General features: G+C 40.8%; 7 protein-coding genes across 22 annotated transcripts in view; 6 read left to right on the top strand and 1 right to left on the bottom strand.

The window, feature by feature from the left end:
- Window positions 1–8699: 8699 nt before the first annotated feature.
- plppr2b (phospholipid phosphatase related 2b) lies at window positions 8700–47654 on the top strand. Of its 2 annotated transcripts, none has more exons than XM_026303716.1 (7): window positions 8700–8810; window positions 23152–23340; window positions 43459–43579; window positions 44004–44254; window positions 44938–45114; window positions 45984–46114; window positions 46501–47654. In XM_026303716.1, the coding sequence occupies exons 1-7, from the start codon at window positions 8700–8702 to the stop codon at window positions 46607–46609; spliced, it is 1089 nt and encodes a 362-aa protein (XP_026159501.1). In that variant the 3' UTR covers window positions 46610–47654. The 2 variants fall into 2 exon arrangements, with proteins under 2 accessions (XP_026159501.1, XP_026159502.1); XM_026303717.1 differs by having other exon boundaries at window positions 8716–8810; window positions 45984–46130.
- Window positions 47655–59114: 11460 nt separating this feature from the next.
- On the bottom strand, window positions 59115–62531 carry LOC113127986 (transcription elongation factor 1 homolog). Its single transcript, XM_026302974.2, has 4 exons — window positions 62440–62531; window positions 61986–62122; window positions 61812–61882; window positions 59115–60925 (listed from the first exon to the last, which is right to left on the bottom strand). The coding sequence occupies exons 2-4, from the start codon at window positions 62099–62101 to the stop codon at window positions 60861–60863; spliced, it is 252 nt and encodes an 83-aa protein (XP_026158759.1). The 5' UTR covers window positions 62102–62122; window positions 62440–62531; the 3' UTR covers window positions 59115–60860.
- Window positions 62063–67787, top strand: pld6 (phospholipase D family, member 6). 2 transcript variants are annotated; one of them, XM_026302972.2, is made up of 4 exons: window positions 62063–62207; window positions 63622–63797; window positions 64105–64334; window positions 66706–67787. In XM_026302972.2, exons 2-4 carry the CDS (start codon window positions 63622–63624, stop codon window positions 66987–66989), a joined length of 690 nt encoding a protein of 229 aa, XP_026158757.1. In that variant the 5' UTR covers window positions 62063–62207; the 3' UTR covers window positions 66990–67787. The 2 variants fall into 2 exon arrangements, with proteins under 2 accessions (XP_026158757.1, XP_026158758.1); XM_026302973.1 differs by lacking the exon at window positions 62063–62207 and adding an exon at window positions 62634–62648.
- Window positions 67354–76547, top strand: rab3da (RAB3D, member RAS oncogene family, a). Of its 2 annotated transcripts, none has more exons than XM_026302970.1 (6): window positions 67354–67579; window positions 68755–68937; window positions 71416–71649; window positions 74730–74848; window positions 75414–75538; window positions 75658–76547. In XM_026302970.1, the coding sequence occupies exons 1-6, from the start codon at window positions 67520–67522 to the stop codon at window positions 75843–75845; spliced, it is 909 nt and encodes a 302-aa protein (XP_026158755.1). In that variant the 5' UTR covers window positions 67354–67519; the 3' UTR covers window positions 75846–76547. The 2 variants fall into 2 exon arrangements, with proteins under 2 accessions (XP_026158755.1, XP_026158756.1); XM_026302971.1 differs by lacking the exon at window positions 67354–67579 and adding an exon at window positions 70832–70856 and having other exon boundaries at window positions 68800–68937.
- Window positions 76548–76833: 286 nt separating this feature from the next.
- LOC113128335 (tetraspanin-1-like) lies at window positions 76834–84890 on the top strand. Its single transcript, XM_026303591.1, has 8 exons — window positions 76834–76936; window positions 78314–78391; window positions 79138–79353; window positions 81429–81503; window positions 81616–81723; window positions 83529–83672; window positions 83788–83880; window positions 84421–84890. Exons 2-8 carry the CDS (start codon window positions 78335–78337, stop codon window positions 84475–84477), a joined length of 750 nt encoding a protein of 249 aa, XP_026159376.1. The 5' UTR covers window positions 76834–76936; window positions 78314–78334; the 3' UTR covers window positions 84478–84890.
- Window positions 84891–90243: 5353 nt separating this feature from the next.
- On the top strand, window positions 90244–91434 carry dand5 (DAN domain family, member 5). Its single transcript, XM_026304089.1, has 2 exons — window positions 90244–90729; window positions 91022–91434. The coding sequence occupies exons 1-2, from the start codon at window positions 90244–90246 to the stop codon at window positions 91304–91306; spliced, it is 771 nt and encodes a 256-aa protein (XP_026159874.1). The 3' UTR covers window positions 91307–91434.
- Window positions 91435–128646: 37212 nt separating this feature from the next.
- nfixa (nuclear factor I/Xa) overlaps window positions 128647–144179 on the top strand; it is a 108425-nt gene continuing 92892 nt past the window's right edge. For 2 of the 13 annotated variants that reach the window (XM_026302571.2, XM_026302570.2), the window contains exons 1-2: window positions 128673–129442; window positions 135959–136042. In XM_026302571.2, coding sequence (XP_026158356.1) covers window positions 129440–129442; window positions 135959–136042 — 87 coding nt within the window. In that variant the 5' untranslated portion in view covers window positions 128673–129439. Of the gene's footprint in view, window positions 129443–135958; window positions 136043–140066; window positions 140234–144179 lie in introns of those variants that run through there. The other 11 variants (XM_033325321.1, XM_026302568.2, XM_026302566.2 and 8 more) reach the window with 11 other exon arrangements.

Raw genomic sequence — 144179 nt, forward strand, 5'->3', positions numbered from 1 at the left:
GATTACTGTAACTCATTACTATCTGGATGTCCCAATATCTCCATAAAAAGCCTCCAGTTAATCCAGAATGCCGCAGCCAGAGTCCTGACAGGAACTAGCAAGAGAGATCATATTTCTCCTGTATTAGCTTCTCTTCATTGGCTCCCTGTAAAATACAGAATAGAATTTAAAATCCTTCTTCTTACATACAAATCCCTCCATGATCAAGCTCCTTCATACCTTAAAGACCTCATAGTACCATATTATCCCAATAGACCACTTCGCTCTCAGAGTGCAGGTCTACTTGTGGTTCCCAGAGTTTCCAGAAGCAGAATGGGAGGCAGAGCCTTTAGTTATCAAGCTCCTCTCCTGTGGAACCAGCTCCCAGTCTGGGTTCAGGAGGCAGACACTCTCTGTACTTTTAAGGCTAGACTTAGCCTTAGCCCCCCCCCCCTTCCCCTTCCCTTCCCCCTCCTCTCTCCCACCAACCTTCAGTGTCTATTTGTTGTTTATTGTTTCTGTTCTTTTCTCTCTGCTCTATCCATTCACCCCAACCGGTCGAGGCAGATGGCCGCCCAAACTGAGCCTGATTCTGCTGGAGGTTTTTTCTTCCATTAAAGGGAGTTTTTCCTCTCCACTGTCGCCAAGTGCTTGCTCATAAGGGATTTGTTGGGTTTTTAGTTTTAGTTTTTGTAAAGTGCCTTGAGATGATTTGTATTGTGATTTGGCGCTATACAAATAAAATTGAATTGAATTGAATTGAATTTGTATGTTATGGTGCAGCATTTATGTTTCAGTCATATTTCAGTATGCTCAAAAGACTTAGAATTTTCTTGTCTGAAACAATGTTTGATTACATTTTCCTGTGCCATGCACTAACGTGGCCAACCAGACTAACTCTTTTTCTATTCTATACAAACAACGGCTGTGATAGGCCTGACTAATTTGAAGCCACAGGAGGAGACTCCCTAAGGCGGGGGCTCCTGACCCACATTCTTTCGCTAAGAAAATCACCTTCTCAGGTGATTTCACAGTATTTATTCAGATGTACTTCATTGCTAACATTATATGTCTACACCTATTACATTAATATTATTAAAAAAGACATTTCTTTTAAATTTCCTATATTCCCACAAGTCGCATGTTGAACCTGGGAACAGCAGGAGTGACAGTAAGGACAGACCAAAGGTACAATACCATTTAACTCCTCCATAGCTCCATGAAACAAAACTAGGCTAGGCTATTTTTATGTATGTTTAATTATAAGTCTCCCATAGTTAATTTATATGACAATATACTTCAAGCTCATTTCTCTTGATTAATTGCTTATTTAACTTGCCCAAATCTAGGCTATGGACCCCTGAAGTGTAACCATGTCTTTAGAGATGGTCAATATTTTAGCCACATAAATTACAGCTCAGCTGACCTGTGCTGTATCTTCTTTATAATCCCATTTTGCTAAAAATCTGATTAATTCTTTATGGTTGAAATTCCCCAGCATGGCAATTTGAAGTGAGAATGTCCTTGGCTGTGATCCACAGTGATAGTGTATGAAATGAGCACATGCAATGACTCGGCCTACTTCTTATTCCCCAAGACAAGAAATAGTCTTCACACAAGCATCCAGATACTGAGAGCTCATGGGCTCACACCACTTTCTCCTAACAATATGGCAATGTGTGTGTGTGTGTGTGTGTGTGTGTGTGTGTGTGTGTGTGTGTGTGTGAGGGGATGTATTTGTTAGTATAGCAGCTTTTCATTAACAATACTGAGTGTGTTCTTGTATTTGTGTTTATGTGTAGAGGGACCACTGCTTTGTATGTGTGTGTGCACGTTTGTGTGCTTGTATGTAGCGTACTATAGAAAGAGCACCATTTATTTTTGTGGGCTTGTGTGCATGTGAGGGAAGAGATCTGTGGTTTCTGGGTGTGGTGTTTCATTAAGAGATAGAGTTATCTCTGTCAGATTAATCTGGACTGCATATATAACATTTTTCAACAACTCTGAGAGCAAAAATGTCTGGGAGCCATTAGCAGATGCCTGTTGACAAAAAACCATGAGCTTGTGTTGACAAGCTGAAAGGCAGCCTACCTAACTACTCACCTGCTCTAGTGCCGTATAAATGAGTATGAATGTATTTCACATGAATGCTTGCATGTATGTAGTTTTATACATTATCATCAGTGCCATGAATTATACCATCACATGTCATGCATTTCCAAGTTTTCTGGCATTTTTGTATTATCTTATCTTAAATGTCTGCACATGGTTTGTTTAAATATAGGGGAAAAAATAAGGTTACAGCAGATAAAATATCCATCTGTCCACATAAACTATAGTTTGGTTATTATGTTAACTGGAACACTGGATTTTTTACTACGAGGGGCAGCAGAAATAGTCAACACAACACTGACTTATCATGACCTTTAAGAACCTACTGTGCATTAGCCTATAGCTAAGTTTGTTATTTGATGCTGAGCAGGTAAGGTAGAATAAATTTTTAGAGCTTTTTGAGACCGATGTATGGTGAATAAAAACAGTGAAGCATATGAGACAGTACAAAGCTCTGCACAGCTGGGGGGAGCCTCAGAGCTGCTGGTGACTCTCGGAGGGTTTGTTACCCTTACATTATATTGACGATTCAAAACATTTCCAACATTAATTGCCGATCTCCTGCATGAAAGTGCACAATTTGCCCGTTGACAAGCCTACTCTTCTCATCATGAGATTCCACACAGACAGGGAGCACAACTTGCTGTATTAGGGTTTGGATGTAGATTATGAGTTGTGGATTTATCCAACACCCATGTAATTACGAGGGCTGGAAGATATGAGTAAAAACAAAACCCAAGAGAGGATGGAGAAGTGTGAGTGTGTGTGTGTGTGTGTGTGTGCTCTATTTACTGAGTGTCTAACCCTTCACTGGTATATCTGATTATTTGCTTTCTTCTAATGTATGAGTTACATTATCACATATATCACTATGTAAGACCAGACATAAAGGCATAGACTGATGGAAGAAGTACTACAGAAAATGTGCAGACAGAGTTAAAGCACTGAAATATACCGCAGTATACACAAAAATCATGTATTTGTGAACAAAGTGTCAGTAATTAAATGTCATTAATATTTAATATTTATCAGACAGTAGTTAGTGAGGCTACTCAGTAAATTATGTGTCTTTTTATATGGGTATTTGTGAGAGGGTTGTCACACAGGTAAATCAATGGATTGTGACCAAGGCCATTTTTAAGTGGCACTTGTTTCATTTATGTACATTGCATGTGTGCTTTGAAGGTGTAAGTGTGGGTTTATTTTGGCTTATGCACATGTCCTCGCTTGTCCTCTCATCGAGTACACTACACGAATGCAGCAAGTTTCCATGGGAACTATGACATCTCTGACACCACAGGATTTTATTTATTATTCTCAGAAGAGTTGCCCTCCAGCTGTGATTTGTTTGAGAGCAGCAAAAGGCTAGATATCCTTTATAAAAAAATTGGTAGGCAATTAGGATGCCCTGCCCTTTTTTAACCCCTTTATTATATTGCAATTTAATTTTTTGTAACAGCACACTCTGAATATATATTTTAGCTGCCCCGCTCAAACTTGAAAACACAAGTTATCAAGGAAGGGAAGTCACAGCTCTTGTTCATTTGTTATGCATTTCTGAGCAAATTATGCCATATCATGTCATTTATTTATATCAATCTGTTCATCTTTCAACAAGAACATTAATAAGTGCATTTCCACAAATGTGGGAAATATTTGTTGAAAAGCCAAAAATTCATACACACGGTGCAAAGACCAAGGCGTCAATACCTGTTAGAAGTTTCCCAGTGTCCAGCAGTTCCCTGGTACTGCAGCAACCCTAAACATGTACCAACACACAGAAACACATGCTGTCTTTGTTGTCACTCTGAAGGAGGCAGAGAATTTAATGGCATAGACCAATGCATGCACACACACACACACACACACACTGACGAAACAGTCAAAATCTGCTGGTGAGTTTGCACCTGAGGGCCTCTGACCCACATAGGACATGTGCTGAATGTGTCCCACTTTTCCACTTGACAATCATTACCCACTGTCTGAAGTCTGAAGTGATTCCTGCTCACCTGAGCTCATACTGTCATCATTTTGAATGTAGAGAAAAACCAAACTATGACACTATATCTTATATTCAGAGCATTTTCTCCTCTCGCTTTGCATTTTCCCATAATTAAACAGACACATCCACACTCAATAGCACAAAACAACACACCTGAGCAGTCACACTCTCACAGAGCTCATGGTGTCTGTCACCAGTGTCAAAGTGGTTTCCTGGGATACTGAAGTGCACAGTGTCTTCCATTTTAGCCTCAGCCTCTGACACACATACAGTACCTCCTTCGCTTTCTCTCTCTCTCTCTACACTGCTCTCATACCCACACTGGCTCTTTTCTGCTCTCAGTCTCCACTCCCACTGTCTCATTCTCTTATTCCTTTCTCCCACTCTCGGTTTTTTCCTCCTCCTCTGCCTCCCATTCTCTCACAACCAGAGACATATTTGCACCCACATCTCTCTCTCTTTTCTTCTTTCCTCTTTTGGTATCCAGAGGCAACCGCGATGAGCAGCCTCCCTCACCAAGCCTGTGGATCCCTTCACTTGACTAATTAGCCTTGAAGTGCTGTTGAAGATCATCATATTTAGCTTAGCGACCTACCGGCAGAGTGCAGACAGATATAGAGTAGGCTGGCTGGAGGCTGGGTGCCTAGTAGTGGGCAAGCTTTCTATCTCTGTATTCATACTCAGTGTCGAGGGCTTTTCAGTGCCGGAGCAGCGGAAGTGAGGGGTGTTTTTCCTTTGAAATAGGCAAGAAGGGAAAAGAAGAGAAAGAAGTGGAGCTGAGACCCTAACGAACACAGAATGGGAGTCCACCGCAGGACCAAATCTTCCTAGAGACGGAGACTCAGAGGTGGCAGTGGTCACTGTGCAGCAGCACCGCTCGCAACATAGAGAGATTTAAGGTAATAGAGTTTTTGCAAACAGTAACTGCCCTGCTTTTTCTTCTGGTTCTTTTTAGAAATGGTTTAATCCTGTGTATATGTGTGTGTGTGTGTGTGTGTGTGTGTGTGTGTGTGCAGAAGAGAGAGTGTGTGATAATGCATCTCTATGACCCACATTGTTGAACCTGAGGTTGCAGCACAGCAGGGTTTCTCTGCAGGATGTTTTATCTCCCTCTCTCTCTCTCTCTCTCTCTCTCTCTCTCTCACACACACACACACACACACACACACACACACACACAGACAGCCATCAGCTGTGAGGCACCACTTGTTGGACTGACATCCAAGTTGACATGTAATGAATACTGGAATAATGGCCTCTTATATGTGTGGTTACGTGTGAATGAGCCTGTACATACAGGTGTCTGAATATAGTGCGTGTGCATGTGTGTGTGTGTGTGTGTGTGTGTGTGTGTGTGTGTGTGTGTGTGTGTGTGTGTGTATGCCTCTGTCAGCTAGATACAGATTTTTTTTTCTTGCTGTAGGGTGCCAGTGTGAGCTTAACGATGCTCATCATAGTGAACGACATAGACAGCAACACAAGAACCAGCCAGTCACAGCAGCCTCATGCCTGACTGCTTCTCACTGCTTTGGAAGATGAGTGCATAAAAGAAGACCCAAATACTGTACATGCAGTAGACAACCTCTTGTGTGTGCATGTATATATGTATACAATCCTTCTAACTTCAGCCACAACTTGTAAAACCTGTTTTCACTTTACTTCACTGAACAACGTTTCACCACTTAAGTGCAGAAAACAGGTATATGAAGCATAACACAGATTATTAACACACAGTGACTGTACACTGTACTGCTCGGTGTGTGTACAAGTCACTCAGCTTAACATTGTACAGTGCATACATAGAAATACATGTCTGTGATTTGTGCAAACACACACTGTCTCAAGATTTCTAAAGGACATTTTGACCATTTGTGACCATAAAAGAGTCTCATGCAAAGCTATAAATAGAGTGCCATGATGATAAATCTATGACGTGGAACAGAAACTGCCAAGAGGGACTTGACAACTGAAGCTCAACTCTATGGATGTTGTGACAGCATCTAGGATGATTTTGCAGAATTAATAATTACTAATCCCCAAATTCTGCATGTTTAAATTAAAAGGGTTCATAATTTGTAGAAGTGCAATACACACAGGTATACATTTTTTTTTAAAAAGGACATCTACAAGAACTTTGAACACAATTTTTTAAATCCCTGCATGTTGCTGCTTCAGAAGTCTGTTGATCTTGGACAATGTGGGTGTGAGTTTTCTGTTAAACAGTTGCAGATAGCAAAAGATGTCAGTGATTTCTGGTTTCTGAGAGAATTACATATTTAATGCTTTATTATTAATATATATGCTGTAATGCTCCTTATAACATGTTCCATCAATATTTAATTGGAATATTTTTCTGTTCTCCCTACTTGCAAATATATACTTGTACTTCCACCACGAATGATAATACATTTTTTTGCGTTTGTGTAAACAACAATGAATCATTCAATGTTTCTCTTCTCGTTTATGTTTTATTATGGATGTGCTTTAAAGGAGTGGATTTGTTTTATTTTAAATTTGTCATTGTTTCTTATTTGAAATGTGATAATTGTGACACTGATATGTATTCAGTGGTACTATGAAGTGGCTCTGTCCTCCTAACGTGAAGACCATTGATTAGGGAAAGGGCTGACAAGGCAGCTGAGTTTCCAAGTCAGCAAGATAATTGTAGTCAAGGAGATGAGAGACTAAGCTCGATATCAGAGAGGGAAACCGACAGGTGGTTGAATGAATAAAATTATACTGAAAGTGCTGAGGGCTTTTGCTTTATGATTGATAAAAATCAAGACTTCAAGGGTCACTGTTCTTAGAAGAGATGTATTTGCTGTTTGATTCAAAGAATACTTTACTTTGAGGCATCCCGAAACTTAAAAGAGCAGAATTTGACATTATTTAGCACTGATGCAGTCATTTGCATGTCAGAAACACCTGACCACCTCATAAGCTGCTTTCCCTGCTCTAACCTTCTCACCATCTCTTCTCCTCTTTCTGCTTATTCCCACTTCAGAGAACTGAGCTGTTTTTATTCAACTCCTACCTGTTACCTCTCTCCACACTTCTGTTATTTCTCACTGCTGAGTGTGCTGGCTTTCACCACACCCTCTCTGCATCTGAAGAGTCTCCAAACGTCTGCATCATGACTTTGTCTCTCTCTTATCTCTTTCTGTCAGGCTTTTGTTTTTGATCATTGCTCCTGTGTTTTCACTCTACTTCTCCTCCTTTCAACCTCATTTCCCCCCCAGTTCGTTTGATTGTCTACCTATGCTGTACATCACTGTGTTTAGATGAGTGAGCGTGTGTGTGTGTGTGTGTGTGTGTGTGTAGGTGTACCTTTCCCTAAAAATAAGGTTATTTTGGTGATAGTTGATAAAAGGATTCATCTTTGTGCTCAGACATGATTATCAGTAAGATTAAATTAAAATTAAACACAGGGGCCATCAGTAGTATCAAGGTTCTTGTTTTGTTAGTGGATGGATGGCATGTTAGGAACTACAACTATGAAGTGTACTCATCATTACTGAAGATCTTAGTTGGACACATGGCGCTTCAGTTATTCACTTTGAAGGTTTGATTTTACACAAGTGGGGCCAAGTCTGTAAATCTCAGAGAAACACATCCTTGAGCAGATCAATTGATGCAGAGTGAAGCTTTGAGGGAGGACACAAAATGATGAAGTCGGATGTTTTCTGCAAAACCTTTGCTGAAATTTAGTTCTGGATGTTCAGTTCATTTAATTGAGGTGGTAGAAATTGAATTCAAGTATTAGGATCAACATATACCAAAAAGTACCAAAAGTAAAAGTACCTATTCTGCATAATGTGCTATTTGGCTAATAATACTGTTGCAATATAAATATTGATCATCTATGTGTTAGGATCACTTTAGCATAACTGTCCTGTCCTCAGTGTAGGATTTTGAGGTCATTGCATTAAAGTTGATTCATCCAATATGAATTTAATTCCCACATACAGAAAAGGAGTATTTCCCTGTATGACCTGAAAGATCAGAGCAAGACGAGGGTTTAAAATTTACACACTGTAGATACTCACCTTTCTGGAGGAAAAGAAATTGTTCATTATCTCCCTTCTTCCTTCCTGTGACTGTACAGACTCTGAAATCCTCTCGCTAAGATTTACTTTATAAGCCAGGCTCTGAATATAAATAGACCACTATTTACACTCATGCATTGCCTGGAACTCAGAAGACTATTTAGTGACTCACTGTAGTCACAAAGCTGAAACTAACAAGGAGGCTAAGTCGAGGTGCTATTGAGGTCTCTTTCTTATTTGTGATTCGCATGTTTGATTTGGCTGAAATTTTACGTCTGATGCCCTTCCTGATATAACCCTCTGCATTTGCCCTGACTTGGGACTGGCACATGAAGACACTGTATTGTGCCCCCCTGTGGTTGCATTTACTGAGGTCTCTTTACTTGCAGAAAGAAATCTATTTATTATTAAATCTAAAAACTATTATTGTTCTCAGGGGACTTAAAGTTCACCCAAACATACAGCTCATCTCCTTATTGCAAAGCAGCTCTACATCAAACACAACCAGATCATTTAAAACAAACTATTAAACTAAATTATTATGACCTTTCACCCCACAGATGATTGACAGTCGGCTGTCGGCCCAGAGGAGGGCGATGAGGACCCTTCCTGGAGACCGAGGCCAGCAGAAAACGAGCACCTACATTGTGCCCTGCTTCCTCTTCGTGGAGGTGAGTGTTTGGACTTGTTTCCCTGAAAAGGGATCAATGTAGAGCAGCACCATCACTTGTTGGGCAGATCTGGGAAAATCTGATCTGACCTGAAGATCAAAAGCGTTCAAGTGGTGTGTCACATCATGAATCTACACCTGCAGGCAATATCTGTTGTGTTTTGTTCAACTGAACCTGAACCCAGAATCAAAAATCTACATCTACAAGGACAGCAATATTCCAACTATTGACTTTATTCAGAGTAAAACAATATTCTGAATAAGGTGTTTACATGAGTTGTTTTGAGAGTATAATTTTCATGTTCCTGTTTCACATGTTATAGACCATAGACCGATTAATGACACACGTCTGTCAGCCATCATGCCGTCTGACGTCATGCCGTCTGACCATTGCCAACATATTTTCATGTTGGCAATGGCTATGATCATACAGTTCGTTATGGAGCCATGTATTGTTCTGGGTCTTTCATTTTTAATTTTACGGAGGCTTCAAGTGCAGTTAGGCCTATTTACTTGTCATGCAATATGTGCACATAGACGACAGCATCTTCGCCAACAACAGGCATATTCTGTACTTTCATGGAGCAAGGACTGATGGGAAAGAGTTGTTCTAATGGAATTTGATGATGCTGAATGGAAGGAAAATTTTAGCATGTCCCGTGTGTGTAGGTATCCTGTCACAAATGAAGCACATCCGTGCACTCTGTACACGTCAGAAAAGTTGGAATCACACAGAGCAAAGTGAGGAACAAATGAAAGCACATTTTACAGTCTCGCTCATCAAAAGTTGCTCTTTTCTTTTCTTCCATTTCCCCCACATTACACCATCATTTCATGTTTCTCATGGCAGATTAACAACAATGAGACTAAATTGGGAAATTGCATGAATTAGCATGCTGTGTGTTCAATTCACTTACTCCCAAAAGAAGTGATTGATTTGATTAAATTATGACAATTAGGTAATTACTCCCAGTCTATGAATAACTTGGTGATAACATTCAGGAGGACAGTGAAGGGATGTATCACTGATTTTTTCTCACAACAGAGGCTCCTCCAAAGATCTTCTTGGTCATAAGCTCTTGGAATCAGTTCCTCTCTCTACTCCACTACTCCTACACTGTTATTTCCCACAACTCTCTACCCTGTATTCCCTAAATGACCTGGTGGAGCACAGCTCTGTTTCCTAATTAATTGGCCTAATTAAGGAACCGAAACCCAATTAGCCTGTGGAACTGCAAATGCACTCCAAGCCTGAAGGTCCTCTGAGCGACACCGAGAGCTGAATGAGCTGAATTAGCTGTTTTTGCTATTACAATAGTCTTTACTTTTGAATTTGATGTTGCACTTTATATAGGTTAAAATGTTAAAAACTATGGTTGGTGCACATTTTTGAGAAAAATGGCGAAAATAAAGTCGTCTGTATAGGTCAGAAGTTCAGATTTTGCAGTAGATATTGCCCAAAGGCAAACAGAACAACTGGGCCTGGATATGGACGTTTTTCCATCCCAGCTGAGACAAACGAGGAAAACGCAGTCGTTGTAGGAAATTGGTCTCATTCAGGGTTTGCACTTTTAAAAAGTAGTTTGTTGTGTGAGCTATCTTTCTTTAGTGCACCTGCAGTTATGACCCAACCTCTAAATCTCAAATGAATCTCTTGCAGGATTTTCTTTAACCATCTTTTTTTTTGTGCTCCTTTGCTCATTCAAAATATCCTCCTGATATCATTCTGTAGCTTTTTCATCTGATCTTTGTGCCACATGAATCCTACACTCTCTCCACAACAATACTCCTAAGCACCCCTCTGTTACCGCTGCGTCTTTATAGCACACATTTTCCATAGTCCCTACAGGTCCTAAGCCCCCTGTTTATTTCCTTTCATTGTGGTTTGGTATTGGCTTTCTCAGCATCCTCAAGAGGATTTTGCTAGAATGATTTCCAGCTTCTGTTTTTTTTATATAATGCGTCCATAGTATCTCTGAGCTCATATCTCCCGGTGGTGCTCCTCCCCTCTTCTACAATTCTCTTTGACGGTCTCTTGAGTACTGCCCAATCACTTTCATTCAGAGCCTCCACATCACTCCTCACCAGCACTTATTCCCTTTTGCACCAATGATCTCTCCATTATTCCCCTTTACTTGCAAAGCTTCATTTCCTCCTCCCACTCAAAGAGCTGGTGCTACTGCAAAACCTTCCACCCTCTTCAGTGCTTCTCTTCAGGTTCATGTTTCCTTACTGGCCTCCATCTCTTCTTCTTCTTGTTTATTTCTCCTCCTTTTTTCTGTTCACCTATTACTCTAATTTGTTCCTTGTCCCTAGTAGACCTTGCCATCATGCTCACCTCATGTGCCGCCCCCCACTGTGTCACCATAATTACCCCCCTCACAAAGAGGTATGATGCTGTGAATCTGGTGAATCTGGTTTGACTCTAGTCACTATAAATGCACCTGAATGAATCAGCGTGCTTTGCAGCACTTTAATAAAAGGCATTTTAAAATTCAGTTCCCCACTCTGCTGTGTTCATGCAGAGGCAGCTTGCTGTAGCATGGCTTCCCCCGGAGGGTCCTCACTCCTTTGTTGTTACATTAGCATCTCATTACCCATTTCTTTTCAGTTCAAATGCCCAGTTTTATCCCTCCTTCTCTTGTGATCTTGTTGCTGATCCACTCAATCTTTCCATCTTTTTCCTCCATCCTAACGCTCCATGTCTCACTGTCTGCTGCTCTCTCTGTTTCTTCTTCCTTAATCTGTGTGACAACGACCTTTTTCCTCTTTCACCATCAGTCCAACTATTGGCTTTCACTCCTTTTTATCTCAGGGCTTGTCTATTATCTTTAACTTTGATTTCTGTGTCTCTCTTTCCCTTCACACTTTCCATGTTTCTTGCAGTAATCATTTTTGTGTTCTACTAGATTAAAATATGAGAGCTGGCTTTATATGTTTCTTAGGTAAACAAAAAAGTTTTCATACAAATTCATATATACAGTAGCATCACAGCATGAAAACAACATAATAAAAAAAGAAGATAAGCCTTTCTCTTTCTCTCCTCCCTTTCTCTGTATCTTTGACTCTTCTCTCGTTTTCTCTCTGCTGCTGCTGCTGCTGCTGTCGTGCTGTGAAGCCACACAAGAGACCGGTTAGGGACCTAACAGAGGCATTGCTTCAAAGCATACTTTTTAAAAAGTCTATTTGATACAACTGATTCCTGACTTGCTTTAGACACTGGTGGGTGGTAGTAGGGTTATGAGTGTAAGCCTACTGCAAAAATCTTTTTCTATTGAAACTGATGTACAAAGTACTGAGAGTGACTAAAAACGGACTCCAAGCGGCTCTCACTGAGCGTACAACCTGAAGCCATGAATAGTTCATGGTATCAGCTTTAACAATACTAAGACGTGATAATAATTACTGTTAAGTGCCAGTGGATGTACTATAGTTACCAATGGGGCGCCATTGGTAACTATAGTACATGTGTATCCAGGCTTTTGGTTTTGTCGTTCAGCCTCGACTGTCAGCTCAGAGTAGCGTCCTCCTCTCTGCTCCTTCCTCATGCCTCATTGGCTGCATCCTCCTGTGGCACAGTGTGTTCTGTAAAGTAAACAGACTGCTGAGCATTAGAACACATAATATTTTCAGTCTGCGGCCTGTGCTGTCGCTGATGACTCTAAGGTGTTGGTCATGTCTGCTCTCGTTTCTCATTTTCTAGATTCTCTGTAGATGCATTTATTTTTGCCTGCTCACTAATTCCTGCCTAGTCAGTAATATTTCTCTCTTTATTTTTTATGTAAAAATGTGACTGTTTCATTGACGTTAAACATACAGTATCTGGGCCCCAAATGCTGACATTAAATGCATCTGCAAAACATTCACTGACTTCCCTTTCGTGATGTTAAAAAACTGCAGGAAACTGTTAACTTTCTTGTTGACATGATACGTGCAGCTGTGTCTGAGCGTGGATGGCCTCTGGCAATATCTGGCATTGGTGTGAATGCAGCACAGTATAGGCTGCTCCAGTAATGAACAGCATCCTAAACGCACATCTTGAAGGCCCACAGTTCCCTACAACAAAGCTTCTTGCTCTCTGCATGTGCTTACTTCATTCGTATTCCCTGCTGGGAACAACACAGCCTCAGTACATTTTCCACCTCAACAACGTTTGTATGTTTTTACTCTTTTCTAAAGAATTTTTGTTCCAAACTTGTGTCAAGACCAAGACCTCCCAAGCAAGACCTCATAAGTTTTCCATATATCAACACAAAAAGAGTTCACTTAGTGCATCTCTTCATGGTACCTCCAGAGTAACTTTACAAAGTTCTTGGCTTAGACCAAATCTTAGCTTAGCTTCTCATACTGCATCCCTTTAAACCATTTCCTAACATGTTTAACTTTTCTTGAACCTCTTTATGGGTAAACTATGCACCATCAGCAGCTCCTATTACCACATATGAGAAGCAGCAACGGTATGTGAGAATATAATTTTAATCACATGTATGACAACATTAACTAATTGATACATGTTCTGGTGTTTTCTTTTATGTGTCCACCTCCTTCTTCAACCCACATATGCAAACAGACACCCCGTCACAAAGGCACAGTAACAACTCGCTCTCACATTATCCTCTCCCTACTTTTTCCCTCATTATCTCTCAGACTCCATGAATAGCACCTGTCTGCTGCGCTGGGATTTCTCAGCACTCAGCATGGATGTTTGAAACACTTGTTAGCCGACTGTTACCCACCTGTTATCACTTAAGTGAGGTAAGGGTGGATGAGAGACCCTGTATATCACAATACACTCCAGGGTTTGTAGTATCTGTAGATGCTGAATATACTAGACACCTATGTAGGTTGCAGAAACAAGGCTGAATTATCTTTAATAGAAATATAAGGTCTTCACTGGAGTCTCTAGAATTACATTTCTTATGTATATGATGAAATCTTGTCTGTCAGGCCTGCTTCTTTCTGAGTTACATGGAATTACAGGATCCTGACTCTCACTCCTGGCCATGTTGCATGTTGAGTGAATGAGATCAAATAAATACATAAACTGTAACAGGGGAGACCAAAAGTCAACACATGAAATGTTTATAAAACTGGCAGGAGGACAGATCATATCAAAGTCTTTAGTGAAATCATTTCTGTTCCACTGTTGCAATAATATTCAAAAATTATAGTCATCTTTAAAAACCTCCATAAAAACAAGAAATAGATATGAGACAATAGTTTATTTTAAAAATTAATATGGTAATAGTAGCTTGTAGGTATATGTGTAAGTAGAGAGCTTTCAAACTTTTAATTGCACCGTAGGGTATTATTTAGAGATCATGTTTGGGAGTGTGAGCCTGCATGTGCTTTTATTCTTCCCTGTTTGTAAGACCCAGGGGGCTTGTGTGCTGGAAGGCCAGGGATTTTGTCGAATTATGTGATTGTTCTTTGGTGTGTGGCAGCAAACATTTAAATGGGCTGTTGGTGGGTGAAGGGAAGGAAGAACAAGTGAAGACTGAAGCAGATACTGTAGATACAGAGAGAAAATGTGTGTATGTGAAAGAGAAGACATACAGCGTTTTGACAGCAATGATGATTGAGGTACGTGGATGGAAATGCAGCAAGAACGGGGAGATGGATAGCATGGGTTGGAAAATCACTGAGGAAAGATGTTTTCTGACAGATTACGGAAGAAAGAAAAAAAACTGATGAGTTTAAGATAAACGAGGCACGGTGATAAAATACACCCAGTAATCAGACAAAACAAAAGAGCTGGAAGAAAAGAGTAGAACAGGGGGGAAGGGCATGTTGGTGCCTGAAAGATGAATGCCTGCTTTGATCCTCTTTCTTCCCATTGTTCCCATTTTGTATTTTACCTCTCTCTCTCTCCACTTCACCCTCTTTCAAAGGCTCATATATCCTCATTTGCTCACTTTTCACCTCCTCTCCACCACAGTTTTCACCTCTCTGCAGCCTCTCTCTGTTTTATTTCCCACTGGCACGCTTTGCTTTGCTCTGCTGCAATCTGTGATATACTAATGTCTCATTAACTGCCTTATATGTCTGTTTATCTTCTTCCACTTTCCCTCAGCTGCTTCTCCCAATGCTCTCCTAAAGGTCCTAACCCTCTGTTCATCCACCGCTCACTGTCAGCTGCTTCATCTATCTCGTGCTGTTCTTGCTCAGTGGGTTGTAATATAATCCAGCGACACCAGGCGGCAGTCAAGCCCACTCATTTGCCTCTTGTCCCTGTAGAGTCTATGATATAGATCACTGAGTACTTTTTACTTTTTTCCTCAGATATTTGCTTTTTATGTAGATTAGTATGTGTGAGAGAAGAGTGGTGTGTGTCTGGTTTGTTCTTTTTTATACAGTGGTTTGTGTCAGTGTAACTGTGTGTGTATGTGTGTGTGTGTTTATGTGTGTGTGTGTGTGTGTGTGTGTGTGTGTAAAGTCAGGCCATGGCTTTTTTAATCATCTGAGGTCAATAAGATATAAAATCTTAGCCATTCACTGGCTCTAGTCATGTGACAGCGATAATGTAAGCTCATCAGTAAAATAAATCACACAACAAGGCGGTCTCACAGACTCAGCTCAGAGTTTAAGGGGATTTCTGGTGTGAACATCAAGAGGGTAATAATATTGTGAGGCCACTTGAACCAAATGAACCTGACACCAAGGAAAAAGGTGTTGCTGCTGATGATGTCAGGTTTTTGATTAGAAAAATTAATTTTACAACTCTGCTGTGAGTATATGCTTTATAATTGTCAGGTGAATGTTAGAAACAGATATCCCATTAAGTAAAATCTGTTAAATGAGAATACAAGAAAATCATCTTATACTGTCAAAGACCACTCTGTTAGGTCGCAGCCCAATCCAGCACAACAGCCCTGTCATGATATCTGTCCTGACAAAACCCCTAATGTTCGGTTTTTCTTGACACTGTTGGAAATGTGTACTCCAAATAGTTATTTTTATTAACTAGAGTTAGGTCAGAGGTCAACACCACCACTGTCTATGACCTCAGTTATAAAATACATAATTTAATTAACCCCTCTATGAAAATGCCAACAAATACCAGACAGTAAATATAGAAAGATGTAGGCTTTAGGGTGGAGTGGGCGAAGACAGTGAACTGGTATCTTCCAGATTCAGCTGTGGGTAGAGCAGAGACATTATTGAGATTTGGTGTTTAAACAGGGCAATTTATCAACCTGTAGGAAGAAAAACACTTTAGTTAAATGTGACATTTAGCTAATGACTTCCACTATGTTTCATTTTTCTTTTTACTTTTTCCTAGCCAGATAAAAACACTGTAAATATGCTGTCCACATATGGAACATCTAAAATGGCCACAAACCTGGAGACTTTCTTCTGCTGGTGTGCAATTTATTTGAAAATGTTATTAAATTAAATTAACATACATATGTTTTTTTTAGAGGTAGCATGGTGGGTTCGCAACCTGGCCTTTCTGTGTGGAGTCTGCATGTTCTCCCTGTGCTTGTGTGGGTTTTCTCCAGGTACTCTGGTTTCCTCCCACAGTCCAAAAACATGTATGTCAGGTTGATTGGTGACTCTAAATTGACCATAGGAGTGAGTGTGAGTGTGTGAGGTTGTTTGTCTCTATGTGGCCCTGTGATGGACTGGTGACCTGTCCAGGGTGTACCCCTGCCTTTCACCCAAAGAGAGCTGGGATAGGCTCCAGCAGGTCCCTGTTACCCTGGTTAGGAATAAGGGGGTATAGAAAATGGATGGATGTTTTTTTTACAGTTTTTAAACTGTATAGAAGTGTTTGCAGCATTAATGTATCTGATTCCATATATGTGTTATATTTTGTGTTAGATAAATCATGATATCTTGCAATCCCATCTACAATAGATTGATAAACTGCTAAGATGTCACAAGGAAATAATAATAATTCACTACTGTATCTAAAGAAATAAATAAAATGTAGTGTGCAGTCACATACTAGAGTCACCAAAGTATAAAACCATGCTTTCTAAATGAAGATGAGTAGATTTGCTCAGGTCCCTGCATGCTCCATTCATACTACAGCCTGTACTCATTCAAAAACACAGCAAACATTACTGAGCAAAACAAAGCAGCAGGTCTCCAGTTCATCCTGATCAGTGTGACATTCGCTTTCTCCCAGCAGGGTGCTGTCATCTCAACACCAGCCTCCGTCCACACATTCTCACCCTCTGTAAACATGTTTGACTTTATCAGTTGACTTTTCTGCCATCTGGCCGCTCGACATAGGCCAAGGGCAGATATGCGCCACTTTTGTGTAAGCTCACAATTAGAGCCCCAGGAGATATAAGTGATGCCCACATCTATTTTGATCAACCCTTCTCTACTCATAGCACAATATTATTTATTTTTCCCCGTTCCAGGATTAACGGCTTTTAAGGCCAGGAGATGTTCCTCTGTTTCTGCCACATCGATGCCACATTAGTCTATGATTTTCTTGCTTTTATCCCCTTTGAAGTGCAGAGGTCTATGCATTAAGCCTTAATTATAGACAGCCTGAAAAGTTCCTTTAGTGTACTGGGTCAGTTTGATTTTATAAACTCTGGTTTCATCCTGTGGCTAAATTTATGCTGAAAGGTTTTAGTTAAATCAAATTGAGCTTCTCTGCATGACAGTATAATTCCTCAGTTGTCATTCATGTGAAATCACTCCAGATACTGAATCAGTGAGCTGGCAACATCAAATCTGTGTGATTCATAAAAAACTACCTAATCATGCCTAAGCTGTGAAATTTCCTGTTAAATGTATTGGCCTGACACCTCAAATATTGTACAGATTGTGTACATTTTTTATTTCTTACATTAAGTTTAACTCACATTTGCCTCCTTTAAATATGTAAGGCCTAATGGTGTTTTCATTTTCTGATTTTAGCTGAATGTTTACTGGGAGGGTTATATTTGAGTGGATCCATACGTAAAAATTCATTTTCTGATGTACCAAATTTATACTGTAGCTTACATCACTGAACTATTCAAAATTATAATTTTCACATTCAGCAAAAAGTGAAACAACAAACATGGTGTCATTTGCACTTGTTTAAACTGCTAACGACTTTCACATCACACAGTCACACTGTCAGATCAACAAAACAATTAATCGGACAAAGTAGTATTGTATTCAGAGACAGCTTGGTCATTCATTCTATATATATTATATATTATAAACCAGTCAGACACTCGTTTGAATATACTGTGTGGAAAATCACCAAAAGTTACACACAACTTCAGACGTTGGTGTTGGTTATTTTTTTGTTTCCAAGCAGTCACGGTCTTTAAAGCACAACAATTCACTGAGACCTGCTATGTGTTTGTAACTGTATAATGTCAGACGTCCCCTAATCCTAATGAGGTCATTTTAAGCCAACCACATTTTTTTCTAAACCATAACCCATCATAATAATCACATTTTACATCATAAAACTTCATTTCTCTTCCATTAGTAATTTGAAAAGGCTGTTGCAAGCCAGACGTCTATAATGCCAGATTTCTCAAAGTATTTGAAATGCAGTACAAATATGTTTGGGTCAGAGATACAGCCACTAACATTAGATTAAAACTTTGGCATTAGCGAAGACAACAAATAATTGCTTTATAAATTATTAGCAGTGACACATTGTGTCTGTGTGAAGTTCAAAATGTGTGTACACAAAGTTAAGACAGATGCCTTGAGAAAACTGACGGTCTGATATTGGCCTGACTTGACCCTCCAGGGCCCAGCAGCAGCTTAAGTCTGTCAGTAGCTTCATACTGTACATGCTCATGACGGCTTAGAAATTATTTTTCATGCAAATCATACCAAGGTGACTTATACAGGATGTGTCTCTGTGCTAATTAGAAGTCATCAACCTGAAGCTGATTTGACCTTTATGAATATTTAGACAAACTGGCTGTGGCTGCAATCCACACAAGAAGTTAGTGATTTGTACATGTGGGAAGGAAGCACGATGAAATGGCATATATGGGCTCTGAGCAGGAAGGCTTTAATGTTTGTATCAATAAGAGGTTCAATGAGCTAATTAATGGAAACTTTATTATGAAAATAATATGATGTTAATATATAGTTATTAACTATAATTCATGTCTTCTTATGTATTATTCTGAACACATGCTTGTTGGATCTCTCAGACTGACAGTACAGTCAATAAGCACAGCCAGTTTTACAAAGGTAGATACAAAATGACACGCATAATCTCCCAGGGAGTCTTCAAATGTCTGGTGAAACTTTGATGGGTGTTCGTAGACCTCTTTTGCTCTCTTCCTCCCACTTTTCTACACATCCTTCCCTCCACCGCCACCTTTGTTGTGCAGAGAGAAGAAAGTAAAGTATAAAGGAGGATGTAAAGAAATGTTCAACACAGGGTGCCTGTGTCAGAGTTCCTCCTCAGACATGGAAATGCACCCACATGCCTACAGATATACTCAAACACACACTGCTCACGGAAACACACACCTACTCGCTCAAACACAAAGCACATGTAGAGGGAACAAAATGGACAAACATGAAGGAACAAACTACTTTGTAGTCTTGGACTATATATAAACTGCAGGCCGGAGGTGTTTGTATGTTTTGGCAGCATGTGCAAATATGTGAGAGCATGTATGATTTTGTAATTAAAGAAAAAGAAGAAAATTTATTTATAGTACCCATTTCATGAAAATGCAACACAGTGTGCTTCACAGTGTATGTCAATACATTAACATTAAATTACATTAAGAATACATTGACATAAACAAGCATACATAAGAGATCAGACATATAAGATCATTCCTGATCTCTTATGTATGCTTGTTTATGTATGTGCATATCTGGGTAAGACAATTGTCCACTGTTAATGTACTGTCCACTGTTAAAATCATAAAATCAGACAGATAGTCCATGTGATGGTCAACAACATCATGGATCCAGACTAAACAGAAATGTTTTTAAGAGCTAATTGTTGGGGCACATTTCATGTCTCTAGGTGTGACGTTCCACCTGAGTGGAACATAGCAACAGAACGCTGCTTCACCTGCTTTTGTCTGAGTGCAAGAAATGACAAGGAGATTACTGGCTAAAGATCTGAGGTTTCTTGTGGGTGAAAGCTGATCCTTAATGTAGTGGGGGGTGAAACTGTTCAGTGCTTTGTAGACAAGCAGTAGTATTTTGAAGTCAATTCTGGCATGTGAGGGTCAGTGTAAATCCTTGAGAACAGAAGTAATGTGAGAGTGTTTGTTGGCCTGTGTAAGAACGCGTGCAGCAGCATTTTGAATAAGTTGTAGCTGTTTGATGAACCTGAGAAAAGACTATTGCAGTAGTCTATAATGTGTTAGTGACAAATGCATGAACCAGTTTTTCAGCATCTGAATTTGATTAAAAGCCTTTTTAGATATTTCTTAGATGGAAGAAAGATGATCTAGTGATTATTAATGTGTTGAGATCAGTGTCAGTGATGACACCAAGGTCTCCAGCATAGTCCTTGGGCATAACTAAGTTTGGGCTGCTACTTGTTGCCTTTTGTCTTTTCCTATATTAATAAATTCAGTTATTTCATTGTTTAATTGAAGGAAGTTATTTTTCATCCAGCTGTTATTTGTGTGTGAACATGTGTGCTGTCACTGAATACATGCGCTCTTCTCTGGGGACCGTCAATGAATAGACTGAAGTAGTTTCAATTTGCACGTTGCCATGGGAATGTGCAGATTAATTATTTGATTTTTCAGCTCATATAGGGAATCATCCACCGAATTTCATTGACTACACAGGAAAGAAGAAAAGGAAACTTGCAGAACAACAGATGTCACAGTAGCAGAGTACATGATGTACTGCAAGGAGTTTCAATTAGGTCATCCCCATCTCATTGTCACGCTTCAGAGCGTAATGAAACTGAAAAGTGTTACGTGTAACAAGTACCTTCCTAAAGCATTAGACTAAGTGGGTAACCTTCTCTGTCACTTGAAGAGGATAAACATGTTGGAGGAGGTTCTCAGTGGCTTGTCACTGCCATCTGCCATCTGCCACGGTGAAACTTCTCCTCTTTAGTGATGTAAAACACAATAGTACTTCAAATATTTTCATTTTAACAAATGACGAAATATTTTTAATTTCATTTATGATGAGGTTGCTGGTCAAACAGCAGAGATGCCCAGTCATTATAGTAACTTTCTTTAATCTCAATTTGAGGAGTAAACTTTTGAGAAGCTGGAAGATAGTTTTTTATTTATTTATGTAGCAGAGTTAGCCAAACTTTTCTCTTTTTTCAGTATTCATGCAATGTTAGGTTAAGCTAACCAAGCAACACCCAGATAGCTCTATGTCCTTAATGGAGCTACAGATATGAAAAGATATTCTCAGTTGACATTTGGCGCAAAAGTGAATAAATGCATTACACAAAACATCAAATATTTTCTTTTATTTCTTTCAAAACAGGGCAGATATCAATTCATTTTACCTGGAACTTTAACATCTGATTGATTGCATTTTATCCCAAACACACCCATTTGGTTCCTATGCTGCTCTGACAATACTCCCATTTTACTAGTTGTGTAATATTTTGTCGCCAGACCTGTCTCCTAAAACACATTTTTTCTTGATGATGGTGATTGGTTGATGAAATTGTCCGCCCTTGGAAATATAATGAAAGTAAAAGTATATAATATATAGTAAAAGAAAGATTTGCCTTAAAAAAAGGAGGCTTTCTTGAGATCCTGACAGTGAAGTCCAAAACATGGTCAGTTTCCTTTAATTGACATTGTCATTGTTTATGAACATTATTTTTATTTATTGTTCCCAACTTGGAGCTTACATGTGCTTTTGCTTTTAGACAAAATGTTGCCACCTAAGGCTTCGACAGAACTGCTGCTGTGAAAGCTCTCCTGTTTCTTTATCTCAGCCAGATAAATCAAAGGCACATTTCACAGCAGACATTTTGTGCTGTTATGGCAGGAAATGCACAGGTGGAACTAATAACAGAACTGATAGATCCTTTCCAGTAATTATTGTAATGCGATGCACCAATTAACAGTGCCATTAGTTACAGCTGCGTTTGAGAAGTCAAAACGTCTGCTGAGAAAAAGGTCGCTCCGTCTTTTGTTTCTGGACCCCCATTGCTTTCACATCCATTCAATCCATTTCAGGCTGACAAACAAGTCTTACTGTATCACTGCTTTTTTGTTTATTTAATAACCATCATTAATATGATAATTTACAATGGTAATGTTTTATTTTTAAGATGCTACACTTAATTTAACCCCATCATTTAAAACAACACATTTCAGCTGACAAACCGCTGTTTCTTTCACCTTCATTGTCCATAAGGCAACAGCTCAGCTAAGCCTGCCGTGTCCTTCACATACAATGGAAGTTCATCTAGAAAACATTCAGGCTGCAGATTATAATGGAGCTAATCAGCAGCTTGCTAATTTTAAACTCACATTTCTTCTAATTTTTGTTTCAGGCCTTTCCTGGAGGGAAAACAAATACTGCACAAACCCCCAGTTTTCAGTTACAGATTTAGAGAGGCTTACTATGCAGTTGTAAATGTCTTTTTCCTGTAGAGAACTGGGAAGAGGAGTTGGTGTGGTGTTTACTGGAGTATAAATGAATAATTAGTACTCTTGCATCTGTCTCATCTGTGCGGAATAGCATGGCTTTTTGTTTTCTGTTTAACACTCACAATATTTCTAATACATCATTATTTAATTTTTTAAGATTGTAAAGGTCACAATTTATGCTTCATGGCTTGTGTTTAACATATCTGGTATTTTAAAATGCAGAATAGTATTTAGTTATGCAGAGTGACACATATGTGATTCCTCTGCTCTTCTCAGTTATGTTTTTTCTTTCCCTCTTGCCACCTCTTGTTTTCTCCATAGCTCTGCTCTTTTTCACTCCATCTGTGTCTCATCCCCCTCTCTCTCCCTTCTCGTTCTTCAGTTCTTCTTCTTTCCCTCCATACCATTTGTCTTTTCTTTTTAACCCTCCCCTCTGCATCTAGCACTGCTGATCTCTCTCTCTCTGGCTCTGCATTGCTCTGTCATTGCTCTCTTTCCCCAGCTCTCTATCTGTCTTTCTCCTTATTTGTCTCCCTGTCTCTATCTCTACCTCCCTCCCTCTCCCTCTCCCTCTCCCTCTCATGCTCTTCCCTCACTATCTCTCCACACACACTTGATTCATTTTACACATTACAGAAGCATCCATCATTTTGCTCTGTGAAGGAAAAATCTATCCTTTTTTTTAAGAAATCTGTGAAAATATTTTCCACTTTTTTCTCTCCGGCTGTCTTTTCTTTCTCAACTCCTACACTCTCCTGTGGATCCAATCCTAAAGCTGGAACCAATATGTTTTATTTCCAGCTGGTCATCATGGCAGGGACCGTTCTGTTGGCGTACTACTTTGAGTACACGGACACGTTCCCCGTGCACATCCAGGGCTTCTTCTGTTTCGACAAAACCTACTCCAAGCCATACCCAGGACCAGAGGACAACAGCAAGGCGCCGCCCGTCCTCGTCTACTCCCTCGTCACCGCCATCCCCACTGTGACAGTGAGTCTGAGTTCAACTTGTAAAAAAAAAACTGCCACAGGTGCTCGTCATGTATGCATGTCTCACATGAGCAAAAATGACAATCACCCACATGCACGCACACACAATCAAATCGACCCAAAACATGTGACACATGCACACATGTATAAGCAGATAGTTCCTCCTCATCTACACGTGGTGTTTGTGGCTAAAAAGAAATGAGAGGTGTGTAGGTGTGTATCCTCGTGGTCTCTGGGCTCTGTTTGTGTGCATGCGTTTTCTGTCATTACCATGGCAACGGGCACTATATTTGTCCTCCACAGTGCAGTCAGAGATAGCTACAGCGTGCAGAGAACTGTCCTTATTTCAAGATTGCATGGCCTTAATGCAGAATGAAACATCCCTTCTGAATGTCTTTCCTTACTCATATACCAGGAGACACAGTTTTGTTATTTGTATCAAACTATCTTCATTACAGACCACGTACTGAAACCTTTTTAATATTTCAACATCTATACAAAATTGCAATTTGTAGGTCATGGATTCTTGGGAGAATACACGCTGAGGCAGTGAATTAAACATCAATACTCAAATACCTTTAACATTCAGCTGTGTAATTTCTGCACTAAATCAACGGAAAAAGAAAATCTGAAAGGACAGTAATTATTATTAGTGTAGAAGATACTGAATTTTGTTACGGCGGCCATGCTTTCTTGTCAGAACAGTGGGATATTATTAATAATGAAACATAGCTTCACATCTTTATCAAAGCTCTGTCTCCATGACCGTCTGTCTTGTCTCCCAGGGCTTATCTCTTTGATGTCCCACAGTTAAGAAGCATTATGACATGGCTACCTCTGAGCCACATAATACGGTCACACACACACACACGCACACACATCACAACCAAAAGCCAAAGCCCATCTGTAGCCCTAAGACTCAATCTAACCTGAGCCTTAAACCAAGTCTTAAACTGCCCTTTAAAATGTGTCAGAAAGTGAGGGCCAGCCAAATTATCCAGACTTTCACAAAATGTAACTGCCAAGGTCTAAAACTCAACCCAATAGATATATAACAACACAAGCGAGTATGTATGTACATGATCATACACTTATACAGGGGCCATCTTGGGTCAGACCTATCTATTACCATCATCTGTCACCCAGTTTATGGCTTCTCTTAGTGAACCACTAATAACAAATCTGTTTTATTTCTCTATTGACACCCAATATTGCAACTACAGGTACAATATTAACGTATTTGTAAGTTAATTCTGGAGTTTTATTCTTGTTTGTGAACTTGAGAGACAGCCGTTTGTGTTTGTACGATGCACATTGTTCTGATTTTAACCATATATGATAGATACACAGTAGCACTTTGTATGTACTTATTGGTGTGTGTGTGTCTGTGTGTGGAGACTGGATGAAGCTGCAGGCACCAGGGATTGTGAGCAGTGCAGAGTGGGAGCAGAGTGGCATGATTTTGCCTGGAGTGTGAAGCGGCTTTTTTGAAAGTCAGAGCATCTGTGTTCTCTCTCGCTCCAAGATACCGCTCCATCCCACCAGCCTCTGTTCAGAGACAATTTTTAAAAACCCATAATCATCTCACTTGTTTCTCAAATTTGACTCAGACTTTTAGCCATAAACACGAAATGGTCCTTCGGCTGACAGTACAGTACAGACATTTGCAGTAACACTGTGTACCAGCTTTATGTGTCCATATGGATTGTCTGTGTGTGACAGCTCAAACTTACCAGAACCTCCACTGGGTTCTCTTATTTTTTTTCTCCAGGCCCTCTTTCTTTTGCTGATATCTCCTTGAATGATGACAGGCAGGTAATAATATAACTATAGCTTCTTGTTAAAGTTAAAACATTTAAAACAGTATTCCAGATATTTAGCTTTTGCACTTAGAATGATGGCAGGGAATAAAAATTATGGTCAAAATCATTATAGCAGAGACGCAGTTATCCTGACTAGTCCCTAATGTGAGTCAAGCCCCAAAAATGCTGCTCATCCCATAATGCATCGCAAAAAGGTCTTTTATTAGACATATTCTCTTGAGTATTATGGAATTCATCTTTAAACCTTGTGCGGTTTTGGACATGTAGTAGCGATTTGGAGCAGTTTTTCTATGAGTGGGTCCCCATTTTGTTTGTTTCGTTCACGTGGGTGACATGGTATACAATCCTGCCAATGATTTCACACCATTACAAGGATCTAAAAGTGGTAGTAATGTGCCAAGATATGCAATGATACGCCAACAAATACAGAGAAGAGGACTGCTGGCGATAAAACATGTATGTAAAACAATAATCTAAAATACTTTAAAACTTGGCCTTGCAAATGTTATGATTAAGGAAATATATTCAACACATATGGATGAATTAAGTCACTTTTTTTAGATCTTCTAATCTACATTAAGGTTATATGCCCACCTGTTTTCACATTCTGTAATTAAGTCCTATAGAAGATCGTGGAATACAGTTAAAAGCTTGTGCAAACCTCAGTAAGTGTGTTTAGAATATTTGACATTACCTTTTCAGTTAGTGTTTTGGTGTATCAAGTCCTCCATATATTTTGGGGGAAACAACTATGGTGTTATTGTCTTCATTAGTAAGCTACGGCTAAGTCAGCAACAATTTGTGACACTCAGGCCATGGTAAAAAAAACTTGGGTAAATCCCACAGTGCAGATTTAAAAAAAAAAAGAAAAAGAAGCCACAACATAATGTTGAATAGTAGAAGTGATCTCAGGGCTTTTATGTCAAACTGAACCTATAACATGTAAATTACACATGCCACAAAAGACTACTGATGTAGTCAATGTGTGAGAAGGTACAGAGAGAGAGAGAGGACGTGAGGGGATGAGTGACAGAGACTCTTATGTGGTACTTGGTGAAAATGCTGTAAGTTTCAGTGCAACAGAGAAGGTAAGTGTGTGGGTGAATGATGGCACACATCTCCGTGTGTATGATTAGTGGTGGGATCTGAGTTATAACCAGAGTGTCTACAGGCAATGACTTTCCACAACTCTAACTCCTTTTACACACGAACCACAGACACACATATTGTATACATATATACATACAGTATATATTCTACATACCGTACAGCACCAGATGCAGAGCAGCTGACACTCATACCAACTATGAGCAGATGAAAGAGCAGACTAAAGTGCTATTTGAACCATTTGCTAATTATTTGTTCATACACATGAGAGTGTGCACTACAGTAAATAATGAAGACTCACAGGATCAAATGGTGATTGTGGGCTTAAGATGGATGTGTCACAGTGTGAGTCTTCACAGCATGTGAAAAGTCGCGCTGTGACACATGAACACTTGTAAGTACAAGAAAGAAGATATGAGGCTGTGAATTAATTAAACTTTGAATTGCAGAGGTTTATTTGTCCACCTTTCTTATGTAGGTCAGAGGCATAACACTAGACATTTCTTCTCTGGAGAGCTTTGTACTAATGCAGCTAAATATAAGCCTCTCAAACTGTACGAGAAGGCAAGGTGAAGAGGGAAAATAAGAAATTCCAGAGACAGATGTACTAAAGAGGAAACCCCAAAAAGAAGACAAAAAGCTGCTACAGAACGAAGCTCGTGGAGAAAAGGGGGAAGAAGAGAGTCTTCCAGCGCCATTCAGATGCGGCTCTCTATTCAAAGTTAGCTCGCTGCTGCCTGTTAAATCTTGGAAAGAGTCTGCATGCATAATGCAGCTCCATGAGACAAAGATGGGGATTGGGCAAGCCATTGAGGCAGACTGTATCATCCAGTCATCCCAGAGTTTAAGTCTGAGCTCTTGATGTAAGAAAAAACTGTACTGTGCTGTTGTTGTGGTCTTATCTTGAGAAACAGATGGCGGATGTGGTCAATGCCACTTTTTGTTTGGACATATTATGCACATCGTCACCCTCTTAAAATAATGGCCTAAGCCATATTTTCAAGTATTTCAAAAAACTCAATCAGATATACAGTATATTATATTTATTAATCATTTCACACAAAAAGGTTATGACAACACATGACTATTCACATGCAAATAATGCTGTCATTCAGTTATGTAACATAAGACGATTAGATGACTTAGGCCAATTTATGAACCTGCCTTTGCAACTTACTCAAATTTGAACCTGACTTTGGCCCAATTACTTCTGGAATAAATGACTTCAGTAAAACAGTGCACTTCTTTTTTTTTCCCACTACTGTGACAGACCATGGGGAAGTGTAAGCCACCGCCGTTTATGTATTCTTGTTACTGTTGTTTTAATGCACTCTATGTATATCATGCTGTATGCTTCCTTTTCTATCTGTAAGGTGACCTTGAGACTTTGAAAGGCGCCATGAAATAAAATGTATTATTATTATTATTATTAAACATTTGAAAATACTAGTGGAGCACACAGAAACTCAGCAGTGAGTGAGATTAATTCAGGAAACGCAAACTGAAACAGCAAAACTGTAATCTCTCTTAGATAAACCAAACAAATGGCAGGTAATCTTTTCCTCTGGGATAATGTGAAATTATTGTTCAACTCTGTGCACAATAAAGCACAACTAAACAATTAAACAAAAGGACACGTGCATCTCCTCACTTCTCCCTCCACCTTATCTTTGCTGGGTTTTTGAATCTTATCACTTACCAATGGAGTCTGGGTCCTGTATTATGGCAATAACTTCGCTAGCTAGGAGAAATTTCTTTTTGGAGCACCAGCTTGAAAAGTTTGTGAAGTTGCCTAAGTCACTCTGTCTTGTGACTTGGGCAAATTAAAATTGCCTAAGTTACACAGTTGGCATAGGCAATTATATTATGGGGTTAGAAATGCATGATCTGTTCAACTGAGGATTTAGGCGATTTTACCAGAGGTGGCCAGCATCCTGAAGACAAAATGACTTAGGCCATTATTTTAAGAAAGTGACAATATACAGACTTAAGTAAATGCAGAATGCAAAGGGTAATCACCAGCCTTTTAAAGGACAGAGGTCAGTGTAACCTACACAGCAGCATACCTGGAGATGGAAGGACAGGAAACAAGCCTTAAAGTAATCGGAAGATTTACAAGACCTACTGGACTGGAGTTTGCTGACAGAATCTAAGATGTAAACACCAAATGTACATTTTTTATAGGAAGCAGGATTCTTCATTGTGCCAAACGACCACTGTCACACAGGTAGAAATCCATTGAGGAAGAGGCAGAATTACAAGGCTCTACACAGGCATCAGCATCAGGAAAATGGCCACAAGGTGTTATGTTCTGAGGAACTGAGTTTCAATTTGCTTTTTTACTTTGCTTTTTCAGTACCGTCCCTATTGCTGGTTTTCTTATACAACTCACATAAAACTAATGATGGGTTTGCTGAAAGGTATTTTGGAAGGCATTTTGGAAAAACATAATGTGTTATGTGTTTAACACCAAAAAATATAAACTCCCACCATCAGTTGAGGTTTAATCTATGACAAAATAGGTACAAAAAAAGGATGGTTCTATTACTTCTCATTCAGAAGAGCAAAATTACATAAAATTGAATAGTGTGATATGAATAACAACATGGCTGCCTGGAGAACAACCTCTACATTTCTCTGTGTTGCAGTACATCAAATCAAAGGTAAAGGTAGAGTTACATTTTCAGTCCTTCCTTCTTCCACTGACTGTCACAGTTTAATTGAAACTGCTTAAATTGCTATAAATTTATTGTCACCAAACCCTAAGAAAGGAGGATTGTATGATACACCTTATGTCTAACCACATGTCCTTCTGGGATGACATGCAGTCATATCACAAAATTCAATCTGCTTGATTTGATCTCCGATATAAAATTGAAATTACAAATCTAGCCACAGAACATTTCCCTGTGTTTATCATAAACACTTGGATATAGAAATTGGCATCTTTTTCTATTGGCCTTGCTTAGGTATTACATAGTTTTGAGCTGGTTCCCATCATGAACCCTGACTGCCCCACTGTTATGCTAATGTTTGGCAAATTATGTTGTTCAGAAAATCCAGGCTTTTCCTGTTTTCATTTTTCTCTTTCTCTCATCTATATTTATCTTGTATTGTTATTGTAATCAGTGTTGTCATCTTTGACAAGGACCCCAGAAGAAATCTGCTCACAGCCACACCAATGCACACACAGAAATACAATACTAACACGTACAAGCTGCAAAGTAAAGCTGACATACAGTAAGTATTTCCATAGGTCATAAACTGAAGAACTGAAGAAGTTTTCTTGTACTACCATTCTCTTCTTCTGGCATTTTCAAGTTGATTACAATTGTCATCAGCTATATATTATATTACACATGCAGGTTAAGTGAACGCACACACACACACACACACACACACACACACACATAAGCAGACTCTTACACACACTTCAGCTCAATGCCCATTTACTAATTGGCCAGAGGTTTGCATACTGTTAAGCCTGGGGACAATCCTTCATGAATAATAGAGTCACATATGACAGACAGAGGAGGATTGGGTCGATCCATCAAGCCAGAGAGATTTGAGTGCCACCATGAAGCTGCTCAATCGTTCTCTGCTCCAAACAATGGATTGTGAAGGGATCAGTCCCCCAGATCATTTCCTCTTCAGGAAGGGTGTGGGTGAGAGGAAGGAGCCGCAAATGTGGCTAAAGTGATTTTTGGTGCTGATGTGAAATGAGGTTGGCAACGTGAATAGTCAATAAATGTAGATGCAATTATTGAAACTGCATCTAAGCACATATTCTGTACCTGTTTACATGTGTATGCAAATTGTCAGGCAGTGAGCAGAGTGGCTTGCCACAAAGATAAAATCATAATCTGGCACAAAACAAGAAAAGTATCTGGTGGCCTAAACTTGTTGGAGCTGATTAGAGGGATGAGGGATAGGCATGCAAGTGGGCAGGTGGAGATAAGGGGCTGTGTTCTACAAGTGTCTCAGAGTAGGAAAATATTCTCAGGGTGATAGATTTGGATTAGAAATAAGAGCATTTTATCAGCATTCTTAACTTAGGAAATCAAAAAAAAATTAAAGGGAGTTTTTTCCTCTCCACTGTCGCCAAGTGCTTGCTCATAAGGGAATTGTTGGGTTTTTAGTTTTAGTTTTTGTAAAGTGCCTTGAGATGATTTGTATTGTGATTTGGCGCTATACAAATAAAATTGAATTGAATTGAATTGAATTGAAAACTGGTTAAGAGCTACAAGGAGGCTGGTCAGAGACAACTGTGCAAAGTCTGGCAGGATAGATTATAACACCTAATTATACTACACTCAAAAGATCTGGAACACTATTTGTGACAGACTAATTGTAATGGAATTGCTCCATGAACAAGAATAATGGATGCTGTCTCCCTCAAATGCAGATCACTGGAACTTCACATTTTTTATGAACAGGGAAGGTGCTTCTATAAACAGCGATGATTTAGATCCGTCACAACTGACTACGCTACGACTTGTTAAGACCCCATGACCCATCCCCAGGTCCGGAAACAGTATTTCCAAAGATCCTCAGCCTAACAAATAAACTCAGACAAACCAAATATCATTTGAAAGCAGAAAACTTGCAATTCAAATCGTAAAACCCAATTTAGGGTTGAATTATCACAGCAACAGTTACTTAATGTTTAACAAGAGTACAAACACAGCAAGACGATAATTCTTACCTTTGCTGATGTGTACAGATACACACACTGAAACTGTAAGTAGTCCAACACGTGTTATCCTTGAGTAAAAGACATAAAACCATCGTCCTTCACTTTTCAGTCCTCATTAAAAAGTGTTAATGCCATTTGTTCTCCAGTTGTTTCACTGTTTATTTACCACAAACAAAACAAACAGACAGTATATTTAAATTCTGCAGACTCCTGTGAACAAAATAAACCCGCAACCAAGCGTGTCTGTCCAGTTTAAGACAGACAAATCAATGACAAAAGCAAAACCCACCCAGAGGGTAGAACAACTTCTAATAGTAAAATCAGCCAATCGTAGTTTGTTAATGATGATTGACATATGTTGTAGCCAATGAAATAACGTCTCCAACAACTAGACACACTACCTTTGCTAAAGGGGGGGAGAAATCACCCGCGTTCTGACAGGACTGTTGCCGTGACAATGTTGGTGACGCACAGAGGACGCATATTTCATACTTCACAGCGTGACGTCACACGTGTGACGATGACTCAGCACAATAAGAAGCTACTGTGTCCAGCTAACAGTTACTGTCCCGGCTCAGTGTTGCCAACTTAGCGACTTTGTCGCTATATTTAGCGAGTATTCAGACCCCTCTAGCGACACATCATGGCGACTTTTCTGGTGTTACTGGAGGCTTTTGGAGACTCTGATGTGTCTGTACTGCACCGTTCTTACACTCCCTCCCCGGTCCCAAAGCCCTCACAGGCGGCCCAGTCTTCTCACAGCAGTCCCTCCCAGCTGCAGTCACAGCAGGAGATGTTCACGCCTCCGCGTCCGGACTGCGCGAAGCCGCCACTGGCTAATCCCGCCCTGGATTTCTATTCTATTCTATTCTATTCTGTTCTATAATGGTACAATTTACTCAGGCTGATGACATTTTTATGACATTAGAATTCTTTTTAGATTGTGTAGATAAATAGGTTAAGCAAGACAAATGTAATTATTTCTGAGAACTTATTAGCTGCAGGTCGTCATCCTACAAATATTTTGAGTGTCCCTCATTCTGTCCCTTATTTATAGAATCACAATTGTCTCTTACTTTCCATTTCTGAAGTTGGCAAAAGCGTCCATCACAATTACAGCATGTGCCATGGACATTATGCAAATTACGCAATGACGTCATTTGATGACTTCTAGCGACTTTTAGGACAGCCAATAGCTACTGTCCTTACTGACGAGTTGGCTGCACTGTCCCGGCTAACGACGCTATTGTGGCAGAATAAGGCAGTTCTGAAAGAGGATTGAAGCTGAGTGACTAACTGAATCTCTATACCTTTATTAATGTCAGCGTGGTTGGATTTTTTTGATAATATTTATATAAAGCTGTGATTTCCACACAACCAAACACATGAAGTGCTGATATTAACGCTAATGTAGCTAACGGCTTCTCTCTGTGCTCCTGTTATTCAGTTGATGGCAAATCCACCTCTGTTCACTGAAATATTCACTCAGACCTCAGGACTATTAGACGACTATATACCTACAAGTATATATGTTTATTTACATGTTTAGTGGTCGGGTTTTCATTCTGTTTTTTTATGTGTTTCTACTGTTCACATCTGCCCAGAGCAGCTGTTAAACAGTCAGTCACCCCTATAGATTAGAGTCAACAGGCAGAGCTGTGGGATTGACAGAACTGGGATCAACCCGAGGAAGGAGTAAGAGAAGTAGAAGGGCCAGGCAGGAGGAAGCTTCTACTAGCAGCACTACAGTTAGATTGGCTGTTTTTATCTGTTTTGCACTTTTGTTTTTACAATAAATACATGTTTTATGAGTAGTTTAACTCGCTTTGTTGATTTATTTAACAACAAATATGGTGTTTTACAGTTCTAAACATCCATGGAGTCATTTGGTTACATTGTACCATTTGGAGACTCCAAAAATGACAAGGTCCGCCTAGACCTAGTCTTATAAAAACAATGCAGAAAGTTCAGCTTTAGCTCCTTTGTGACTAAATTTGGACCTGTATTGGTCCATAACTGGGACTCTCAATCCATTTGTCACTAGATTCACCAGAACAACCTACATTTAGAGCTTTCTAGTCAAAAACACACACACAAAAAAAAAATGAGGTGAGGAAAAGTCTACCAGGTTTGTGTCTGTGTAAGTTTAGTATAGAATGACTTAGCCAGATTCTGACCTTTTCACAACAAACTGGAAAGTGTTTCCTTTTCAATGATACCAAACTTATCAATATAACCATCCATCCATCATCTATACCCCCTTATTCCTAGCCAGGGTCACAGTGATCCTTGTGACTGGAGCTGGAGCCTATCCCAGCTCTCTCTGGGTGAAAGGCAGGGGTACACCCTGGACAGGTCACCAGTCCATCACAGGGCATCAATATAACCCTTAAAATATAAGTACAACAGCTAGTTTAATTTGGTTCCAAGCTTGTGTGCAAAAAAGGGGGTGGTAGCTAATAAGATCTGAACAAAAACTTTACATTATTACAGCACCAGAAATAATCCACAGATTAATTCATTTCTCCACCATTCAGTATAAATCCATGACAAACAAGAAGTACCTACATTTCTTGATGGATTCATCCAGGAGTGATCAATGACAAATATATTTAGAATCATTGTCCCAAACACCAACAAAGGCACATTCATATGTGATTGATTTTGTGGCCAAATGGACCTGATCGTCACACGACTCAATAAACCGCTCCATATTGGGATTGGAAAAATGCAATTGGATAGTTTCACACAAAGCTGAGTCGCATTATGAGGTGGTTGCCAATAAACTTAATAGCTTATTAGAACTGAACTGGCACAAAGCATTTTATTAAAGCTTTTAATAATTGTGTAATCTTCTGTAAGTTAGTATTTTTGCTTAGTTGCATAAATCCTTCAGTTGAAAGGTAATGCTGATTTTAGCATTTTAGTTTTGTGTTGTCTAAGACTGCAATCCTCACTTGCCATAAAAAAAACCTACTGTGTGTCCCTATAATATCTGCTTTGTGACTGAGATGTCACTCCCACATGTAAGGAGGCTTTCAAGTCTTACTCCTATATAGGAGTGGTTTCAGTCCTAGATTAACTTTCAGCCTGTTTCCTTGGAGTGATTCTCTGGTGCTTGATACAGTAAATACATGCACAAGTAGCATATTCACAAAAGGCCCTAAAGCTAAAAGTAGGTCCCAACTGGCCTAGTTACAAGAAACTCCTACAAATAAGGAGTGTGTCAGTCCTAACATTAGAGAGGCAGCCCAGGGAGCAGTCATTCAGCTGCTGTGGGTAATGTGCCTTGTTGTGCCACTGGACCAGTGGGAAGAGCTAAGAACTGTAGTGCTGTAGGGTGAAGGAAAGGAGAGTGAAATGAGTAAAAATAATGAAACTATATTAGGTTTTAAGTCTCTCCTGTTCTTATGTCAATTTGAGAGAAGTTTACATACTAACTTTGAAAATGTGACACTGATGATTGCTGGCATCAGTGCATTATTATTATTACAAGATAATTTAACACCCATCTTCACAAAAACACCATATTTTGTGCTATAATCTGTTTAGCAAGTAAGAGTCACCATCTGTGTCTGTCTGTCCATCCATGGGTATCTGCAAATGAGAAGAGAAAGTCAGACAGAAAGGCAAACAGACAGCTCAGCAGTTGTGCTTATGAGATGAAGCAGTGAAAAAAGGGCAGGGATAATAAGGGATAATCGCAGCTTTATTCTGTCACTGCCAATCACTCTGGATAGAGGATTGAGAGATGAGGACAGCAGGCCATGTAGCCTCCTGTGGATACGCCTGACCAGCTATCTGCTCCCACTACGATAGCCTGTAAGACATGCTCTAACCCATAGACGAGAACCCTAATCCAGCCTAACACTCTCAGTCTAACTGGTAGATTAGCTGCAAGGTCTCTTCCCACACTGATCCAGGATCCTTCTGTTTCTTCCTGAGGGGAAGCAGAGACTACGAACACAACTTAAAAGGAGGAAAAAGACACTATAAGGAGATGGAGATGGAGAGGATAGGGACAAAGAGGGACAGATTCAAGAAAAAACAGGAAAATGCAAAGAGACAAGAAAATAAAAGAGGGGTAAGCTGGGAGTAGAGAAGAGGTCAAACCTCAAACCGTGGTTAAAACCTTCATGAGTGTAAGCAGGATTTAAATTATGAGAGAGGAAGCGAGTAAGAAAAAAGTTTATATTTGTACCAGAAAAGAAAAACAGAATTTAAAGGGAGATGTTTCTGGTAGCCTAGTTTCTCCTCCGCAAAATCCTAGGAAAACTGCCTGGCCATGAACAAAAAACAGAATAAAAGCAGGGTGAGAGAGATGGATGGAGAGAGTGTGGGTGATGAAGCTGAAGCAGCTACATTGTCATGGTTACCATCACCGGTGTGTGAGGAGACAGACTGAGTATGTGTGTGCATTTAAAGTAGAGCACTGGGCTCACAATGTCAACATATCATGTGATATTTGGGGAAGCTTTAAGTAGACACGTAATCCTCAGGTTTTTGGCTTTCTTTTGACAATAAGCACTGAAGAGCTGCTTTCAGTCGGCACTACATTTTTTAGAAGAGGTTTGAGTGTAAAGGAAATCTTCTGAAACACACAATGTCGATACATGAACACACAGATTAGGCATTTAGCACTGAACTAGATATGATTCACTACAAAGCAGTTCATGGTGCTAAAGCACAGCTAAATTTAGCAGTTTTCACATTATCCCCAAGGCGTTAATGATGAATGGAGAAATTACAAACATCTGTATAAAATGCATGTCCACATTAGCATGAATTTTCACACTCCCCCTTCAGCGTAAGTTGCTTTTTATATGTTCTGACGTCAAACGGGCATGTAATGCTGCATCACATGGTTCCTGTTAGTACTCATAGCACACAATGTGTATATTATGTTGTCCTACAGCCAAGTGAAAGTGTGGATTGCTGTTTTGCTTGTTTGTGTGTCTGCTTTCCTCTGTGTTTGATGAACTTGAATCTGTATATTCTTCTACAGACAAGTTCATGTGCTCTTCCCTGTTCCCACAGACTCAGTTTATCTATATTGTTGTCAGGGTTGAGAGCTTGCATTTGAAAAACTCCAGAGCTGCTCCCAGACACACACTTTAAGCCTGATTATATGATCTCTGCTCACTGAGGGAGGAGAAGTCAATCATTCCTCATCTCCATCTTCCTTTTTTCTTTTAAGTCATTTTCATCAACTCCTCGATCTTCCCTTCCTCTGTAGCCTATTCATTTTTCAGTCTCTTCATTCACTGGTGCCACACCTCCCTCTCTTCGGGTGTTTACAGACAAAGGTCTGTGTATATGAACATCATCTTCTCTGACTAGGTATTTATCCCTCTGTCATAGGATAAAGTAAATACTCCCCAATAAAACATAGCATACACCTCTGGAAAACAGCCAAAACCTGCTCTAAAATACATGACTAATCCAGTCTGCCTGATTTCAGCTTCTGTGAGTTTCCATAAAGGTCCACACACATTTGGAAATGATAATCTCAAAAATAACACCGAAACCATTCATACAGCTCATACACCTCTGCATCTAGAAGTTAGAAAAACATTTTCATCTAGTTGCTTTCATGCTACCACAGCACACCAAAGGTACTTAAAGCACAGTATTTGAAGCCCTGGGATAAATGCTTCTGCATAATGTAATGGTTATGTACAGTGCAGTAGGATTATATGAGCTTTTTTGCAGAAAATGGAATAAATGGAAAAATCAATAAATGTACAAAATCAAAAGCAGCTTCCAGTGAAAAACATGATTTAAGAATAGGAAGCACATCCAATACTATTTGGTGGCTTTCTAAACTTTATTCAAATAAATCAGTAGACATATGCATGAACAATATGAATTCAGGGAAAGTTTGTCAGTTCCAGGTGCAGAAAATCTATTCTTCAGTCTGATCATTACTCACTGGCATTTAGTCAATTGCCAAAAGATGGATGCATTTGTGTATTTTTTGCATAAATAGTTGTGCAGAGGCTTCTGAATTATACGCAGCTGGAGAAATCCAAGGTTACTTTTAAAGCCTAGGGCTATCAGCACATCTTGTTTCTTTCTACTACAGACCTTTTAATTTGATTAACACTGAAGCAGCAGGAAGTGACCTTGCAGTTAGATCAGTTTCAAAGTAATTAATATTGAGACTAGATACTTTTGGGTTCATGGCTCTGAAAAATCTTGCATGTAACAGCTCAGTGGGAGCTCATCACCAATGAATGTCAGTGTGAACACATTAGCTTGGCAGTGGTTGGAAAAGGTATTTGGGTTAATGCACAGACATGGCAACCACTTCCCTAATGGAGATGTGGACATTACAGTGAGAAACAGGGAAAGACCAGTGTCTGGTGTTATTAGCTGTAGCTGTCACTTCAGGATAGGGTTTTTTTGTATGTGTTTGAGCTCAAGAAAAAGCTTGACATTGAGTTTTTAGTGTTTATTTTAAAATACACAAGATGATGCCTGAGGTAGAGGGTTTAGGTCAGCCAGATCAAGAATTAACTCAAACAGAAAAGGGTGCACAACAAGGACAGTTAACTCTCCCTTTCTCAAAATAAATATCTTTTCGCTGCACAAACCTCCAATGTGAAAACCAAAATCTACTAACAGTTCATATAGTCCAAGTTAACTATGGGTCTCTTCAAACAGCTTTGCAACACTTGGAGTCATGCTGGGTCTGCAGGAAGCAGCTGTGGTCATCAGGAGTCAGGTTAGACCTTCAGGAATCAGGTGAGACCTTCAGGAATCAGGTTAGACCATCAGGAGTCAGGGTGGGCCTTCAGGAAGCAGGTTTGGTCATCAGGAATCAGGTAATGCCTTCAGAAGTCAGGTGAGGCATTCACAGGTGAGGCAATCAGAAATCAGGTTCAAAAAACAAATTAGAATTCCCAGGAGGTTATTAGAGGTCATTAGAGGTCCCAGGTTGAGCTGAATCAGGATCATGATCCCTATTGAGCATATCACAGTCTGGCAAAGGGTCCATTGTGGCAGATCTGCTGCTTATAAAGTCAGAGACACAGGTGAGGCAGATTTTGGTAATTGCCAGGCATGGAGCAGACACAGATGCATCTAATAAATTCAGTCGGCTGCTTGTATTGAACACATGGCTGTCCAAGGTCTGTGAGATAAGAGGAGTGCAGTTCATTGATAATTTCAACTTATTTTGGCAACGTGACGACCTGTTCAAGGGAAAGGGCCCATATCTGAGCAGGAGTGGAGTGAGACAGCTAACGGATAACCTCCTCCACTCTCTGAGGCACCAGACTCGGTCTGGACGGTTGTCTGAACAGCCAAAGGCTCCTCTGAGAGAAGAGAGGAGTGAAGAAAACACTTAACACCTCACCAGCAACTGACCCCTCATCAGCCAAGGATCCCCCCTCAACAGCACCTTCAATGGTGCCCCCTCCACTGCCCTGGGCCCCGCCAGCTGCATGCACATCCTCTGCAGACTGATCATTGTCCATCCCATCCCTGGCTTCACCAATGGGATTTCCCAGGACCTCTGCTATTCCAAGACTTATAGCCATAATAAACCACTTATCGACCTGAGGCCCAGGGAGAGAACACTCTCCCCTAGTGCTATAGCTCCAGTCAAAACACGTAGAGTGGCTAAAAGAGTGACAGTTAGACTGTCCAATCAGAGAACTCTAATTCAAATCCCTTGCAGACAGATAGTTTCAGGTCCTACTCAAACTAATTTGAAACTTGCAGTGCTCAATGTCAGATCTTTATGTAACAAATCATTTTTAATCAATAATTTTATCTTCTCTTACAATCTTGAATTTATGTTTTTAACAGAAACATGGTTAGATAGCAGGACAACAAATGTAGTTCTTATTGAATCCACCCCACCTAATTTTACATTTTTATCAGAAACACGAGAAAACAAAAAGGGGAGTGGCGTCTGTGCCTTTTTTAGGGATAATATGGTTACTCACAGGCTGTCATTTGGGAAGTTCTTATCATTTGAGTATATATCTTTTAAAATGGAGCAAAAACTATCTCCCTCTGTACTTTTTATAATCATTTACAAACCTCCCCAATGCTGTCAAAATACGCAGCAATAATGTGTCCTACCATAACTATGCAGATGACACTCAGATTTACATTTCATTCACAGCAGGCGAATATGGACCAGTCGATTCACTGTGTCGCTGTATTGACCAGATCACTCTGTGGAGGCATAACAACTCTCTCCAAATAAACAGTGACAAGACTGAAATAATCATCTTTGGACCACAGAAACAAAGAGAAAGTGTCAGCAGTCACCTCGAGTCTCTTTCTCTAAAACTTAAAAATCAAGTTAGAAATCTAGGGGTAATCATGGACTCAGACATGAATTTTAACAGCCACATTAAATCAATAACATTGTCAGCATTTTATCATCTCAAAAACATTGCCAGAATCAAAGGGATCATGTCTAAACCAGACTTGGAAAGACTCATTCATGCATTTATCTCTAGCAGGTTAGATTACTGTAACGGCCTGTTCACGGGGCTCTCATAAAGAGCTGTAAGGCAGCTACAGTACATTCAGAACGCTGCTGCTCGGGTCCTGACTAGAACTAGGAAGTACAACCACATTACTCCTGTTCTCAGATCTCTGCACTGGCTTCCTGTCCCTCAGAGAATAGACTTTAAAACAGCCCTGCTTATGTATAAGTCTCTTCATGGCTCAGCATCACATTACATCTCTGACATGTTGATGCCATATGAACCATCTCGAACTCTGAGAACATCAGGGACAGGCCTTCTGCTCGTGCCCAGAGTCAGGACTAAACAGGGAGAAGCAGCGTTTCAGTTCTATGCAGCTAAAACCTGGAATAGTCTTCTTGATGATGTTAGACAGGCGTCATCTCTGACAATGTTTAAGTCCAAGCTAAAAACCTTTCTTTTTAGTGTGGCATATATCCTATGACAACTGACTGTGTTTTATCCAAAGTGATTTATCTGCACTCAGTTTCCTCCAATATTAATTTCACTATTTGCTGTTTCTTATTTTGATTCTTGCTTATGTATTTTTAACTTGTCTTTTATTTCTGTAAAGCACTTTGAATTACTCTGTGTATGAATTGTGCTATATATAATCTATGTGCTATATATATATATATATATATATATATATATATATATATATACATAAAAAAACTTACCTTGCCTTGCCTAATCACATAAATGAAGACCAAGTTACGAAAACTAACTGAGGGGAATACAGGAAATGAGTTTCAAAATAAAAGCAAGGAAAACAAATACCAGGAAGTCTGAAATACCAGGATCCTGACACTTCTTACAACACAACATGAGCTGCAAAGAGTGTAAACTTTCAGCTACATGTTTCAGCAAGTTTTCTTCAACATCAGGAGCTTAGCTGGTATTAACTGGCACGTGCAGACATGCACAGCCCAAACAAGTCTCCCTCCCTGTTCCTATTGCCCTTAAGTCTGTCTGTCTGGTTGGCTCGTTCTTGAGAAATTGTTATGGTAACCTGAGAGAACAAGAGCTTATTGTGAAAACCGAAGTAAACATAAAGTTTCACTTTAATTATAATTCATCCAACAGTTACATCTAATTTGTCAAAACAGGATTAAATCAAGTCTTGACAGATTAGGGGTTTTTTTTATGGCATTTTATTGGATGCAACTGTGTAACTTTAAACTTTAGTTGGTTCAGGATTTCAGTTTTACCGAGACAAACTGATCTCACAACAATATCCAGATATTATTATTTATTTATTGTAAAACTTCCTGTTTTCAGCAGTGCTATATTTATGTTTTGGCCACTGTGTTGGCTACACATCCTGGTGCCCTGCAGAGATGTCTTCCTTTCTGAGGTTATGCAAGCATCATTGTAAATATCTTCCTGTTGTAATGCACACCAGTAAAAGTGACTTTGGACTGCAGAGGCAGCTACTGAAACTAATTTGGCAAGTTCAGAGTGAGCCTTTGATAGTTTTTAATTATTTTGCAATCAGCCTCTTTTCTTTAAACGATAATGTTGTTTTTACGGTGACTGATTTGCAACAACATTTGCAAGTCTCTAATGCATTCTGCCCTGACTGTCACCTGTAGCTGCTGTCTCCTCCACTTCTTTTTTCTCCTTCAAACTCATGACACAAAAGTCACTCCCAGAAAAACATTATGAGAAACATTTATTCAGAGTTTAGACATTAGCCAGGATGTGTCTGTTGTCTGTCAATTACTCTGCATAGTTTTTGTTTGTAGAAACACTGTTACTTTGTTCTGATGAGTATTTTTAGTCTTGAAACCTGCCTTGTGTATATTCACCTCACTACATATGTTACTGTCACCTCACACACTGATGCTCATTTTTATACCACAGTTCAAAGCACTGAGGAGGTTCTGCTGTTATTTCCTATAACCTAAACCTCTGAAGCAGCAGCTCTGAAAATCTAAGAAGAACTCCAAATGTATGTTTAAAGGTAAACCCTTCCTGTAGTCTTCCTTTCTTGGTGGAACACATTGCTCCACGAGCACAGACAAAGCCCCAACAGGCTCAATTGTTTTGATCGGCCAATTGAAATTTCCATATAGTGGAGCAATTAGGACCATTTTTCACTGCATCAGCTGTATATGTAAAGCCATCATGTACAATCTCTGCAGCAGAACAGGAAACTTTCATTTGGAGGCTGATAGGCGTTACTTTACTGATGAATGAACACAAGTGCCTCTGTGAAGCCAACAAAGCATAATCAAATTTCTAATGTGCATGCTTCACTAGGGCAATGTGACAGGTCCCTGCAAATGAGATGTAAGATGAGACTGTGTGACTTTGTACAGATACAGACTTCCTAACCTAGTTCTCCTTTATGTGCTGTTGGGTTTTTTCAAGAATGATCACCAGCTGTCATTACATTATTGTATTGTGTAGCTGCTATATCCTCAATAAGGATAGTACTGAAGCAGAGTCTCACTGTATCCTAATATGACATTTTCTGAAAAACCTCAGGCTAAACCATGATTGTGTACATGCACAACGTCATTGTAATTGTAGTTTTTTCTTATCTGTAATTAATTGTTTGGGCTTCCTGTTTGTTCTGTTACATACATTTTCACCTTGTTGTCCAGTAATAAGCTTTTATGAGACCTGCTCACGGACGTCTAGACAGTTGTTTATAAGACTGGTTAAAATGTTACTCATTATTTCTCCTCTTTACTTATGTGCCAACTCCTGACATAGTATGACATATTGATACAACAAAAATGTCCTGTTGAAAACTTTGCCTGGTTTACAAATCAACAAAGCACCAAATATAAATGAGCATTAAATTTTTTTTCATCATTTTGGCTGGAGTATATTGTTGACATATGACTGCTTCCAGTTAGTCAGCAGGTAAGGTTTAAGACATTAGGATTTCTGGGAAAGAGAATATAAAAAACAAAAGTCTGCTTTCACTGAAAGTGTAGAAAGAACCAAAAAATCTTTCACTTTGATTTGATGCACCTGTCTGAAAGAATTTCTTCTAACCAGTGCTCTGAATTTATGTACAAGCTTGAAGTTGGGTAGACCAGTGGTAAAACCAGCCATCATAAGGAACCCTGAACCTCTTTTTCCCTCGGGGACATGTATATTTGCCGTACTCAGATCCAAAGACATAATTGATGCTGACAATGCCCACAGTTCTCACTGTGGTTCTCAATCCATAGCATAAGTGCTGGAGTAAACCCCAGGTTTCATCCGTTGCTCTGAGCAGTGAGCTCTGCAGCATTAGAAACATCCCACGCTCCTGGATCTGGGCCACGTGTATCGTACACTCATGAAACCTACATTCTGTCAGCAGGGGTGCCAGGTTCAAGATGCAGGGTATAATCCTGATCTGGAATGTGTCAAGTGGTGTTTACTGTAACGTCAACACAGTTCAATGTGCCGATGTGACTTGGTTTTTAAACAGCTCCTTCTCAAATGGCTGGGGTGTGTGCTTGCGCTTAAATTTGTGCTGAAAATGCGTTAAAGCTATAATAGTAAAACTATAATGGAGTTCTTATTGAGGTATGATCAGAGTGGGGTAAAACATTAGCTGATACATTTTTTTAAATTTATGGAAATAGCAAATAGATGTGTTTGATTTATGTTATTTGGCGAACCCAATGCACTGAATGACATTAGAGCTATTAATCAGGTGTAGTGCTGGTTTTATGGAGCTTTAGGAACATCGTACATAATAAAGAGAAATTGAGATGGACGGTCTACAAGACTAAGAGGTCGACAAATTCCCGCTGATGTCTGTAAATGGGAGTTGTTAATGTTTTTGGATTTACAAAAGCAGCATAAAATGATGGGGGAATTTAAAGCAAACTAACCATTGGAGAAAATAAATTTTTTACAAGGCTGAGGGAGGAACACACATGAATAATTTTGCTGTGCACAATATTTAACTGACAGAATAATCAGTGAAGCTATTCAATTCTTAACCACACAGTTTGAGCTTTTTGATTCGTCTTTTTCTTTCTGTGTTCCAGATTCTGATCGGAGAAGTGACCAGTTTCTTTGTGAAGACAGAGGGAGCTCAGGAGAAGACCATTGTAACTGCTGACTGCTGTTATTTCAACCCTCTCCTTCGTAGGATTGTGCGTTTTCTGGGTCAGTCAGTCCTAAAAATCAGAGGTTCGCCAGCGTGGTTTAATAGGGTCTATGTCAATAGGGACCAAGGTTCATTAAGCCAGCCACCGGTACTCCTCTATCATACAGTATGTGGACTGGGTGGAAAGAGCCCTTGTCCTTAGTTTGGGAATCCAATGGTCTAATTTCCTTTCCCTTTCTTCATGTTGATGTTTTGTGATCTTTTTGATATTTTCTGAAGCCTGTATTTATCCAGGTTATAAAACATTTAAAGTTATGAAGCATACAAGCCAAAGCAACGCCTGTCTGACCTTTCACTCCCACATAGATTGCAATCAGCGTAAACATCTGATTTTCATTTATCTGCTGCTTCTGTGTGTTAAAATGATTCACTGATTCACTTTGTTTTGAGTTTACATGTAGACACACTCACTCTCTGTTATAGGTGTCTACTCCTTCGGCCTCTTCACCACCACGATCTTTGCCAACGCTGTCCAAGTGGTGACAGGAAACCAGACACCTCACTTCCTCTCTGCCTGCAAGCCAAACTACACAGCTCTGGGTTGCCAGTCTCCCCTGCAGTACATCACAGAGCACCGAGCCTGCACAGGCAACCCTTACCTGGTGGCGTCCGCCCGCAAATCCTTCCCCTCCAAAGATGCAGCACTCAGCTTCTACTCAGCCATCTACACAGTGGTAGGTAGGGTGGGGGGTTTATGAAGCATTACCAGATAACTATAATGTATTAGTGCACCATTTACTAATAATTAATAACATCAATTTGTTAAATCATTATTTATGGCATGTCTATATTATTCTGATATGATGGACTCCTGGAAAAGCTTTTTGACAAACTGTGCTTTGACCGACTGCTATTTGCTTCAAGCAACAATATAATCCTGGATTCAAGCTGTTGCGAATATATTATTAAGTTCACTTATCAATAAAGACATAAAGCTGATCTATATCTAACTAACAACATTTTTCATTTCTCTTGTCAAATTTGTGTTTAAATATTCTCAAAGTAACACACAGAATAGATTTCATCTGATTTATTCATTCACTTCACTCCACTTGGTTGAGAGCTTTAGTTTTTGTAGTGTTGATAAAAGCTTTTGTAATGCCTTTATTCTCTCAGTAATTGCAGTGCCATGTTCCTGTCATTTTTTTAGAATAAAACCAATCATGTCAGTGTTTCATGGTGCATTCTTCTGTGCCTCATCAGACCACTCAGCTTGTCTGAAACTGCTGCAGCGTGCGGCCTCTTGTGGCTTATTCAGGCTGCTCACTGTTTGAGGGGTCTCAGCTGGCTAACTGTAGTCCTGCTTCAGCTCATCATTAATACATTTTTTCATTTCAATTGTATTTCTGTCTCCCAGATGTATGTGACCCTGGTATTCCGGACCAAAGGGACCCGTCTGACCAAGCCCACCCTGTGTCTGGTGCTCCTGTCTCTAGCTGTGCTGGTGGGGGTGGTGAGGGTGACTGAACACAGAAACCACTGGAACGACGTCCTGGCTGGGTTTGTCACTGGAGGGGCCATCGCAGCCTTCCTGGTGAGAAGGAGAGACAGAAGAGACTGAGACAGATGGGAGGGGAAAGACTAAAGAAAAGGACTGGCATCAAGTTAGGAGAAAAACTGAATAGAGAGAGCAGTGTGGCCTAATGTGGAAGCAGGAAAGTCAGTAGAGGACACACACATGTTTACATGTATGAATGTAAAGGGATGGGCAGCACAGTGAATTAGTGGTCAGCACCGTTGCCTCACAGCACGAAGGTTCCTGGTTTGAAACCCATCAGGGGCCTTTCTGTGTGGAGTTTGCATGTTCTCCCTGTGCTTGTGTGGGTTTTCTCCAGGTACTCTGGTTTCCTCCCACAGTCCAAAAACATGTATGTCAGGTTGATTGGTGACTCTAAATTGCCCATAGGAGTGAGTGTGAGTGTGTGAGGTTGTTTGTCTCTATGTGGCCCTGTGATGGACTGGTGACCTGTCCAGGGTGTACCCCTGCCTTTCACCCAAAGAGAGCTGGGATAGGCTCCAGCTGATCCCTGGGACCCTGGTTAGGAATAAGGGGGTATAGATGATGGATGGGTGCAAATAACAATATGTTCAAATGGTACATTTTGTTTTTGGACCATTTGGCCTTAATCAGTTTTCATGAACAGCATCCAGGAACAGTGCTCATTTTAGAGTGATGCCTGTGGTTTATCCCTACGACTATAGTGTCCTTCCCACACCTCTTCTCATAAGTCATACTTTCTTTCTTTCATCTCTGTGTTGTCCTTTCATGCTCTGTCTTTGTTCGTTTTTTTTGCCCATGTGCTCTCAAAGCCTTTCACACACCAGATAATTGTCCATCTCTGAAGTGCACTGGGGTGAATTGCTTCCCCTTTTCTTTGACCTCTTCTTTCTGTTCTCTATCAGGTTTCATGTGTGATCAACAATTTCAAGCCAACCCAGACAGCATTGCCGGCTCCTCCACCTCCACACTGTCCAGATCCCTCCATCGGGCTCCCTCTCCTCAGCCTGCCCCGTGTGGAGAGTCCACTTGAAAAGTTAAGTGGCCTCCAGGTAAGGGTTGGGGGATAGAAAATTGACAAAACAATCATGAGAAAGCAATAAATGTATATGTGTTTTAACTGAGAGGTTCTGGCAAGAAAATACTTCAATTTAGCTGTGTTTGGTCCTGTTTTTTACTTCTGTCTGTCCTCACTGATGACCTTATGCATCTCACTGCATTTGAATGTTTCTTCAGTGCTTGTTTCTGACTAATATCCTGACAGTGTGCCTTTCTCTTGTCTAGACATCATCATTTTCTGTTCTTGTCTCTTCCTGTCTCCGTTGACTTTATCTGCTCTACCCTCAGGTTTAACTTTCGAGGTGTTTTCAAATGTTTTCTTTTCTTACCAAACGTCTCTCTTACCATTACCCTACTCTCTAGGCTCCAGGGCTACCGTATTCTGAGATCACATGACCATCAGCCAATCCTGTCACCCACCCCTCCCGATGTGCTCCTCCCCTCACGGCGTTGCCTCACCAGCGCAGTCTAGACCTGCCCTCTGAATGCCCCCCACCCTGCCCTGCCCACCCTGAAGGACGCCATCCTCTCCGACGAGTCAAATCCACACAGGTATAAAGGTCAACCAATTGCAGGAGACAGGACAGCGACATGCGCACGTGGAGAGCTTGGCTGAAACCTGTCAATCATCGTACGGACCAAGAGGAGATGGAAGCCTGTCGTTATGTCCAGTTCTGTCCCGTTAGTCCTTAAACATGGCTTCCCTTTTCGTTCGGGTGTAAAAGATCCAATGAAAGACTCACCAAAGCCAGAGCTGTTAAGCAATACTGTGTTCTAGTTCCTTGTCCCTTTTTCCACAAAGTGACTCAACAGTGACTTTAAAGACTGTTGGCTGGTGATGACTCGATTGATTACTTGATCGAAACAAAAATCTGAAGGTTTGGGAGATGGGACAAAATCCCAATCACAAGTGGCTCGTCCTCGAAAGATCATTTCTAACACTCAGGACAATAAAATGAAAAGAAAATAAAAGATGAGAAACAAAGACTTATGCAGGCATCATGAAGGATTATAGTGCAGATTTTTTTCTGTTCTGAACAGAAAAAGTGCTGTCAAAGAGAGAAGCACTTTTGTAAATTATAGCACAGATGAAACAATGCTCAGCAAACTGTGTCATATCTCATTTGTTTTGGAGATCTGGGTTTGACCTCTTGCTGTATATTGTGCGAAGTGATAGAAGAAGGATTTACACACAATAGAGCTGTGACACCACATTTATTTTGGGGCATCAACTAATTCATCCCTGAGTGAACATCTTTTACCTATTTACTATTCCAGCGTATGTGTTATAAATGTCTGTAGGTTATACATCCACTATGTGTGTGAAAGATTTAATCACTTGACTTCATCCCCTTGCTTTGTTTTTTGCCCCTAGTCAAATTAACTCTGTCTAGATTCAGACCAACAATGTGATATTAGTTATATCACACACAGCTGCTGTTTCTGAAATGAACACATCAGTTTATTATTGTTTTTGCATCTGTTGTGTCAGTTTCTCCAGATTTTTTATTCCCTCACCTGACTCTATAAATCCCTTGGCACAGACCAGTGAATAAGCGCTGAGGTTTGTATAGTTTTGTACAGTATGTAGGTTTCATTAGATACTAGAATCTGTACAACATTATCATTTAGTTTAAATTGTGCGAACTGTGTGAAGCAAACTGAAGCTGTCCTGTAGGAACATGAGTAGCAGCCTGATCTGAGCGGCGCAGTGGAGAAGTGTGTGAAATCTCACCGCATTCAGCCGGTGTGTTGGGCTCACAACCTGCTTTGGTGCTGCTCAGTTCAAAAGGACACTTCAGCCAAGTTATACAAGTAGGCAATGGGTTACACAAAGAAGACATTGCTATGTTTTTTATTATGCGTGTGTGTGCGTGCGTGTGTGTGTGTGTGTGTGTGTGTTTATAATGAGCACATCGTATGGCAGAATAACTGTTAATTTGGCAATCTGCTTTCTTAAGTTAAACCGTCAAAAGTAGCTGCTATAATTACACACTTATACTTGTGTGTAACTGCAGGCCTTCAAAGGACCCCAGCCAAGGCTCCCTAACAATGCCTGTTATAGCAGAAGGTGCTCATTATAGCTCTGAGATTATATAGAATAGATTATATAGAGTCTGGATCTTTTGTAAACTGAAGAGGTTGAGAACTCCATAACTGTCTGAATAATATTATTTTCATGTTAAAATGTCTGTTTTGTATTTATTTATCAAAATAAATTGCAATTACCACACGTTGCTGCCTTTTCCTTTTCTTTTATTTAAATTCCTCTCACACATCAATAAGTATTTATCTTTGCTGCAGGAGTTGGATGGCCAGACACACCTTTCCAACAATGGATTGGGTAGCCTGGGACCAAACCATTTCTGTAATATTCTGATTGGTCAGCTCTGTAGCAATGAGCGCGTGTGCAGTTTTTAAACGTTCCTGTCTACAGATATTTCTGTTACTAGTTATGAACAATTGTAACCTGGCCCTTATGCCAAGTTATGCCAATTTATGTCAATTCACTTTGAATTTTATGCTGTTACTTCAAATTATTCACATGTAGTAGCTATAAATGCTGCATATGAAGGTTTTGTGGGATATCTGCCAATTTTTAATAAACCGTGACGGTCTATCTAAGAGCACCAGGTGTTTTTTCACAGCAGACATTTGACCTGTGATGGTATCAGGGTTATTAATGATTTTAGTGATGGTCCTATGACAGTCAAGTCGAGCAATACCAGGACCCTGAAACCAACCAGCTAAATGGAATTCAGCCATCATTCATTTTATTATTGTGCGTTAATTCCCATTGCCAATTAAATTTCACAAAGAGAGATCTGAATGGTTTTCCAGATATTTGTTTTTAGTTTTCTGAGGCACTCCTGGAGCCGTTTCAATTTGTTCTAATGTTTTGCAGCTTGGAATAGCTCCCCAATTTTCTTTTTGCACTGCGTCATTGAACAATAATGTCTGTGAGCTGCAGATTTAGTATACATACTGTTATTTAAGTAGAGTTAATTTGGTCTCTCTTCCAATTTAAACACATTTGAATATGTAATATAAAACTGAGGCATGCTAATGGGACAGTTCTGCCCCCTAGTGGGAAAAGACCATAGATGAAGGAAGGCTATAATGTGATATATTCATAAATAAAATGCTATATTATCAAAGGAACAAAATCACAGTGAATTCAGTAAGGGGGGCTGTGTAAAAATATACTAATGCAACTTTAAACATGACAAGAGATTGTGGATTTATTATTATTATATAAGAGTCGCAGTAGGCAGCTGTGACCACAGGGTGGCAGTGTTTACCATAAGGATAAGAAAAACCAAGAGAGCAGCTTTCAAAATTCATCAGCTTTAATGTTTGTGAAATCAAAAGGCACATTAGGAATGTAAAAATATGCTAAAACAGAAAGAGCATTTTAAAATGTTTTTCACTTGAGACCTCCACTAGCCCACATTAGGCATTAGTCATCAAGCTAATAAATGTAATGGCACAATTACTTTGAAATGTAGACATAGGAAATTTCTCTCTCTCCTTTCCTTTCTCTCTCAATTGCCCCAAACTCTCTCCGCCCCCTCTTTGTGTTCTTTTGAGTTTGTGTTTTTCAGTCTTGTTAATGACAAGACACACACTCACACACTCACACACAAACACAGAACTCTCTGCTCTCTCTCGACAACATTATCTTTTCCGGAAATTGCTTCTCAAGCACAGCCGGAGCCCCATTAGAAAAGAAGAGCTCTACGCTGTAACCTTTTTAAAAAGCCATTAGTGATGCACCTGCTTCTCTCCCTCTCCCTCTCTCTCTCTCTCTCTCTCTCTCTCTCTCTCTCTCTTTCTCTCTCTCTCTCTCTGTTCGTATTTGTGTGTCCTATTTGTCTCTCTTGTTAACACTGACACATACACACACACAGTTTCTCCATCCTGATTGCCAGCCTCCCTGTTCCCAGTCCTACAAACTGACTACGGAGCAACATAAACATCCTTCCACTCCAATTAGAGTATGAATCACTGACATTTTAAAGTTCTGCCTCAGAGTGCAAAACTGCTCAATTTAATAATTTAAGTGTGTTATTCTAATGGCTTGTGACTGTTAAATCAGTGTTTTGGACATGAGTAATTCTCTCTCAAAGCTCCACACTGAGAAAACAAGACATTTTATAATATGTCATGTCACTGCTGTGAACAGGCCCAGTTAACTCGATCGAAGGTGAATGAGGAGCTCATTTTGGTGATTCATATAATGTCTGAGCATACTGTACAAATGAGCTTTTAATTATAAATGCTGTTCCCACTTATAGTAATTTAATGTTTTTGCCAGAGTTATTTGATACCTTAAACATCCAGTGCCATTAGGCTGAGAAAGGAGGGATTTGTATTTGTTGTTGTCATCTCCACATTCCTGTTACTTTAAGGGCCATGAAGCCCAAATGAATGGGAGTGAAATGACATAATGTAATGGAATAAACATCAACATAGCACATAGTTATGTTTTCAGGGAAAAAACATATGTGGAAGAACAAGTAAAAGAGGAACTCCCCTGAAAATCTTTACATGTGTTGTTGAGCACAACTGCATAGGCGTTTTGTGACTCCAGAGGGAGCTGCATGAAATCAAATAAATTACTTTAAGTGATGTCTCTTAACTCAGGCTTGGCTGGGTCTCAAATGCCTGACAATGAAAAATCAAGTGTGGTGGATTTACCTGACCTCCTGCAGTCCACTCTACTTGAGGTTAGCTGCTCAAGACCACTACTACCACTACTTCTACTACTACTTAACTGCTAAAAGCAAAACATACCTGAATCTCTGACCAAAGTGGTGGAGGTCAAGTTGCATTGTGGATAATGTAGGCACCAGGATTTGACAAGAAAGAAGAATATGTGGACTAACCTAATTTTGCAGCATCTTTTATTTTAACTATCCATAAGAATACAGTGGCAAAGTGGTGGAGTAGTCCTTTAATCAATACATGTGAGAAAAATTAGCAAAAATATCTTTGGATCTCATCCCAAAACAAACAGTTGAGAGATATTTTTTTAGTGTTACAGTTATGTGAGCAACTGTGTGTGTGTGTGTATGTGTGTGTGTGTGTGTGTGTGTGTGTGTGTGTGTGTGTGTGTGTGTGTGTGTGTGTGTTTGAGTGCCTCCGTGTGTGTGATTGTGCGTGTAACTGTGATTTCCTGTAATGAGCTGAACTTTGCTCCGACTCAGTGTCTGTCTGTTTGGCGTAATGCTCCTGACCCTCGGGTCACACGCTGTCTGAGGCTAAACCACAGTGTATGTGTGTTTGCGGAGAGAGCAAGGGGGGTTGGTAGAGAAAAAGGAAAAAGAGTGAGTGTAAGTGAGTATGTGAACTGAGAGAAATAAAACGTACGTGGATGAGTATGGTTTATCGCGTCCCAAAACAAACCAGCAGCCCCTGGGTAATAAAAACGTACTATCTGTCATAGTAAATTACAAATATTGGTCTTCGCCTTGCTGCAGTCTCCTGATTATGCTCAATGGTCTGCCTCAGACAATTATGAAGCCATTAACACTGTGTGCGAGTGTGTGTATGTGCACATATGTATGTGTGTGTGTGTCAGAGAGACAGAGAGAGTGAGACTATGGCTGCTTATTTGAGGAAATATGGCTTTTTTATTGCCTTCAAGGCTCCAGTGCCTTACAGCATCAACCTCGTTGGCTCTCAAACATCAAATTTACATGTTTCCTGTGCATCTGCTGTTTTTTTTCTGATGTCTCTGACCAAAAAAAGACAACATGGAGAGAGAGAAGAGAATAGATGGGTGAAATATATTTATTTAGTTTGTAATTGCCGAGCAAAGAGTGTTGACAAAAGCCTTTTTAGCTCTTGTGTGGAGCTTGTGTGGCTCATTATTGAGCATCTAGCACTCACAATAACACATGCACAGACGCACACACACGTTTTGGGTTTCAAGGGGCAGCTCCTTTACAGGCCACCAGATGAGCAGGGGATTATAAAAGGCCTTACCACCAATCCTATCCAGCATGTCTGCTAAGGAAGACCATCAACCGGATACAGAGGTCTCAGGAGACTGGATTAGGACTAGGAACACACACACACACACATGCAAACACTCATCATGGGCCTTGTAGAAACCTCTGTTAACACCCTGCAGGGAACACCATTCAAAACACACAATCTGAATCCCATTTCAGTCTATTATGTTTTCAGCAGTAATGACTGACAGAGTAGTGGCTTTGTCTAACGTGATGTTCTTGTTTCTGCATCTAATACACCTCAGTGTTTTAATACTCTGTCTTACAAAAAAAAAAATGAAACACCCCATAATCTATTTTATATGTATATCAATAAATAAATATAACACATTAAAAAATATGAGCTGTAAAATACAATGCAATCCAATTCAACGGCTCAGCAATAAATCTTTAAAGTTGTACCAGACAGCTGTTTGTTTTTATCACACATGTTGCTCTTTAGGATTTCATTTTATATTGAACTACTAATGTTGTGCCCCCCTCTTGGACAAAACAATAGAAATGTTGTAGTGTGCAAGAAATGCATTACTCTGAGAAAAACATCTAACCTACCTTACCTATGTCAACTGCAAATCAACAGCAGCACAAACTGACCGTGGAGATGAAGCAATGTTTTATAACACTGTAAGCCTCAAAAAGCCACAGGAGCTAGAAAGCTGAGGTTATTTATTGAATGGCTATTTCACAGTATTGCACTGTATTTTATAGGTCTGTCTACCCCCATTATAGAGAATATTAAAGAGAGACTAGGAGTCACAAAACACCACAGAGGCACTGGAAATGTAAGCTAAAGCACCATTATTTTAACACTTTCTGTTATGACACATATTGGGGGTGGGAGGGGGTGGGTCAGTTTATGGAGCTGTAGGAAACAGAAATACAAAATAAAATGACAAAACACCTTTAAATAAACACTGGAAACCTTAGGATTTTGTCTCTAACCCTGCCCCTCTGACAAGTTATTTCCTGTAAGCTTCAGTAGTTTTAAGTGAAGGGTAGGTGGGTGCAGCAATGACGAGAATTAATGGACACCCTGTTTACACTTGCATCTATTATTATCATTATTATTATCATTATAGTTGTTGTTGTTGTTGTTGTTACTGGACTTTGTCATGGACAACTTGAGGTCCATGGACCACAGCTTGAGAACTACTGCACTGTAGGGCATCCTCTTTGGTGGCAGGGCTGGAAGGAGGGATGAGCAAGAGTGGAGAGGAGGGGAGAGCAGAGGAGAGGAGAGGAGAGGAGAGGAGAGGAGGGGAGAGGGGAGGAGGTGAGAGGAGGAGAGAGGAGAAGGGAGAGAGTAGGAGAATAGAGGAGAGGAGAGGAGAGGAGAGGAGAGGAGAGGAGAGGAGAGGAGAGGAGGAGGTGAGAGAAGGAGGAGAGGAGGAGAGAAGAGGAGGAGAGGAGAGGCAGGAAAAGGAGGAGGAGATGAGAGGAAGAGAGAGGAGAGGAGAGGAGAGGAGGTGCAAGAAGAGGAGGAGGAGATGAGAGGAGGAGAGAGGAGAAGGAGGAGAGGAGAGAGGAGGTGAGAGGAGAAGAGAGGAGGAGATGAGAGAAGGAGGAGAGGAGAAGAGGAGAGGTGAAGAGGAGAGGAGGAGAGGGGAGGTGAGAGGTTGTAGCTGAGTTGCATGGGATGCTGATGCTGCTGCAGAGGCTCCATCCCTCCCTCGGAGAGAAAGGAAAAAACAAGGAGTGGTTATGTGACTCCCCACATGCAGGAGGAGAGAAAGGAATGGGGGGGGGGGCGTTTCCCTGCACAGTAAAGCTTATTCTCTGACTTACCATGGATACAATGCGTGGCTTATGGAGCGGCTTCTTCGGGGAGCTGGGGGGAAAAGGTGGACAAAAGCGGTAAGTTAAATATTTTCTCGCTGTTATTTACCGTGAAAAACGACGTGGACACAGTTCACAGCGCGGTGCCGCTCCCGGTCCAGTCACTTCAGACCGTCCTGATATTTGCTGATATCTGTTGATAATCCCTGAAGTGGAGAAAAGAAGACTTGTAGATTTCAGCTTTAGGAGTGGGTCTGTAGCAGTGCGTGGCATGGCATCACCGCCCGATCAGTTTCTCCTTAATACGCTTTAGGATTTAATAACTAAACAGGTTGGTCCCATCAGCATCGCTCCCAAGAGCCTATCACATTACCTGATGAGAATTGCACCTGCACGCAGCTGAATATTTCACCAGCAGCATGTCAGCGTGTTTTCCTCCTTTGTAGAGAAAAGACAAAGATGGGTAACATCTCGTTCACACTCCCTGCAAAGGGTTAAAGATCCGATCCACGCTTGCCCCTCTGAACTGGCTTCTTCTTGTCAGTGGAAGCGGATGTATTTACAAACAAAGAAAGCTTAATATCCAAGCCCGTCACGTAGCGGACAGGTGCTGGTTATCTGCGATTTTACAGTGGTGTGTGTGCTTGTCTGGTTATCTGGGCTAGTAGGCCAACTGGAGCCTCTATGCATTTAAGGCCCATCAAGATTAAGAAAAGCAAAGTGTCAATGTTAAGTTTTGTCGCTGAAAGTTTGGCCACAGGCACTGGGTAGTTTCTTATTCTGCACTGTAGGCTGAATTTGTTGCAATATCCATTGCTGGGTCATTTATTTTTTGTCTGGGTAGTGACTATTAGACTCCACAGTGTAGCCAAAATGACTGGAAAGATTTGCTGTTGCAGGCATAAGCATAAACATCCTCATAACAGCGCCTTTAGTTCCAAGCAATTAAGCAATAATGTGCAAGCAGCAGCCCAGCGTCCGCTCAGTCTCTGTCTCCATCTCAAGTGTCTGTCTTTGCCTCTGGCACAGCCACTTGTGATTCTGCATCCTATCTGAAATACCAGGTACATTAAAGGATTAATAAGTCTATTGCGTCAGACATAAATATGAAACACAGACCGATTTTCTTTCATTAGGCCCTGCAGTTGGAGCCTGTTCACTTTCAATCAAGTCAATTCAGGAAATAGATTTTCTTATAAATGCAAAGCAGATGTCTTTCACCATGAAATAAACTTCTTATTCAGTCTATATAGCAATTATTGGGAATGAAGTTTTGATCAAATATGAACGGAAACGAAAACTGAGGTGACAAAGAAGGCCTGCTGGTCCAAACTGCAGCTGCAGGCACACCCATATATGACATATGTGAGTGTCATGCTATTATAGCTTAGCCCTGTTGTAAAAAAACCACACAGAAGCATGTCTTCAAATTAGACAGAGACATTCCCATGACACAGAGCAGACACAGACCAGGCTTGTGTAGTGAGGAGGGCAGCAGTAGGGTGTATTTTTACACCAGATCTCTGACACCTACGTACATCTCTTCACAGCTCTTGGTGAGAACAGAAGATATGTCCACTTGAGTTGTCATCATCAGCAGCCCAGACATGGACGGTTGGGGAGGAGGAAGAGGCAAGAGGCAAGGCAAGAGAGATATGGTGAGAGGACTAGAGGAGTATAGGTAATGAGGGAGACAAGTGTCAAGATCTTCTCGACGTGAAGGGCCCAGCTGGTTCCCTTGCAAAGATAGTGGGTTAGGAAATAGGCTACCTCAGGGGTTAGTGAGGTGAGAGGATTGTCAACAGCAAATGGGAAGTTTCCGGGAGTGTCAGCTCTGATCGGCAAATGCATACAGGCTCATGTATGTGTCTATATGGATGGTGACGATGGAGAAGGGAAGGGAAAGAGAGGGGTAAGAGGCTAAGCACAGGGCAGGAGCGGTAAAGACGACGGGGGGATCATAATGATTAGAGAGCTGAGGTTAAGAAGGAAAGTGAGAAGAAGAGGAAGAAAACAACAGAAGGAGGGAGACAGTCAAGTCATGTTTGTAAGTTCAGCTGAGTTATACAGGGGGAGCTGTCTGAGGTGCTGATGCAAATCCCCCTCCCCCTCTACCAACCCCCTCTCTTTTCCCAATGACTCGTTCTCTCCTCCTCAGCTACTGATTGACAACTACTGTGTCTCTAATTGGCAAGTGTGGACAGGGAAGAGTCAGGCTTATTCTCCATGGGACAGAGAAAGAGAGAGAGGGGAGGAGATGGGGGACATACCAGGGAGTCTTCCAACAGTGAGGAGGAGGAGGAGGAGGAGAGGAAGACGGAGATAGATGGAGAAAGGGGAGTGAAAAATGGAATGAAAGAAAGCAGGAAGTGAGAAAGAGGGGATGGAGGTGAGAGATGAACATCTGTTTGGTAATCAGTCTCTCCACTTAGTGCAGTGTAACACACAGTGACACCTATTTGATAATTGGTGAGCCTGCCCTCTCCCTCAGCGCTCAGCTAAATGGTTGCTTGATACTGGGGAGAGCAAAGGGACTAGCTGTTGGCAGTATAATCTGTTTACTTGGCGCAGCTTAGGTAAAGATGCATAGCAGGCTGCTGGTGTGTGTCTGTCTATATGAAGGGGCTGTTGCATAAAGCTTACAATCAGGTTATTAGTCTAACTGTGTGCTCAAGGTGCAACTTGAAATGTGTATTATAACCTATGAGCAATGCTTCATTGTTATTCAATGATAAATGTGATCTCTTTTGTCTTCTCCTACCCTAGGTGCTGTCCTTAAAGATTTCCCTCCACACAAACGTCCTCCTTCCATACTGCAATCTCACTCAGAGTGCAGGAGCTGAAGGGATGCACAGAGAAAAGGAGAATGAACGCCAGAGCTGCGAGGAGAGAGAAAGGGATGGAGGGGAGGAGGTGGGCCTCTTTGCTCCGGTCTCGACCACGGGTATTCTTGGGTTGATAATACAGATGTGGATGTTATTGCTTGAGAATACGCGTAGTCGAGTGGAAGCTTTATCATCTACAATGGACCAAAAGCAGAGCACTATTCAGTAGACTACAATGGAAGACACATATAAATGTATAACCAAGCTGAGCAGGTGACACAGACATGGGGTGGTTTTTAATTAACCACCCAGAGGTGACTTTTTATGGGGGAAGGCTTACTTTGTTCAATCAGAAAGGTTTTTAAATAGAGCACAGTCAGAGCTACCCAGGTGCCGAAATCAAATCCAGCCACTGAAAAGGTTTTATCATCATAGGTTTATCAACCATGTCACTCTTTACACCTGGAGGAGGAAATGAGTTTGTGTCGCTGGCCAGATTCAGCCTCTCCTGCAGAGATGCTGGTGGGGAAGACTTGCACCATTCCACCAAGCTAAACCCTCGGGCATTAGTTCAGGGAGCTTAACACAAAAGTCTTCAGACTCAGACGTTAATTCCAAACCTTCTTGATTACATACCCTTATCAGTCAGTCGTGCACACAAGTGAGCCTATAATCTTATCAGTTGATGAGTGTCTTTCACAGTCCTTCACACTTTGCACCAAACATTTCCCTTAATTTCCCTCGGAAATTCAAAGTTTGTGAAATTGGTGCCAAAAATGGTGGTTTCTGTTTCCTCAATTGTAAATGACTGCAAAGTCTTGGGATGGTACATTGTAAGCATGCACAACCATCATCCAGCCACACTACAAAACTACTCTCGCATTCCTATATTTGACTCGCTGGTTCATGCTCAAAATGTAGGAGAGTTTGGTGCCTGTAGCAGCAACAGGAGACAGTAACACATGAGGACACGTCAAAGCTTGCTCCTGTGGCTGACATTTCAACAGCATGCAGATAGATCCCCATATGTATGAATGCACAAACATCGCAGCCAAGTTCAGTGGGTCCACGTGCCAGTGAGGAAATAAGGAACAGATTGATTTTATGGGTAACTATTTTTACTCAGAATGATGGATGTTTATGTCTTTTATTGATCAAGCTGAAGAGTGGGATTGAAGAATTCTTGCACGTCATGGCATGCTGATTAATCGGGTGGCAAAGGTGCTAGAATAAAACATTCTGAATTACATTTTTGGTACATTAGCATTATTGCTAAGTATTATAAAGTAGAAAATCATTTCACTGCAAATTCAGCAATATATTACCATCTGTTTGCAAATGTGCCCATGATAAATTATACTCTTATCATTTTCTATTCCATGATTTTTACTACTGCGTAAGCAAATGTCTTATTTATTAACACAGTATGTAATTATAATTTATTGTGCAAACTTGATTGGGCACAGCCATTTTTGTGGTTTTGTGTGTATTTGTATATGCGTGTGTGTGTGTGTGTGTGCTTCTAAGCAACAAAATGACTATTGTGAGCACAGCTCCAGGTGCCTAGCAACCAAATCGCTCTGTTTCCTTGGCAACAGTTGCCTTGCACTCACTGTGTGGGTGATTGGCAGCCTTGACAACGGAGACGGAGTGACACTTGACCTCGCGTGCTGAATGGGAGAGGAGAAAGAAGGAGTGAGAAATAGAAGAGAGGGGGAGGGAGTGGGAGGGGACATGCAGAGACAGAGGAGAGAATAAGTGATAATCATTCTCCATTGTAATCATCCTCCAGCATGTTTCATAAGGCGTCGTCAATACCTCTCCAGCTGGGGTCCATCATCAAACACAATACACAGTGCGGTGCGCGCATGCACGGACACACTCTTCCTGGGTGGAGAGCCCAGGCAGGCACTCCACATCTCATCTATTATCACTCAGCGCTGCCTGGTGTACAGCCTCACCACACTGTGTCTTCTTTCATTTGTGATCTGCTACATCCTGTGCTCTGTAGGGATGAATGGATACTGGACTCCTAAGAATATGTCACGGTCACAGATGCCGCCGGAGAGTAGATCAGAAGCTGCGCCCAGAGACATTTTACTTTGAAATAAGCACTGCTAGTGTCTTTGACACTTTGGAATTTAAGTGCTGCAATTATGATAATGTGATTTTGTGGTTCTCTATAGATTCACTAGCTGAGAATGCTGTACTAAGGTTTCTTTTAATGAAAAAACATGTTCCGTATAGCTGACATCTGTGTATAGTGATAAATCAAAAATGGGATAGTGGAATAGTGCCACTAACAAAAGCTTTTATTGTTGATGTCATTAAGATGGAGTCAAATAAAAAACACATATGAAAGTGAAGTGTTTATTTCACCTCATTCAACTTTTACAATTAAATCTGTACTACACACACACTGCAAGATATCAATTTAAGCTCATTGTTCCAGTGCCATTCCAGGGCTTGCGAAAGTATCTGCAAATATGAATATTCTGCTTTTGAATATTCTGCTTTTTATTAACATCTTAGTTTGTTTGACAGGCCATTGAAGTCCCAACTATAATATCTTTGTTCTGAGGTTCTTCCATTTGCCACAAGCTGACAGCGATATACACAATGTTTGTGTCATGCAAGACCTAATCACATTTGGTTTAATTTATTTTTTAAAAAAAACAAACAAAAACAAATCAGCTTTATTTTTGAAATATTGTCCAGCTTAACCACCTCAAGATCACACAGCCATCAAAAAAAGAAAGAAAGAAAAAAAACATCCAGTGTCATGTTTTCATCACTGCTTCAACTGGATTTAACACTTAAAAGAAACATGTACTCATAATATCAAAATACATTTACTTCACTATACAATAAAATGAAAACCGATGATTTCTGCTATTACGTTTTATTGCTCTTTTACTTCCAAGACCACACTTGTGAAATCCATTACATTTAACAGCTTTCTTTTATGCCATTTAACATGACTCAGTATTACAGCTTGATACGGGGAGATCATTTTGTGCAATTGTACTTAAAGATTACATTTGTAGCTCTCATTTTCTTAACATGTAAATGAATAGTAAAACCAACTGAAAATAATGCATGGATTACAAACAATTCAGAAATTATGAATGTAGGAGCTAAGCGCAAATCTGTTTGTCCCTTTCTCCGGTGGAATGACCTAAGGCTGAGACTCTGAGGATGAGGACGAGAGTGTGAACAGAACCCCTAACTTCATGCTTCAGCATTAAATAGTTCTGCAAACACTAAAATCGTGATAAAGAAAATATTTAGATCTGTACTCTTCTTCTTTTAGGCGAGATGTTAAAAACAAATTGCTAAGCGTGATGTCATCCTAGCGCTGGCCTGTGTTCACATTCAGGAAGTTTACTCCCACCTACATTTTGTAAAATCTGGCAGAGCAGCCTACCCAGGAAATTCTCCTCCCTAACCAGATCTTGTTGCAGACAGAACATGAGAGGGTGAGCATCTTAATGTTTTCACATTTTAAAATACACCTACTCACCTAACCAGTATCCCAAATGATTCTTTCTCCCCATGTTTACAGCAACATGATTTGACTTTTTACTGATTTTGCATTAGAATGCCAAGATCTGAGTGTATTCTCTTATAAGTCTCATTGTTCCAAGAGCTCCTGTATAAAACATCATCTGCTCAGCTAATAAAATACCAGTTGAAAAAATAAAAAGCAGGGCACATTTTTGCAATCTTCAACATCAACTAAGGGTTTGTCTACACCGCACCTACAGATTAACTGAAGCGTATTCAAAATAATCAAAGACAAACAATACTGAAATCAGAAAGCCCTGCTCAGTTCGAGTGAATTAATCAGGGTAGCTGCAAATAAATTATGCAATGGAACTTTAAAGTAAAGACAGCAATTGTGGACTAAAACCCTATTCAGAAAAAGGAGAACTCAGTAGGAACAATTCAGAGATGGTCCGTTCTGAAGACCTCATACTGCTGTGTAAGTTGCACATTTCAAGAGATAATACAGAACCTTTGAATACGAAAAGTCGAGTTAATGTCCTCCGACCAGCTTGATCCTCAGTCTGTTCCTGAGAGACATCCATTTCTACGAGGACTACTGATTGGCTGCTTCACAGGCATCTATCCAGTCACTGTACACATCAACTGGTTCTGACAGATCTGAAGAGCAATGGATTAAGGATAAAAAGGATTCTGTTGCTTAGTTATAGGAATTTTGATTAATGCTGGATGATGTGAACTTTGAAAATCAATATCTAAACAGAAGAGTCACTATTTCTCAGGAAAGCTGCTGTTTGTTGTTACACTGAGGTTGAGCTATAATCTCCAGTAGTAATCACATTCTGAATCTATATCATTTATCAGATGTATGATCATGTGATTACTGTTAGAGAGCTGAAGTCCAAGCCCGTTTCTGTTACCTATCCTTACGCTACCCTCGGGACAATATTCTTGTGATCCTTCTCAAAATGCTGAACATAAAATTTTTATTTTAATAAAATGGACATTTTAATGTCCCATATGAGTATTAGACAAAGAAGGCATTTCAAAGTCTCATGGGAGCTGCAGCTGGTCAAAGCTGACAAAATAGTTTGACAATATAACCTTATCTCAAGATTCACATACTGGCTGTTTCCTGAAATTTAAGCCACGTCAACAGCAGTGTCCTAACCCGTGCCTCTGTTCATGAGATTGTCAGATGGTCTCTGTGGTCTTTCTTCAAAGCACTGCTGGGTTTCCCAAAGCTGGACACATCAGTTTAACATAAAATAAACTGATTGAATAACCCACAGCACAGACTACCTGTTATCATGTAATCAAACTGATGCCAAATGAGAAAAAGCTGTGAGCTAAACCCTAAGATGATTTAATTTTCAGACTGCTCCCAAGCTCAGAAATGAACTTTCCCCACTCAGACCTAACAAAACAATCCTTCATTAATCAGTTCTAAAGACCAGATGTTCAAATGCATTTTACTGCAGTCATTATTTCATGGCTGTCCTAGAAATACAGATGTTATTGATAACCTATTGGTGGATCAGGATACAGGTAATAGGAGTCTGGAACTCCTCCAGGCAGACTGTGCATGATATTACCCCAGTATTTCTGCTCCTCTCCCTGTGGACAGAACAAACAAACAGCCTTGAAGGCAACGATCAGCTCTGGTGTCAACAAATGATATTTCTAAGTGTACTGGGCTGGATATTATTTGGTAAATTACATTCTGACATCACACGACTTCTCGTGGTTGCAGAAAGGACAGGTGAACTGGGTTTCCAGATCCCCTGTCATCTTCTTCTTAGGAGGAGGCTTTCTTTTGGACTTGCGGCGACCCATTGCACACAAACCGACTCGATCCTGTGCGTTAAAGAGAACAAAACCATCAGGCAGCTACATCGAGAACAACATGTGCCATAGATAAGTGCCGCCAAAGAGCAAATAGGTGAGAATACTTGACTAAAACACACAAGTCCAGTCTGCCAACACCATATTGTTAAGTTAGCACGCTAATGCTAGCATGTCTGTTGCTGCTCTCCAGGCGCTCAAACTATTAAAATAGGCGAGTTAAATGTATTCCGGTAACACGACGGATTAGATTATACCTCAAACGGCCGCGACTATCACACATGTCGCGATTGTTAACTGTTATCTAGTAAAAGTTTAATCTTGTTTACCTTTGCTAGTACAAAGCACACGTTGCGAAAATCAGGAAACGGCTCCACAAAACCCGGCACCGGCAACTTTTTACGCTCAGTGATTGGAGTAGGGTGTGCGATTTGAGCCCTCTCATTGGCTGTCTGACCTGTCAGTCAGGCTGATTGGCAGTGACGTAACAGTGTCTGAAACGGCCTATTCCCGCGTGGTGGCGACAAGAGCTAACCAGGTGAGACACGTTGTTGTTAAAATGTTTGATGTTTGGACGCTGCAAACATAAAAAATGTCCACTCTTCATGCATATTGACCGACGGACATTTATGTCATAGGAGCAAATGTTTGTTGTTGATATTATATTAAAAAAACTTGCAGTTTAGCCGTACTTTGTAATTAAAGGATTTGTAGGACTAACAACGCAAGGTCAACAGAGTTCATTTTTTAAAATTAGGTTTAGGTTCATTTTAAATTAGCTTAGTTAACATGTATTTAAAACATTTAATACCTTCAATCCACAGAACAAAATCAATACCACAGTTTCTTAATTAAATATACATGGTTAAATCCAGTATCCATAATCTTAATATGTGTATAGTTTGTCTGACATTTGTACAGGGTTCATGCAGTTACAGATGTTCTGTTGCACAGTGGCCACATTATTAGGTACATTTTATAATGCACTGCAACTGTATGCAACTCTTATGCCATAAATTCTACTGTTATGATGCCTATAATATCCACAGAGTACTCCAGTACAACAACACTAAAACAGAATTCATCTCAGAGCTGTTATACTGAATAGTATTACAGGCAGTTTTACAGATATAAATAAGAGTGCCCAGGGTGTGTAAATAACCTTGAGGTTTTAAATAATATATAAATATTTTTTTCATTGTTGAAAGAAAATGTCAGGACATGTTGAGAAATGTCCTATATGATTAAAGAAATTGACCTCTTGCAGATTAAAGACCCCAAAATTTACTGTTTATAATATACTGTAAAAGAGGGAAAAAATAAGCTTGTCTAATCAGTTAATTAAACAGGTAGTTTAATTTAATTTTGTCATAATTCTGCATGGAAATTTTGTGGAAAATATCAGTAATAATGGAAGACAGCTCTCAAACATTTTAATGTCATATACAGTGATAATAAAGTCTGCATTGTGCCACATTTGGTGATTAAATGTTGTTTTTGTTATGCGGAAGATGTCAGTGACGTGGACAGTGAAAGTGCTTGGCCTCGGGGCGGTGGCCCTCACTCTCAGTCTGGAGCTGTTTGTCCAGCTCCTCCGTCACCTCAGGCCAAGAACAATCCTCAATGAGGTCCTCTTCTTCCCCTCAGAGGTAGCCTGTGTGGAGCACATCCTCAAGCCTTCACCTTAGTGAGTGAAACATACTGCTACTGTACAGTGTGTTGTAATGGCTTCTAAAGCAAAATATCACACCCCAGTGCATTTATCATTCTTCATCTGTTACCCAAAAACCAAACTTTGATTTAGTGCAAGTAAGTACATGATCATTGGGACTGTTTACATTTCACAACTCACCTCCTGCCAATTTGAGCTATTTCAACCTCTCAGAAACTCTGAGAGATGTAAGTCATAAAGGCAGCATTACTTATAGTTAGTAAGGCCCATGGAAGACCATTTAGATAATACAGTTTCATTTCTTTCTTTTCTCCTTCTCCAGTTCCTGTCTCTGCATGTTGCCTCATGATGTGGAGACGTCTTTTTCACGTCTTCTCCGCCACATCCTGTCTGCGTCCTCCTCATTGGATTTGTGTCTTTTTGCTTTTTCGAACATGGATCTCTGCAGTGCTGTACTGGCGCTGCATAGCAAGGGCATAATCATCCGAGTCCTTGCTGACAGTGACTATGCTGCCATTACTGGCTCCCAAATAGGAGTCCTCCGCAAAGCTGGTAAGGGAAATGGATTGTTTCATTTTTTAAATTATGCACTGTGACTCAGGCTGTCACAAAGCATCTTACGGGAAGAAATTTCCCAAATACACGAGTCATATTTAACCCCTGTAGAGATATTATTTGTTTAAAAAAGTCACAGCAACCTCTGTGGGGTTATTATTATGGACAGACATCAGTTGAAATACGGGATGGATGACTCAGGTCTTAGTCAGAAGAAGGTGCTCACTCTGTGTTCACAGAGTACCAGTGCCATCATCATGAAGTCTCATGGGGTTCCTTAGTGCTGAATAGAGAGATTATAGCAACTGTCTGGGTGAGTGGAGGTTGCTGCTTCAAGCCCCCCTTTGAGTCAGACTAATCATGCTCTGAAAGCACTGAAAGATTTTGTGTCACGTGTCTGACTCACTGTCTCACTTTCTCCCTCAGCCCTCTCTGCATTTAAAAGATTACTGCTACCGTATATTGTGAAGTAAGAATTACGTAAGTAAGGAATTGGCAACCAAGCAACAAATTTCATTAGGCAAAGTGTTTCTTTGTGTGTGTGTGTGTGTGTGTGTGTGTGTGTGTGTGTGCGTGTGCGCGTGCGTGCGTGCGTGTGTGTGTGTGTGCATGTGCATGTTGACTGCAAGCCTCCTCAATGCAAGGGACAGTCAGCTTGTCTTTTCATACTATATCTGTTGTTTTTTCTCTGTGTCCTTTGAGCGTCAAATAGCTGAGTGTGCATGGCAGTAAAGCACAGTGGGTAGTAAGAAGCATTTCCCTCAATAAGGAAGACGTTCACTGATGTGCACAGGCTCTAAAAACAATCTTCTGGACTGGGGTCAAAACCGGAAAGACATTTAACTTTTATTGCCGGTTTCATTTGTTCTCTCCTGTTGTTTCTGACTCTCTTCACTTTGAGCCATCTAATAAAAATATTTATACCATTTGAAGACAAATGGGAAGACAAATACTCTACTGTTTAACATTTCTGGTAATTTAGAGTTTGTGTCATGGTGAATGGACTTGTAGTTTTTAGGTCAAAATGTTTCACTACTCATCCAAGTATCTTCATCAGTCCAAGAGAAAGCTGGTATGGAAACTCCAATTTATCCTTCAGGTTGGTTTCACTACACCTCTAATCCCATAGATTCATTGAGTGAGCCTATGGAGCTGTGCACCTCCATTTAAAGGACACTCATTTGAAGACAGTGATGTTTATATTTTGGACACAGAGGACAGGTGGTTTGAGAGAGGGGTCAGAGAAGCTATATATGTCCAAGTGGGAAAACCCTCCCTTAACAGTGGTGGAGGGCTCAGATATAACCTGTCTTCAATCTACCAGGCTGCCCTTTCATCTGTTCCCAGGAAATTAAGGAACAAATCTAATGTCTTCACTCTTGGTGAATCCGATGGGTCACACGAGTCTACCATTAGATTCTACCGACCTTCACCTGAGCTCACTTCTATTGTTCACATAATGAACCTATTCAGGCCAGGTGTGAAGTGAAACCAATTCACCTGGACAAATGAGAATCTTTACAGACATATTTCTGGTAATATTTGTAATAATAATTTTTTACTTATTGCTTTTTACTTTCATTATAATTATCATTATTACATCAGACATGCACCCTTTCAAAAGACAACTCATATGTCTTGGTCTACATTTCAGTCTAAAAACTGCTGGTCTAGTTTCATGCAAACTGAAAGATGCTTTCCACTTTACAACTGAGAATCTGCTTCTGGACGAAAGATTTTGGACCAAAGTTGTTTTTTGATTTGTCTATGTGATTTATGGAAAGTAGTTATTGTAGTATCCCTGTTCCAGGAGTTACACTGCTCACATTTACATTTTTACATTTGTTTTTTGGGTTTCAGAAGATGAAAACCGTTTCAGTAAAAATCAGACATATTAAATAAATATAATGGCTTTGGTTTTAAATTGTTTGACCTTTTAAGGTTAAATGTTTTCACAATTTTAGTATTTTTCCATCCAAATCATTTTTTCTGCTCAGCCTGAATCAGGGAAGAAAAAACAAGTGTCTTATGATTTTATGGAGAGGATGATAACATTCATGTGACCTTAAATGTTAAATGCTGTGTTTTGTAAGCTTTTGGTGCACTTGGGTTGAACAGTGTATTTGGCAAAAGTGCAGAGGATGAAGTGATTTTTGGTTTGATATACATATATTACACTTCTCTTATTCCCATTCCTAGAAATTCTTGTACTGTAGTCCATTCAGCACACAGTATTGGTATTTAACCTCTTCAGATTCATCTCAGAATTTCACAATAAGTACATAAAGGGCTCAACACTCATGCATAAGGCACTGAAGAATTTGTCATCCTCCTCCGCTCTCCTCACTGCCTGCCCTCTGCTCCCCAGGGATCTGTGTGCGGTGTGACCTGAGCTCTGTGTGCATGCATCACAAGTTTGCAGTGGTGGACGACCGGCTGCTCCTCAACGGCTCCCTCAACTGGACGCTGAAAGCGGTGCAAAGCAACATGGAGAACGTTGTCGTCACTGAGGTGCCAGACCTGGTGCAACCTTTCGTCAAGGAGTTCCACAGGTTATGGGTGCACAGTGATCCAGCCCAGTACAAGTCCAGTGACCAAAACCACTTCATCATCACTAAAACCAGTGATGAGCCTGAGCTCATGAACATTTGACCTAATTGATAAATTTGTAAAATCTGTTCAACAAATTTGGTCAGAAAATACCTCCAGGATTTACATTTCGTTTTTATGAATTGGCTCTGTTGCTTTAAATTTTGGATGGCTAATTCATATTAATGTGAAGATGTTAACTGTACAGAAGTATGGTTGGAGTTTTAAGGCATATCCACATATCCAACCATCCATTGTCTGTACCGCTGACTCCAGTTCAGGGTACAGACTGGACAGACCATCAGACTGTCACAGGGCTGACACACAGAGACTGACAAACACTCACTCTTTCACACTGACGAGCGAATAGGTATGTGGAGAAAACCCACACAGACATAGGGAAAATATGAAAATTCACTCAGAAAGACCCTGAGTTCAAACAGGATTCAAAACCAAACCTTGTTGTGAGGCAATAATGCTAACCACGCGACCATGCTTCCCCTTAAGGCATGTTCAATATTCACAAAAAAAGCTGCACTTGAATAACCAGGTTGAAAAATGTTTGGTTTCATTTCTGCATATCTTGCTTTAATATGTACAAAGCATTGCCTCTGAAGTGCAGCAGTAGCTGCACTGCTTGGCACAGGGATGAGGTAAGAACAACAGGTTATATAAGCTAATATGAACATTGTATTCGGCCAAGAGAGAGAGATCCTTTGTTTTTGCTAAGTGAGAGCATTTGTTGAGGTTTCAAGTCCTAGTTCATGTTGTTTTATATTGTCACAGACCAGATTTGTCATTACAGTTGCTTTTTGGAAAGATTTTCATTGGAGATTAAAATGTTACATTTCTTCATGGTCATTATAATCAATCTGTTACTTGATTTTCACCCTCTGGACTAAGAGGAATATGGGGGTTAGGTAGGAGTTTACTGAAATTACACTGGATATAAACATTGCATTTGTTGGTAAGGGTGTAGGCTACTACTGTGGTTTCAGGAACAGTGTTTGGTCCTGCACTCATTTCTTGCTCCAACATGATTTACTTTGCCTCAAATTCACAGAAAGGCCTCAGCAAAAATCCAGAACTACACCTTAATGCTTAACAATACCATCCTCGGAGGTTTGCAGACGCCAGCAGAGTTGATCTGGTTGGGGCATGATTAATGTGCTTTGGTGCATGACTCCCTGCATTGTTCGCAGTCAGGCCAGTGCTTGTTTGTCTGACTTAACGCGTGGAACATCTTGTCTGCTTACATCTTGAAGTTGAGCGTAGTAAAATGGGAATGTCAGCGGCTCTGTTTTATCCAACCAACCTAAGGGCAAGAGTCTGAATGCGCAACTAGTAGGACTGCGCCATTCAGACTGAACTTTATTATTGAACTGCGTCAAGACACCAGCGTCGGGCGCTGTACGGGCGGAAATACGGTTATTTCTAACTTCAAATTAAAAGATCGCCAGAAAAATCGTTTAGCTAAACTTATGACAGCTTATTGTATTATCTATTTTATTTTAAGTTACATATTTTTGTTTTTTGGATTGTTGACCAGCCATAGTAGGCTACTGTCTTAAAACATACATGGCATTTTACTGATAAACCTAATCGATCGCTGAGTTATGTGGGGAGCAAAATAAAAGTTCACAATTAAACACAAGGCAAATTATCACTAGTTTCCCTACGTGTCGTCCGTAAACTAATATAACTATTAATATAGTGTTAGTAGTATTACTATGAGTGGATAAACAGCGATACACACCATGTGGTACCAAACACCTCTTAAGTCCCGCGTTTGCCTTTAGCAGTTTATTTTGAAAGTCTGTGCCGGTAGTGCTCCGTATATATGTGTCGGGGCTGCTGCGCCGGTTTGACGGTGGATGTGCCAGCACCGGGCGCAGTGTGGAGATCCGGGAGCGCTGCGCCTGAAGAGCAGCTCCTGATACCCAGCGGGTTTGGAGGGGGAAGACTTCAGGAAGGACGGACGGAGGAGAAAGACTCGATAAAAGCAGCCAAGGTGAATAATTATAATAACATTCCCAGTGAGTTTGAGAGTTTTTAAATGCCAGATGGTTTTTTAGAGTTACCGTATGTTTGGTCGGTGTAGTCAAATTAGGAACAGCAAATGAACTTCTGCCTCGCGTTTTAAATAAACCAGACTTTAGGATTAGATTGTTATAACCACGTGTTTTCTTATACACGTTGTATTCAGTCTAAAGTTAGTCTGCGTTAAGTTTAATCTGAGTTACACTTTAAACCAGGCGGTAACATCTGTCAAGTCATTTCTTGTGGGTCTGTTTTTAGGCGCAGGCTTTAATGCAATATTGTTTTCTCTTTTCCTCAAAGTAAATGCATCCACTGTCTTTAAACCTAAACACACGTTTTCATATTTGACATGCAGGCGCATGCGTGGAGTCGGTGTTTGCACAGTGTGTGCAGCAGCCAGCCCTTCTTTATGGTCTTGGAAGTCATAATGCTGAGCTGGTCTTCAGAGAGATCTCAGCAATTAGGGGGAGAGTACAGGACTCAGCTGAGCCTCTCTGAAAGGGGGGGTGGTGGATGGATGGATGGATGGATGGATGGAGAGTTAAGCTGCCTCATGATGCAGAGGGATGGAGGAAGGATACAGTCTGGACAGCGAGATATGGATGATGACAGGGGGGATGCATAGATGGATGAATATGAGAGCAAGAGATGAGTAAGATAAATGAGTGTGTGTTTAAATGGGAATGTCAGTGGGTGGATGAATGATCGGACAGATGATGGATGAAAAATGTAGGAAGAGGAGGGACAATCTATTGCCCCCTCGCCCACATCAGCTCAGCGTCAGCTGATCCTATGAGTTTTGTAGCATGAGTTGTTGTGACAAATGGACAGAGAGCAGCGTGTGACTGATGCAGGGAGCACGCCCCTCGTTTGGTTCACAGCACAAAGATGAGAGATACAAGAACGTGGGAAGAAAGTCAAGCATTTTTTAAAATAATGCTAACATTTACCAGCATCAGCACCTGATGAATTCAGACGTGTGTTGACTTTAATCCTGAAATAACTGAGATTCCTCACACACACACACACACATGCGCTCCTGTCCTACGAAGTTTCTGTCCCAAACCTCAAAACCAGAACGAGACCGAAACCCATCCATCCAATCATCATCTATACCCCTTTATTCCTTTTTAGGGTCACAGAGATGTACTGGAGCCTATCCCAGCTCTCTTTGGACCCTGGACAGGTCACCAGTCCATCACAGGGCCTGAAATCATTCTCATTGTACAAATCAAACACTAACACCAGGATGTTTTTTAGTGGCCTGGTCTCACCAGTGTGAAGTATTTATCTACTAGGCAAATACCTGTTGCTTCAAGCTGTCCTGTAAATGTAAACCTGGTCTTTGTGAGACAGACTGCTGGTCTCACCGACACACTATGCATTTTCTTTTTATCTGATTTTGTTGTAGACATCCATATACACTCTGTATAACTCAGGGTGGTGCACTACAGTTTAGGAGGACCTGAAATTGCAGCCTCCACAATGACCATAAAGTTGAATCAACACCTCTGTAAAACAGTTTCAACACAATCCTGAATATTATCGCCTTCATGAAGGCAGAATTTATCGCAGGTCTGTTGCATTAGAGTCCATTAGTTTTAGTTAGATAGACCCAGTAAACTGGCAAATGAGTGTTTATAAACTAAACACAAGAGCCTCAACTGTCATTTAAAGTTATCTCTAGAAAACAGGTAATACATTAGCAAAAGACCTGATTTCACAGAAGCTTTGTAGTGTTAAATTTCATTGTATTGTTGATATCACTTACGTTTAGTTAACTAGACTGTTTCTATGACTGCATTAACTTTGCTTTCATAACCTGTTAACTGTGTTTTATTACTTGTTTGTCCTGTGCAATCTAGCATCCAACAAAACAGAAGGTAGAAGGTAAAATAGTCATTAATCTTGTATGTGCACAAATTTATTTGTTGGCTCAGTGCAGCAAACTGAAAATGTAGTTACATGTTTGTGTTTAGGGTTGTTGTGTCATAACTGCATTTTTTTTTGTCCAATTATTTTCATTATTAATTGATCTTTTTATTATTTCTTTCACTTAATTGACTAATTATTTAGTCTGTATAATGTTAAAAAAAACACCAGGGTGCAACCAGCAGACCAAAACCAAAAGAGATTTAATTCACAATGATTAAAAAACACAGAGAAGCAGTAAATGCTCATGTTGGAGAAGCTGTAGCCAAAGAATGTTTGGCATTTTTACTATTAAGTTAATTCATCCACTAAGAGATTCAATCAAAACAGCTGCAGATTAATTTTCTACTTATCGATTTACCAAATTACATCTTGCCACTCAGCAATCAACTCATTATTTCAGTCTTAGTTTGCACAATTTGTTTTGTTACACGTTCTATTCAAAACACATCTTTTGTTGGTAGGTTTCACAGTCTGTTAATAAAGTTGGGGCTTTTCCCTCTTTTTAACTGATTAGATGGCATTAGACAGAGATCCAGGCACAGGCCCGGAGCAGAGAGATGCAGCTGATCAGAACTTTGACTACATGTTCAAGCTGCTGATCATCGGCAACAGCAGTGTGGGAAAGACATCCTTCTTGTTCCGCTATGCAGACGACTCCTTCACTTCAGCCTTTGTTAGCACAGTCGGCATCGACTTCAAAGTCAAGACCATCTTCAGGAACAACAAGAAGGTCAAACTGCAGATCTGGGTGAGATGGAAAATGACACTGAAAAGTTCATATTTGAAATATGCTGAGTAGGAACATTAACGTCTGTATGCGGATTACCTAACAAGGACATTATACTGTAATTCTGTTCTTGTACAAACAAGTCTCTCAAAACATACATTTGCATCTAAAACCACAGTGACAGGGACACTGTCGGTGATTAGTGTGATGTTTGTGTTGGGTGTGTAGTTTTTCTATTTAACTTTTCTTTCTCTGGAAAAGTTTAAAGTAGGGAAAAATAACATTTAAAAAGAAAAGCAGAACAGAAACATGTACAGTAGTTTTTAATATTGTCACTAGTTAGAATAGTGTTTAGATATAGAGGTTTTAAGAAGGCATGAGGCCAGCAAACCCTGTAAACTTCCTCTTTTTGATTAATCAATTTTCTTGATTATTCCAAACTAACCTTTTGTGTAATCAGTAGAAAAGACTGTTCTCTGGTTTGGCCATTATAGCTGGGCAAATTTTCTGATATATATAAAAAAGCACTCATACCAGAGCTAAAGAAAATGTGCTTTATTTTCCGTCACCTTCCTGCTTTCAAACTGTTTACATGCACAGCGCCTGGTTTCTCCTCTACAGCAGCGCGAAAGAGGGGAAGTCAGGCAGATAAGGACCAGAACACTCGGCGACTCTCGTTAACTCTGGGGAAAAAGGTTTGCTGAGTGTAGAAGATGAGGACTACAAGATTGCAGACAGTGTTTTACTCGGTTTAACTCTAATTAATCTGGCTCACAAAAGCCTAGGGTACTGAATTTAAAAACCTAATGCATATAGTTTTTTTAACAACTCTGAATTTTGCTTTTTTATGGTGCTTCTTGCTTTGTTTTTTAATTTACATCCCAAATGGCAGACAGCCTTGAAATATTTTCACTTTGTGTGGCCCTCAGTGTACAGTATACTGATACAGACCATTTCCCAGCTAAATCCATAAATGCATCTGTCTCTCTGTACTGTGGCTGTCCATCCAGACAAAACTAACTGTATTTTATTCTTATTTATGACAATTTACCTTCATGCACGTTTGGCAGGGTTTTCTGGACCATAGCTCTATGTGGGTCATTGAAAGTGGCGACAACAAAAGTGGATATTTGCATTAATCTTTAAAATATGTTGATATTTCCATATCTTTACTGTATCTTTGGTTATGTTCTTGTTAAAGAAAAGTCCACAGCCTTAGACTTTTTTGTAACAGCTAATAAGTGCAGAGTCACACACACAAAGCCAAGGAAGGACAAAAAACTATCCTTAAAATCCAGAATCATTTAATAGTTTTGATTAGTTTAGCACTGAATTAGCCTCCCCTCTCTTGGATTATAAGGGGTTTGAATTACATTTAACTAAACGTTTTACAAAAAAGGCCGTTAACAAATGTATTTGTGGGTATTTTCATAGTGTTTCGATACAACTGTATTTAGGAAGGGTAAAATCCTTTGTTGTTTTGATCTAATGGCCAAAATTGCCCCACAACAGCAGAGATGCCATAAACTGTATGTATCACACTTTCCTATACTGAATCATAGAATTATTATTTTATTAAATACTCTGTGGTCAATCAAAAAATCTAGCTGGCATTCAGCACAAATATATTAGAAAGGTCTGAAATGCTTCTAATAATATCTCACTCAGGAGGCTTTTTCCTTCCCTGGGAGATAGAAAATGATACTGTACAGCGGTTTGATAGACCATATATCAGCAAAACTGAGTATCAAACACTGGAGTCCTTTTAATCTCAGAGCTGTAATTTACCTGGAGTAATTAAGGGCATTTACCTGAGTGTGAGAGGTTCTAAAATACAGATCTAACCAAAGTCAGAGTGAACAGTGCTTTAGAAAGCGTTCTTACACAACACAGATTGTTTATCCTCACCCCATTCCCTAGTTTGCTCTCTTACACGCTGCTGCCTGTCATGGATGTGGCGTAAACTAATTTCTCACACTCTGGAGTTAATGACAGTTGATGTTTAACATCGTCCCCAGACGGCAGGGTTCATGAAAAATGCATGGGTTAGTGCTGCTGGAGCTGAATGTGCTTACGTGCAGACTGACACCCAGGACAGATCTATTACTGAATGTTAGTGGAAGGCAAGTTCTCATACACAGTACTCCTGTTAGATGAAAGCACTGCATCTTTCTTTCTTTCTTTTTTTACTTAATGTATTCAGCATAGCATGGTTTCTTAGCTCCTCTTAACAATGATACAGCTGCATACTTTTACACAAGGGAGGTGCCAAGTGAAGTAAAATGTTATTGGCTGCTGAGCTATTTGAATGGGTTTCATGGGGCTGTTAAAACAAGCTCAACTCATTTTGTAACACTCTGCACCAGAAATGGGCATATAAGGATTTGAGACAGTAGTAACATTTTACACTGAGTACCACACTATGGTTCCTTTGCCATATATTGTAGTTCACTCACAAACCCTAAATCTCCATTTTAGACTGCATGATGTTCATATTGTGCATGAAAGCAGCTACCATTACTTTTCATCAGAGGAGAACTTCACACCTCCTTTAGATCAGTCAGTTAAGTTTTATTTCTAGATGCAGCTTTAATGTGTCCACAACAAGATTACCACTGAGTGGTTTTCCCAGGTTTCTCGTCATCAGACAAGAGCTTAAGAAGAAAAATGAAACCTTCAGAATGTGTTTTTATTCCTTAAGGCACTGTCAAAAAGCAGAGAGTGTATGCTGGTGTGTTTACAGGGTGTGGCAACATCAACACATGACGGGAGGGATTAACGTCTCCTCCACGCAGGTTAATGATCCACTTTTCCTTCCCATGGCAGCCAAGTTAACCATTTGTTTTCTCTGTCAGGAATGTTTTTGTGTTTTCATTGTAGAAATGCGTTTCTGCGTGTTTTGATTTCCCATTGAAGTGAAAGAGAAAATGTTTCCAAATCTTTGCTTTTCAACTCATCTTTGCAGTGTCGGTCTCACTTATTTGGTGACAGTGGTGAATCCTCAATTTCTGCGAAGTTGTTTTTAAACAAATAAAAGTTAATGTAACCCCTCCACCCTAAAAAAAGTGCCAGAATCTCTCACATGACCCATATGTTTACAGGACACAGCGGGCCAGGAACGTTACCGGACCATCACCACAGCGTACTACAGAGGAGCCATGGGATTCCTGCTCATGTATGATATCACAAGTGAGGGGTCATTTTCTGCAGTCCAGGACTGGTGGGTATTGCTACAGCCATGACGTCATACTGTTAGTTTCACAGTGTATATTTGTGTGTGTGTGTGTGTGTGTGTGTGTGTGTGTGTGTGATATCAAATAGATGAAGACATTTGGGAAGCGGTATGTTGTGTTGTCGTCGGAAAGAAATTTTTTTTGTTTGTTTTTGCAGCCTGTGAGCTGGAGATACCCCTCCCTCCTGATGTAAAATATTCTATGCATCGGTATTGAAATATTATTACAGATACTTTAATGTCACAGCTGGTTGGGGTGGAGTTTTAACTACTTGATCTTATGGTATACATCGATCAGGTAAAATTAAAATTTGCGGTAATCAGCACATTTACCTTTCAGATAAATGTAGTGGAGTAAAATGTACATTATCAGTACCATTTACTTCAACACAGTATGTGAGTAAATGTAATTTGTCTGCTGGTTTGTTTTCACTGTCAGAAATCCATATATAGAACAATAAAAGAACAGCAGCTTTTCCTTGGTGTGGTGCAGGCGGTTGCTGAAGTACGTGCAGAATAGTGGTTGAGAAAATGTTGTGGTGGTGTTTCCCAGGGCAACCCAGATCAAGACGTACTCATGGGATAACGCTCAGGTAGTGCTGGTAGGAAATAAGCTGGACCTGGAAGAAGACAGGCAGGTTCCCACTGAGGACGCCCAGAGACTGGCTACAGAGCTAGGTCAGCTCACACACCCACTCACACTTTTAGCACATGCTCTGCAACAACACAAAAAGCAAACATTACTTCGTCATTACTTATAACCCATAGTATTCTCTGTCCCTCTACATCGTCTACAGGTTTTTTGTTCTTCGAGGCTAGCGCCAAAGACAACATCAACGTGAAGCAGGTTTTTGAAAAGCTGGTGGACATCATCTGTGAGAAGATGAATGAGAGCGTCAACGGTGATGCCAACGCGTCAGTCAGTCACAAGGGAGATGGTCTGAAGAACACAACCCGCACTGGCCACAGTGGCTGCACATGCTGATAGGTGGACGTGGGGGGTTTCATATCCGCACACACACACACACACACACACATAAAGATTAACCATTGCCAAAGATCTGTCATCGTGAATGTACTTTATCATATGTCACTGCAGCACTGTCATGGACGCTTGGCTCCTCTTGTTTTCATTTCATCTTTTCTCAACCTTGTAACAATATCTCCAGCGCTTCCTCGTTTAATGTGACTGTTACACTGAGACGCCAAAGAGCGACACTGAGCAGCTGTGTCCCTTGTGTGACACTTCTGCTTCATTACATCCTGTTTATGCAGTATAGTGGCACCTGTTGCAGGTGAAGATGTGAATGAAAGGCATGAATCAACTGAGCAGGGCACTGGGGACACTCTTAGCACTGTGATTTCTTTGTGTCATGCTGCCCACTTGTGGGTGTTATATGAAAATGCATCAGTGTGACTCATGATCCTACATGGTGTTTGCTGTGAATGAGCCCTGTGTGTTCCTGCGGAGGAGGCCCTGCTAACGGTTCTGTACAAAGTCAAACATACCTGAAAGGTGCTGTGTCATTCCAGATGTATGTGCATAATCCAGATGTGTTATTATTGATTTGGAGCGTCATTTCATTTTAATTAATATGTTTCTTTCTCTTTTCTTGTACTTCTTAATGCAGTATTTAATTTGCCAGCTTTATTACCAAAAGTTGAGATTAAAAGATATAGCTCAGTACTTTATGACTTTTGGTTTTCATTTGAATTTGATTTTTTTTTTCTATTAAATAAGTCTTCCAGCAAAAATATTTCTAGGTTTCTACAAGGTGTTGACATCAGTTATTAATCACTTGAATATGGAATTGATCATGTCATACATTTTCTCAGGTTTGTAATTGGTTTTTATGTTAAATGTGATAAATCATTCATCAACACATTTTATTTCCACCATGCCAATTGGTTGTAAAGTTTCTGGTCACAAAAGTCTATTTTTGAAGGGACTTTGACCCGAGGAAATGTGTGTGGGTGAAACCTGTGAGAAGATAAAGGGGCATGTGAAAGCCTCTTTGAATAGGCACTCCTGAATGATCAGAGCTCAGTGGACAGACAGACGTCACTGCAGCAAAGGTACGAGCTTCATGTTTTTTCACACGTTCAGATGCCCAGTTACATATTTAAGAGCTAAAAACTTTTTAAATTGAATCTAAACCAACCATAAGAAGTAGACAGATCACTTAAAGGTTTTGTCACTCAAAGCTCTACGTCCTGTAAAGAGTAAAACGACACATGCTTTGTCGTTATTATAGTTATCTACATCAAATCCCTAACTTCCAAATCAATCTAGACGTGTTTTTCTTTGTAATGTCTGAGTATTGTCATTTTGTGGCTCACTTGTAACTGGTAACACTATACCATGCTGTCTGTCTCAGTTACCATTTAACAGTATTTATATTTATATTTACACAAATGAGGAAGCTAGTTAACAGTTATATTTCTGGCAGCAGAACTGATGCAGGAACCTTAAAACCTTCTCTCGTCTTTCAAGACAAATTGAAAACATCCATTTGCCTTGTTTTGCTGCCTCATTGCTGTCATTAAATGAATTCCAAAAAACAACACGTGAGGTTTGGTGTCATAGGAACAGTATAGCTCCTCTTGGAAAAAAGGCAACAGTTGCCAAGCAGGTTCACATTGACTATTCTTGTCAAAGGACGAGAAAAGATCAATTACTGTAAAACTGAGCTCATTTGTCTGATACAGAGAACACACAGCTGTGCAAGGTCGGGGGCTAGTTGGGGTGTGTGTGTTTTATGGTTCTTGTGTGCTACTTGCAGTGTGACTTGTTAATATACCTCATCTTAACAATTAATCTCTGATTTATGACAACACATCCATGAGACTGTACTTATGTACCACTTTAGAACCTTTATTTATTCACTTTATTGACTTCTGTGTTTAAAATTGAGTCCAAAACATTATAAGCAGTGTATATCATATCATATCATATATATATATATATATATATATATATATGAGTTACTGTTTCTAAGATAATATTGATAGAGTAGTGTTATACTGATTATACTATAAAAAGTAAAAGTAAAGAAGGAAGAGAATTTTTCCAGCTCTGCATCACATGTGGATTTGTATGTAAGGTGTAAGGGGGAAACTCAGAAACACAATATGTGGCTCAATTGTGTGGTTGATGATCCTTTCAATTATTTACAGACAAGTCAAATTTGAAATAAGAACGATGAACAAACAGATTATTCCACACTTCAACCGAAACCCTGAACTACATCAGCATGAAAAACCTGCCACATTTAAAGAAAACCGAGTGCCTGCTTATTACTATGGTTAATGTGTAACCAATGCAAATGCCATTTGACCCATGTTGGTGCTTGGTTGTGTTGTAAGCCAGCTCCACACAACCGATTTACCTGTGAGACCTAAAATTCATAGTTGTCCACTACAAACACATTTTTTTGTTCTCTTTTTTAACAGTGTGAATTAAAATCAGCCAAGATGTGTTGCTTTGGATTTCTCAAAATTATGATGTTTATCTTCAATGGTGGCATCTTTGTAAGTTATAAAGATTTAAATTTATTTTATGTTAAATGTCTTTCTTTTTAAATGCTCTTTTCAATGCTTTTAATGTAATTATATGCCTTGTAAAGCACTTTGAATTGCGTAGAGTATGAAAGGTGCTATACAAATAAATTTGCTTTTTGCCTTTTGCCTTTTTAAAGAAGAAATTTTCACCTTCTGTTATGTAGAGCAGGGAGTGTCCCCCAAGAAAAACAAACACAAACAAAACAGGCTTTAAAACTTGTAGCTACACCTCCAAGAGTTTTCCTAGAAGACTGATGCCACACTCATGTTTGTATGCTTTAAAATAAAGGATACAGGCAGGACACAGTTAAAAATAAAGACTGGAAACGGAAACATCTTGCCCATCCAAAGATAAAATTCAGGACGTCTTAGGGTAAGTGGACTCACTAATGGAGTTTCTGCTGGTTGCCTGGCAACTGACAAGACTTGAGCAAATTACTGCAATGAAACAAGAAATAAATCTGGTACATAGACCACAAAATCTATAATTTTTACACCTCAGTTTCTGTACAAATTAAACCCATTAGATAAAACGTTACAGTCCATATACCTTACTGCCTTACTGTAAAAATAAATTGTAATGTTTCTTTTCATCATCACAGGTCTTTTCGATTCTTTCCCATTATTTCTTCATGCTTTAATGCTATTCATTATCCTTGCCTACCCACTTTGTGTATTTATACTTGAGCTTCTTTCCTTCCTCACCTGTTACACAGTTGGCAGGTGCCGCCATCCTGGGTGTGGGAATATGGGTGAAGGTGGACAGTGGTTCTCTACTGGGTTTACTGGAGAATCTGGACAATGCTCCATCTGGGTTATCCCAGCTGGTCAACATCAGCTACCTGCTAATGGCAGTGGGAGGTGTGCTGCTGGTCATTGGCTTCCTGGGCTGCTGTGGGGCGGTCAAAGAAAGCAGGTGTATGCTGATGACAGTGAGTGATGTTTGATAGATTAAAGAGATTAAATTGTCAAAACAATACAAACAACAACAACAATAATACAATTTTTCAAGAAAACATACAGTGGGTACGGAAAGTATTCAGACCCCTTTAAATTTTTCACTCTTTGTGTCATTGCAGCCATTTGCCAAAATCAAAAAAGTTCATTTTATTTCTCATTAATGTACACTCAGCACCCCATCTTGACAGAAAAAAACAGAAATGTAGAAATTTTTGCAAATGTATTAAAAAAGAAAAACTGAAATATCACATGGTCATAAGTATTCAGACCCTTTGCAGTGACACTCATATTTAACTCACATGCTGTCCATTTCTTCTGATCCTCCTTGAGATGGTTCTGCTCCTTCATTGGAGTCCAGCTGTGTTTAATTAAACTGATTGGACTTGATTAGGAAAGGCACACACCTGTCTATATAAGACCTTACAGCTCACAGTGCATGTCAGAGCAAATGAGAATCATGAGGTCGAAGGAAAACTGTCCAAGGAGCTCAGAGACAGAATTGTGGCAAGGCACAGATCTGGCCAAGGTTACAAAAGAATTTCTGCAGCACTCAAGGTTCCTAAGAGCACAGTGGCCTCCATAATCCTCAAATGGAAAAAGTGTGGGACGACCAGAACTCTTCCTAGACCTGGCCGTCCAGCCAAACTGAGCAATCGTGGGAGAAGAGTCTTGGTGAGAGAGGTAAAGAAGATCCCAAAGATCACTGTGGCTGAGCTCCAGAGATGCAGTAGGGAGATGGGAGAAAGTTTCACAAAGTCAACTATCACTGCAGCCCTCCACCAGTCGGGGCTTTATGGCAGAGTGGCCAGATGGAAGCCTCTCCTCAGTGCAAGACCCATGAAAGCCTGCATAGAGGTGGCCAAAAAACACATGAAGGACTCCCAGACCACGAGAAATAAGATTCTCTGGTCTGATGAGACCAAGATTGAACTTTTTGGTGTTAATTCTAAGCGGTATGTGTGGAGAAAACCAGGCACTGCTCATCTTCTGCCCAATACAATCCCTACAGTGAAACATGGTGGTGGGAGCATCATGTTGTGGGGGTGTTTTTCAGCTGCAGGGACAGGACGACTGGTTGCAATTGAAGGAAAGATGAATGCGGCCATGTACAGAGATATCCTGGAAGAAAACCTCTTCCAGAGTGCTCAGGACCTCAGACTGGGCCGAAGGTTCACCTTTCAACAGGACAATGACCCTAAGCACACAGCTAAAATAACAAAGGAGTGGCTTCGGAACAACTCTGTGACCGTTCTTGACTGGCCCAGCCAGAGCCCTGACCTAAACCCAATTGAGCATCTCTGGAGAGACCTGAAAATGGCTGTCCACCAACGTTCACCATCCACCCTGACAGAACTGAAGAGGATCTGCAAGGAAGAATGGCAGAGGATCCCCAAATCCAGGTGTGAAAAACTTGTTGCATCATTCCCAAGAAGACTCATGGCTGTACTAGCTCAAAAGGGTGCTTCTACTCAATACTGAGCACAGGGTCCGAATACTTATGACCATGTGATATTTCAGTTTTTCTTTTTTAATAAATTCTCAAAAATTTCTACATTTCTGTTTTTTTCTGTCAAGATGGGGTGCTGAGTGTACATTAATGAGAAATAAAATGAACTTTTTGATTTTGGCAAATGGCTGCAATGACACAAAGAGTGAAAAATTTAAAGGGTTCTGAATACTTTCTGTACCCACTGTATCTGTGTTTTGTGAATTTTAAATAATGCATTATAATTAAATGAAAACTAATCAAACAAAACATATGAATTTAAAACTGGAGAGCAGGGGAAACTATATTTAGGCCAATCTGGTAAATATAAATATTGTACTATTTGATGGTTCCTTCATTTTATTATGTTTATTATGGGTGCGGTGTCTCTGAGGGGCAGCTGTTAAATATTTTAATATGTAGGCTTTTCATTGGCTTTAACTTATTTTGTCCGTTCATGTTTCCTACTCTGGTGGTAAGGCTTGAGTTTATAGATAATTTCTGTTGTTGCCAATCAAATGTATGATTTTATGGTATCATTTGCCATTTTTTTCTCCTCAGTTCTTCAGCATCATGCTGATCATCTTCCTCATCGAGGTTGCAGGAGCTGTGGTGCTGCTCGTCTTCCAGGGTTTGGTGAATGACTCACAGAAGCAAGACAGGACTATCAATAGACGAATTTAGAAACTTGACCTGACAGGCTTTCCCTGGTCAAAAGTATGATTTACTGTCTATCTGTCATTTTCAGGCTGATCAGCTTTTGCAGAGTCTGGAAGATGAAGTGAGGAAAAGCATTGTAAAGAATTACGGATACAGTGAAAGTGTGACATCTCTCTGGAACGCCACCATGGACAAGGTGCTAGATTTGTGATGTGTTGTTAGTTGTCATTTCTTTGAGCAGTCCACACCTCTGTACACACTATAGTGTATATATAAATATATATATATATATATATTTATATACACACACAGTGGGTACGGAAAGTATTCAGACCCCTTTAAATTTTTCACTCTTTGTGTCATTGCAGCCATTTGCCAAAATCAAAAAAGTTCATTTTATTTCTCATTAATGTACACTCAGCACCCCATCTTGACAGAAAAAAACTGAAATGTAGAAATTTTTGCAAATTTATTAAAAAAGAAAAACTGAAATATCACATGGTCATAAGTATTCAGACCCTTTGCAGTGACACTCATATTTAACTCACATGCTGTCCATTTCTTCTGATCCTCCTTGAGATGGTTCTGCTCCTTCATTGGAGTCCAGCTGTGTTTAATTAAACTGATTGGACTTGATTAGGAAAGGCACACACCTGTCTATATAAGACCTTACAGCTCACAGTGCATGTCAGAGCAAATGAGAATCATGAGGTCGAAGGAACTGCCCAAGGAGCTCAGAGACAGAATTGTGGCAAGGCACAGATCTGGCCAAGGTTACAAAAGAATTTCTGCAGCACTCAAGGTTCCTAAGAGCACAGTGGCCTCCATAATCCTCAAATGGAAAAAGTTTGGGACGACCAGAACTCTTCCTGGACCTGGCTGTCCAGCCAAACTGAGCAATCGTGGGAGAAGAGCCTTGGTGAGAGAGGTAAAGAAGAACCCAAAGATCACTGTGGCTGAGCTCCAGAGATGCAGTAGGGAGATGGGAGAAAGTTCCACAAAGTCAACTATCACTGCAGGCGCTTTATGGCAGAGTGGCCCGACGGAAGCATCTCCTCAGTGCAAGACACATGAAAGCCTGCATAGAGTTTGCCAAAAAACACATGAAGGACTCCCAGACTATGAGAAATAAGATTCTCTGGTCTGATGAGACCAAGATCGAACTTTTTGGCGTTAATTCTAAGCGGTATGTGTGGAGAAAACCAGGCACTGCTCATCACCTGCCCAATACAATCCCTACAGTGAAACATGGTGGTGGGAGCATCATGTTGTGGGGGTGTTTTTCAGCTGCAGGGACAGGACGACTGGTTGCAATTGAAGGAAAGATGAATGCGGCCATGTACAGAGATATCCTGGAAGAAAACCTCTTCCAGAGTGCTCAGGACCTCAGACTGGGCCGAAGGTTCACCTTTCAACAGGACAATGACCCTAAGCACACAGCTAAAATAACAAAGGAGTGGCTTCGGAACAACTCTGTGACCGTTCTTGACTGGCCCAGCCAGAGCCCTGACCTAAACCCAATTGAGCATCTCTGGAGAGACCTGAAAATGGCTGTCCACCAACGTTCACCATCCACCCTGACAGAACTGGAGAGGATCTGCAAGGAAGAATGGCAGAGGATCCCCAAATCCAGGTGTGAAAAACTTGTTGCATCATTCCCAAGAAGACTCATGGCTGTACTAGCTCAAAAGGGTGCTTCTACTCAATACTGAGCACAGGGTCTGAATACTTATGACCATGTGATATTTCAGTTTTTCTTTTTTAATAAATTTGCAAAAATTTCTACATTTCTGTTTTTGTTCTGTCAAGATGGGGTGCTGAGTGTACATTAATGAGAAATAAAATGAACTTTTTTGATTTTGGCAAATGGCTGCAATGACACAAAGAGTGAAAAATTTAAAGGGGTCTGAATACTTTTTGTACCCACTGTATATATATATATAGTATCAAGGTTACTGAATTGTTAAGATTTGGGATTAACACTTCGTGGTTTTCTTACAGTTTCAATGCTGCGGATACAGGAACTACACTGACTTTGATGGCTCTCCTTTTTTTACTGAACATGGAAGAAACGTTTATCCACCCATGTGCTGCAATGCAACCATCACCATGAGTACATGTAATACAAACGAAGCACACAGTTCGGTACGTGAACAGGATGCCTTTGGTTTAACTTCCTGTGTGGTAACAAAAAATCCATAAATTCTGATGAAGTGCTGTTGTCGGCCACGGACTCTACCAAAACTTGTTTTGCTTCCAGATGGTTGACGGCTGTTTTGACAAGCTGCTGCAGCTGATCGAGGACAATGCTGTGATCATTGCAGCTGTGGCTCTGGGAATCGCTGCTCTTGAGGTACAGAAAACAGCTCAGATTATTTACATTAGTCGAGAAGTTACTTTGATAGAGTGCAATTTGACTGAAACATCTTAAAAATTGTGGGAAATACAATCCAACATATGACTGTGATAAATATAAATGATCTGAACATCATTACATTATTGTGAAACATGCTTATTCTTTAATAAACATGTTTCACAATAACACTGCTTTACAGTAAAGCAACACAATTATGTAATACCTGACAAATCCGCAAAGCCAGTGTCATAAAGTGCCATAGCACTTTCCTGGTAATGATGTCACACTCAGGGTATTGGTCTGACACAAATTAACGTTTGCGCCTCTGGAAAACACCGAAAAACACCTAAACCGTTTTGATGTCTGTCTTTAGTTATGTTTAGTTGCTTTAGTTAAGACACCCTTGCATAACCTTCCCTGACATTTCTACTTCTAGAGTATAACCTGCAGAATTTGTAGCTTGTAGTCAATAAGCTGTATCTGAGCTGCATCACACTGTGTTTTGATAAAAAGGTTGATGAATGGTTGTCTTTACAGATTGCTGCCATGGTGGTTTCAATGGTTCTCTACTCGCAGATTGGGAGGAAAAACTAATTAGCTTTCCCATTTGAAATCAATACCAATATTGGTGTTGGTGGATAAATTCTACATGGAAGCAGTTTTTTTGTGTAAGTTTTGTGTTTGTTTTGTTTTTATTTGATGTGGGTATTTAGCACCTTAAAACCAAAAATTGAAAGTACTTGACTAAGTTCTTTGTTTCAGAACTGTATCTGTACCAATTCATACTGTGATTAATTTATGTTTTAAGTAGGGGTGTCGTCAGCAGAGGTTGTACGTGCTGAAACATGTATCTAGTAACATATAATGATGCACGGTGCAGAGAAGGATTTGCTAATGTTGTGCCAGTTGTTTGGGTCCCATTCATTGACTGCAATAATTTGATGACTTTATTTTTGTATGTTTGATCATATATGAATAATAAATATCCACATTGACTTTTACAATTATTAACAAATTGAATGCTTTTTACTTCTATCATCCATGAAAAATGGATTCTCGACTGAGCCAAGCAGGAATATACTTAGCAGGTGTATGAGTTTAAACTCTGGCTCTGTAAGTAGAGCAAGAGTCCAGCAAGAGTTCATTTCAATTTAAAGTCAGGATTTTTCACCACTGCAGTTTATCTGACTCCGGACAGGAGAAGCAATTCAGTTGCTGTTATCATTGAAGATTAGAGCACAACAATCACTACTGGATTGTTTATTAAACCACTGGAAAGTTTCTATCAACATCAAAAAGTAAAGTCCTTTTTCTCTCTAGTCCTATTATACTCATTTAGATACGTTATTCTTATTTATTTATATTAACTTCAAACGATTAACCATTAATAAGAAGAGTCTCTGTTAGTTTTCAGTGGACTGGATCTACTTCCTTCAGGGGCTTATAATAGCACTAGAAATAATATGTATACAAATGATTTTTGTTTTAATAAATGTCATATTATAATTCTGTTAATTAACTGACCAAGGGGACATTGGCTTCATGTTACAGAAATGTCAAGCATGTCATTCTTAAAACATTTTCCCTTGAAGTTGCTATAATCAATACTTTTATATTTTATTAATCCTTTATTTAGACAAAATGGTCCAGTTGAGATATAAGATCTAATCTTCCGGGGCACATTATTAACAACAGGTTAATATTTGTATATAAGCTGTGGCTGGTTGAACACAGATATTATCTCCCTACTCCACCAATCCTTTAGCAGAATATTTTTCTCCAGATGCGGTAAAGTAGAGCTAAAGAGAGAGAGACTTTCTACATGCATGGCCAGAAACACAACTCTCAATGAATATCAGTGTTTCTGTATAACTGCTGGGTTTGGGATTAGCAAACTAACATATTGTTTATTAGTGTTTCATTTACAGCTTGTATCTTCTGCCTAAATAAAAAACAAACATTACATTTAAAGGGAAAGCAAGTGACTTCAAGGGAAATGAAATGTAAATTTCCATTTAAGGGTGATCATGAGTATGTGAAATTTGTTTACAGGACAGTCTTTCTCGATTCTAGCCTCTCAATTGTTGTTTCAAAGGTCCTACTGGCATTATATCTACACATGCTGGGTAAAAGGAGGCAAGTGCTTTTATGGAAAGGATATAAATAAATCTCTGACTCACAGAGTTCATCAGTTTTTCACATAAACACACTGAATCACAAATAGTGTTTCAGTGTTTTTTCCTGTGCTTGTAGTTCATTTTATTTCCATCAAGTCTGAGCAGCTTTCATGTTCTGGTACATTGTTTGCTTCAGATTTGGCTGGTGATGGACCTCAGGAATAAGTAATATGAATGAGCAACTGTTTAATTGCTGGGGCAAATGGAAAGGTGTAAGTAGTGTACCATATGGCCCAGCCTGATGCTCATACCTGCTTTACTTAATGTTATATAGTGTGAATAATTGTAATTTCAACAGGTTAATTGCTGCTGATCCACTACATAAGAGTTTACATTAAACAGGATTGATTAAGTGTGTGTATGTGTGTGTGTGTGTGTGTGTGTGTGCACGCATGCGTGCGTATGTGCGTGCGTGTGTGTGTGTGTGTGTGTGTGCATGCGTGCGTGCGTGTGTGTGTGTGTGTGTGTGCGTGCGTGTGTGTGTGTGTGTGTGAGGGTGTGTGTGTGTGTGTGTGTGTGTGTGTGTGCGTGTGCGTGTGTGTGTGTGTGTGTCTGTGTGTGGACCCAAATCTGACCAACACTTACCTCTGGGAACCTGGCTTTTTTTGTTCGAAATCATAAAATTTTAGAGAGATGATTGGGTTCAAGGTTAGAGTAAGGTAAAGTTTAGGCTAAGATGCTATTGAAAGCATTATGTTTGTATTTTTGTTCAATTTTTACATGTTTCCTTTAGGCCAGTTAATACGCAGCAATAATGTGTCCTACCATAACTATGCAGATGACACTTAGATTTACATTTCACTCACAGTAAGTGAATATGGACCAGTAGATTCATTGTGTCACTGTATTGACCAGATCACTCTGTGGATGCAAAACAACTCTCTCCAAATAAATAGTGACAAGACTGAAATAATCATCTTTGGGCCACAGAAACAAAGAGAAAGTGTCAGCAGTCACCTCAAGTCTCTTTCTCTAAAACTTAAAAATCAAGTTAGAAATCTAGGGGTAAGCATGGACTCAGACTTGAATTTTAACAGCCACATTAAATCAATAACATCGTCAGCATTTTACCGTCTCAAAAACATTGCCAGAATCAAAGGGATCATGTCTAAACCAGACTTGGAAAGACTCATTCATGCATTTATCTCTAGCAGGTTAGATTACTGTAACGGCCTGTTCACGGGGCTCTCAAAACGAGCTGTAAGGCAGCTACAGTACATTCAGAACGCTGCTGCTCGGGTCCTGACTAGAACTAGGAAGTACAACCACATTACTCCTGTTCTCAGATCTCTGCACTGGCTTCCTGTCTCTCAGAGGAAGGACTTTAAAACAGCACTGCTTGTGTATAAGTCTCGTCATGGCTCAACACCACATTACATCTCTGACATGTTGATGCCATATGAACCATCTCGAACTCTGAGAACATCAGGGACAGGCCTTCTGCTCGTGCCCAGAGTCAGGACTAAACAGGGAGAAGCAGCGTTTCAGTTCTATGCAGCTAAAACCTGGAATAGTCTTCTTGATGATGTTAGACAGGCGTCATCTCTGACAATGTTTAAGTCCAAGCTAAAAACCTTTCTTTTTAGTGTGGCATATATCCTATGACAACTGACTGTGTTTTATCCAAAGTGATTTATCTGCACTCAGTTTCCTCCAATATTAATTTCTCATTTTTATTTTTGCTTATGTATTTTTAACTTGTCTGTTATTTCTGTAAAAAAAAACTGTGTATGAATTGTGCTATATAAATAAACTTGCCTTGCCTTGCCTTGCCTTGCCTTATGTTAGTAAGGGTTCCTACAAAGATAGAAAACGAGCATGTGTCTGTGTCGGTGTGTGTGTTTAGTGGGATCCAGTTAGTGAAGTTTGATGTGTGTTTACTGCTGAAGCAGCAGGTTTTCTGTCACATGACACTGATAGCTGGTGACCCTTTGCAATGAGTCATCTGTAAACTTTGTCTTTTTGCCTTGTCACTTTTCCTGTCATCATAAAACAGCATGAGCTGCAGCTCAAAGCAACACATAACCATGTCATGCCTCTCTCAATTATGCAGTGTGTCGTCTGTGTGGGCACCTCTGTGAAGGTGAGTTTGAAGCATAGAGAACATTATGTCAAGTCAAGATAAGATGTGTGTCAACCTTGTGGCACATATTAACCACAGTATATGATAGAAAAATGTTAAATATCTCCAAAGTGCTATGATCACAACTAAAATATGCAGACACTCCCCAACACAGTTTGTGTTTCCAGCCCAGGAGCCAGGACACAGGACAGTAGGCCTACTTCCTTGAGTAGTTAATCATGTACTACTGCATCCCCTTTTATATGGTTTTATTGACTATTATTCTCTTGACTGCAGCATAAGCAGAAGCAAGACATTGTGCAAACCAAAGTGAATAATCCTAATAAAAAGAGATATGTGGTCTGTATTTGGTTTATTGCAGCAGACATGACTGACAAAACTGTTTCTAATCAGTTTCACCTTTCTGAAAATATGATTCTAATTCTAATTTTGGAAGCCCTGCCAGTTGGCACATTAAGCTCTGTTTAGCCCCGGTGAGAGGCAGTGTGATTAGTTTATCCAAATGAGTTACTGATGCTTTGGGATGAATTATTTAAAAAGAACGAGTCAACATTTCATACAGTCTTTTGCTGAGAAACAGTAAACCTGTCTTGTACAGCAAGTGTCTGTGGAAAACAAGGTGGTGATTCACCAACACAAACAGTATTTAAAATGTCATCACTCATTGAGAACAAGCCTTCTGGGTGTGTAAGTAGCGAGGTGGAGGACATAACCATTTGTGAATTCTGCCCTCTTGTGGGAGAACATTTTTCTGCAGCTAATATAATAATAATATTGAGCACAACTCACACATTGCACATACCTATTAATATTGCAATTGCACAAAAAAACTGGTAGCACTATTCTTCACCAAGCAGTGTGTGCATGTTTCCGTTCAGTGTGGGTGAGACGGATTAAATACCACGAGTAGTTTTTCTTTCCATCCTTACATCTGTCTGGACCATAAGGTCAAGTGTTGGATGAGGAACACAGGTGAGGAAGGGGCAGTCTCTTAACACCCAGGTCTCTATGAGAAAGTCAAACAACCTTTCACTGTCTATCAGTCGTCCACCAGTGTGTGATCAGGTCGCGGGTGACAGAGCACACTGACGTCTGATGGTGTAATGATGGGACATCAAGGGAGAAACCTGTGGGAATAAACAGACAGGAGACTCCGTGTTCACGTAAAGGATGTAAATTCATTATTGCTTTATAGCCAGTGGTTACAGGAGCACCTGCTGGATGACAAAGGTTTTATTTTTTATTAATCTGCACTTTAATTATAGCAGTCTCTATCTGTATCCATCTGTATAAGTGTGCTGTCGTTCTATTCCATAATTGTAATACAATGCAAAAGAAATGAAGAACTGTTTGTTGTGGTGTTTAAGGATATATATAAGATAAAAAATCTGAATGGTTTGTATGAAAAGGATGAATCATGTCCTTTCAAGTTGAGATGAGATCTCTACCCAACTGAACGCCTACTGTAGTGAAGACTTTGGGTAGGCGTGTTGGGAAGCGATATTTACCACAATCATTAAAATATCAAATGAAGAAAAATGGTGTTCATACCTCCTGTAGAGTCCAGAGACTTGTAAAAATTTATGGCAAGGCATGCTGTGGCTGTTCAGATGACTGATTCTTATAACTTTTCAACAAACTTTACATGAATCTTATTTATCTATTGAGGTTTTCAAACCTGAAAAAGCAGTTAAATAAAAATAGTTTGTGCCCATGTGATTCAGTAGAAAAAACGATTATTTTGAAACTCAGAGTTCAAACTCTCTCTTCAGATGTTGTTTTTTATGACTGTTTTAATGCTCACCTTGAAACTGAAATCCTCTTAGTCTGGCAACAATCCATGACCTGGAATTTTAAGTTTGGTGTGATATCTGGTCTGGTCTGGGAATTGTGACACCTTCTGTGAGTTAAAATACAGGTGAGAACTGGCAGAGACCTATAAAAAAGACTCCCTCCACTGCACTGACAAAGCTCTGACGGCAAGGTTGCCATTTGGAACCTTGGACCAAACCATCATTTGTTTTGTTTTTTTTTTTTTTGTCTAATTCAGCTGCAGAATTTCAGTTTTTTAGCCAATTTTGAGCATTTTTGTGTCAGATTATGGCTTTCCTCGTCAGCCTTGTGTTGCTTTCAAGTTGTTGGACAGCTGAAGGCTTTGCATTCTCTCACAACACTTTTGGCAACATTTTGAAAGGGTCAGGATTTGAGTTTGAATCATCTGGTGGGGGAGCAGATGAACCTGTCCCGGGAATAGTTAAGGTCGTACAGCTGGACCCTCATGCCATGGCCCAGTCGGGAATCTTCAGAAGGGGACTCACCCTCAGAAAAGCACCCTCCCTCAGCTCCAGATTGTCCTTCCCTGCCTTTCTGTCTCAGGGACATCCAGGTCCGTCCCCAGCTTTCAAGGCCCCTGTGAGTCCACTTCAGCACCTGAATCCTAAAAGCCCCACTGAGACTGAACTGAAGAAGAGACAAGGCCTACAGATGTGGCAGAGAGTCATAGATAAAGGAGAAAAGATGACCATGTCCCTGCCAGTCAACCTGAAGGACACTAAACAGGCATGCACTGCCATACCTTTCACTCAGGTAAGACCAAAAGACTTTGTCATGTTATGCCAAGGTTTCCTTTCCTTTCTCTGCTAAAAAGATTTCTATGCACATATAGAAAAGCCAATGAACAAGCACACTATGATCAACCCCAGCAAGATTTGATTTTACAGTGGCAGAACTTTCATGTAGCAGATTCTGATTCTGTTAAATTAGCTGTGATGGTGTGAACTGTCATAAACACTTAGAGTCAATTACATCCCCAGAGGTAATTTAACATGAACAATATTAATTTTTAGCCTGATCTTGTCCTTCTCTGTCATTCTCTCAGCGTGTGACAGCAGAAGGATGCAACACAGTGACAGTGCGCAATAAACTATGTTTTGGCCAGTGCAGCTCCCTGTTTGTTCCATCCGACAGAGAGGTAGATACTGTGAGAGGGGCCCTTCACCGGCCCTGCTCACGCTGCGCCCCATCCAAAGCCCACACTGTTCCTGTGCCTCTGCGCTGTGGAGCCGAGACCCGGGAGAGGGCAGTAATGGTGGTAGAAGAGTGCAGGTGTGAAGCAGGCCGTGAGGAAAGGAGTGTTGAGGCTGGAGCTCCTGCACACCTGTAACTGTTTTACAGCAATAAGAATAATACATATGTTGCTACTGTTTAGATGAAGGAACAAAGGATGGTTAGGTTTTAGAATTTGTATCCAGGCCTTTACATTCAAATCAATACAAATACCAAATATGTCAAATTAATACCAAGATTTACTTTTCATAAATTGTATGATAATTATTCTGACATTTCTAAATATGAATTTTATGTGTATCTGTTTTTGTACAAAGTCTGAGTAAAATATTCAGGTGGCTTATTCCACTACTGATTGTTGACAAAATGATCTGTATTCTGGTCATGCAGTTTTCTGTTACAGATGAAGCTGTCCACATAGTAGACTTGCGTACATGTTCAAAAATGTGTTTATATTAATATTGTGATCTGCAATATTGTCATTAAAATGTCATATTTGTCCACATTCCTTTTGCCTGGCGTTGCTAATTAGTTTTCCGCCAACATTGTTAAATTTACGAGTGCAATTTCATTTGCATTCAAAGCTGAAGTAAAAACATGAAGAGCATTTGTTGTTTTTCCCACCCACTCTCATAATCAAGCGTTCAAGTGTCAGCTCCTATATTTTATTAAAAAGCTGTGTTCCACCGACTTTTAGCACATAGCACTTACATCTGAAAGCACCAAGCTAGAGAGAAAATGAGCTATTGAGCACGGGTACTTAGCAGTAAGCAAACATAATTGTTTCAGCATGGACCCCTGAATTATGTATAGGAACCACCTATTCTCATGCCCAATGTCTTTTCAGAGTAGTTGTGGGAATTTTAACATCATTCACCACAGATGCCCTTGAACGAGTGGGCATGTGTGATTATGTGTGTATGTGCGTTTTTGTCAGTTAGAGCCCATAAAACCTATTATTCATTTATATCCTGGCACCTGGGCCTGGTAAAGTGAACTCATCCCCCCACGTCCTTACATACATTCCCAGAGGAGCATAAAGAAGGGGGCTCTTTACATTGCCTTGGCATGCTGTCAAAATAACTGCTTAGATGGCCATTTGTATTCACATGGGCTTTCTGAAAAAGTGAAAGCGTTCATTGCACTATGGGGGTGCATTGAGTCCCCTGGATTCCATTAGCATGTGATTAACATCTCGGGTTGATGGCTATATTTTCCAAGATTGATGGAACAAATATTTGCCCAGGTCTTAACTATGAGGAATTAGGGGCCACTTTCAATCAGGCACTTGTTTTTTTCTAAATATGCAGAAGGTGGAGAAATTGGAAGGCTCAGTGCTCTGCTAACAGTGATCAGAGTCTGATATTTCAACTATTATTCCTTAGAGTGAAGAAGCTCATTTGTAAAATGCCAGAATCTGAGTAATATTAAGCTACACCTTGTTTATTCATCCGTCTCTGTCAATATAGAGTGGTGCCCTTGCTGTGTCTAATTACCTACCCACTGCACTGTTGTGTGTGTGATGATGGTGTTAAAGGGAGAGCCATGATCTCACTATCACACTCTCTATTCTTTCCAAACTCTGTACCTCTCTTCTTGCACTCTTTTGTCTTTTTTCTGAAGAAAGAAGATAAAAACAGAAAATGGCCCTAGTGGAGGAAAGGAGGGGCAGTGGTTGTTGATTGAACAAACAAGGTGCACAAGAGAGTGCACCACTTAGCAAGACAGATGTCAGCCCCCTTTGCATTGTGGGATCCGGCAGAGCACTCCTGCGTCATTAAGGATGGCCTGGTTCCCATGGCGAGGGGAAAGGAAGGAGCAAAAGGAGGAGGGCCCGCTGCCAAGTTCAGCGCCTCGGGGATCAGATCAGCGTCACGGGGTGCTAAGTGGCCTAGTTAGCGCTTTAAAACACACAATGAGCTGCCTGCTTTTTCTCTCTGTGTAGGCCTTTTAACTGTCAGACATGGAGATGGTGAGGATATGTGTGTGATGCAAACAATATCACTTCAGTCAAGGTGTATCATGGGGAAGCTGAGTGCAAGTTAAAGAATTTTAGGCCTATTTTTGTACAGAGGTTTTACTGTGGGTAGGTACCATGACTTAAACATGTGAGGTGCACATGGTTTGATGTATAATTGGCTAGAAAACAAATATTCCCAGATTGGACCATTTCAGTGCTTGGGGCCGCTTATCCCTGATTTCCTTTGTGTTCTTCTGTGTCTCTTGCTTGGTAGACCAAACAGTGTTAGAGCTAGCTAGCTGAATGGTTCTGGATGGGAAAGGCCTACCAGATTTTCCTCATCCGCTTGAGGCTCTGCTGGAGCTAAACCGTCACAGTCAATTGGACAAGGCTGGACTGCAAATCAGGTTTCTGGATTTGGCATTAGCTACTAGAATGAACAGGGCTCCATAACGCACTCTGGAAATAAACTAGGATGGTGACAGGGGGACTATCTGTAAATAACATGATGACCAGTTAAGTCATAGGCCAGACAGAGTCTTCTCACATCAATCCCAGTAGTACAGCTTTACTGATAGGTGTCAGGCTATAGGCGTGAGAGTGTCTGGACCACGGCTAATATCCACCTCCCCGCTGATACGCTGGTACATGCTCACTGTGTAGTGTTAGCCTGGACCAGCTGGTCAGAGTTGGCTCTGCTGGAGATGGTGCCCCAGGCTAAGCCAGCCAGCCTACTGCCATCCTGCCTGTCTGCCAGCCCGCCTGCCAGGCTGTCTGTTGGATGCTGACGAGTACAGAGAAAGGTGTAGCCTGCGGATCTGAACAGCATCAAAGTTTGTCCTTGGATAAAATTGTACTGTCACTACTGCTGCTGTTGTTGCTAGAAGTACCTCAGGTTAAGAATAAAATAGCTAAATGTGTTTTTATACCAGCACCTAGATGTTCCTCAGTGTGCTAGTGTGTTACTCACCATTCACATTTTTGTCTATAAAGTCTTCATGTTGTAATTTTTCTATGCTGGTCTGTTATGAATATATGGCACCCATATGATTCCTCTGGTTGTATCAGGAGTTTTTTGTCTTATGTAAATTGAGAGCAAACAGAGGAGAAAGGGGCAGAGGGCCTGGTACACTGTACAGACTGCAGAGCCCAATGAAGGAAAGTTGGGATTTGTGGTAATGGGCAAAAACAAATTGAATTTTCTTTACACTGATTATAACAATAAAATTAAATAAACTCTGTGAAAAAACAATAATAAAATATAGCCGCAAGCGGCAATGAGCGGGCCTCGCCTCGAGCGCACCACCTTCCCCAGCGGACCGCCGCCCTCAGTGAACCGCCGGTGCAAGCGACCCTCGCTCGGCGACAGGTTGAATTGCGCCTCCGACATGAAGTGGCTCACCGTGAGCCCTTCAAATGAGAGCAATTCAAATCAATTCAATTTTATTTGTATAGCGCCAAATCACAATACAAATCATCTCAAGGCACTTTACAAAAACTAAAAACCCAACAAATCCCTTATGAGCAAGAACTTGGTGACAGTGGAGAGGAAAAACTCCCTTTAATGGAAGAAAAAACCTCCAGCAGAACCGGGCTCAGTTTGGGCGGCCATCTGCCTCGACCAGTTGGGGTGAGTGGATAGAGCAGAGAGAAAAGAACAGCAACAATAAACAACAAATAGACACTGCAGGTTGGTGGGACCAGTAACTGCACATCAGCGATATACAGCTCCAGGACCAGGGACACCTGCAGAAGGTACAGAGAGAGAGAGAGAGAGAGGGAGGGAGAGAGCACAAACTAGGGTAGAGAGAGAGCACAAGGTTAGTAACATTCAATGGTGGAATATACATGTGAGGGGGAAGGAGAGGAAGAGAGGGGAAGAGAAGGGAGGGGAGGGTTAGGGTAGGGGAGCTCAGTGCACCGATGGTCCTCGGGCAGTGTAGGCCTATAGCAGCATAACTAAGGGATGGTTCAGGGTTGCCCCGAAGCCAGCCCTAACTATATGCTTTGTCAAAGAGGAAGGTTTTAAGTCTAGCCTTAAAAGTATAGAGAGTGTCTGCCTCCTGAACCCAGACTGGGAGCTGATTCCACAGGAGAGGAGCTTGATAGCTAAAGGCTCTGCCTCCCATTCTGCTTTTGGAAACTCTGGGAACCACAAGTAGACCTGCACTCTGAGAGCGAAGTGGTCTATTGGGATAATATTGTACTATGAGATCTTTATGGTATGAAGGAGCTTGATCATGAAGGGATTTTAAATTCTATTCTATATTTTACAGGGAGCCAATGAAGAGAAGCTAATATAGGAGAAATATGATCTCTCTTGCTAGTTCCTGTCAGGACTCTGGCTGCAGCATTCTGGATTAACTGGAGGCTTTTTATGGAGATATTGGGACATCCAGATAGTAATGAGTTACAGTAATCTAGCCTTGAGGTAACAAATGCATGGACTAGTTTTTCTGCATCATTTTGAGAAAGGATGTTCCGGATTTTGGCAATGTTGCGCAGGTGAAGGCAATTCTAGAGATTTGTTTTATGTGTGAGTTAAAGGACATGTCCTGGTCAAAAATAACTCCAAGGTTTTTCACAGTAGTGCTGGAGGCCATGGCTATGCCATCTAAAGTAGCTATAATTTTATTATTTTATAATTTTCTATAAGTTATTTCTGAGGTTTTTAGGCCTGAATACAATAACTTCTGTTTTCTCTGAATTTAAAAGTAAAAAGTTACTGGTCATCCAGGCCTTTATGTCAGTTAGAGAGGCTTGAAGTCTGGTTAACTGATTTGTGTTAACAGGTTCAATAGATATATACAACTGAGTGTCATCTGCAGAGCAGTGGTAATTAATAGAGTGCTTGCTAATGATATAGCCTAAAGAAAGCATGTACAGGATGAACGGAATCGGTCCTAGCACAGAACTTTGTGGAACTCCATAACTAACTTTTGTGCGTGTGGAAGGTTCATCATGGACGTGAACAAACTGGAATCTGTCCGATAAATAGGATTGGAACCATTTTAACGCTGTTCCTCTGATACCAGTCACATGCTTATTACTAGTCTGTAATAAGATGTTGTGGTCAATAGTGTCGAATGCAGCACTAAGGTCTCGGAGGACAAGTATACAAGTCCATTATCTGAGGCTAAGAGAAGATCGTTGGTGACTTTTAATAGTGCTGTTTGTGTACTATGATGTGCTCTAAATCCTGATTGAAAATCTTCAAATAATTCATTCCTGTGTAAGTGGTCTGATAGCTGCTTAGCAACAGCTTTTTCTAGGATTTTAGAAACAAATGGTAGGTTGGATGTTGGTCTATAATTAGCCAAGACTCCTGGATCAAAACTAGGCTTTTTGAGTAAGGGTTTGATTACTGCAGTCTTAAAGGCCTGTGGTACGTAGCCTGGTACTAGAGATAAATTTACTAAGTCTAATAAAGATGAGTTCATTAATTACTGGCAGGGTGTCTTTAAGCAGCCTAGTCGGGATGGGGACTAAGAGACACGTTGATGATTTCGATGAAGCAACTACTGATGTAAATTCAGAGAGATCTATGGGAGAGAAGCAGTCTAAACATAACTGGGGTCTTACAGATGATTCAAGAGCTACTGCAGTAGAAGATTCATTTATTGCAGGTATAGGAAGCATCAGCTGAATTTTATCTCTAATAGTTGTGATTTTACTTGTAAAGAAACTCTGAAAAAATTCATCACTGCTGAGAGCTAAGGGAACACTGGGCTCCACAGAGCTGTGACCTTTTGTCAGCCTGGCTACAGTGCTGAAAAGAAACCTGAGATTGTTCTTATTTTCCTCTATTAGTGATGAATAGTATGCAGTTCTGGCTTTACGGAGAGCTTTTTTATATGTTAATAAACTGTTTTTCCAGGCTAGAAAAAATTTCCTCTAAATTTGTGGAACTCCACTTCCTTTCCAGCCTTCGTGATGCCTGCTTTAAGGTACGAATATGTAAATTATACCATACCTCTCCTCTGATTCACTAACTTCTTTCTCAGAGGGGCCACAGTATCAAGCGTTTCACGCAGTGAGGCTACAGCACTGTCAACAATATGATCAGTTTGGTAAGGAGTGGGATTGAAGCAGCTGCCCTCCACTGTGTTGGCACATGGCATAGATGTAAATAAAGATGGAATCATTTTCTTAAATTTATTAACAGCATAGTCAGATAAACATCTGCTATAGTGGAATTTTCGTCCAAACGCTGCATGATCCATCATCTTAAATTCAAAAGTTATTAAAGAATGATCTGACAAAATAGGATTTTGGGGAGAAACTATTAAATGTTCAATTTCAACGCCATAGGTCAGAACAAGATCAAGGGTGTGGTTAAAACAGTGGGTGGGTTTATTAACATTTTGAGTGAAACCAATTGAATCTAATATAGAATTAAATGCAGTGCTGAGACTGTTATTTTCAACATCTACATGAATGTTAAAATCTCCCACTATAATGACTTTATCTGATCTAAGCACTAAATCAGACAGGAAGTCTGGAAATTCACGGGCAGTCTAGGCCTATAGCAGCATAACTAAGGGATGGTTCAGGGTTACCTGAAGCCAGCCCTAACTATATGCTTTGTCAAAGAGGAAGGTTTTAAGTCTAGCCTTAAAAGTACAGAGAGTGTCTGCCTCCTGAACCCAGACTGGGAGCTGGTGTCAGGGAGAGTGGTGGGTGGTGTGGTGTGAAGAAGGTGAGGACCCAAATGCAGGACAACAGAAGCGTTTATTCTCTCCTGGAACATCCAGGGCTCAAGACAATGCAAAAACTAGAGAACCGGATCAAACGGTAAAAAACTAAGAGAGACCGGGTGAGACGGTCATCACAAAACGCACTTCTACTAGCGAACACCAACTGAAGGCAACTAATGCTTCTGCGACTAAACAAAGGAACAAGGGAGGTATAAATAGGGAGAACACAAAAGGTGATAGAACACAGGTGAACATAACGGGGACAGGTGAAGCTCATAAACACAAATTACCAACATAAAGCTGCCAGAGACCAGAACAGGGGGAAACAGGAAAGCCACACAAAATAAGAGTCCTCTGGCAGGAAGTCCCCAGAGGGACTCATGACAGCTGGTTCCACAGGAGAGGAGCTTGATAGCCAAAGGCTCTGGCACATTTGTTACAGCACAATCAAAAACTCTGAGTAAGGGACAGGTGGACAGTAAACAATGACAAGTAGAACTGGTTTTTGTGTTTTCCAGTCTGGATTTGAGAGGCTAAGAGTGAGGCTCTCAAATGAGTTATAATTGTACTTAGGATGAAAGTTTAATAATAAGTTTGAGTGGAAGATTGCAGCTACTCCTCCACCTCGACCTGTGCTTCGAGGAACATGACAATTTTTATGACTGAGGGTGGTTGATTCATTCAGCCTGACGTATTCATCCTGCTGTAGCCAGGTTTCAGTAAGACAGAGTCACATACATAAGTCAATTTGGTGATCAGTTATCAAATCATTTACTAACAGAGATTTAGATGAAAGCAACCTGATATTTAATAATCCACATCTGACTGTTCTGTTTTTCTGTTCAATAAGAGGCGTGGTCTTAATTTTTATTAAGTTTTTATGAATAACTCCTCTTCTGTTAACTTCTGATTTATTTGATTTATATGTTCGAGGAGCAGACACAATCTCTATGTAGTTTGAGGGGGGCGGCAGCTCTAAGGAAACTGCAGAGGGGCATTTTAGACTGAGTCTATGCGTCCCGGGCCCCACTCTGGATTGTCAAACTTTAGGTTGGCTAATAAACTTGGCCAAATTTCTAGAGATGTGAGCTGCACCATTCAAAGTGGGATGGATGCCGTCCCTCTCTACCAGACCAGGTTTTCCCCAGAAAGTGGCCCAATTGTCTATGAAGCCCACATTGTTTCCTGGACACCACCTAGACAGCCAGCGACGGAACGACGACATGCGGCTAAACATGTCATCGCTGGTCAGATTGGGGAGGGGTCCAGAGAAAACTACGGAGTCCGACATTAATTTAGCAAAGTTACACACCGTCTGAACATTAATTTTAGTGACCTCCGATTGGCCTAATCGGGTGTCATTGCTGCCGATGTGAATAACAATTTTTCCATATTTACGATTCCTCTGCCTCCTTTAGCGATAATGATACCTGTATTAAGTGTAAGGTTCTGTTAGCCTTGGAGGCGAGGATCACTGATTTGGAAGCGCGGCTCCGCACCTTCGAACAAAAGCCAGCTAGCCTAGCCCCGTTAGCTGGTGTGGAGCCACCGAGCTCAGGGTCTGTTAGCGGTCCAAGGGCAGCTCCGGAGCAGCCCGGAGAATTAGCCTGGGTGACGGTCCGACGGAAACGTACTCCTAAGCAGAAGCCCACGGCTCATCACCTGCCTGTTCACGTTTCTAATAGATTTTCCCCGCTCAGCGACACACCCGCTGAGAAACCGACTCTGATAATTGGCGATTCCATAGTCAGAAACGTGAAGCTAGAGACACCAGCGACCATAGTCAAATGTATTCCTGGGGCCAGAGCGGGCAACATCGAGTCTAATCTGAAGCTGCTGGCTAAGGCTAATCGTAAATATGGGAAAATTGTTATTCACGTCGGCAGCAATGACACCCGATTACGCCAATCGGAGGTCACTAAAATTAATGTTGAGTTGGTGTGTAACTTTGCTAAATTAATGTCGGACTCCGTAGTTTTCTCTGGACCCCTCCCCAATCTGACCAGCGATGACATGTTTAGCCGCATGTCGTCGTTCCGTCGCTGGCTGTCTAGGTGGTGTCCAGCAAACGATGTGGGCTTCATAGACATTTGGGCCACTTTCTGGGGAAAACCTGGTCTGATAGCGAGAGATGGCATCCATCCCACTTTGAATGGTGCAGCTCTCATCTCTAGGAATTTGGCCGAGTTTCTTAGCCGACCTAAAGCCTGACAATCCAGGGTGGGGACCGGGATGCAGAGACTCAGTCTAAAACGCTTCTCTGCAGTTTCCTTAGAGCCGCCGCCCCCTTCAAACCACATAGAGACTGTGTCTGCCCCTCGAACATATAAATCAAATAAATCAGAAGTTAACAGAAGAGGAGTTATTCATAAAAACTTAATAAAAATTAAGACCACTCCTCTTATTGAACAGAAAAACAGAACTGTCAAATGTGGATTATTAAATACCAGGTCCCTTTCTTCTAAATCTCTGTTAGTAAATGATTTGATAACTGATCACCAAATTGACCTACTTTATCTTACTGAAACCTGGTTACAGCAGGATGAATATGTCAGTCTGAATGAATCAACCCCCCTCAGTCATAAAAATTATCATGTTCCTCGAAGCACAGGTCGAGGTGGAGGAGTAGCTGCAATCTTCCACTCAAACTTATTATTAAACTTTCATCCTCAGAACAGTTATAACTCATTTGAGAGCCTCACTCTTAGTCTCTCACATCCAAACTGGAAAACACAAAAACCAGTTCTATTTGTCATTGTGTACCGTCCACCTGTTCCTTACTCAGAGTTCTTAACTGAATTCCCTGACTTCCTGTCTGATTTAGTGCTTAGATCAGATAAAGTCATTATAGTGGGAGATTTTAACATTCATGTAGATGTTGAAAATAACAGCCTCAGCATTGCATTTAATTCTATATTAGATTCAATTGGTTTCATTCAAAACGTTAATAAACCCACCCACTGTTTTAATCACACCCTTGATCTTGTTCTGACCTATGGCATCGAAATTGAACATCTAATAATTTTTCCCCCAAATCCTGTTTTGTCAGATCATTCTTTAATAACTTTCGAATTTAAAATGATGGATCATGCAGCGTCTGGAAGAAAATTCCACTACAGCAGATGTTTATCCGACAACGCTGTTAATAAATTTAAGAAAATGATTCCATCTTTATTTGCATCTATGCCAAGTATAAACATAGTGGAGGGCAGCTGCCTTAATCCTACTCCCTACCAAATTGATCATGTTGTTGACAGCGCTGTAACCTCACTGCGTGAAACGCTTGATTCTGTAGCCCCTCTGAAAAAGAAGTTAGTGATTCAGAGAAGACTAGCCCCATGGTATAATTTACATGTTTGTACCTTAAAGCTGGCATCACGAAGGCTGGAAAGGAAGTGGCGTTCCACAAACTTAGAGGAAATTTTTCTAGCCTGGAAAAACAGTCTACTAACATATAAAAAAGCTCTCCGTAAAGCCAGAACTGCATACTATTCATCACTAATAGAGGAAAATAAGAACAATCCCAGGTTTCTTTTCAGCACTGTAGCCAGGCTGACAAAAAGTCACAGCTCCGTTGAGCCCAGTGTTCCCTTAGCTCTCAGCAGTGATGAATTTATGAGTTTCTTTACAAATAAAATCACAACTATTAGAGATAAAATTCAGCAGATGCTTCCTATACCTGCAATAAATGAATCTTTTACTACAGTAGCTTTTGAATCATCTGTAGGACCTCAGTTATGTTTAGACTGCTTCTCTCCTATAGATCTCTCTGAATTTACATCAGTAGTTGCTTCATCGAAATCATCAACGTGTCTCTTGGACCCCATCCCGACTAGACTGCTTAAAGGCACCCTGCCATTAATGAACTCATCTTTATTGGACTTGGTAAATTTATCTCTAGTATCAGGCTACGTACCACAGTCCTTTAAGACTGCAGTAATCAAACCTTTACTCAAAAAGCCTAGTCTTGATCCAGGTGTCTTGGCTAATCATAGACCAATATCCAACCTGCCATTTATTTCTAAAATCCTAGAAAAAGCTGTTGCTAAGCAGCTATCAGACCACTTACACAGGAATGAACTATTTGAAGATTTCCAATCAGGATTTAGAGCACATCATAGTACAGAAACAGCACTGTTGAAAGTTACCAACGATCTTCTCTTAGCCTCAGATAATGGACTTGTTTCGATACTTGTCCTCCTAGACCTTAGTGCAGCATTCGACACCATTGACCACAACATCTTATTACAGAGACTGGAGCATGTGATTGGTATCAGAGGAACAGCGTTAAAGTGGTTCCAATCCTATTTATCAGACAGATTCCAGTTTGTTCATGTCCATGATGAACCTTCCACACGAACAAAAGTTAGTTATGGAGTTCCACAAGGTTCTGTGCTAGGACCGATTCTGTTCACCCTGTACATGCTTCCTTTAGGATATATCATTAGGAAGCACTCTATTAATTACCACTGCTATGCGGATAACACTCAGTTATATCTATCTATTAAACCTGTTAACACAAACCAGTTAACCAGACTTCAAGCCTGTCTAACTGACATAAAGGCTTGGATGACCAGTAACTTTTTACTTTTAAACTCGGAGAAAACAGAAGTCATTATATTTGGGCCTAAAAATCTCAGAAATAACTTTTCTCAAATTATAGCTACTTTAGATGGCATAGCCCTGGCCTCCAGCACTACTGTAAAAAACCTTGGAGTTATTTTTGACCGGGACATGTCCTTTAACTCACAAACAAATTTCTAGAACTGCATTCTTTCACCTGCGCAACATTGCCAAAATTAGGAACATCCTGTCTCAAAATGATGCAGAAAAACTAGTCCATGCGTTTGTTTCCTCAAGGCTAGATTACTGTAACTCATTACTATCTGGATGTCCTAATATCTTAATAAAAAGCCTCCAATTAATCCAGAATGCCGCAGCCAGAGTCCTGACAGGAACTAGCAAGAGAGATCATATTTCTCCTATATTGGCTTCTCTTCATTGGCTCCCTGTAAAATATAGAATAGAATTTAAAATCCTTCTTCTCACATACAAATCCCTTCATAATCAAGCTCCTTCATACCTTAAAGACCTCATAGTACCATATTATCCCAATAGACCACTTCGCTCTCAGAGTGCAGGCCTACTTGTGGTTCCCAGAGTTCTCAAAAGCAGAATGGGAGGCAGAGCCTTTAGCTATCAAGCTCCTCTCCTGTGGAACCAGCTCTCAGACTGGGTTCAGGAGGCAGACACTCTCTGTACTTTTAAGGCTAGACTTAAAACCTTCCTCTTTGACAATGCATATAGTTAGGGCTGGCTTCAGGCAACCCTGAACCATCCCTTAGTTAGTTATGCTGCTATAGGCCTAGACTGCCCGAGGACCATCGGTGCACTGAGCTCCCCTACCCTAACCCGCCCCCCCTCTTCTCTCCCACCTCATGTATATTCCACCATTGAATGTTACTAACCTTGTGCTCTCTCTCTACCCTAGTTTGTGCTCTCTCCCTCCCTCTCTCTCTCTCTCTCTCTCTGTACCTTCTGCAGGTGTCCCTGGTCCTGGAGCTGTTTATCGCTGATGTGCAGTTACTGGCCCCACCAACTTGCAGTGTCTATTTGTTGTTTATTGTTGCTGTTCTTTTCTCTCTGCTCTATCCACTCACCCCAACCGGTCGAGGCAGATGGCCGCCCAAACTGAGCCCGGTTTTGCTGGAGGTTTTTTTTTCTTCCGTTAAAGGGAGTTTTTTCCTCTCCACTGTCGCCAAGTGCTTGCTCATAAGGGAATTGTTGGGTTTTTAGTTTTAGTTTTTGTAAAGTGCCTTGAGATGATTTGTATTGTGATTTGGCGCTATACAAATAAAATTGAATTGAATTGAATTGGTTAGCCTTAGCCAACAGCTTCAGATTTGACTCAATGTCGCTCTGGCCCCAGGAAACATTTGACTATGGTCGCTGGCGTCTCTAGCTTCACGTTTCTGACTATGGAATCGCCAATCATCAGAGTCGGTTTCTCAGCGGGTGTGTCGCTGAGCGGGGAAACTCTATTAGAAATATGAACAGGCAGGTGATGAGCCGTGGGCTTCCGCTTAGGAGTATGTTTCAGTCGGACCGTCACCCAGGCTAATTCTCCGGGCTACTCCGGAGCTGCCCTTGGACCGCTAACAGACCCTGAGCTCGGTGGCTCCACACCAGCTAACGGGGCTAGGCTAGCTGGCTTTTGTTCAAAGGTGCGGAGCCACGCTTCCAAATCAGTGATCCTTGCCTCCAAACTACCAGAACCTTGCACCTATTACAAGTATCATTATCACTAAAGGAGGCAGAGGAATAACTAAACATATGGTACATCGAGCAGGAAAGAGCGAGAGAGGGCGAGAAGCCATGTTACTAGCTAGCTAAGCTAACTGGTAGGCTAATGAGCGCTAAATCAGGAAATAGCAATAAATACCGGTCAAAATAGAAAGGTACTTGACTAGTACCGGAATGTAGCGATTAATGAATTGTTTAGAGAGTTACAGTTTTTAGGAGTGTTAGACTATAGCTAGTCTGTTGCTAATCTGTAGACGAACTATACAACACACACAGCATGACACGCTTGCAATAGGAAGTGATTCACTTACCCGGCAAGCAGGATTCAGAGCTCCTTTTTTGACCAGGATGCCCTAAAGAATTTTTGTGCCAAATTTGGTAGACCTATGACAAACTCCCTCCCTCTCTCTCTCTCTCTCTCTCTCTCTCTGTACCTTCTGCAGGTGTCCCTGGTCCTGGAGCTGTTTATCGCTGATGTGCAGTTACTGGCCCCACCAACTTGCAGTGTCTATTTGTTGTTTATTGTTGCTGTTCTTTTCTCTCTGCTCTATCCACTCACCCCAACCGGTCGAGGCAGATGGCCGCCCAAACTGAGCCCGGTTCTGCTGGAGGTTTTTTTCTTCCGTTAAAGGGAGTTTTTTCCTCTCCACTGTCGCCAAGTGCTTGCTCATAAGGGAATTGTTGGGTTTTTAGTTTTAGTTTTTGTAAAGTGCCTTGAGATGATTTGTATTGTGATTTGGCGCTATACAAATAAAATTGAATTGAATTGAATTGAATTAAATGTTTGACTCTCCATTCAAATTTTCAAAACGATATACAGGGAGCGCCTACTGTGATTTTGTTCAATCACCTGGATTCAGGCCCTCGGGGTCTAAAATTCATCAACTGGTCAGATTCAAATCCGACAATGCGTGTGCGATCTATCACACCTGGAACGTGCCAAAAACGTACATCAACTTACTGCGTCCAAAGGAAAACCGTAAATATTAATTACTAAATTTGGACAATTTTTGCATCCCCTCTTGTATAGATGAGGCTGACCAGTTCGTTCAAGTTCAAGGTGAGCAAAAACAGTGAACTTAATGACCTCAAGTAAAACTTCACACTGGCGGACTTCCTGTTGGTCCTACGACCTCGACATGATAAGCTTTTTTTTTCTTGGCCCGACATAAAGAGTAAGCATGCCAAGTTTGGTGAGTGTACGATGAAAAAATTTTGGCCGGGCTCCCATTGGCGCAATGTATTTTCACTTTTGTCAGGGGCGCTGAAGAGCCATTCTTTTGAGTTCATTTATGAAACCTATAAGATATCAAATTTTCACGTGATTCTGATTTTGGGGCAAATTTTGGTGAGTTTTCTCCCACATTAAAGAGATTACGTGATGACGTAATTACGTGCTGCGTGTCAATAAAGTGTCAGAAAACCATTTTTGTAAACAAACATGACACTCGGCCTAACCGCGCCTAAAGTCAACAAAACAACTGAAAAATGCGGTTTTTGCGGTGAAATAGTCACAGAAACAGGGAACGTCGTCTTTTATTAAATTATTCATCAACTAAGAACCTGTGTTGTTAACTTGACAAGGACGAGGGTTCGGCCTTAAACCACCCCTTTATTACGTGACCGTCACATTCTGGGACCAGCGGCTCGGTGACAGGCAACGTTAATCGATAGTAGTGGTGGGCAAGTGAAGCCTCATGAAGCACTGAGGCTTTCCTGACAATTGTGCCGAAAAAGATTCAAAGCTTCGAGACTTCAGTGACATCTGGTGGACAACTGAAGCCATAGCAACCTCTAAAGAGCACGACTGAAGCACGGGCACTGTTTCAATCCCATGACAGCAATAAAAGTTCAGACCTCTTGAGATCAAAATTATCCCAAACTTTAGAACGTCGCTTATTGGTGGGACTCGCCATGAAACTTGCCAAAATACTCTCGCTCTCCAAATCCTGAAGCAGAATGATGCGTCTTATATAGCTGGTATGGCACCAAACCACTCACATCTGTCAAACCTGTCAAGCTGTCATTGCCTCAGAATGCATTGAAACGCCATGAGCCAATGACACACACTGAAAGACTATGAGCCAATGACACACACTGAAAGACTATGAGCCAATGACACACACTGAAAGACTATGAGCCAATGAAAAGCTTCGAAACATTTTGAAGCAATGAAGCGCGAAGCGAAACAGTGATGACGCCATCAGTCACGTGACACTGGTGTTTTGATACAAGCCTCGACACAGTGTTTCGAATCACTCCACTTCAGGAAGAGTGACACAAGCTGCAAAGCCTCGGTATCATTTGCCCATTACTAATCGATAGTTTTACTGCCTTTCAGAGAGTAATAAAGTAGAATTAATGTTATTTTTCACTGTGTTACACTGTGTTTCACTGGCTTACACAACAGTTAACATTTGTTTGGTCGCCGTGAAATAAAAATACGTTTCTAAGTGTCGTAGTCAGATTTGTTAGCATCCGGTTCACACTGATGGTGCTTTAGTCTGATGTTCATTCAGCTGCCTGGTCATTTTGGAAAACCACATTTTTGTGGTCATCTTGAATTGTGTTGGGTTATATGAAGAAAGACAGAGGTTTTTATTTTCTTTATTATTTTGTTGATTTAGACTAAAAACCTGTATCATACAGCTGCCTTTATCTGTTTATTATATTTTATAGTGAAATTTCTATGTTTAAGTAAATATAAGCGCTGCTGGACAATGTGAATTTCCCCCAGGGGGGATGAATAAAATATCTTTCCATCTTCCAAAATGAGCAAATAGTTGAATAAACACTTCTCTACAAAATAAAATGTGAACTTTATCCAGTTTAGGAAGGAGGATTTATTGCAGCACTTTTGTATTAGACTGCATTAGTGTTAGGTAGGTGTAAATGTAAACTGACAATTGAGGGTGTATCCTAATGTCAAACATTTTTCTAAAAACAGTTGGACTGTGTAAGAACCAGGGACAATAATAGATGTAAGTCAAAGGCATTATTGTTGTATGAGACATTGTGTTTTTATAAATATAAACCAGACCAAGTAGTAGTAGTGTTGCCAAATAGTCTGCTAAATGCATATATTATAACAGTAAGATTTATTCTTTGTTTTGTGGTTTTATTTTCATATTACCTGAACAGCACCATAAGGATTTTTCCTCTCTTTTCTCTAAATCTGGTCATTCATTTGTGAACACAGTTCAGTTGTGAAATTGTAAATGTATATAGAGTATGATGAAATTTGTGCATCTGTGTATTTGTTTGCATTGTTCCTCTGACTGTACTTGTACTGATTGTAGCCACATTTGTGTGGTTAAGTGCTGCTGTCAGTAAACCCTCTGCTGGAGTGTGATGATGATAGCAATGTCGCTGTGGCAGGTGCGGTCCTGCATGCCATGCAGGTGATGTCTCTCATGCTCACTTAGCTAATGACTCCAATTAAAGTAATTAAGAGCTGGCACAGTGAAACCTGCTCAGCCACCCACTGCCAACCCATCCATTCCCCTTCCTCTTCACCGGCACACAACAGCACCCACCTCGCACCACTACATGCCACTACATGCTTCTACTCCTCTCCTGCCTTCTCTTCATCTTTCTCTCCTGGGCACCTCATGCCTTTTATCTATGCCATGACCATCCTGTGCCTCTGCCTCTTGCTGAGGCCTTTAAAAGAAACATGAAGCCTAAAATCAGCTAAACGATCCACTCCAGAAGCACTTAAGAGACCCACAGCTCAACTTATTGTCACAGAGACTTCTACTGGAGGTTGAGAGAGAAGGTTGGGTCCTGCAGGAGAAAGAGGGGAGAAGGGATGCCAGCCAGGTCCTAACGAGGAGAGAGATAATTGTTTTGTTTTGTTAGGGACCCTTCTTTAGTGTGGAGGGAGCTGAAATGACGCGCCACACATGGTTTTTGGATGAAGTGGGCAAAAGGAGGGTGGAGGGATGCAGGCTTGATGCAAGAGTGATAAAAGTGTAGAGGAGGAGGTTGTAGCACAGAAAACACGGTCAGACGTAGCATGGAAAAAGCCTCCAAAAAAGCTGCACATCGGAATCAGCCAAGTGCAGTTTTTATGCTGAGATTCACAAGCACCCATGAATCATTAATTATGGTCATGCACATTGTTGCCTTCCACTCACAGGACTTCTAGAAGATGTCAATGTCAAAATACACATTAATCATAGAGTAGTTCAATATCACAGTACACAAATTCCAACAGTGGGAAAGCCCAAATTGGGCCAAGCTGGAGATGAAACTTTGGCTACCGGGCCTGGTCAGATTTATCAAAATTTATGAAACTGCAAACATATGAATCTCTGGTGTCTTGGTGTTCTTTCAGTTCTTGGAATCCCAAACTGACAGATGATGTGCCTGGATTTGTAGCTGCTATGGCAGAACAAACGCTTTTCCAGAATCTCGTCTCATTTTCTGTGAGAGAAAGACTTTGAGCTAAACTCTGGGCTTATCCCCCCGTTTCCCTCTTTTTTCAGATAGTGACGCTATAAGAAGCATCAGTGGTGAAATTCAAGGCAGATTTTCACAGTGAGTTTAAAGCAGGATACCTCGTGAAAACCACCATTGTCAAAATTATACCCGAGCACACTTTGGTAATCTGGTGACTAACAGCATCAGGCAAATTATCCTGGTGGGCTGTGTCTTTGAGCCAGGCTGGAAAATCACCTCCAAAAGCCTGTCACCCCTTCCATGAAGATAAATGGTATCATTATACAGTCTCCATCATGCATTAGCTGTCTCTGGAATCTACTTTCTGCTAGAAAGTGGAAATGGCTATGAATTACCATCATCAGATAACACTGACAGAATGTGTGACAAACATTCAACTAACTCATTTTGTTAGGCTGTTCATCAGGATGCTGTGGCGGACAGTTCGTGACCAACCAGTTTGCTAATTTCCTCATCTTGAATTATGGTCATGAAATACTATTTTCTGTTCTGTCTGTTAATAGGACCAATACCAATACAGACACAATTTATCCAACACATTTCGCCAGTGTCATAGATATCTGTCCACAAACAGTCATCCTCACAGTGGGCAGAGGAGGAAGAGTAGCATGCCAGTGTGTGTGTGAGAGAGAAAGAGTGTGTGTGAGAGACAGACATACACATTAGAGGTGGGGGTAGAAAGGGGGGAACAGTGAGCCAGTGTTCATGAGAGATAGGCCAAGTGAGAAAGCGAGGGAGTGTGTGTATGTTTGAGGTTGTGTGGATGGGTACAGAGGAGGGGTGCAGGTGGCATGGAGCTGGCGCAAGCCTGGCCCACTGTCCCCTGGCAGTGCCAGGCTCCATCTGTCATCAGCAGGAACATCTGCAGCCCAAGGTGCCCTTGTCACCCAGCGTTAGAGTAACGAGTTTGGCGTTTCCATTAGTCCAGGGCCCTCGCCCGGCCAGTGCTAGCCAAAACCATGGCATTTTGGGTGTGAGCTGGTGTGTGTTTGCCTGTGAATGAGTGTGGGTCTAGATATGACACGGGGAGCTGGAGAATGAGGGAGCGAGCTTGGGGGTAAGTCGTTTGTAGGTTTGTGCACTTGTGCATGTTTATGTGCGTGTGTGTTTGTTAGAGAAGTGAGCGCCAAGCCAAAACAACATGGCAGTGTAGAGCGTTGACCCAGCTGGGCTGAGCCGGCATGTCGAGTCATGTCCCCTCCTGATGTGAGCGTGCCCAGTGCGCTCACACCACTGCCAGACCCAATCTCTGGTCCTCTCTCCTGCTCGCTCTCTCTCACTCTTTTCTCTCTGTCTCATCTTCCTGTCGTCCATCTGTCTACCTCCCTCTTATCTGCTCTCCCTGCCTTACGTCTCCATACCCCTTGTAGTTTCCGGCCCCCAGCAGGTAGAGTCCATACTAACACTCTGCCTCAGAGTGCCTCTCATATTTTTATCTTCCTGGTCCCTTTAAAAACAGATGGTACTTCTTTTCCAGCTCCCTGTTTTCGTCCCTCTCTCTAAGGTCTCTTCCTCCCTCCCTCTTGTCCTGTGTTTCTTTCCATCCCACTGGTGTATCGCTGATCCTAACTGGCAGTCCATTAGCTTTTTTTATTTCTCCCTTCTCTAATTTAAAATCATTTTTTGCCTCTCTTGGGGAATAAAATGGGTTTATTATTACTTATTATACTTATTACTGTTACATGACGTTTTATTAAGACTAAACATTGTTTACACAGTTTTCAGCTCTGCTTTCAGGCTGATGGTTGCTGTTTGTGTTTGCACCACATGGTGGCTCTAACGAGCAGCAATCTGTCTTAACATTAATGAACCAGGATTTGGCTGTAATTGTGTCAATTACCCACAGAATACTAATCAGAAAAACACGAGCACATCAGAATGAGATAATGAAAAAGAATAATCAATCTTTTCTGTATTACATGTAGGTGTGTGTCATAAATCAGTCCTGACAGCATCTATGAAGCCAGTTTTTCGCCTGAAGGTCTGAGAGAAATAAGACACCACTTAATAAGAGCCCCACATTCAGGCCTGCAGCTAGTTGGACTTTCTGAGAGTCTCTGACACATGAACTTCATATGCTAACACAAACACATGCTCAAATGCAGAAACACTCTTCATACGGCATTTTAAAAGCCTGGTTAAGACTTCTTCTCTCTTTTTTGTTCTTGGCCTGTCCTACAAAGGTTTTCTCATCCCATCAACACTTAAAAAGTGAGTGGAGACAGTGAGTGAGGCTGCAAAGCAGAACTACGATGAGATAAAGAAAAGGGAAGCGACAACTGCTAATCAATAAGATTTCTCCAACCTCGTTTTCTCTCTTTCTCTCTCTCTCTCTCTTCTCCCCCCTCCGAGGCCTGCGGCATTCAAGACGAGCCAAGACAAGCTTGGCATTGTCGAGCACGCCTTAAAAAGAAACACCTGCGAGGTGGAAGACTTAAAAAACCAGCAGAAAAAAAATCCTGCTTTTCGCAGCTCTTAAAAATGTTGGCAAATGTTCCATGGGTTTTCTGGGAACAAAACAGTAAAAAGAAAGAGCTCCCATGCAAGTGAAGACAAAGGGAGATGGTTTTCCATAGAGATGGAGGTGTCATTACACTTGAGACGGTTGCCAAATTTGGACTTATCTTACCCCCTACCCCCGACCCCACACCCGTCCTTGTATCTATACCATTTTAGTTCATTATCAGTGCTTGAGCAGTGTGGAAAACAAATAATGAATGGTAATATTTAGCTGTTGACAAAATATGTATGTGGCTTTAGTGGGTGATGGGAACGGGGGAATGTACAGAGAGACAAAGATAGAAAAAGGCTGGGGAGAGGAGAGAGAGGAAACTGGAAAGGGGATGGGGGGAGGGGGTAACTAAAACAGATGGCACTCTTGGCATCCACGTCTCTCTTAAATCTGTTTCTGCTGTTTTTCTCATGTGCGTGAGGCTTTAACCCTGTGGTAACCTGTGTCCTGGCCTGACCCCGAACCTAACTACTGTATGTAACAAGCCTGTGGTGTGTGTTTGCATGTAGGCTGCTCATCGCTGCTACGTCTCTGGCTACACACTCAGCAGCCTCAGCATTTAGAAGCATCTACCTCGGACCTGAAAGAGATGTTCTTATATTTGGATTGAGGGTGTTTGCTACTCGCTTTCTCAAGTGCACTTTTGAAGTACTTGTACTTAACTTGAGGGTTACAGTTTTATGTTACACTGTGCTTCTACCCAACTACAGTTCAGAGGGAAAGACTGTACTTTTTTCTTTACTTCATTTATTTAAAAGCCGTAGATACTTTACAGATGAAGTTAGTATGCACAAAAGCTTTTAGCTAATCAAATAAAATCCATTGCTTTCGTGTATGTTAATGTACCTAAATGTATGTAGCTCAACCTGAAGCTGAAATAAAAATACTGGTTGCACATTAATAATAAATAAATTACTAGTCTTATTTTTTTCTTTCAACAGAGGTGGAAGTAAATTTGCTAAAGTACTGTAAGTACAATTTTGAAGTGTTTGTAGTTTAGTTGAGTGTTTCAGATTTATGCTTCAACAACACTATACACTATAGGGATCTGACAGCTACTCTTGCTATACTTTTCAGATTACACATTTACAAAACATACAGTCTTTTTATATAATAATGAATAATATGGTGTATTATTAGTTTTATATGAGGTACCTACATTGGCTTTACAATAGATCTTTAATAACACTCAGTAATGTGGCATTGATTGGGGGGCTGTTTTCCTGCACATTATGTACCTTTGTTGCTATGAACCTTTAGAAGTTAAAATTTTGAATGCAAGATTTTTACTTGTTATATTGAAGTATTTTTATATGTGGTATTGCTACCCTTTCTTAAGTTAATGATTTTTGTACTTCCTGCAACACTGAAATTTATAGTCCTTCTAATATGGCACACACTTTTGACTGTATTTGATTTAATTTGTTCCAAGCACCATATTGTAAGTGCTCTTCCATCAGTCCATTCACAGCTGCTAAAGATCAAAATAATCTTTTATTTTCTCAGCCATGAGTCTAGATGTCTGCCTGCAAAATCAGGAGTAAGTATTTTTACTGGTGTAAGCAGAAATTTCCAAACATATTTAATGGAAAAAGATGGAAGATAATTTTAAGCAGAACATGAAAAGAAATATTAAATTGCTAAAGCTCAAGTTGGATAGGAGAAATTAGCTAATGTTGTTAAAACACCTGGGATAAGCTGCTGTGTACTCGGGCCATATCAGTCTCAGTGAGTAGAAACGGCCATGTGCTGACTCCCTTATTGCTCTCATAGCCAGACTATAGATTTCATTCAATGCTCATCACTTATATGTGGGGTGCCGCCATGGTGTGAGCTCATTTGCATAATCTCCCATTTACAGAGGGATGTGCTGGAAGCTGGTGGGCGGTTGATGGTAAGGGCTGGGATGGGGAGGTAGGATGGTGTACAAAGTGCCGATTGTGCGGTCCCAGGATAGGGAAAATGCCCTGTAGGGCCTGGTGTGTGTGTGCGCGTGTGTGTGTGTGCACGCGCGCACGCGCCCGCATGTGAGAGAGTGTGAATGTGTTTGTGAATGTTTATCTATGTGTGTCTGTGTGTGGGAGCCACACCTGTCAGAACAGCCTGAGGGAAGCAATGAGACCACTATAATGAGTGTGTACATGGCCGTGAGTGTGTGTGTATGCGTGAGTGGTGGTGTGTGTGAAGCAGAGGTAGTCATATGGATTTCATTAAGACAGACAAGAGTATTAAAATCTGTGGACCATATCAATCTTTTATGTTCTAATTGTTTCCCTTTATTAACTTGGCTTGTTATCATGCCATTTTATTTCTCTCTCACTGTCAAACACACACACACGGCACACACACAGTCACACATACTCCCACTCACTTTCTCCCACACTCAGCAGTAACCACACTTAGCAGCAGCAGCATGATTTGATTACTTCTCGTCACTGTGCCAAATCATAATCTACCCAAGACGCAGCAGGCCGATCGGATCAGAGTGGAGAAATAATGGTAAAATCAGATTTTTTTTTTTTTTTTGAAGTGCTGAAATAGCTGGTGGCTGTGTCTCTAATGGTAAAACGTAATGCTCAGCAATCTGCTTAATATCCCCGCCGCATTCATTAGATTAGTGAACATTAAGGAGATTGGAAGATTTGCACTCTATTGTTTTACTATGGCGAGACAGGAGCGCAGAGGCTGTACCACTAATATTGAGGAATAATAGAACAGGGAGGATTGAAAAAGACATGGAGGTTGCTGAAAGCTAAAGTTGAAAGTTGGTGTTATTTTAGATATGATTGCTGTGTGAGGAGTGAAGGCACAGCTGAATTAATGCAGACAGAGTAGAGATAACGTTAAGGAAATTCACTTTCTGCTCACGCACACTCTGCACAGTGAGAAAACTTTCTGCACCCCCAAACATCATAAAGGTCATTGTACAATTATATTCATTCCCAGTATGGGAAACAGTAGCCGTCTGAAGTTGTCCCCCTATTAATGGCTAATTCCTTGGCTGGTTTGACTCAGGGCAAGACAGAAAGCAGTGTGTGACCACCACCAGTAAAAGCAGTGCCGTGCTGGGATTCAGGAACGTTATCGGGGCTCAAAGTCCTAATTCCACACTGGGAATTCTGCCATCAGTAACATAATAAGTCCACTTTGGCTGTGAGGGAGAGAGAGAAAGGTTTTTTTTTTTTTGCTCTGGAGTCTTGGCTTCTTCAGATGTAAAGTTCCTTGGGCGAGCGTAAACAGATCAACAGAAAAACAGCTATTTTATTTTGCAGGCTCCCAGCAGTTGTATGGGCTAATAAGAATAACTATTAAACTTATGTTCGGGGTTGGGTCTGGGGGAGGCGAGTTATATGACCTGAACTCAGTAGGGTGTTTTATACTGCTGGGGTGAACCAAAGCTAAACAGAGATCATGGCCACACACATTCACTGCAACTGCAGAACTTGTCAGAAGCTTACTTCCTAAAGCAGCAGCAGTACTTCGTTTTCTTTCATAGATTAAAAAAAATGTCTCATTTTAGAAAAGTTTGAAATTAAATCACTTTATTTTATATATGTTTATTTTGTCCTGACTTATCTATTTAAAGCATTATTTTCTTAGCTTTGTTGGGACTCAGGGAAAACTGGCAAAGCCTGAGATGATCCACATTCCTGTAGCTTGGAAAATAACTCACAAAGCTTTGAAAGAGCAGACAAGAGGGACAGAGGACTCAGTGGACCTAGAACAGATGGCACTAACACAAGATTGTAGGAACATTTGCTTAAATTTTAATGACGGTTCTTTGTTTTGTTTTTTTTTTCCTTCACTGATTAGGTAAATCCATGGGAGGCTCTGTGGTGTTTAAGTAAGAATGAACACAAAGTCGATTTCATATGTTATTGCTCATTGTATGATAATTTGAAGGCTAAACTGTGAACAAAATGTTCTTAATTTCTGATGAGTTTTGCTTGTTGGAGGATTATAAAAACAGCTTGAGTTTTATTATAGGAAATCCATTTTGAAGATCTTAGGACGGGAGATACATTCTTTGTAATGTAAAGTGATAAGTAAGAAATTATGTTTAAGTATGACAAATATTTCACCACTGCAATAGTATTGTTGGTGGTACATAACATAAGTACATGCAGGATGGGCACTTGTGTGTATGCATTATGTAATAAATAATAAGATTAAATAGTCAAGGGGCAGCACAGTGGATTTAGTGGTTAGCACTGTTGCCTCACAGCAAGAAGGTCCCTGGTTTGAAACCCATCAGGGGCCTTTCTGTGTGGAGTCTGCATGTTCTCCCTGTGCTTGTGTGGGTTTTCTCCAGGTACTCTGGTTTCCTCCCACAGTCCAAAAACATGTATGTCAGGTTGATTGGTGACTCTAAATTGCCCATAGGAGTGAGTGTGAGTGTGTGAGGTTGTTTGTCTCTATGTGGCCCTGTGATGGACTGGTGACCTGTCCAGGGTGGACCCCTGCCTTTCACCCAGAGAGAGCTGGGATAGGCTCCAGCAGATCCCTGTGACCCTGGTTAGGAATAAGGGGGTATAGATAATGGATGGATGGATGATGTGGTTCAGGGCATGTATAGATCCATATTTCAAGGGGCAGATGGTGTGTTTGAAAAATGTCTAATATTTTATTGCGCTTATTATAAAACAATCCATACTACATACTGACTGATTTTAGGATGTTGTGTATTGGAAAACAGAGACACAATAAAGCAGACAGCATAGTTTTTGTTTTTTTTTTAGCGAACTTAATGAACACTGTTCTCCCACAATACAAAACACAAAAGCAATGAAGATAAAAGTAAAACGCACACACACACACAACATACTGAAAACTCAAATCTATTTTCATAAAATTTTAACTGTATTGATTCACATCCTGTGTTACATGTATCTATATCTATTTAGTATAATAGTAGTATAATTAAGTATCCAGTATAATGTAGTATCTTTCTCACATTTAGTATAATATGGTTATGTTGGTATTTCTTAATTCAAACTAAAACAGTATACTCTAATAATTAGTACATAGTAAATAATTTATGCAGTTAGTATGTAGTATGGACATACCTTCTGCCTTCTGTATCCAAAACATGTCTTGATAAAACCATCATAAATACCATCATAGTACTATCATCTACAAACCACTAGAGGCCACTAGATGTCCTGTCCATAGGATTGCATGGACATATGCATGAGAATATGTAAAGCACAAAAATGTTGTCCTCACTAAGTCTTGGTAAAGTTTTTTTTAATTTCTGAAGAAGGTCTGTGATAGTAATATTCTTATGTCATGATGTGAGGCTTGTCTTTGTTTTTAATTCCAGTGGTCTGAACAGTAAAAAGACATTGACAATTTTACCACTTATTACTTTACTATTTATTAAGCTAAATGATAAGGAAACTGGAAAAGCATAGTTCATTTGTTCAGTTTCCTTTCACATTATTCTGAAATCGAACACAGTCTAATAATTACATAGTTACTGTGGCTCTGACCTTTGCATTCCTCTTGCTGTTGAATGTGCACATTTACAGTATAGTTTGGAAGTGCAGGTTACTTGTGCACTCACTGTTAATTACTTTTAGATGGAAGTACTTAAAAAATGAAGCACACACAAAAACGCACACAGATATTAGCAGAAACTAAGAGTGATGCCAGGAAGAAAGCATTAACCATCAGTGGAAACCCAGAGCCAATTTTAAAGTTAGCACTTGGATTTGAGACTCTGGGGTAAGTTTAACCAAAACAAACACAGAATGTACTTGCAGAATATGCATGTATGCTATTTATTCTCCGCCAGTTCTTTTGTTGCTGACTTTATTAATCAATAATATGTCAAAGCCAAAAGATTTGATGTACTATGTTTTTATTTTATTTTCACACATATGCAGTTTGAAGAGCATTGTAACAGTAAGAGTGTATGCTAATTTTCTATCAGAATATTTATAAAAGTATTGTCCAACATATTATTCCAAACACCAATAAAGTAAAACTGATTAATTTCTAGTGTGTGTTGGGGGATATGATTTATAAGCACAAGCTGGCGGGCACATCCGAGCTCTGTTGCTGGCATTGCCCCTCTCCTGGGTTTCCTACCAGTGTCGAAGCATTTAACCGAGTGTGCATGCACACACATACACAATTGTACACTTTATAAGGTGCCCAGCAATGTCATGGCAACCCCATATCCTCAGCAAGAGGGAAATTGCCCTGTGCCAGAAAAAATGCCATGGCAACTTTTTTTTTTTTTTGAAAGCCACGTTGCCCAGAAACCTTTGAAGCTTATTAAGTGAAACCAGTAGGGAGACAAATGGACAGGGGGAGAAAGAGAGAGAGAGAACTGGGGAAAAAGAGAGAGAAATGGGAGTGCGTCCTGTTCCAGGGCCAAAGTGGGCCTTTGTTTTAGGGAAGGGAACACTGTGAACCTGCACTGAGGAGGGGCAGTTAGCGTGCTGATGGTGCCTTCGGTTAATTTTGAGTCCAGTTTATTCTTTAATAATTTTGTACCTTTTGTCAATTCAAGTTCAGTTCATCAGAAAAAATTAACATTCGTGTTGCACTCATACCCTTCTACCTGAAAAAATCCTGCACCAGGCTGCAGCAGTACATAGTGTTGGCACGAAGTGGTTAAAGGGCGATATTTGATGGGGTGTTGGGAGCTGTGTGTGTATGTCTGATTCTAAAGATTTTAATGTCAGTTTCTCTAAGTGTGCTTGCATGCAGTCTGTATGTGTGTGTTTATTTTATGCATGTGTTATTACATCTATGCATGTGTGCACAGGCGTGTTTACATGTGTGTGCGTGTAATTAAATCAGTCCATTTCTCCTTGAGTTAGCTTGCGGCGCCAGCGGTGCTGCCCAGTGAGTCAGTGTCAGGGTCTGCCAGTTTCATTAGCCCTGATGGATGACCTCATGACAGTCACTACACTCACCTACACTTCAAAGAGAACACGCACCAACTGGATGGATAGAAAAGTGAATGGGACAGGGACAACAGCGAGAGTATTTCATTTCATGCACAACTATGTTTTTTTTTTTCTAGTTATGCACATATGTGAATAGCCCGTGACTACTTTGTCATGTTTTTAATATGTGTAAGCATGTCTGTGTGAGCATAGTCACCAAAAATTGAGAGCTAGGTGTTGTCCCTCTTGCTCCGTCTATGTGTGTCTGTTTGTGTGAGATAGCATCGTTTTTTGCATGTCTGTGTGTCCTGTGTACACTGTGCACCAGGGGCATGGCTCGGCGGTTAGTTAGGATTTTTGGTGGCGATTTCCATATTGCCTGGGGTCATGTGGGCATGGTGCCCACTCCTAGTGCTGTGGGTGCCCGCTGAGGCGTGGGGAGATTAAAGGGAACGCACGGTGCCACAAAGGGCCCTGTCTAGTGCTTTTTAATTCCCCTAAATTAGGGCATGGTGCCAAGGCAGCTCCCTGCTATGGCAAACACTCCATAACTGGCACCGTAACTACTGCTCAGCAAGACACGGCAAGAGAGAGAGAGCGAGAGATGCTGAACACTGGAAGAAAACATTCACTCACTCGCTCTCTTTCACACACTTGGACACACATGCTTGCATACTTGTAATTAGCAGTCTGTAGCCTTTGCTAGTTTGTGGGGGACTGTCTTGTTAATACGTTCATTCACTTCAGTCTTATTCCCTGTGTTCACTTGCAGTGATGTCAGAGTCACGAGAGGAATGTGCATGCAGTCCCGTGTTGGTGTGAATGTAGTTTGTGTGTATGTGTGTGTATCTGCATAACCTCAGGGCCGTGGCACACCACTAAAGAAACAGTAGGTGGACACTTGGTTGGCATTTGTGTGTGCGTTTTGCATATTTGTGTGCGTGTGTGAAGTCATGCCCTGAGGGTAGTGGCATGCTGCTAAAGGCCTTGTGTACGGACACTGGGGTATGTGTGTATGTCAGGTCTCCAAGGTCCTTTTCTCTGTCTGCCTAATCCAAATCCACTCTCTGAGGTGCATTGCTGGCACCAATATATCATCCAGGGTATGTCGGTGCGCCATAGGATCTCTGATACCTTTGTATCCTGTCTCATACGTTTCTGTGTGTGATCCAGCATTTATTAGTGTCATAAAAGAGGATCCATAGGAAGCAGGCATGGGATCTTTTCTATTTTTTCATGTTGTAATTTTCTGTGTAAGTCTCACTCTGACTTTGGTCAGAACTTGTAGCGCCAAGCATGTGAATTATGGTACAATAAATGGGCCTACGGACTATTTTGTGTGGTCTGTTTGTGCGTATGTGTCTGCATACAAACGCCTGCGTTAATCCCAGTCTCTCCCAGCATCTGGAGCCTTGACACAGTTTAAAGGGCTGGCTGCGTCCACACAGAGCTGGGCCAGTACTCACAAACACATATACACACACACATACACACACATATGTGCACGCATTCACGCAGCTATCTAGGGCACCAGAAGGCCCAGGCAACGCCAAGGCAGAGGCTGCCCACTTTGGCACAGCGAGGTGGGGCTGCGCTGGCGCTTTGGGAGAGAGAGAGAAATGGCAAGGGGTGTGTGGTAGGTGCTGGGAGAGGGGAGAAGAGAGGTTTTGGGTGGGAGGGGAGAGGGGTGTGTGTTTGCGTCTGTGTGTTTGGGAGGGGGGGCACCTGGCATGTGATAATAACCCTGGGAAAACGCCCATTCCGTCTGAAGAGCAAGGTGTGTGTGTGATGGTTTGGATGTTGAAGGGACTACCTCCGGACCCGGAACGGTCCATTCTAGTGTTCTTATGCTAATGTTGTTTCTGTCATAGCTTGGAGGAGTGGTGCTACTTTTCATCCATAGCTTGGCACAGATTCACCAAAAAAGAAGAGATGCCTCCTTTTTTCCTTCCTCTTCCTCTTTTCTTTCCTCTCTTACCCTGAAACACGTCTTCACCTTCTCCCTACAGATTTAATACTAATGCGTGAAACTTAAGGACACCCTCAAACGCATATGTACATGGGGCAAAAACGGGGAACTATCTCCCTCTCTTGATGCCGTCTGCACTTCCTCCAAACACCACCCCCATACTACATCCTCTCCTCAGCGTAGCACCACAGATGCCCATGTTGCCCTGCAACAGCTGTCTCACCATGTGCCCTACCAAGTGTTGCCACCCAATGGAGGGGAGAGGAAGTGAGGAGGAGGGAGGGTTTGGGTGGGAAGGCAGGGAGTGAGGGTGCTGAATTTGGATGGGAGGGGCAAGGGTATGAATATTAAGTTGGTTTTTTTTTTTGTTTTTTTTTTCTTTACCCCAATATGGATTTGTTGTGGTTTGTGTTGCCATCAGGTTTCTTGCTTTGTTTTAATTGTCTCATATATATAATTTGGAGTTTTATTAAATACTCACTCACTCAATGTTTCTCTGTCTCCCTGTAGCTGTTTCTCTGAGTCTCATTTGGTTCTGGATTCGGTTGAGGTGATGGCCAGCACCCATGTCCCCCCCCCCGATCACAGGAAGCCCCTGGAAGCTGAACGGAGAAGGCTGGAACGTCAGTCAGAGGGTGCCCTCCCATTGGTGCAGCAGGTTAACGACACTTGTGGTGACCAGTAACCAGACGAGGGATGCCTAGTAACAGCGGGGCACGGAGAGAGGGTATTTTCAAATGCAAACACTGGTCCAACAAGTCAGGTGCAGGCTCCAAACTCGATCCAGTGACAGAACAAAATGGAGGACCAGGATGGTGTGCCGCCATTTTGGGGCAAAATATTTTGAGAATGCATGCCATGTTCCCTAATTAAGTAGAAATAAAGGATTCAGACTGCAGTGCGGAGCTGTGGCAATGCAAAGCCTTGTTTGTTGACTAAAAAGTTTAAATAGTGCTCAGTTAATGAATGATAAACAATATATTTTTGCCTTTTAAAAGACGATATAATTCAAAGGTACCACAATCACTACTGAGCCTTTGTAAACACTCTGCAAATTACTGAAAATTCATTCGGAGACAGACATCTGCGCTCAGAGACAAATCCATACCTGCGACTTTCATTTTGATTTTTGAAACTGGAAAAGTAAATCAATGAGGCGCAAAAGCTGCCAGGACAGATGGATCCAAGTGTATGGTACCAACCGAGAAACCGATGCCACACATTCTTCCCCTGTGGTCTTCACTGCATGCTAAATAAATGCAGTTAAGAGCTTGAGACGCCCAATAAAGGAAAACTAATAAAGAAGTATACAAAAAAAGTATAAGGAGTTTTGAGTTAGTATGGCACAGCACCCTCCCTATGTATTTGTTCATTTAATTTTGAAGGGATGAAAGCAGACAGGCATAAAGAGGGGCAGACGTAGAGAGATCACAGCATCGTGTACCGTATTGGTGGGTAGTGTGCCACACAGTCTGCCTCCTAAAGCAATAAATCTGAAACAGCATAATAGATAAACGCAATTCAGAACACAAAATACCCTGTGAGGGAAAACTAATAAAAAACTGAGCGATTAAGTGGAATCAGAGCTCTTAGGCAGTATCTGGAGATGGGGGCTGTCGCCATACAAAGACCAGAGCGGGCCAACACAACAGATGAGAGAGCATAGGGACGGGGGGCCGAGAAAACGAGGGCTAAAAGCAGAGGGAACGAGAGACAGATGATGGAAGCAAGGAAAGGAGAGATGGAGGAGAGAGAAAGTGAGGGATGGCTGGGGCAGCAGATCAGAGGGAGCCTCTAGTGTGTCTTGCTCTCCCTTTAAAGAAGAGCCAGGAAAACAGATTAGGAGTCCTCTTTTCTCCTGGGGGAGCACACACATGCACACACAAACACACACGCACAACCTCCATTCAACCACCTTCCTCCTCTTGATACAAACATTTAAAACTAACTTTTACACTGCACTCGCTGCTGCCCAGCCCAGAGCAAATGTAGTCGGCGGTGAAGCCGTCCCTCCCCCCGCTCACAGACTGGGTGGAGACACGACAGCCGCTGTGAGCTTCGGTTTAGGTGACCTCACATCAGGTCACGTTTGCTAACTGTTTACAACACAAAGAGGAATTATCTGAGGAAGTATCTGCTTCATTCAGAGGAACCACAAACACACATTCACACAGATAGAAAGTGTGTGTGAGTAGATTGTGTTTCTTCTTGAACAAGGGCAGGAATAATAATAATAATAAAAACAGCAGGGCTGCAACAAAGGATTATTTTCACTAATGATTATTCTGACCATTAGAGTCTCAATGAATGAATTATTCTTTTAGTCTTTTTGTGGTTTTATCTTCGCATTACTTGTTCTACTTAACCCACTGTCAAAAACAAAAAGAAAAGAACAACTGAGACACTGGAAACAGCAAATAATTCATGTTCTTGCCTGAAAATGAGTGAAACAATAAATCAGTTATAAAATAAGTGTCAATTCATTTCCCGTTCATCAGTTACTCAATATAGCCAGCTGTTACATTAACACTAATATCACTGTTGTCATCTTAGCTTGGCTGACACGAAATATCGGATTATCGGTTTAACAGTGTGTGCGTGTGTGTAGTGTGTGTTATCAAGGCCGAGCCTAATGGCAGTCGGTGATAAACCACTGCACTCACATGAAAAGATACTTACGCTCACATCACGCTTGTCTCTGAGAAATTCTCAGAAAGGGGAGGCCTCTCTTCAGACAAGCAAACGGCTCGTTGCATCCTTCATGTCACGTCCTCCTGATCTTACACATTTGACTCTGGCTCACAACCTTTGGTGTTGACCGGTCACTATCAGGTCTGTAGTCTGAAACCATACACACACGTCTCGAACCGTAGCAGAAGTATTCACATCCTTACCTTCAGTAAAATTAGCACAATGTCAAAGATATTACAATGAAAATTCTTGGTTTCAAAATCTACTTGTGTGACAGAACAGAAGCAATACTCAAAGTACGAACACTCATCAATAACCCATGTGGTGTAATATCATTATATCTTGTGTTATTAAATTATTTAATTCTAATTACTGGTGCATTAATGTGGAAGTAGCATTTTGATGTTGGAGCTAGATGAGTGAAGTTTTACCTGTTTTATGAACTTCTAACATCATATTTTATAATATGATCATAATATGGAGGAGTAGCAAACACATACATTAGGAATAATAATAACTCTGATCTGGACTGTATTTAAGTATTTGAGTAAAGTTTATTTCTCCAGTACTGCTCCAATAGATGAGTGATGTCAGAAAATTAATTATAAATAATTGCGGGGACAAACATTGTCAGGCATTAACCAGTGAGACATTGCTCAGCTTATTACTGAACAGGCCCTATAAAAAAACCCCAGGTGTACTGTCCTGGAACCTCTGTTGGATGTCGAACACTGAATCTCCTGCTAAATTTCCTGTGTCTTTTTTGCTGCCTATAGAAAATAAATCACAAATATGACAAACTATATTTTTAAAACAGCCTGTTATTGTCTGTGCTTTTTTGCCCCAGCACTTTGTCATCTGGGGTGAATTGTGATTATAAGACCTGTGTTAATGCACCCAGTGGAGACTGCTGCAGCTTATAGGTTAAAAAGTCTCCATGACTCTGTAGTGGGAATGTGCTCGGCTGGCAGCAGCGACGTGAACATACTCCACCCTCTATCCCATTCGCCTGTGCCAGGGCCGGGCATTCCTCACCCCTCCGATGGCCTGTTAATACCCACTCTTTTTCTCTTTCTTTCTGTCTCTATTGCACACAAACACACAGACTTATTCCCTTTTTGTCCCCATGCAACTGCTTCAGATCAGTTATTTCCTTCCTTCCTTACTTGCCACATACATTTCTTCATTTCCTCTTTGCAGCGGTTCAATTCTTCACTCTTGCTTTATTTCCCTTCTTTCCTCTCATCCTTTTTCCCCTTCAATAACCCTCCATTTCCACCACTCTCTCCCTCAGCTGCTCTCTCATTTGGGTTTATTTGCATGGCAGAGCGTAAAGGATGCAGACAGTGCGAGCAGGGCCAGCAGAGCCCTCCTGTGTCCATCCAGGCCAGGGCTGAGATTTGTAATGCTAGACAACACTCAGCAATGCAGGGATAAAACCTCGGCTGCTGCAGACAAAAAGAGCCTTGTTTTTTCTTTTCCTTTCCACCGCTTATTGCACTTCTTGCATGGAGACGCTGAATTCTCTGGGCCGTTTCTTTCAGCGGGGAGAGATAGTAGAGAGAAGAAAATAATTCCACTGAGTTTGATATATGGTCTTGTTATAAAATAATAGATTTTCTATAAGGCCAACAAAGTGGCTTGTGGGAGTAGATGTCAGCAGTGCTACAGCAGGAATCAGTGTGAGGAGGATGGCAGCATGACTGAGGCGTTTGGTTTTAGATTTATTGTATTTCAGTTTAGCTTTTTTAAATAAAGTACAGCAGTTTTTGCTTTTCTTTTATTTCTTGCATCTTTTTTTGTTGCTGCGTTGTGGTTTCAGCGTGTGGCTTTGCTTATAGAATATCTAGGTTTTGTAAATAGCACGGCAACTTTGAGGGCAAGCTGCTTTTTTTCTTTCGCACGTTTCTTTTCAACTGGTTTTCTCTTTGTGACAGGGGAGTTTAGCTCTTCTAAGGATGCAGATTTTTTTCAGATTGTTTATGTCAGCCTTAGTTCACCTACAGTCTGAATCGCTTCAGCTTCATTTTATCATCATTTTTGGAATAATTAATAAATAATTAGATTGTTGAGGGTTTGGGAACAAACTTTTATTTTTTGTGTTGTGCTTCCACGACCTAAGGACGTGTGATTTCTAATTCACTCACAAGTCAGATTTTTCTCCGCAGCTACTTAAAATTAATGTATATTTAATTATACTGTACACTTAATGACTCATTTATTTGATAAAGTATGAACCTGTTGATTTAGGTGATGGGGTGTATTTCTGACCGTGCGCCACTGTGCCTCTAAACTTGTAACCAAGCCCATCTTTCATAAGTGAACATTTATCTACAATAATTTACCTCAGTTCCAGCTACTGATGTGTAATTTATAGTGTTAACTCTGATAATTTGTTACAGTATTTTTGACATAGTTTGCAGCTATAGCCCAGCCTGTTATGTAGAACTTGTAATTTGAAGGAAAAATTTCCTGTGATTGGTTTCAGGGTAAGTATTGAGGAATTAGAAAAATTCTTATGTGTTGTCTGAACTCCGTCTGCATGATCCTACAGTATGCCCGTCTCTTCTCACTGTGAGATTTAGGGAACTTATTGACCACATAATTCAGGGTCTTAAAACAGTGTGGTATCAGAGTCATTGTGGTCTGCAGTAATGGCTGGTTTAGGGGGCTGTGGTGAGACACACCGCTCAGGGCTTTCATTAACCCAAAGCTCGGCCTAATTGGCGCTTATAGGCTGCCTTACATGATTAGGGTTCAGGGCATGCCAACAAATTTCCTCCAGTTTGTTTTTTACTCTTGGAGCAACACAATGTATTTTATTTATTTTTTTTAATTTAGTGTTTTATACTTTTTTCCAAGAAACTGTTAAAGGGAACAAACATTAACGTTACTTTTAAGGGCTCCTTTTTATTTAATATAAATCAAGCATTTATTACAAAATGATTCAAGTAATTTTATTATTTTATTTATTAGCTTTATTTATTAATTTATTATTTTATTTATTCATTATTGTTCTATTATTCTCCACGGAATACTACAATAATATATGGCTGTAATGGTTTTGATTTCATCAACAAAGCGGTTTGTGAAGGATCAAGTTATAGGCAAGTCAACATTAGGTCAATAAATAATAAGAAGAAGAAGAAGAAGTAAATGGATGCATAAATAAAATTAGGTCAACATCATCATGAGGAAGAGGGAGCATAAATTATTTAAATTGTTATTTAAGCCACATTAGTAGACAAATGTGAGATTCTTCCACACAATGTTAATGATTTTTTATAAACAGTTCTCAAAAAACCTTAATGAATGAATTATATAGTAATTTATCAAACAGCTTCACTCATTTTTTATATTTTAAAGTCTCTCCTTTTGTTGTTTGGGTAATATGCTGTGTTTAAATGACCTGAATGATCTTATTCATCTTCGTTCAGCGCAGGTTGGTGCAGCTGTTTTCTGCAGGTAAATAAACTCATCAGTCACTAATTCTTTTTCTCTGTAGTATTTTTTTTTTTTTCTTAGATCTGATGTTTGCGGGTCATTTTTCCAAACGTGCTGCACATTGACCAATGGAGACTTGTTTGTCAAATAAACTCCGTCTGATTCTCATGCTAATACACCTTCTTTTCAACTGAACAACTACGAAATAAAGCTGCGCTTTTTTTTCGTTCACCAAACACGTTTCCTCGTTTTTATTACGATTTTTTTATTAAAAAGCGACTTAATTACCTGAGACTTGTGGGAAATCTGTCCGGCCTTTCGCAGAGTTAGGGCTGTACTTGGTTGTGCTGCGCTCTAACTGTGCAAACTTTGTCAATTAATTAAGGGTTTTTGGGGGGAAGTCGTGTTGTGGCATTATCTGGGGTTTAGAGGGAGTTTTTTTGTTGTTTTGTTTGTTTGTTTTTCCAATGGAGTGGTCATTATCATAACAGGCCGTGGAGCAGCATCTGTAATAAGACAACAGAATTAGTATTTTTAAATAGTGAATTTAAGAAGCTGCATGGCATGAACAGTGGAAACTCTACGACCAATTAAGGCAGATATATCTTTTAATCAGTTTATCATCAACCCTTAGGAATTAATTTAATTTGGATTGGATTATTGAGGTGGAGTACGCAATTATTTGTATCACGAAAAGATTCACATTTGAGCACATGGACATTTCTATATTCACATGTTTTCATTTTAATAAAGGTGGTGTAGAGAAAGGTTTTTATTTTAGAACAAAATCGAAATATATGAAAAAAATAAACTCACTTCAGTGCAAAAAAAGTCCTGTAGCTGTAGTCTGCAGACTGAGGTTGACCTGCTGAAAAAGTATTCGGACAAAACCTGATTTCTGTTTTTATAGAATTTAAAGAGCAAAATCGATTTTTGATTAAAGAGGATTTGCTGACTTTCAATTAAATACAGTCCACCAAAAAGAAAACCCTTTTTTTAATCTCCCAGCTATCGGGTCAGGGCCTCCATTACAAAAAATAAAATAAAATAAAAATTAAAACCAACAAACCCCTGACACAGACACACTGAAGTGAACCAGAACTAGGCTGAAAACAAAAACTTAAATCACAAATTCAGTGACAGATGAATAATTGATTTGGCCAAATGTGTGGGGAGGTCAACATTTAATTATTGATGGAGCGTTATGTTAGAGGAATGTCATTAGACAGCTGATTTTAAAAAGACGGATAACGCCACACCCCGACTGGAACCATCGGACTTTACGCACAGAAATAAGATCAGTGTTGGTTTATCCAGGCAGCTGTGTCCACCTGAGATGGATTTATGTTTGTTTAGTGAGGCCTGACATTTGAAAATGAAAGTATGACATAAGACACCTTATGTATTAGCATAGACGTATTGTTTTGTTGTTGTTTTTTTTTTTTAACTTCCCTTTGGTCCTTTTCCTAAACAACCAGAGAGAATGTGGGTTTTACTCTTGTCTTTCTGTTGTCTTGGCCGGTGTGTGTGTGTGTGTGTGTGTGTGTGTGTGTGTGTGTGAGTGTGAGAGAGATGCCTCTAGTCCCTTCAAACAATGGACACTTTCTTAAAAAAACATAATTTTGTGTTCTGGAGCTATTTCCCATAAATCAGATTATTTGGGGCTGCTAATATTTCTGTGCTCCATAATGTGCAGTAGCATTTAATGCCGTTATTTCCCTGTGTCTTTCTGTTGGGACGTTGTGACAGTAAATCTGGGTTGGGGAAGTGTTTACAGTTGAAGCTCCCAAAGAAGAACTCTTACCAAGGTCATTATGAGTAGATTATATTTGACCCCATATGGTTGTCATAAGTCTATCAAGATATTTAAAAAACGGTTTAGTCCTGCCCTCACACACTCTGCATATCTCAGAGTTTAATGCCTGAATACTGTTTCGCAGCATAGAAACACACAGAATCTCTCGCTTGGTCTAAATCACTGCTTTGAACTTGAACTGTTTGACCTTTTTTGATGCTCGCTCGTTGCTGCAGACTTTACCATTAAAAACTGTGGAAATTTAAACTGGGTGAAGTTCGGGTCGTTCCCAGCCGGGTCACAGCCGCGCCTACAGTGCCACTGTGCTCAGTACGCGCAGGCGGTAGGTAGGAGCCAGTGCAGCCCTAATCCCCGCCGTCCGTGGTTTAGCCCCTGGTTCTCTTAATGCTCCTAAAGCCCCAGCTGCTCCGCTCTCTCCGCGACAGACTGTACACCGCTTGCTTTATTAATAATTCACCTAATAATTCGCTATTTCGACGCTACCGGCTGATGGAACCGGCCCCCACCTTCACTGTGAACAACTGCCCTAATTCTGCGTCTATTGTTTTGTGCGTCTGTGTGTGAATGTGCGTGAACAAGTGAGCTTTTTGGTGGCTGATATTTTTGGGCAGGGAAGTTCGGGCTATCTGTCGTTGCTGCCGGAGCGCACGGAGAGCTTTCATTTTACGCACCGAGGCATCAGGAGCCCCGCTAAAAGCGCGGACCCACGACGTGTCGCTGTGCAGGCATTTTGCTTTCGGCGACGCTGTAGCGATTTTGAAGAAGCGAAACGCAAGCTGCTCTTTCATCTCGTCAGCTTTGAGGAGGAGGCGGCGAGGGACCAGGGGTGTCCCCCCGTCTGTGTGTAACTCCGTGTGTGTTCGCGTGTGTGTTTGTGCGTGTTTGGAACAAGAGAGAGGAGAGAGAGAGAGAGATACAAGGGTAAAACAGATCGGCCGCGCGGCGCAGAAGACAGCCGCTTTTGGACACGTTTTGGAGACAGAAGCTGCTCGACAGCAACGGCTGCACACGGAAAAGTAAAAGAAACCAAACTTACTTTGCATCACCTCCCCTGTCCACTACTTTTATCGCGGTATAAATATTATTTCGGGGAGTTTTTTAGCGTCTCCCAATCTGCTGGACAAGTTTGGCCGCTGAAGGACGCACCTCGGGACTTTGACGCAGACGTCTCCCTGATTTCTTGCTGCTGGACATGGGCGCATCTGAGGTCAAACAGCGGTAGACGGAGGGTTCGGAGCTGCTGTCCTCTTTGCCGCCTATCTCTTGCAGAGTGGACCCACTTCTGAAAGAGCGTCTTTTTTTCTATCTGGGCCTAAGGCCGACTTGTTTAAAGGTCCTTTTTTGCTTCCGGCAACAGCGAAGAGACCAAGTCTTCCTCCCTCAGCCCTCGCTCCCTCTCTCACTTTTTTGGAAGCTGAACTTTTAAAGGAAAATGGGGCATTGAGAGGGTTGGCAGATCTCTCTACGCTATAATGGTACGTGCTGTGTAACTCAATAGCCCCCTGTGTTGGGCCTATAGGGTAAAGTCTATAGGAGTGAATATAAACTCAACATAGGTTCATAGCGTTAAACAAACACCTGGAGTTATTTTTAGTTTATTCTTTCCTTTGGGAAACGTAAGTTTGGATTCATGCAGATTTGACAGTGGTGTGGAAGGCCCTGGAGGACGATACAACACACCAGTATGGGTGTGTGTGTGTGTGTGTGTGTGTGTGTGTGTGTGTGTGTGTGTGTGTGTGTGTGTGTGTGCGCGCGCGCGCGCGCAAAAGTCATGCTTTCCTGCCAGTAATGGTAATTAGAAACAATCTAAACCCAATGTGACTGACCTAATTCAGACAAACATATAATATGTTGATTGTCCCATATCACAGTGTATTTTGATGCAGGTCAGATATTTTTAGTATTACACTGATTTGTATCTCTTAATATTTATAACTTAATATTCAAACTCTTCCTCAGACAGGCAGCGACGCTGTGATAATGACGCCTCTGTTATAATACAGACAAAACCTGTCTCCTGTATCTGAATGTCTCTGCTCTCTCTGATTAATTGTTTGAATGGCTGACACTGCTTCGCTTCCCTCTCTCTGATCAAACGGAATAAAACACCTGAGAGGCCACTACATAGCGATGTTTATTATTATCGTTATTATTCTCATATTCTAAACGCATATTCTGCTGCTGCACCGTCTTCCACCTTGCACCTAGTCCGGTTTCTCTGTTTTTTTTTTTTTTTATCAATGGGCACTTCATTAGCGTAGTCGATGACACTTTGCAGCGGCTATAAGGGGGTGGGGAGGTGACAGACCGTCTTTGTGCCCCCTGAACAAGCGCTGAAGGTGTTTAGCAGCAGGAATAAGAGCAGCTCCGCAGCATTTAATACAGATCTGACACCCAGAGAGAAGGGCTTCTGCTCAGTGATGCTGAACTTATCATCTTTTTGAATCCAGATGCAGTTACAAATACAGATATAATATTTTATCTCAGGCTTCTACTTGAAATTTGTTGTGCAGCATAATCAGCTTTTTATAATTATAATGAAAGCCATCATAAAATAGCCCAATTTAAAGCTGTTGAACTGTAGTGGCCTAAACCAATCATCCTGTCCTGGACCAATACTGTAAGTACACTTTTATTAAAAACCTAAGAAACATATATACAGTGTCTCACACAGAGCTGACAGGTTCATTTGAGACCTTTTTCTGTGTTTTAAGGTCACAGTGGACAAGTTATGTAGCAGAAAAATACAGAAATCAGAAATTAATACAAATTTTTTATTAGTAAAACAATATTCTTATTGCACCAATAATTTAGGTCAGTTAACGGAGTAGCTTCATTGTCCCCTGGTAAGTTTGAGCTCATGATCCCATTTTATTCTAATGGTTTGTAAAAGTAAAAGTTTCTATAGACTGAAACTAATTTTGAAATGAAAGTATGTGGCACTGGCATGTTGCAATTGCACTGTCTCACCAGTAAAACAAAAATAAAATGTGCACAATAAAAAAAACAATTAAGCAAAGAGATAAAACATGCAACTGAAAACTCAACGGCCATCTATTCATGATAATGATCACAAATATTACATAGGATGCCCAAAGGATATTTGTTTTCTGGTTTGCCAAATGTTTCCTGAAGTGTCACCTATTTCACGTTCAGTTTCATCTGCCTGTGTTCAGGTTTGTGAGCACCTGTACACAACAGTAGCACCTTGATTTCTTAAGACACACGCATGTCCGCACCAATGTATACCAGCAAGATGTGAATACATATTTTACTGTGTTTTACATATAGGTATTACATAAGTTTGTTATGAGGTCACCTACCAAAAATGTTTGTTGCCCCCAGGTGAAGCACAGTCACACCTGCACCTCAACACAAACAGGCCTGCAGGGATTCAGGAAATCAGGTTATTGCAGGTCACGTGATGTCAGCTGTTCGATTATGTGTCTATACTTCTTACTGTAAAGGAACCGTTTGACAATGCCCCGTAATTGGCATAGATATTCCAATCTTCATTTTGTTTTGATTGTGGGCCTTTAATTTCACAGTTGGTTGCACTGCGGTTGTTGCAGAGAAAACCTGCCAACCACAGAACCTGTCAGTCAAGTAAAAGCCAAGACTGTTATTGGTGCCAAGCCGGGTTGTGGGCGTGAATCTTACCGTATTATTCAATAAATTTTTAGAGTATCATTTCAGATGAGTTGGAAGTGGGTGAGAGATTTGAACTGAGCTCAACAAGCTGCCTCATTGAGTCATACTGAGTGTGTGTGTGTGTGTGTGTGTGTGTGTTTTGTAATGTAACTGTATACTTCCTGGTCTTTGTGGTAACCTCTGCTGTATTAGAACCATAACCACAAGAAAATCTCCCCATGGATCAGTCCTTGTGTGACACAAAGGGCTGATTGTACCAGCCCAAACCTCATTGTTTAATGCACTTAGCCATTGTGGCTGAGCCTTAACTGTGGTTTGGCCATTAAAAGAGCTTGAATAAGGATCCCTGTAGGAAAAGGGGTGCCAGTGGCATTTGGTTACCTAGTGTGTGGAGGCTGGGTATAGTATAAACAGCGTGGCGGTGAAATGTTGCGGCCTGGGAAGTTCAGTGTAACATTTGGCATAGTATTATCTAAAGGCCACAGTCCATAGCCTAGCCTGTTGAGCAAGATCAGTAGCTTCCAGGCAAGGTGCCAGGCCAAGTGAATCTTGGGGTGTGTCACAATTTGAGCTCTGTTCAAACTTGTTTCCACGTAACAGTTTTGATGAAAGGATGTATGTTTGTCGGGACAGCTATTGTTAGGACTGGCATCATTTCACTTTTATTAGTCAAGCATTCAAAAGTTGCACCTCACCCAGCTGATTTGCATATAGTGTAAGCTCCTTTGATTTGAACCAGACTGTAAATACATCATTAAATTACCAGCGTAAGGTAAATGTTTTTGTATGAGTCATGGGAAAATATTTTATTCTCCTGTCTCCTTCGGTCAGCCCTCAACTGAAACTGTTCACACACCGTGTGCTTTATCCAGAATCCCACCATTTACGTAAAACATGGCAATTAAGCCAAATGCAATCTTCAGCACTGCATCTTGGCTGTACTTCTGACTCAACCAAACCTTCAGGACCCACAAGTGGAGTGAAATAATTAGCCCCACTCTGCTTAGACGCCTATGTATCCTTCTTTTTTTAATGCAGCCCCCCAGTTTCCCCTGTGTGTGTCCCCCCCTTGAGAAGGCTATGTAAAAAATTGTGCATTATTCCCTGAGGTAACTTTGGCAGGGACTCACACGGCGGCCTTTTCTGCCTTTCATACACCGCTCATACACCGCGGAACAGATCGCCAGTGCGGCCCAGCATCTTTGAAGTGGTTGCCATCTCACGCAGATTGGCTGGACTCGCTTTTTCTCTCTTCCCATCCCCCCATTTTCATCCTGTACCTTAAACTTGGCAGGGTTATTTTCAGCCACCAAACCATGATGATAAAAACAAGTTTAGGACACAATGGTGGTGATAATAATTATGGTCTTTAAAAGATGCACTGACAGCACTGATGGTGGTTGCGGCTGATGATTGTGCACCAGCCAGAATAAATGCTTTCTGGAAACAAGGAGTGGGCTGCACCAGGTGTGTGAGAGCTGTAAGTTTTTGTGTGTAGGTTGTGAGTTAGTTTGTAGGAGTGCGTGTTTGTGTGTCGCTGCTAATGTGAAATGCAGAGAGACAGAAAGCCAGAGAGGAGGATCATTGATACGTTGCCATTCATGTGCTTTAAAATGGAGCCATCTGAGAACAAATTCCACCATCAGGGCCTTTCATACACAAAGCTCGGTGGAGGTGTGTGTGTGTCTGCGTGTGTGTGTGTGTGTGTGTGTGTGTGTGTGTGTGGAGCAGGTTTTGGAGATCTCACCTCCAAAGAATTTGGCCATATGGTCGTCAACACATACACCCAGAGAGAGAGAGAGAGAGAGAGGGAGAGAGATAGAGAGCGAGCCAAGGAAAGCCTGTGTGTGATAGAGAGGGAAAAAGTGAAAAAGAAGTGTCTTCTTTTGTCAGCGGAGGCAGCAGGAAAGGCAGTTTAAAACAGATCCTATACCCCTACCTTAGATCAGATGGCTCAGACAAAAAAATCTTCCATCGCATCCGCTACTCCACATATTTGCGGAGTGGGAAAATCTGTCTCAATTAACACATTTGCATTGGGCGATGATGGACTCCAAATAGGTCACTGACTCAGTCTCCCGCCTCCAAATCTTCCCTCTAAAATGTTAATTAAGGAGGGCTTTGAGATTTTTTCGCTCAGGGCTGGCCATATGGGCCGGGCATATGTTCTATATATATAGTACAATATATAATTCATACACCGCTGCAGGAGAGAGTGTTTGGGGGCTTGGAGTTTTTTTGGGGTTTACTACAAAGAGAGTCAGTATGTTCTGGCCTCCCCAGTGGCAGGTACAGAGCTTAGCCTATTCATTAGCTTCATGTTATTCACTGTTGCACAGTAGGATTGAGGTTCATCAACACCTGTTTCTTTGGCTGGCTACATACAGAGGACATTTAAATTCATCTTTGTTGGTTGGTTATTGTGAAACGATAGCAAATGATCTGTTCTGATCTGGATGTGCAGTTGCTTTTATTGGGTTGTTTCAAAGAGTTCTGCAGGTCATGTCACGAGTACTGCTGATATGTATACACCAGAAAATCTTCTCACATAGTCAGTATGTTTCATCACACAATCCCAGTTGAACCAGTTGTCCCAGTGCCATCCATCCAGACACCCATTCACCAGCAGAACGAGGCAGTGACAGCCAATGAAAGCAGCTCTATCCCACCCGCAGCTTTTTGGGTCTGTCTCAACCAATCAGAGGAGACTCGCTAGTGCACCTGACCCTGTTTCTGGCCTGGCACAGCCAATCACAGAGGCTCCAGCACACCTGATGCATTGTGGTCTGCTTGCTGGTAGTCGGCAGGCTCACACTGGTGTGAAGCTCCACACAGGTGCTGTGGATCCTTGCCATTATTCTGACCACCAGCCAATCAGATGCATCATCCTGTTATCAGCCACCTGTGGCCTGGCAGACTTACGAGTGTTTGCATTTTGTCTGATGCGTATGTGTGTTTTTGTGTGTATCAGCTTGAATGAGTATGTGTGCATCCCAGGAACTCTGATACCCTATTCCCATAATGCTTTGCTATCTTATCAGCAGGCCTCTGTCACTCCGTTCTTGGCTTCATCCTTTTCTTGAGACTCAACAATGGGAACTGTGTTGCCCTTTAGGGAGCCGAGGGCCTCAGCAATAGAGTCTAAAAATCAGGAAAAAAAACATGTGTATGGACTAATAAAGGTGATTAGAAATCGCACAATTGAAAGAAAATGGAAGGTTTGTGGGAGCAGATTATCTGTAATAAAAAGCTGAGGAGAGAGACAGAGGAGAGAGGGAGAAAGAGAGTTAGCTGTACAGACCTCTCATTGCGAAGGATATGAATAGCCTTTGTTTTCACCACAACTCAGGGCTGTGTGGTCTGCCAACGTCTGGCTCTTATTATGGGGTTTGTGTCAGTGTGTCTGTGTAAGTGGCATGCATGTGTGTATTGGTGTGTGCGTTTGCTTTGTGTCTGTGTGCGAGGCAGAGCACACATGGGTGTGGAAAAATGTACATACGTGCAGGTGATTATATTTGCAAGAGGTTAAGACTGCATGTGAATACGTTTCCACACACCAAGTTCACTGTTTTCTCTCTGCTCCTGTGCAGTTAAATAAATGTGGCATGGGGTCTTGGGCTGGCACAGGCATGTGTGCATGCTTTTTTATCTGTTAAAGTTGTGAAATGAAATAGGATTTCGCAGAATGGCGCAGCGGCTGTGGGATTTGAGCTCCCTTCGGCTAAGTAGAGTGGGATAGGTTGATCCAATCAATGGCAGAACTGCAAGGAGAGCCCATTTCACAGCTCCGGGCCTTGCCAGAACCCTGCCTGCCTGCCTGCTTGACTTAGAATACAAATGCAGCTCCCTGAATGAACACTTACACACACACATATACATGCATACATACTGTTACTTACAGACAGTGACTGGGGGTATATAACACAGTAGTTGTTAGCAGGGTGTTGTGCTTTCGGTGGAGAAATGAAACCAGTAGGGGTTGTATGACTGTCTCTCACAGTACAGGTAAATTTTAGTGTTGTCACTCAAAGAGGAAGCAAGAAATTCCATGTTTGTTCAGGGTGATTTCAGGACACGTTTCGTCACAAATGGAGTGTCTGATAAATACTGAGAGATCAAAATCTGTAAAATGTCTTGTTCCCAAACTCATTGCATGTTTATTTCAGTTTTAGTGGAACCTCGTGCAAAGTAACATGGTTAGTCAGACGTTAAATTCGCAAACACTAGAATTGTCGATGGCAGTTGAGATTTGCTTCCCAAACAACTTGCTAATATTGTGGTAAAGTCACTGTGCTATTAAACCAAATGTTAAAATTAATGACTCTCTCTTTGTTTTTTAGGCTACTGACACCTACCTGGTGAACGACGATCCTGTTAGAGGCCCAGGGATGCCTGAATGTTTCCTTGTGTCCGATACATATAGGGTATATACAAACACACACACACACACACACACACACACACACACACACACACACACACACACACAGACTACAAGATCTCTATTTGTCTTTGTGGTTGTATTGATGTGTTGGGATTTATTTTGTGGACGCACAAGCATGGCCCTTTTTAAAAAAAAAAAAAAAAAAAAAATCCTCCATAAGATTGAAGGACTCAACAGCTGCAGAAACACGTTTCTATAGTCAGACTTCGTTATCTTCATTTTTCAGATCTTGAGTTGGAGGTGCTAGCATTAATGTGTCCTGGAAATATATCCACAGTTTTGAGTGTTGACATCCTGCCATTAGCATGCTCATATATCCATTTCCTGTAAAATCAGCCACATGTCATCATGGATGTCCTGAACGCATGTGTCGACTGTGCTGACGTGTGGCAACAGTGCCCTGCAAAAACACCCCATTTCCTCAAAATGTCAACTTTTCAGTGACATGTATTTTTACAAGGAATTATTTATGTTGAGCAATAGTTTCACTTTTGTCACACAGACATTTTCTTCATGTGCAGGTCAAATCCAGCAAAACAAACTACAATGCAAAACATTGCCAAACTGAAATTTTTTTTTTTAATTTTTTGCAGGACACTGTCTGAGTGTGACGTGCAACATGTGGCCGTTGTCAGAAAAAAACATGTTTCAGGTTGAGTTTATAGATGAGTGTTGGATAAATGGTTCCCTTGGCTGATGTGGTGTAGTCTGACATGTTACCACTTAAATTAAGGAAGGATGACATCAGACTAGAAAAATAAATCTGTACGTTTTTCTTCCTGTCAAATACAAACATGGTGAAAACACAATAATCCAAACCAGTCTGTGTGTGTGTGTGTGTGTGTGTGTGTATGTGTGTGTGTGTGTGTGTGTGAGTGAGAGAGTATGTGCTCACATGCATGCTCAGTCAGAGTGAAACGTATGAGCAGCCATTGCGCACAGTAAACACATAAAAAGCAGCAGGCATAACACATTGCTCTGCACACACTCTGATTGCAAACAGATCCATAGAGGCTCTGAGATCCACACTGTGTATGATATCCTTGTTAGCTATAATGGCCAGTCAGCCATTTCTTTGTGACTGCATAAGCCTGTATGTATTTCACTGATGTGCTCCTTCCCAGAGCACACATAAACAGCTTACTCGAACAATATTTACACTGTACAGTGTATTGAACGGTACAGTTGCACATATTTTCCGTTTGCATATTTGCTGCCTTTTGAAAGGCAGCCACAACCACCTGTCTCGCACATTAAACATGCTAATGGCAGTATCAATATGCTACATCACTTTCAATATTTAACGACCTGGCCACAGGCAATGGGAAAGCAGAAAGTATAAGAGCAGTGCTGTGTGTCGGTGAGACCAGAACATGCTAACTTTAGACACCATATGGTTTTCTCATGTGCTTTTTAATGGCAAATCTAGTCTCCCAAATGCACCGGAGCCCTGAGCGCTTTCATAGGTGATGGTCAGAGTGGACCACTTGATCACGGGCAGAGAGTTTGGAAAGAAAACCTGAGCATAGGTGTTTTGTAACTCTAGCAGTTGCTACAGTTTGTTTGTTACGAACAAGAGCCTGCGTTGAATACTGAGATGGATGTCTCGGCCCAGAGTGAAGCCAGAGACAAAGACGACCAAAACGAAAGGTCTGTGATTAATGTCGCAGAAGGGGAAAAAGAGCAGCAAAGATTATATGTAAGATAGAAACAGGATAAAGTTCACTAAAAAAGAACTACTGAGAAATAGAAAAAGGGGAAGACAAAAAGAGAATGAGGGAAACTGAGGGAGCACACAAAGACTTTGGGGTTTGGGCCTGTGCCGTGGTGGGGTGTGGTTTGGAAAGAGGAGAGACTTTGAGAAGGGAACAGACTACACCTCAATATGCTTCACTTTCTTCCACTTTTATTTAGTATGCTCCTTCTTTTCCTCAATCTAATTCTTCTTCTAGTTGCTTGTGCCAGAATAGCTTTAACCACAAGACGTTTGCAGTTGTGTGTATGTGTGGGTTTACGTGTGTGTGTGTATGTGCTGTATGTTGTATGCATGTGCATCTGTGGTGTGAGTGTCTAAGTATCCTACATAGGCTGAGGTCTCGTAAAGCTGCACAACTTCATATCCCCCTGAAAAACTTGGCATTCAAGCACTGGGGTGACTTCAACCCTCAAAACCGCACCCTTACACACACACACACACACACACACACAACTTACACACACACACATTTTGTAGGGTTCAAACACACACTCTCACCCATATGCACATACAAAAAAGTATTCACACATAGGCACACATATACACACACTTCCAAACCCTCTCACAATGTTCTTGCACATACTCTCACACACACGCACACACACATGTACCAAGCAGGGGCTTATGTATAATTGCAGGCACTCTGCCTGCATATATGAGTTTGATTAGGCTGAGGAGCAGGGAGCAGGCGAGGATAAAGCCAAGCCTGATTAGAAACAGAGTGTATCGCTTCCATACAATAGGAGTCAGAATAAGACTAGTTTAGACCACTTCGCCCAAGTTCAGGTATCTTTTGTTTCTGTGTACACTAGAATATGACTTGGACTTGGTTAAAAGGAAGAAGAATGGAAATCCAAAAGGTATCACAGCTGAATAAATTACAGTCCTATAGACAGTACATTTTCAACTTGCTGTAATAACCTTGGACTTTAGTTTCTTAAATACGTTCACAGATATCCCAAGAAATACTGAGATTATTATCATGCTCTTTCTGTTGTAAGTGTTTCAAATCTTATCTGAAAGTTCTGTTTTATAATTTTCAAATGGGGAGCTCCTCACCCTAACAACAATAATGAGCGCACTCAGCCAAAGTGGAGTCTCAAATCCAGCCATGACACATTGGAAAATGAATTATGCACGAATTTTGGTCCACATTTGAGCTGACAGTTCAGCTGCAAAAAGCACTTTGTCCACTGCCCACTTTGAATTTACAACAACAAATAATCAAGTTAAGGCTATGGAGCTGGTCCACTTAAGACACTTGAATTAATTTACTGTGTGTACAGAAGGCTTTGTGTCACCCCTAAGCCTGACGGGCTGACAAAATACCACAGCAAAAAACTGAATTGTAAATTTCGATGCTGTGTTTTCTATTTCGGTCACATTTGGGTTTGCTTCTTCATTTTGTTTCGGAGCAAAGGATATGAAAGTTGTTGGAAAAAAAAAGATCATTTGTGTATGCTCTGTACTTACTGGCAAAACGTTTGAAAAAACAAAGTAAAAAAATGTTGTGCATGCCCAATGGAGAACATTACAGTCCAACAAGGTCTCTGGGGAATAGGAAACTGATACCATAAGAGATTAAAAATGTTTTATGTACAGTGGTGAGTAACCAACTGTCAGCTGTGAGGGAAAAATATTGACAAACCTGTTTTTATATCTGTCTGGAGATCAGATAGATAGATAGATAGATAGATAGATAGATAGATAGATAGATAGATAGATAGATGTCACTGTCATATAAACATAAGAGAAAGTATAGGCGTGGTAACGATTTATCTAAATGCATGTTGCAACAGAGGGAAAGCACAGAACAAACATTCCCTCACCGAAAAACCTGAAATACTGTGATAAATTGAAGTACAATAGCTGCAGGTAACCCTACAGAAAAGTACTGTGAAGTAGAAATATCCCAGGAATATTAGAGAAACATACTTTAAGTTTTAAAACATACTTAAAGCTGCGACGAGGTGCCTGAGCTCACCGCTGAGCAGCTACCACGGGCGCACTGTGAGCTCCTACGGGGCTGCAGGAACAGTCTCTCAAGCGGCTCCTCTTTGGGGTTTTGGCGAAGCGCTTATTGTTTGGTTTTTGTTTTTTACGATAACGTGAATAAATGATCATTTCAAATATAGGTAGGTTTGTGTCGAAAGAGACGCGGGGAGGGAGAGAGAGAGGGAGAGAGTTAGAGAGAAAGAGGGAGGGAGGGAGGGAGGGAGGGAGAGAGCAGCAAAAACTTTCCCCTAAAGTTAGTGCGGAGCTTTCACTGTGAGTGAAGGCGGGGTTACAGCCTGGACTGAGCCACAGCGGCTTTGCAATGCGGCACCGCAGCGAACCTCCATCCAACTTTATCATCAACAACTCCAATTTTCATCTCTAGACACAACCATGTACTCCCCTTACTGCCTGACACAGGTATGGGAACAAATCGCCGTTTTCCACGCTCCTCTTCGGTGCTGTTTTCCGGCGTAGTGCGCCTCCGGTGTGTTTCTCGTGTGTGTGGTTACAGTGTTGTGTTGACTGTCGTGCTGCTGCCTGTCATTTGTTGCGTTTTAAGGACCTTTTTTTCTCACTCTCCTCTCTTTTCCCCGATAGTGTATAACCTTCCCCTCTACCCCCCTCTCTCGCTCTCTCGCTCCCCCTTTCTTTTTAATGGCACTCCTCCAACGGACTTTTCTTGTGCGTATCATTGCGCATGGTTTGGAGAGAAAATGGCGCTTCTCCCAAATCTATTTTATATAAAACGGAGGTTGGAGAAAGGGGAAGAAGGGCTCGGTGCCCTGTCAATTGGCGAGTAATTACACTCACCCTGAAGCAATAATCGACAAATATAGGAAACTACACACGGAGTCCTAATGCGGCTTCTCGACTTGCAGGACACTTTGTTTTTCTATGAGGTTTTCTGACTTGTTAACGGAGGTCTGCAGACACGGTCGGCGCCGGGGGCCTTTGGGGTCACCGCCCCTCGTTTTTACTTTATTCTACTGCAGGAGTCTCGTTTTGTAATAAAACTGAAATTTTTCAGCTCCATGAAAGCGAAAAGGGGGATGGTGGGTGTGCGTTAATGTGCAGAGTCCGAGCTGCGTGGTAGCAGTTTGATTAATGATAAAATAGAGTTGACCTTCAGAGAAGAAATAGAGCTGTTACATGTTGTGCACATAGTCATGTTGTGTTCAGTCATCAGGATGGAGCTATTGAGGATCCGACCATTAAAATAAAAAAATCTTTATCATGTGCGTAATTTTAAAGGCCGTTTGGATAAATGGTTCAGTCAAAGCTTCTACCCAGAATACTCAATTTTTTAATACCTTTTTGTTTTACTTGTGTTGAAACAATATTATAAATTACAATATATAATTAAAATATATCCACTTTGAATATTTTAATCACGTTTTTGTAGATTTAAGGGGAAAAGACTTAACTTTTGACCTTTTGGGCCTCACACCCTGTGCGCACATCTGGAACTAAAACGTCTGGAAATATCTGTAACGGCCCCCAAACCTTTGGAATTATATTCAGATATTTTATTTGAATTTATTATTTGTTTCAGTCAACTAAAAATAATCTTTAAGTGATTCTGCCTCTACCCTCGTGAAAATGTGGCCAAGTTCACCTTTAAGGCGTTTTGACACAAGTCAGATGTTGTTTTGTTTTTCTCTCTTCATACAACATACTTTGTTTATCTGCTCCATATGCTTTATTCTAACATATAGATGCATGTTTCTGTAAATTAAATCTGACCGTATCACAGCTCACGGCAGCAAAGGTCAAGTTAAATGTGACCTTACGCAGCTTTTGGTCCATGCTCATGATAAATAACCTTTATACGTCTGTGAAGTTGTGTTTTTAAATGAGAGAATCCTCCACAGATTCAGATGTTGTGTGCAGTCACTGCAGAGTTAACACGAGAGCTGCAGGCGCGCCGAGCTTCAGCTTCAGGCCGCCGTACGTTTCCTTCCACCGCTCGCCTGCTCACATGAAACACCGGGATAAAAGTCATTTTTATATTTCAGCATTTTACCATTGGACCCTAAAGGTCAAAGTCAGCACGACCTGCTAACACCATCTGTATTTGTCACCACACCTTGTGGTCAAGAGCTTGAGGATTTTAACTACCATTCTCATGCACTGTATTTTTAAGCATTCACTGGCTGTGAAATACAGGAGCATTATAAAGTCACAGCTGTTCAACTTTATGCCTGTAGGTTATTTTTTTTCAGTGATGCAGAGAGGTCATGGCCTCGTTTCTCAGTTGTTATATCGGGATAATAACCTGCATTGTTTAGCCTATATATATATTCTGCAAATGTATTTGAGATGATAATCGGGATGCACGTCATGTGTGATAAAGCAGAGAAAATACAATCGTTAAGACCAGTTCCGGTGAAAACATGCAGGATTCTTTCTCAGTGTTTTTTCTCTGAGTGTATTTAGTCAGAAACAACAAGATAGAGCTGATCAAACGCACACACACACACACACACTATATTTCATCTGGTCGTTTTTATTAGTGTAACGAAGCTATGACCAGTGGCTGCAACAGACTTACCAGACTTATTTACAGCCCGTTAAAATGCTTGTTTTCTCTTCCTATGTGCTATTTTCATTTTCTAATCATTTTCTTATCAATAGACTGTTTGATTTGCGCCGTAAAATAAGTCCAACAGCCCTACTGCATATTTAGCACCGATCATTTTCCAAGCCTGTTGGTATGAAGCAGAGGTCCGCATCGAGTTTCCTCTTTCTTTCCATTAATTAAAATTAATTGGCAGCAGATCCTCTCACACGAGCGCCGCATGGACGCGTGCTGCCCATATGCGCGATACATATTGATCAGCTTAGGCTGCTGTTATTGCGTCTCCTTCTGATGGATGTCGTGCAGAGCTGGTTTGTTTGCTTTCTGTCATATCTCCTTGAGAACTCGTGTTTGCATTTAAGGGATATTAAGATAACACCGGTCAAAAATTAACGTCCTACACTTCCTAACCTACACGCATCCTGCTGGAGGGTATAACAATATGTGCCACCTGTAATTTAGATCTAACTTCAACATCCGCCTCTGAAGTGTTTTAATATCTGAGGTTTGATTCTGCGAAAGGGGGATTTGTGTGTTGTTTTTGTGTGTGTGTCCACACCCATGGACGCACAGCCTAACACTGACCTGCATTTGAGCTAAATGTTAAAATGAAAGTCATGTAAATGAACCACAAATCGCATAAAACATGCAAAATTGGTGTAAACAATTTACAATGTATTATTAATACAGATAAAAGCTTTGCTGGAAGAGCCTGATGGGTGACGGACCCGGTCAGCCAAAAGTGTTGCACATGGACCTGCTAAACAGCACCGGGAGGGATTTTTCTTTCTTTCTTTCTTTATTTATTTGTTTGTTTGAGGGCGACGTGGCATTGTTTCACATCCATGTGACGGAAATGCATTTGCATAAAGTTTTAATGCGGTTTGAAGGTCGCGGAGGCGTCGTTAATTAAAACTTTTATGGGCTGCGTTTTGAAATCAATTATTCCAGACTCCAGTTAAGTCCTGCTTATCCAAATGAGATGTGGGCTGTTAATATACAACGCGTCTCACAAACACTGCCAACTTTCGAAGCTTTGCTGCAAACTCAGAGATGTTTAACACTGTGCGGGAGATTGTTTAACTATTTCCTGCACAGTTCACACACACAAAGAAAGGGGTTTATTTGCTCGCTCGATTCTCACTCATAAGAGCTTCATGCCCGATTATTTGCAGTTCTAAAGTGTTTTTAGATTTGGAGATGAAATAAGTTCTTGAAATTCACCCAACCGTGCAGATTGGCAAAACATTTGAAAGGGTGCAGAAAGCTATACATGCTGTAGCCATGCCATACAGCCAGCGTGGAGATTCTGTAGTCAGTATTTTTGGTGATGGAGATAAAGGCACTTACCATCTTTACAGAACAGTGTTTGTGAACAGCGTCAGTGCCAATGCATTGAGCCCATACAGTCAGTTTGCCCGTATTATATCCTCGAAAAGATACACAGCTTTCTTTGATTTTATCTACTTTCACCTGTTAACAAATGATTAAAGAAGTTAGATATTGAAGGTCTACACCAGGCTGTCTTACCATGGGTGTTTGTGCGTGCGCGCGCGCTTTCTGCTGTTGCCCCTTTTTGGGCCAATGGCTGTCGTGTGTCAGCCCTCAGTTCTGGATTCACTGGGGCCGGACGGCGACGGCCGCTGTGCTGGTGTAAGCCGAGGTGGGCCTGCGTGATCTGGTAACATACCAAGCCCTACTGGTGTCACTTTGTACCAACAGACACACACGAACACAGTTGTACAGCTATCTTTGTGAGCACTCTCACTGATATAATGCATTAAC

The sequence above is a fragment of the Mastacembelus armatus genome, chromosome 1 (assembly GCF_900324485.2).
Source record: "Mastacembelus armatus chromosome 1, fMasArm1.2, whole genome shotgun sequence".
Classification (NCBI taxonomy): domain Eukaryota; kingdom Metazoa; phylum Chordata; class Actinopteri; order Synbranchiformes; family Mastacembelidae; genus Mastacembelus; species Mastacembelus armatus.

Bases quoted from the DNA above. Each gene is read 5' to 3' on its own strand.
- plppr2b (XM_026303716.1), top strand. From the start codon at position 8,700: ATGATTGACAGTCGGCTGTCGGCCCAGAGGAGGGCGATGAGGACCCTT. The intron at 45,115-45,983 runs GTGAGAAGGAGA...GTTCTCTATCAG, and splicing joins GGGCCATCGCAGCCTTCCTG to GTTTCATGTGTGATCAACAA. The intron at 46,115-46,500 runs GTTAAGTGGCCT...CCTACTCTCTAG, and splicing joins GTGGAGAGTCCACTTGAAAA to GCTCCAGGGCTACCGTATTC.
- LOC113127986 (XM_026302974.2), bottom strand. From the start codon at position 62,101: ATGGGTCGCCGCAAGTCCAAAAGAAAGCCTCCTCCTAAGAAGAAGATG. The intron at 61,883-61,985 runs GTAATTTACCAA...TTCTGTCCACAG, and splicing joins AAGTCGTGTGATGTCAGAAT to GGAGAGGAGCAGAAATACTG. The intron at 60,926-61,811 runs GTATCCTGATCC...ATTGCTCTTCAG, and splicing joins GTTCCAGACTCCTATTACCT to ATCTGTCAGAACCAGTTGAT.
- pld6 (XM_026302972.2), top strand. From the start codon at position 63,622: ATGTCAGTGACGTGGACAGTGAAAGTGCTTGGCCTCGGGGCGGTGGCC. The intron at 63,798-64,104 runs GTGAGTGAAACA...CTCCTTCTCCAG, and splicing joins ATCCTCAAGCCTTCACCTTA to TTCCTGTCTCTGCATGTTGC. The intron at 64,335-66,705 runs GTAAGGGAAATG...TCTGCTCCCCAG, and splicing joins AGGAGTCCTCCGCAAAGCTG to GGATCTGTGTGCGGTGTGAC.
- rab3da (XM_026302970.1), top strand. From the start codon at position 67,520: ATGTACAAAGCATTGCCTCTGAAGTGCAGCAGTAGCTGCACTGCTTGG. The intron at 67,580-68,754 runs GTAAGAACAACA...CTGTGCCGGTAG, and splicing joins CTGCTTGGCACAGGGATGAG to TGCTCCGTATATATGTGTCG. The intron at 75,539-75,657 runs GTCAGCTCACAC...CATCGTCTACAG, and splicing joins GAGACTGGCTACAGAGCTAG to GTTTTTTGTTCTTCGAGGCT.
- LOC113128335 (XM_026303591.1), top strand. From the start codon at position 78,335: ATGTGTTGCTTTGGATTTCTCAAAATTATGATGTTTATCTTCAATGGT. The intron at 78,392-79,137 runs GTAAGTTATAAA...CCTGTTACACAG, and splicing joins TCTTCAATGGTGGCATCTTT to TTGGCAGGTGCCGCCATCCT. The intron at 81,724-83,528 runs GTGCTAGATTTG...GTTTTCTTACAG, and splicing joins GGAACGCCACCATGGACAAG to TTTCAATGCTGCGGATACAG.
- dand5 (XM_026304089.1), top strand. From the start codon at position 90,244: ATGGCTTTCCTCGTCAGCCTTGTGTTGCTTTCAAGTTGTTGGACAGCT. The intron at 90,730-91,021 runs GTAAGACCAAAA...TCATTCTCTCAG, and splicing joins CTGCCATACCTTTCACTCAG to CGTGTGACAGCAGAAGGATG.